This window comes from Nelumbo nucifera, chromosome 7 (genome assembly GCF_055504915.1).
Source record: "Nelumbo nucifera cultivar China Antique chromosome 7, China Antique-T2T, whole genome shotgun sequence".
Classification (NCBI taxonomy): Eukaryota; Viridiplantae; Streptophyta; class Magnoliopsida; order Proteales; family Nelumbonaceae; genus Nelumbo; species Nelumbo nucifera.
In genome coordinates this window covers 26,020,329-26,151,389 of record NC_142655.1, presented here as the reverse complement: position 1 = coordinate 26,151,389, position 131,061 = coordinate 26,020,329, and the positions used below count along the sequence as shown (strand labels likewise).

At 39.9% G+C, this 131,061-nt stretch overlaps 1 protein-coding gene and 2 pseudogenes across 9 annotated transcripts; all 3 read right to left on the bottom strand.

The window, feature by feature from the left end:
* Positions 1-21,804: 21,804 nt before the first annotated feature.
* Positions 21,805-97,884, bottom strand: PIPK10 (phosphatidylinositol phosphate kinase 10). 5 transcript variants are annotated; one of them, XM_088892462.1, is made up of 8 exons: positions 97,571-97,875; positions 81,384-81,551; positions 67,318-67,394; positions 36,504-36,614; positions 33,011-33,198; positions 31,690-31,781; positions 30,394-30,505; positions 21,805-22,326 (listed from the first exon to the last, which is right to left on the bottom strand). In XM_088892462.1, exons 2-8 carry the CDS (start codon positions 81,400-81,402, stop codon positions 22,008-22,010), a joined length of 918 nt encoding a protein of 305 aa, XP_088748588.1. In that variant the 5' UTR covers positions 81,403-81,551; positions 97,571-97,875; the 3' UTR covers positions 21,805-22,007. The 5 variants fall into 5 exon arrangements, with proteins under 5 accessions (XP_088748588.1, XP_088748585.1, XP_010251567.2 ...); XM_088892459.1 differs by lacking the exon at positions 97,571-97,875 and adding an exon at positions 97,393-97,564 and having other exon boundaries at positions 21,815-22,326; positions 67,318-67,483; XM_010253265.3 differs by lacking the exon at positions 97,571-97,875 and adding an exon at positions 96,843-97,307 and having other exon boundaries at positions 21,815-22,326; positions 67,318-67,483.
* On the bottom strand, positions 84,366-87,545 carry LOC148790310 (THO complex subunit 5B pseudogene; annotated as a pseudogene).
* Positions 97,885-115,321: 17,437 nt separating the features above from the next.
* LOC104593436 (F-box/kelch-repeat protein At3g61590 pseudogene) lies at positions 115,322-119,153 on the bottom strand (annotated as a pseudogene). Of its 4 annotated transcripts, XR_016078760.1 has the most exons (3): positions 118,595-119,100; positions 117,629-117,744; positions 115,322-117,300 (listed from the first exon to the last, which is right to left on the bottom strand). The product of XR_016078760.1 is annotated as an F-box/kelch-repeat protein At3g61590 pseudogene, transcript variant X2 (transcript). The 4 variants fall into 4 exon arrangements; XR_016078759.1 differs by lacking the exon at positions 117,629-117,744 and having other exon boundaries at positions 118,595-119,153; XR_016078761.1 differs by lacking the exon at positions 117,629-117,744 and having other exon boundaries at positions 115,322-117,380.
* Between the last annotated feature and the right edge of the window lie 11,908 nt (positions 119,154-131,061).

The window sequence follows — 131,061 nt, the reverse complement described above, 5'->3', positions numbered from 1 at the left end:
ATTTATGTATATATGTAAATATGTATGCAACATTTACATATATACACATATATATGTATAAATGTATATAATTGGGGCGGGCTCAGGCCAGGTTCGAGCTACCTAAGGGCTAGGCCTGATCCCGTCCCAAAAAATAAAAAAGCCCAACTTCTTGGGCCCAAGGACTAAAAATCCAAGCCCAACCTGTGTAAAATTCCGGGTTGGGCCGGTATGGGCTCGGACTGAAAATCCAAGCCCAACCTGTTGTTAGGGGTGTTTTTTATATTTTTATGGCATTGGGTTTTTTTTTTGTAAATTTATTCTTTCATGGGACTACTTTATAGACTATAATTATTAATATTTTTGTTAATACTAGTAATTAAGAACATGCATTGCACGTGAGAAATTTTTCTTCATATTAATTACTTGAATTTTAGGTATATCATAGTTAAGATAGAAATTGAAAATTAACAAAAGTAACAATATGATTAAAAATAAACTTAAATATTTATTATTCAATTATGACATCATGATTTTCCTTGAAGGGATTATAGTTGATAAGGGCAACTTTTGGGTCATATTATCAATAAAAATAATATTTTTAACATAATTTCTAGAACCCAAAGAAATACCTTGTCGTAGTCGATAGTTCCATCTAATAGATTTAGAAAACCCAATAAAAGAATAGAATTTTAAACTCTCAAAACAAGGATGACAATGATAATCTAATTTGAAAAACAAGGATGACCATGAAAATCTGATTTCAGGAGGCAACTTCTAGTTTCACAGATCAGCTCAAAATTTTCTTAATACCCAGGAACCACAACCCAAAGAATTACCTTGTTGTAGTCAACAGCTCCATCCAATAGATCAAGAAAACCCAGTCAAAGAATATATTTTTAAACTCTCAAAACAAGAATGACAATGATAATCCGATTTGAGAAACAATGTATATATACTTAAAGGGATGTGGGAGTCTCTGGCGTTTCTCTTGGTGTCAATTGTAGAGAAGACGGTATAGACAAGAACGAAGGTGCCAACTATCTCAACACCAAGGGCATCTTCGTTGGTGTAGCCGTGCTAAACAAAGTTAGCTTCACCGTTGAGTAGTTGGTATTGAGGCTTTTTTTTTTTCCAATTTTGGTGCTTAAAAACTTTAAACCAACTAAACTGTCGATTCTTGTACTTGGTATAGGGAGATTTGTTTGGTGGTCTAAAGGAGGAAGGAGATGAACAATGTTTCTACCATTTTTTATATTTTTTTAAAAGTTATCTTATTCTAGAAATTATGTTAAAAAAGATTATTTTTATTGATAACGAGACCCAAAAATTATCACTATCAGCAATAATCCCTTCTTTGAAAGGTTGGATCACTGACCCACTATATAGATAAGAAAATAGCTTTGCTTTTGGATTAGTTTTAAATTAAGGAAAATTATAGTCAGAACTGGCTATACATTTAAAATTAGGCTACAAGTTGGTCCATAAATCAACAAAACTTTGACAACCCGCTCTACATTTCAAATTATAAAAACCCTCGCCATGTCATCAGAGGCTTATGTGGCTATTGCCAACATGAGACTCTTAATCCAAGTTGGACATAACAAAAAGCTTATATTGAAATTCCACTTTAATGTTGGGTCATTGGAAAATAAAAATGGGTTTTTAGTTTCTCTCTCTCTCACACACAATCATCTTTATCTGTCCAACGACTGTGATATGAAAATAAATAAAAATGGTTTTTGGTTTTTGTATTTATGTTCTCTATATCATTTTCTCTCATTCTCTCTCTACCTATAATTCTCCCTCAATCTCTTTCATTCTCTTTCTCAGTCAATCTCTCATTCTCCTTCAACTCTCACTCCCTCTCACGTTTTTTTTTTTTACACACTTATATGGAATTAATCAGACCGCATAAAAGAACATGAAACCAACTTGGTATGGTTCAAAAATTATTACACCAATTTTTAATTCACAAGAAGCTCTTGGCTATGAAATTTACACCAACTGGAGAATGATAAAGATTAAGGGAGAAAGAGATATTGACTGAGAGCGAGAGTGAGGGAGAAGAATGAGAAAGATTGAGGGAGAACGAGAGAGAGAGAGAGATGATTGTGAGTTTTTATCAAATAGGCATAATGATTTTTGAACCATACCAATTGGTCTTATGTTCTTTTATATGACCTGATTAATACCATATAAAGTGTGTAAGAAAAATAAAAAAAGAATGAGAGGGAGCAGAAGAGAAAGAGAATGAGAGAGATTGATGGAGAACGATAGGTAGTGAGAGAGAATAAGAGAAATTGATAGAATCATAGAAAGAACATAAATACAGAAACCAAAAACCATTTTTATTTATTTTCAAATCACATAGTCATTGAGCAGAGAGAGACATATGTAAGAGAGAGAGAGGGAGGGAGGGAGGGAGGGAAGGAGCGTGAGAGTGTGGGAGAGACAGAGGGAGCTGGAGATCGAGAGATGACCGTGAGAGTGAGAAAAGGGAGGGAGATCGAGAGACAGAGGGAGTGGGAGAGAAACTGAAAACCTATTTTCGGTATAGGTTTTTTGCTGTGTCCAACATGGACTAAGAGTCCCATGTTGGCAACAACCAGATGACATGGCGGGGATTTTTATAATTTGAAATGTAGAGCCGGTTGTTAGAGTTTTGTTGGTTTCTGGACCAACCTGCAACCTAATTTTAAATGTACAACCAACTTTGACTATTTTATCCCTTTAAATTATATATTTCATTTACATTATATAAAATATTTTTTACTTACAACACTTGATTTTTATTTGTCTATGGTATCATTTGACTCAAACCACTAACCCACCATCTAAAAATAAAAATTATTTGATTTCCTAGTTAACATTAAATTTTGTATTACATTTCCATCAGTGAAAAAAAAACTATTTCTTATGTATAAAACTTATTTTTGTTCAATATAATAAATGCACAATATTAGAGATGTACCCAATATTATATATATATATATATATAACATTAGATATGTGCCCAAAATTTTCTCTATCTTTTTTTTTCTTTTTGTTATTCTTTGTATTTTCTATTATTAAAATTTTTATTATTTGACTATGACATCATTTCATTTCTAGGTAGATTTTGAATTTGGCATTCCATTTTCATCATTAATAAAAATGCTTCTTACATTTCATAGTTATATATTTTAATTTTTTATTATTTAATTATAATATTATTTATTAATCCATTTGACCCCAAATGGTCGAATTGCTTATCCAGCACCGGGAGGGAAGAAAATGGTTTTATTTTCAAATTACTTTTAAAAATATTTATTTTTATATTATTAAAATTAATATTGTGGATTTAATTATGTGGATTTTTACATTCCATTTCCATCATTAATAAAAGCATTTCTTGTTTATCATACTTATTATTGTTTAATATGTATGTTAAAAATGTTCCCATTTTTTTTAATTTCTATTTTTTCATATTATCTATTTTTAATTTTATTATTTAAACGTGGCAACACTGATTAACCCATTTGACCCAAAATGATTTAATTTCATACCACCACCTAGATGAAAATACTATTTTTTCTAGGTAGATTTTAAAAGTATAAGATTTTATGCTATTGGAATTATTTATTTATTAAGTATGGATTTAATTAATTGAACTTAATTAAGGATGAGAATAAACAAAAATGACTTAAATATATGATTCAATGAACATGAATGCAAGTTAATAGCTTAAATGTTAGATTTAACATTAAATTTTGTATTACATTTCCATCATTGATAAAATTATTTCTTTTGTATAAAAATTATTTTTGTTCAATATAATCAATCCACAATATCAGAGATGTACCCAATATTTTATTTTTTATAAATATATAACATTAGATACGTGCCCAAAATTTTCTCTATCTTTTTTTTTGTGATTCTTTGTATTTTCTATTATTAAAAATTTTATTATTTGACTATGACATCATTTTATTTCTAGTTTGATTTTGAATTTGGCATTCCATTTCCATCATTAATAAAAATACTTCTTACATTTCATGGTTATTTATTTTAATTTTTTATTATTTAATTATAACTTTATTTATTAATCCATTTGACTCAAAATGGTCTAATTGCTTACCCACCTCTAGGAGGGAAGAAAATGGTTTTGTTTTCAAATTACTTTTTAAAATATTAATTTTTATATTATTAAAATTAATATTATGGATTTAATTATGAGGATTTTTGCATTCCATTTCCATCATTAATAAAAATATTTGTTATTTATCATACTTATTATTGTTTAATATGTATGTTAAAAATGTTTCCAATCTTTTTAATTTTTATTTTTCATTTTATCTATTTTTAATTTTATTATATAATCGTGGCAACATGGATTGACCTGAAATAATTTAATTTCTTACCACCACCTAGATGAAAACACTATTTTTGCTAGGTAGATTTAAAGTATAAGCTTTTATGTTATTGGAATTGTTAATTTATTAAGTATGGATTTAATTAATTGAACTTAATGATGAGAAGAAACAAAAATGGCTTAAGTATATGATTCAATGAACGGGTGTAAATTTTGTCATTGGAAAATTACAGAAATATTCTTGAGGCCATTAATGCTTTTTAAAGTAGTATAGATATTAAGGTGATGTGGGTGCCACCACTAACCCATTCAATTTCCTCTATTACATTCTTCACTTCTCCTTCATTCCTCCCTTCTCTTCTTCTCTTGATTATACCATGATTACTTAGACTTTTCTGGCTATGGCTTCAAGGTCTAGGAAGCAGAAGAGTCTCTCATAATAGAGGAAATTACCAATGTACCCATTGAAATTTGTCTCTCCTAATAGACTTAAGAGGGATATTCAAAATCTTTAAAACAACGGGGTTTCTCTCAGGACAGGAAGGGTTACCTTGCAACCCCAACCAAGCTTTAGCAGCCATTTGTTTATACTCTGAATAATAGAAGAAGAAGGGGTTCCATTTCCCTCAAATCTCTAACTACATCTGTCCTTCCAAATGGTTCATAGAAGCAATGGGGGAAGAATTTTCACAAGGTAATGAGATTGTGAATCTTGTTTGCAAGATTCCACCATAACTTGATCCTATCCACAACATGTTGAGAATGAATTAGTGGAATATCAAACAAATTAAATGACTATAGTAGCACCAAACAAATTTTGTTAGCTAAAGTTCCACCAACAAACATATGATTAACATTTTCCTCACAAGGTTGGCCACAACAACAACACATGGATGCCAGATTAATCCCATGCTTCCTAACTAAAACGTCCAAAAGAATGGCACCATGAAATAGATTCCAAGCAAAAAAATGGAAATTTTTGTAGAGAAGCCTGTTTTCAAACCTATTCGTACCAATTCACATTAAAGTCATGAGCACTAATCACTTCCCACTGATGACATAGAGAAGTCTCTATTAGTAGAACCCATATTTCCTACTCACTTTTCCTACCCACTCTCTACCCGCCATGAATTATAGTTGTACATCTCTAAGTTCACGACAGGTAGAGAGTGGATAGGAAAAGTGAGTAGGAAATCCCATTTGCTATTAGTACTACATCTCCAAACAAGTCTATCATCATCATTATTAAGTGACAACTTTACACTAATAACTATATCCATGATATAATGCTTGATGGCTTCATTCCGATTAAAATTCTAACTAGGGTAAATCCGTCTCTGATTCGAATATGAAAAGCTTGCATCTAAATCCAATCAGATTTAAAGACCTTGGATTCAAATTCGAATCCTAAGGAACTCGGATTAGATTTAGGTTTAATCCCGACTCTGTTTTTAATTTTTTAAAATATAAAAAAATTAAAATTTTTATTTACTTTTCAATTTTTATATATAATAAATTAATATAAATATACATACTGAATTTATTATATATATATTCATATAATATAATATATAAAAATATTTTTTTTATAATTTTAATTATAACTATATAAAATTTATATATTAAAATCAATAAATATTATAATATAATCGAATTCAGATTATACTCAGGTCAAATAGAATAAGATCCGAATCTGATCTGATTACATAAATACATTATCTAAATCTAGAATAATAGGATTAGGCGTCAAATTTTCATGTATCATTGATAGGCGTAATCCAACTTAATTCATGGACAAAACTTGATTTCTCATTTCTTCAACTTCAAAAATTAACAGACCATAGTTCATCCAATTGTCATATCGGAATGAATTACCTCCCCTAATTATCCAAAGAGAATGATATAAAGCAACAAGCTTGAGCTCCATCATGACATTCCAATATTTTGAACATCACCTTGGCTTCTCAAGTAATGCACATGGAAACTGATGGTGCGCAATCCGGCCGGTCCTAGCTGTCAATGACCTTGCCTCTGAACGGAGCTACAGAGAACTTGAAATGGAGAAGAAGAGGAAGCTCCGGGGGGGAACCCGATGTGATTGCTCCAAAGCTCAAGTTAGAATTCTCTCAAAGGCAAGATAAAACCAAATGGCGCAAAGTTCACATACCTTGTTCTTAGGGGGTAGGGAGCCTTTTTATAACCACCTCGCGCACTCACTTCTAAGCTTCTGTCAGATCGGGTATGATTATTTCTGAGCTCCTGCCAGTTCGGATGTCATCCCCTCTGCTGGACAGAACCGCCACTGTTCTCTTTGTCGGAGTTGCCTCTGCGGCTGGCGATGACGGTGGCAGGTGGCTGTTAAAATGCGGCTGTCAAGCGTTAGATCCTAAGTCAGTCAGGTGCGCCGCCCTTGGATACTGACCTCCTCGGTGTCAGGTATGGTACGTTTGTTCAGTTCGGTATCCTGGAGGCGAAGTGCTGGAGTGGTGAGCGAGGTGAAGTCTTGAGTTCGGATAGGGGAGTGTCCCGAACTGCCATGGGGTGGGCCAGTTCGGGTTGTTGCCTTGTGTGAGGCTCGGGGCCTAAGGGAGAGTTCGGGCTCCTTGTAGGGAGTTCGGGCCCCTAGTAGGGAGTTCGGACTGCTGGTAGGGAGTTCGAATTGCTGGTCCCCCCCCTTTGGTGTTCGCGCTTTGGGCGCGCTGTTGTGCCGAGCTGTTGCCTTTGCCACGTGTTGAGTGATTACGAGGTCGGGCCAAATCTTCCTTCATCAATTGCCCCCCACTCCTCGTGTTCAAGGGACTTGCCTTGGCGCGAGGAGTTCGCGAGGTGGCAGGTGAATTTGTCTCGTACTTCGAACTGGTTTTGACTAATAGCGCGAGGTGTTTGTCCAGATTTTTTTGAGTTTCTTGAGTGCCAAAGAGACGGGAAACGCGCCAATCTGTCTAAAAATGCTGAAAGACGCGGCGCCGCGCGCTTATCTCATATTTCAAAAAGGTGCACCGTTGGGAGACGTGACAGTGGGTCTTTTCAAATTTGAAAAAACGCGCCGCTGCCGTTTTTAATACGAGGAGACGTGCGTTGGCTTTTTGTCAGTTTCAGAAAGACGTGCGCAAGCGTTCTGTCAGTTTCAAAAAGATGTGCGCCAATCACGTCTTGGTCTTAGTGGACGTGTGGTCAGCGCGACTATGGGCCGTCGGATTGGCTTTGATCTGAGCCGCTGATTCTCGGTTACTGTGGGTATAAATAGTGGGGGACCCCAGTCGTCTTGTCACTTCTGCGCTTTGCTTCTTGAGCTCGCGTCGAAGCTTTTAGTTTGCATTCAAGACTTTAGCTCGTGTTCAAGTTTCCGCAGTCCGTTCAAGCCTTTTTCCGGGTGAGTACTTTCCTGGAATCCATCTTCTCCTCCCGATGTCTAGCTCGGATAGCTCAAACAGTTCTTCAAGGGGGTCCAATGCAGGTTCTATGAACCGAGCTACATCCCCTGACGGTCCTAGCGAACCTGAGGTAGAACTTGAGGAAGAGTTCGAACCCGTAGGCCGAGTCGCCTCGGGCAGTTTGGCGTCCACCTCTCATCGAGGTTGGATGTTAGACAAGTTTGGGCCCTCGACCATGATGCTCGAGGGGCTTCAATCCCTTATTGCTCAGTTTAACCTGCCTGGGGAGTACGCCTACTTCATACCTTCGGGCAGTTTCCCTTGGGAGCACGGTCCTGATGAGATCGTGATATTTCGGGAGTAGCTCGCCGCGGGGTTGTGCCTGCCTTTCCACCCTCTCCTTGTCGAGGTCCTGAACCACTTTGGCGTTACTGTCGGCCAGCTTCACCCGAACTCCATTCGCAACTTGGTGGGGACAATCTCTCTATTTTGCAAACAGGGCTTTCCTTTAGACTTGGAGATCTTCTCTTCCATCTTAATGCTTAAAAAACAAGCGGGTTCCCTTCCTGGGCGTAGGCGGGCGTATTACCTGTCTACTCGCCCGGGTTTTAAGCTTTTGCATGAACTTCCCAACAAGGTCCCGACGTGGAAACGGGACTACTTCGGGGTGTGAAGTGTACTGGGGTGGCCGTTTCAAACCGGGTGGGGGATGGCCGCCCCTGACTCCAGTGTTACGCTTGATAAAGAGACGGTGAAGGGCCTCCGACAATGGGCGCGGCTTGGGCTAAAGTGCCATCAATATCTGACGGAGGCCAAGCTCATTGTGGCTGACCTGAGTTCGGGTAGGTTCCTTACTTAAGAGGTTTTTTGTTTTGCTCTGTTTCTTTTGTTTTTTCTGATGCCGAACTCTTTTTGCAGGTGTGATGGACACAGAAAAGACTCGTGGTGGGCACCTGTTTCAAGGCATGAAGAGGAGGAAGCAAGTCACCAAAGGAACTCGTGCCGAGTTGCATCGGGATGCGGAGCCCGAGGTACCAGACTACCCGTCAGAGGATCCACCCAATGAGCCCGAGATGGCTCCTCCAATGCAAGAAGCGGCAAGGGCCCCTTATGCTGAGACTACTTACACGGGGGCTCCCACTTATTATGGTGCTCCCGCTTATTCTGGGTCTGCTTATACGCGAGCTGGGCCCTCAAGCTCGGGGGCCCAAGGGGAATTCAGGAGTGTGTTGTCGCTGAACCATGCTCTTCAGAAGAATAGGGAGGCCATTTTCCCCGAGGAGGTCGCGGTGTGGACTGATCTCCCTTTGAACCAGGTGGCCTGTCGTGCTGTCACTCATGCCATGGTGGTAAGTCAGATTTTTTGTCGAGCTCTTTTGCTTTTATCCCTCTTGCTGTCGTTCTTTTGATCACTTGTTCTTTCCTTTTGGTAGGTGAACTCTTCCATCCATGCCTTGGCGGTCCAGGTGGAAAGGAGCTCAAGGCGGGTGCGAGCTGCTGAAGAGGCTCTCCGTGCTGCCGAGACGACTTCCCGAGCTGCTGAGGCAGCTGCTCGCGTCGCACAGATCAGGCAGGCGAGGTCTCAGAGAGATGCTGAGGCCATGGGAGTAGTGGTGGAGCACATGGCGGACCTGAGGCTAGATCTGCAGCATCAGGTTGAGTACCTTCAAGAGAACATTAGGGAGAGGACGCAGATCTTTTCTCAAGGCATCGAAGATGCCAAGAAGAAGGTCGTCGATGATTACATCGCCACGCCGCGCTTTGATGACCTGATGGTGGACTCGTACAAAAGGGGTTTTAAACTAAGCCGGTGGATGATCCGGAATACGTACCCCGAGCTCGATATTAGTGCCATATCCATTTCGCACATAAATCAGGAGATGGCCAATGCTGTTGATGGTGAGCCAGATTCCGAGGGCGAGGCAGGGCCTTTGGGTGTCGTTGAAGTGCCTTCCGATGATGAAGAAGTAGTTCCGGGCCTGTGAATTTTTTTTTTCGAAATGTACACTCCCTTATTTTGAAATGGAATGACTTTTCTTTTGGTTAAGTGTTGGTTGTTCTTTCTCCCGAACTGACCGTATTTGCCGGACTAACCATATGTCCGATCTGTTTCTTGCCTGGGTTGCTGTACTCGCACGACCTGCTTTGGTGTTAATACTTAGTCTCTAAGATGCCGACGCCCCTATTAGCTTGTTGTCTCCGCTTCGCCTTTGGCTGACACTTTTCTTTGCTTGCCTATGCCGAGGTTCCTTCGTTAGCTCGGCACCCTAGCCCTTAGGCTCTGGTAGCGATTTTGTCCACTTCGCTTGGTGGTTTATAGGTAGTATCGCCTTAAGTTGACGATGTTCCACGCTCGGGGTACTTGTTTACCCTCTAAGGTTTCGAGCTCGTATGCCCCCTGAGTGCTTTTTTTACTCTGTAGGGCCCTTCCCAATTTTGTCCAAGTTTGCCCACGCCGAGTTCGGGTACCATGATCTTACGGAGAACTAGGTCACCGACGTGGAAGCTCTGCTTCTTTACTCTGGCATTGTAGTACCGAGCTACTTTTTGCTGGTAGGCCGCTGTCCGGATGTGCGCGAGATCTCTTACCTCATCCAGTAGGTTGAGGTTGGTACGCAACTCGTCTCCATTTTTCTGATTGTCATATGCTTCTAGTCGCAGTGTAGGTATTTCGATTTTCACCGGGATTACCGCTTCGGTGCCGTAGGTGAGGTTAAAGGGGGTCTCTCCCGTGGCGGTTTTTTCCGTAGTTCGGTGAGCCCATAGAACACTTGGTAGCTCGTTCGCCCACAACCCTTTAGCTCGGTCTAGTCGTGCTTTCAGTCCGCGGAGGATGGCTCTGTTCATTACTTCTGTCTGACCGTTTGCCTGCGGGTGTGTGACCGATGTGAAGTTTTGACGAATTCCCATACCTTGGCACCATTCTTGGAACTTGATGTCATCGAACTGCTTGCCGTTGTTGGAGATCAGTACCCGAGGTAGCCCGAAGTGACATACTATGTTCCTCTAAAAGAAGTTCTGTATGTTTCGGGCTGTGACCGTTGCTAGAGGTTCAACTTCTATCCACTTTGTGAAGTAATCTACTGCCACCACTAGGAACTTTCTCCCACCTATTGCTGGTGGGAAAGGCCCCAAGATGTCGATGCCCCATTGCACAAAGGGCCATGGACTGGTGAGGCACTTGAGGTCGGTAGTAGGCTGATGGTGGATATTGGCATGCTTCTGACACTTGTCGCATTTTCTGATGAGCTCGACAGCCTCTGCCTTTATCGTTGGCCAATAGTATCCTTGTCGAAGTGCCTTTTAGGCGCGGGCTCTGCCCCCAGGTGTCCACCGTACAGACCTTCATGGGTGTCGCGTAGTACGAGCTTGGCTTCGGCAGGTCGCAAGCAGCGCAGGTAGGGGAGCGTGTAAGACCGTCGGTACAACTGTTCGTCTATTATGACGTATTTGGTTGCTTGGAGCTGCACCCTCTTGACTGCATTGCGGTCCGCGAGGAGGGTTCCATCTAGCAAGAAGCTCGCGAGTGGGTCGATCCAGCTCGGCTCTGCTTCAAGGACGGGAGCGATCTCCTCTGCCCCACTGAGAATTCTAGGCCGAGGTAAGTCTTTTATGTACACGGTTCTCATGGTGTTGTGACTCGTGCTGGCTAACTGGGATAGGGCGTCGACCTCAGTGTTCTCTGACCTCGGGATTTGCCTGATGAAGTGTGACTGGAAGTTGAGCAGAGCCTCATTTACTTTTGCCAAGTATGCGATTATAGTTAGCTCGCGTGCTTCGTATTCACCCGTAACCTGGTTGACTACGAGTTGGGAATCACTGTAGATAACTATGTGCTTTGCTCTTACCTTTTGCGCTAGGTTCCGCCCGGCTATCAGTGCCTCGTACTCCGCCCGGCTATCAGTGCATATTCTAATTTCGTGCCACTCGGGCCGCGTAGGACTATTCCAGCCCCGCTGCCCTGTTGGTTCGAGGAGCCATCTACGTGAAGGATCCATGGCTCCTCATCACAGTTCACGTTTAGCCTAACCAGGAGAGATGCCACACTGACTGCTACTTCACGGGGTTCAGACTCTATTGGCTTGGGAGCTCCGGGCTCACCTGAACTAGGGATCTTGGGCTCAACCGGCCCAGGGGCTTCGAGGCTAAACGTGCACTTGGCGATAAAATCTGCTAAGGCTTGGGCCTTAATAGCAGTTTGTGGCTTATACCGGAGGTCGTACTCGCTGAGCTCAATGGCCCACTTCGTTAGCCGACCGGAAACCTCGGGCTTGAGTAAGACTTGCCTCAAAGGTTTGTCGGTCAAGACCACGATAGTGTGAGCCTGGAAATATGGGCGGAGTCCAAGCTGCAATTACCAGTGCATACGCTAGCTTTTCTTTCTGCGGGTATCTCGCCTCTACTCCTTGCAGAATTTTACTAACACAATAGACGGGCCACTGGACCCGATCTACTTCTTTTATTAGTACCGAACTGACCACCTCGTCGCTTGCCGAGAGGTACAGTAGCGAGGTAACTCTTTAGCTCGTCGAACGCGAGCTGACAGTCTCGGGTTCATTCGAACCCTTTGCCTTTGATTGCCTTAAAGAAAGGCAGACAACGGTCTATCGATTTGGACATGAAACGACTCAGAGCGGCTATACGGCTGTTTAGCCTCTGAACTTCTTTTACTTTTTGGGGTGGTCTCATATCTAGGATGGCCTTTATCTTGTCCAGGTTAGCCTCAATACCGCGCCGGTTGACAATGTACCCTAGGAACTTGCTCGAGGTGACACCGAAGACACATTTGTTGGGGTTTAGTTTCATGCTAAATTGACACAGAATTTGGAAGACAGAATCTAAGTCTTGTATTAATTCCTGTGAGAACTGCGTGTTGACGACCATGTCGTCTACATAACATTCTATTTTCGTGCCAATTAAGGGCCGAAACAGCTTATTTACAAGTCTTTGGAAGGTCGCCCCAGCATTCTTCAGTCCGAAGGGCATGACCTTGTAGCAGTACAGGCCGAACTCGGTTATGAAGCTGGTTTTTTCCTCATCGGACTGGTTCATCTTGATTTGGTTGTAACCTGAGTAGGCGTCCAAGAAGCTTAGCAGCTCATGTCCCGAGGTCGCATCCACTAGGCGGTCAATTCTGGGGAGGAGGAAGCTATTTTTTGGGCAAGGTCGGTTCAGGTCGGTGTAGTCGATGCACATGCGCCACTTGCCGTTTGCTTTTTTCACCAGCACTGGGTTGGCTACCCAGCTCGGGTAATGAACTTCCTTTATGATGTTTGCTACGAGGAGCTTTTCGACCTTCTCATCGACTGCCCTCCAGCGCTCTGGGGCTAAGTTGTGTTTCTTCTATCTAATGGGTCTGACTACAGGGTCAGTGTTAAGTTTGTGAGTGATAAGGCCAAGGTCAATACCGGGCATATCGGCCGTGGACCATGCAAAAATATCTAAATTTTGAAGTAAGAAACTCACCAGTTCGGTTCGTAGAGGCTCCTTGACGGAAGCACCAATCTGTATTGTCCGAGCTGGATCTGTAGCTGAAGTCGGAATTGCAACTGTTTCCTCTATGGGCGAAGCTCGTTGCTCGCCCTACTCCGTAGGCCGCTCCAGCTCGAGGTCGTCGGCCGCCTTGGTTTTTCCCTTCAGGGCGACAACATAACACTTGCGGGACTCAAGCTAGTTGCCCCGCGCTACCCCCACACCGAAGTCTGTAGGGAACTTCATTGCCAAATAGTAGGTGGAGACCAATGCCTGCAGAATATACGTAATTGGCCACCCTATTATGGCATTGTACCGGGGGGGGGGGTCGCGACCACCAGGAAATCGTGGTTGAGTCTGACTGCACAAGGCCATGTGCCGACTTCCACAGGTACTGTTATCTTCCCGATGCGCCTGACTTCCTCTCCGCTGAAGCCCACTAGAGGAGTGCTTGCGGGCTTCGGCTCGCTTCTCTATAACTGTAGCTTGGCAAATGCCGATTTGAAGAGGATGTCCGCCGAACTACCCGAATCCACAAGTATGCGCCGGACTTCGAAGTCGCTGATCCTTAGTTTTATGACAAGCACGTCATCATGGGGGTAGTGGACACCTCGCGCATCGTCTTCCGTGAAGAAGATCGGTTCTTCTATCTTTGGCCTCTTTGGAGGGTTCTATTCTTCTCGGGCTGCCTCGCGAACTGACGTTCGGGTTGCTGCCGAAGTACACCCTGCTACCACCGATCCTCCCACTATCACATGGATGGTTCACCGTACTGGCTTCTCTTCCGGAGGCTGTCGTTGCAACGCTTCGGCTGGTCTACTGCTGAATTCGGGGGCATCCTTTCCGGGCTCCTCTTGCCGACTTGCCTTATTGTTACTATTATTATTATGCTGTACAAAATTTCTCAGTATCCACGATGGATGAGTCCCTCTATCTCGTCCCTGAGATTATTACACTGCTCGGTACTATGACCGTGATCTCTATGAAAACTACAGTACATATTTTTATTTCTCTCGTTTGGATTCCCCTTTAGGTGAGGTGGCCACTTTACGTATGGGGCATCTTTGATCGTTATCAAGATCTTGGTCTGCCTCGTGTTTAACGGTGTGTAATCCGTCCGAACTGCTAAGGGAGCTTGGGACGGCTGGTTTGGCTTCGGCTCTCGGGCCGGGTTTCTTCTGTCACCTTGGTTGGAGGGCTCACTTTCTCTTTTCCTTTTCTCGACCCCGCCTTCGGTCCTTTGGTTGATCTCTTCCTCTGTTCTCATGAACTTGTCCGCGAGCTTGAGGAATTCGGCCACAGTCGTGGGCTGGCTGGCTACCATGTGCCATTTGAACTCCCACCGAAGTCTGTAGGGAACTTCATTGCCAGATAGTAGGTGGAGACCAATGCCTGCAGAATATGCGTAATTGGCCACCCTATTATGGCATTGTACGGGGGGGGGGGGGGTCGCGACCACCAGGAAATCGTGGTTGAGTCTGACCGCACAAGGCCATGTGCCGACTTCCACAGGTACTGTTATCTTCCCGATGCGCCTGATTTCCTCTCCGCTGAAGCCCACCAGAGGAGTGCTTGCGGGCTTCAGCTCGCTTCTCTATAACTGTAGCTTGGCAAATGCCGATTTGAAGAGGATGTCTGCCGAACTACCCGAATCCACAAGTACGCGCCTGACTTCGAAGTCGCTGATCCTTAGTTTTATGACAAGCACGTCATCATGGGGGTAGTGGACACCTCGCGCATCGTCTTCCGTGAAGAAGATCGGTTCTTCTATCTTCGACCTCTTTGGAGGGTTCTGTTCTTCTCGGGCTGCCTCGCGAACTGATGTTCGGGCTGCTGCCGAAGTACACCCTGCTACCACCGATCCTCCCACTATCACATGGATGGTTCACCGTACTGGCTTCTCTTCCGGAGGCTGTCGTTGCAACGCTTCGGCTGGTCTACTGCTGAATTCGGGGGCATCCTTTCCGGGCTCCTCTTGCCAACTTGCCTTATTGTTACTATTATTATTATGCTGTACAAAATTTCTCAAGTATCCGCGATGGATGAGTCCCTCTATCTCGTCCCTGAGATTATTACACTGCTCGGTACTATGACCGTGATCTCTATGAAAACTACAATACATATTTTTATTTCTCTCGTTTGGATTCCCCTTTAGGTGAGGTGGCCACTTTACGTATGGGGCATCTTTGATCGTTATCAAGATCTTGGTCCGCCTCGTGTTTAACGGTGTGTAATCCGTCCGAACTGAGTCCAGCTTCTTATTGACCCGGGGGCTAGGTTCCTATACCAGGTGCGGGCCACCCCCCTGAAGGTGGTGGTGAAGGCCACGCACATGCATGATTCACTGGCCCTAGCAAGGTGCATTTGGGACTGGAAAGTATTGACGTGGTCGTTGGGGTCAAAGGACCCATCATACTTGTCCAAAGGTGGGAGCTTGAAGTCTCTGGGCATGGGGACTACCAGGAGTTCTGATGTGAGGGGGGAAGGAACTGAGAGAATTGGGGCAGCTTTTACCTCGTCCGAGCTCGTCTCTTCCTTACCTTTGAGCTCGGGAAGGACACGGGTGGCCGTTCGGCGACTTCGCCGGTGCCTTCGTTGTTGAGTGGGCCTGGTACTGGCGCTGCTGGTCTCAGTGTTGCTGAGCTCAATGGGCTCGGAATGTTGGTAGTCTGCTGCTAGGGTGCTGAATCAGTTCTCTGTGAGCGGGAACTCAGGCTTGGAGCGCCGAGGTGCTGACTTTGTGGGTGAGGTTCCCGACCCGCCTGCGAGCTGCGAGGCGGGGGTGGTTTTCCTTTCTCTTCGGCCTGGGGATGAGGCCTGGCTGTTAGAGGGGTTCTGGAGTTGGGAGGCTTCTCCTCGGTGAGGGCATCCACCTTGAGGGGAGGCCTTAACCGGCTTCGGAGCAGGGTGCCGAGGTGGAAGCAGTGAATGGTTCAGGGGTAGTTGGGGGAACTGCTGCTAATAGTGATGTTGAGAGAGGTGGTGTAGTACTTGGTGCTGCTGGAGTTGATGCTGCTGGAATTGTTGCATTTGGGCTTGCATTGCCCGCATGCATTGCATCAGGTCGTCAAACTGGTTCTGGCGTGTCGCTAGGGGACAGCAGTTGGTTCAGCAAAAGTTGTTTCGATAGGGAGTGGAAGAGGGACGTTCATGGCAGAAAGGTTTACGGGCGCCACTGTTTGTGGCGCATTCAAGCTGGGGATCCCATCCACCGGGAGGGGGATGGTGAACTGTCCAATGCACACCACGGGGACTTGGAGTTGTTCCCCGGTGGTGTTCGTCTCTGTGCCACGTCCGGCATTGCTGGAAGAAGCCATGAGTGTTAGGGTTTTTGGAAAAAGAAGAGGTTATGACAGTTTTAGAGGGAGGCTTTTAGAAGCTTTCGCACAGTCGACGCCAATTGATGGTGCACAATCCGGCCGGTCCTAGCTGTCAACGACCTTGCCTTTGAACGGAGCTACAGGGAACCTGAAATGGAGAAGATGAGGAAGCTCTGGGGGGGAACCCGGTGTGATTGCTCCGAAGCTCAAGTTAGAATTTTCTCAAAGGCAAGATAAAACCAGATGGCGCAAAGTTCACATACCTTGTTCTTAGGGGGTAGGGAGCCTTTTATAACCACCTCGCGCACTCACTTCTAAGCTTCTGTCAGATCGGGTATGATTATTTCTGAGCTCCTGCCAGTTTGGATGTCATCCCCTCTGCTGAACAGAACCGCCACTGTTCTTTTTTTCGGAGCTACCACTGCGGCTGTCAAGCGTCAGATCCTAAGTCAGTCAGGTGCGCCGCCCTTGGATACGAACCTCCTTGGTGTCAGGTATGGTACGTTTGTTCAGTTCAGTATCCTGGAGGCGAAGTGTTGGAGTGGTGAGCGATGTGAAGTCTTGAGTTCGGATAGGGGAGTGTCCCGAACTGCCATGGGGTGGGCCAGTTCGGGTTGTTGCCTTGTGTGAGGCTCGGGGCCTAAGGGCGAGTTCGGACTCCTTGTAGGGAGTTCGGACTGCTGGTAGGGAGTTCGAATTGCTGGTCCCCCCCTTTCGGTGTTCGCGCTTTGGGCGCGCTATTGTACCGAGCTGTTGCCTTTGCCACGTGTTGAGTGATTACGAGGTCGGGCCAAATCTTCCTTCATCAGAAACCATTGAAGACTGGCTTGTTGGTGTGTTAGTTGATTTGTTCCAGCATTGATGTCGAATCGAATTCCGCAACCAGTATTTGAAGAAAAGGGGGTCAAGGGAAGCTATTAATGATGCATGGCACCAAATACCAAAAAAAAGGGTAATGCACATAGAGTTGATTTGACATACTTTGTTTACACGGACTTAGTCCAACTACTTTTCCTTTGAAAGAGCTTGAACCAATATTTATGAATAAAAGCCCTAAAGATATTGACAAGAGATCTTACTCCAAGGTCGCCCTTTTGAATCGGTTTACATATTTTAGCCCATCCAATCTAGTTAGTTTTATTTTCAAAGGCAGAATCTCCCCACAAGAAGTTAGTAAATAATTGATGAATCCAATTTATTATTGCCTTAGGAGGAGAAGTAACACAAATAATGTGGATTAAAACATGTCTACCACCTGAACTTAGGAGTTTTGCCTTTCACCCCTCAATGTTCTGTTGAATTTTGGTTACAATAGGATCAAAATCTTGAATTCTCAATTTAGTTATGCCAATAGGAGCTCCCAAGTACATAAAAAGGAGAAATCTTTTGCATGAAACCAGTTACTTGTGGAATCAAATTAACTGTCATAAAGGGCATTTTAGAATGTACAATAAAACAAGACTTATCTCTATTTACCATTTAACCCAAAGCTTCCTCATACATTATTAGAAAAACCACAAAATTTTGGAAACCCCACTTCTCACCTCAAGGAAAAATAATAGTATCATATGCATATAGACTGTGAGTAACCTTCATACAACCTTTGGGAAGAGCAAAGTAATAGTATGGAACATATCCATTACTAAAAACTAGATATTGAGACCTCTATTGAGCATCTCCTTGGCAAGGATGAAAATGCTAGAAAAGAGAGGGTCACCTTGATGCAAATTCCTCCTAGAGTGAAAATAACCTACCGGAGAGCTAGAGGAATACTTCTCAAATAAGGACTATGGACTTAAGGAGTACCCAAAAGGAAAAGAATAGAGCTAGAGGAAATTGGTGGTGGTCCGACCCTCTAAGAGAATAGACTTGTAGTAATCTCCAACCCTAGTTCGTTAACCCAAACTGTGTTTTCTTTTGCATTATATTAGTAGCATGCCTTGGGTGGCCTTCTACCTTGACTTGCAATTGTCCCGTATTTTCAAGATTGGGACCCACTATTGAACATAATGGGGTCCATTCAGTAGTGGGATCCCAGTTCTTGGCCAATTGTTCAACACATTATCATGTGATCTTTAAACCTCATCTCATAATTATACTAGTCCAAATTGAGATTATCTTAGATTGGCCATCTATACAACATAAGCAATATTGTATTGAATTATAGTTAGATGGACAAGGCTCCCAACAAGTGGGCTATATAGAATATGATCTTTGAGGGGAGGTCCATCATCTTTAAAAGGCTTTAATTAGATTGAGCTCAAAGAGTGTATTAACTTGTTTGTTAGTAATCAAATTTGCTGACTTGATAAGATTCCGAATATATTTCTACTGGTTCACTATGTAATCACAAGGAAATGAATGTGACTCCAAACCAAGAAAGTAAGGGGCCCCAAGTGATCAAGCCTTTCATAACAGAAGATTTAGCCCTCTTTGCCATCAAATGTGCTAAGTAGTTCAAATTTCTGTTTAGATAGCAAAGATATAAGATCATAAAGTACGACTAAAGGAGAAAATACTATCCAACTCTAAACACTACCATGATATCTCCAATATATGTGATATTTTAGATTTCATTGGTAAACAATATGTTTAAGGATTAAAATTTAAGAATATTATTAAAAACATTTTAATATTTCATAAATCATCATAATTTTTTAAAAATATATTTTTTTCAAAAGAATCAATGGGGAATTGGTGATTAGATAATTGGTTTACTATTTTGATATGATATACTTATTCACTATAAATCAAAAGGAAAAGAAAAATTCATGTAACTACAAAAAAGTATTCTTAAAATGTTTTTTGAGCTCTAAATTTGCGGTTATACTTTTGATGATTCGTTGTAGGTTTATTAATTAATTCCATGTTTCTAGAAATATTTTCTAACTTTTTAGATTTTTCAAATACTTTAATAAAATTAGTGAAATATCTCCATCTCTACAAGGCAAAATGCCCATCAATATAAAGAACCATGGGCAAGACTAACCTTATGGAAAAATTCATACAACATATAGTTTAGTCTTTCAGCTATTGAATACCTTGCAAATTGTATCCAATAGTAAGAATATCATTCACATAAAATAAGAGGAAAATAGAGCCCAATTCACTAATATGGATAAATAGGGAATAATCATGGTAGCTTTGAACATAGCTAGCTACTTTCCAAAATGTTCAAGCTAAGCTCTTTAATTTGTTTCAATCCACACGATGATTTCAGCTTACAAACCATAAACGTGTTACTAAAATACCTTAGAGGGGTGTTATGTGCAGTCTCCTTCAAGGTTCAAAGTATCGATATATATTGCACCTTATTGCACAAAACATATCAACTTTAAGGGTCACGAGTACATTAAATACAAGGATTTATTACAATGGCCATATTCAAGGGTTAATACCTTTCCTAAAGATAAAGCAATTTCAATTCATGACTATCATTCCTTTGAATTTATGTGTGCCTATTGATACTTTGAACCATGCTCTTCTTCAAATGCCCATGTAAAACAGCATTTTTGGCATCCATCTATGATATAGTTTAACCTTCAATAAATGTAAGAGCAAGAAGAACTAGATTGATGCCATTTTAACAACTTAAATAAAGTTTTTTTTTTTATTTATAATTCGCACCATACTCTTGTTTATATTCTTGAGCTACTAAGCCAGCTTCATGTTATCTATTGAACCATTAGACTTAATTCTCGCAGAAAAAAATCAAATTGTGATAAATTATAAATACATTTGGAGGCCATGGCACTAGATCCTATGTTTCATTTTTATGTAATGCTTGAATTTCATTATCCATAGCTTATCTCTAACATAATGCACAATGAACTTGTTTGTAAGTAGTTGGAATATCAATTGCATCAATAGAAGAGAAAAGCAATCTATAGGTACATGAGGTGTAGAGTCAAGATTAGGACTATCCTCTACTAGTGTCAAGGGTGAGGGTTCAAATTGATCCTACATTCTCTAATACTTAAGCAATAGAGATTTTGATGAGGTTACAAAAGAGTATGCTACATCAAAGTTAGGTAGAACAAAAGTATGACTCTCAAAGGACTTTGATTCCAATAGACAACTAGTTTATTAGGAGCCGTTTCCATCATTAAAATGGATAGCATATATAACAAGAAATAAATCAAATAGGTTGGGGGGGAAGTTGGTCAATGGGATTTTGATTCCCATTGACAAAGAATTCCATGTTCTTTTTTTAGCTTTATGTGGAGACCAGGGAAAGTTTATTTTCTTGGGTATCACTTACCCAGAAAAGTGATACTCATCTCCTAGGTGGATAAATAACTTTCCCACATAGGGGGAAGTTGCCAACACTTGAATAAGACAAAAATGCCCCTTTTAATAATAGATTTATATGACTAAAATGGTCATTGCCTTATTTACCTAGGAAATAAAAGAATATGGGTAAATGCACTTACCTTGGGTAAGTGTTTCCAAGAAAAACTTACCTAGATAATTGCATTTACCTAGGTAAGTATTTACTGAAAAGAGAATGAGGCCATAATGTTTTACTTTAACGATGCAATTTGTACTCAAGTTTGATGATTAGAAAGAAAGTAAAGGGATAAACAAAATTCCAAATGTTTTTTAGAAATTCAAAATGCATTTCTTATAATGTCTTTCTTATAATAACTATACCCTGACTAGGGTATGTTTGGTACCAGTGCAGTTTTCTTAGGCAATAGAAACACCTTGAGAAATGATAAAGTACTCCAAGTTGTGTGTACTTTTTTTTAATATTATATGGTGTTAGCTAGTTGGTGCCATTAGGTGCTACATGGGCAAAACGGAGAAAATGTTTTCTCCAATACAAGAAGCTTCATTTTGACATTTTCTCAAGAAGCTACTTACACACAACCAAGGTGAAACTATTGATTGTAATGGTTGGAAAACTCTTGAAAAATACTAAACCAAATAGAGGATATGAGAAAATGTCTACATGGCACTAACTTGGAGGAAACACCTTGGAGAAATGACATTGATATCAAACACCATCTAGAATAGTTCCACAAAAACCCAATTTTTTTTTAGTAAGATGGTAAATATGAACCTAACAAAACTCTTTTTCTTCATTATATAAATATACGGTCCAACAAAGAAGATTAATGAAAAATTAAAACATGTATTCAGTTCTTACATTAAGACCAACTAGAGGAAAAAGATTTGGTCCCTTCTCTCTTGATTAATCTTTCTAATCTTCCAAGTTCCAACTTGATTTCTCCAAAAATCCTAACTAAACTTGCTTTAAAGTATGTTAGAAGTTAGAATATGGTTTACAATAAAGAGGGAGAAAAGAGAGAAACAAAGCTGGTTCTAAAGGGGTGTAATGATTTAGTTGTCCCCACCCCAAAGAGTCTATATATATTTCAATCTATCTATGTATTATATTGTTCTATAATTACAAATCAATCCCTAAATGGGAATAAAATAGAAAATACAATAGCTATAATTATTTATACAAATGATATAATACATCTTAGCGCCCACCATATATTATAGTGGGTCATCTCTTGTCTCTTTCGTTTGTACAGCTTGGAAGTCTGAATCATCTATTGGAAACACTTTACAGAGAAAATCCTGGAAACGTGTTGAGTAAACTCCAGGATTTACAGCTGAAATTGATCGTGAGTCGTACTGTATTGATTTATAAGCATGCTCAATACGCTTCAACACATTGTATCCCTGAAAAGTATTGATAATTCCAAAGTATAGAAAAACATTGTAACATTCCCTTGTGTTTACTTTTGGATGTGTCTCATTTCGTTGAAGCCGGACAGCACGGGCAGGCATTTCTACACCGAGGTTATTAGGTCTACAATAAAACATTTAAGTTAACTTGCATAACTATGAAAAAATGGACAGGATAATAGGTAAGGATTCTAAAAGAGATACATTTAAAAGGTTATAATTTGTAGTAAGAAACACCTAAGGACTTACGGTTTGACAAAAGATATGGTGCTTGAAATAATGCAATGGCTAAAAAGGATTTTTGTAGCCAAGGTTTATTTGAGTTCAGTTGAGTATATACACCATTATAGTTGTATACATAATAAATCTAATAAATTGTATTGAGCATTGATAAAATAGAATGCAAATATTATATGGTAATCTTTATTTATAACTATAGGAAATAAGATGCAATTTTATTCTATGCTACTTGCCTTTTCATTTATTTAATGCCCTTAAGTAATTGGGTGTTGTGCATTAATGTGGATGCAATTTTGCCAAGTTAGACTGAATTTGTATTTCATCAAAAGTAGCATTTTCTAATATATCTATATCTATATCTGTATCTATATCTATATCTATATTTATAGTATTATTAAAAGTGGAAATGAGGTCTAGAATTTGGACTTTTTCTTGACTAAGATACCCTTATTTTTTAATTTGGTTGCTCTTTATTGTGAAGGTAAAAATGTAATTTTTTTGGGTACTATTTTTAAGTTCATTCTATTCCTTCCCATTAAGTCCTATATTTATGGTATTAACTTCCATTTCCTTTCTAATTGTGGCGGCAAACAACCAAGAGGAAGAGAAAAAAAAACACAAAACTTTTCTTAAACCAATTGTAAATGAGTTTCTTTGAATTTTGATCTAGAAAACAACATGAAAAGAGGAAGAACACCTAATTGATTTGTCCTCAAGTCTAATACATGCACTTTGATACCAAATTTGCTTAGTAGAAAGTGAAGAAAAGAGGAGGTAAATAGAAGAGAGAAGAGAGGAAAGGAAAGGAAGAGGGAAAACACGATTGGGAATCAAAAAGTCCCTACTGGTGGTGCCAACAACCATGATGGCAATTAGAGGAAAGATATAGTATTTGACTAGTGACACTAAGAAACCAGACATTAAGGATGCTTCTCATGGTAAATGGGTCCAAGAAAATTACATTGTGATGACTTGGCCATGTAACCTCTCATTAATCGAAATTACCTTTAGCTAAAGATAACTAAGGAGATTTGGGATAATGCGAAAGAAATATACTCTTAACCTCTTGATGTTGCTAGAGCATATGAGTTAAGGAGTGAAGTAACTAATCTTAAGTAGGGCAAAAGTTTGTGTTGGTTTACTTTTCTACTATGAACTCTTTATGGCATGAGATTGACCACTTGGAGACAACTGAGTGAGAAAGTTAGAATGATGCAGCAACTTATAAAAAGTTGGTTGAGAAAAATAAAATTGTTCGAAAAACTATTTTCTGTACTAGAAGTGCCACAAGGGCATAAAAGTCTTTTTGCCTTATTCACTCTATATATATTAATAAAACATGGTACCACTAGAACTGATTTCACCTCTCAACCTTTTCTCTTCTCTTCTCCCTTCCCTCTCTCTCTCTCTCTCTCTCTCTCTCTCCTATTATTCTTCCATATTTCTACTATTTTTTTTGCTAATGTGATATTAAAGCGAAACTACTGGGCTTGAGAGTAGATCGAACAAATTTTTTCTCCTTCATCTTGTTATCTTCTCTAGACTAAGATCAAAAGGATAAACCTACGACTGATACACGTTTTTTGTTTTTTTTTTCTACCTTCTTTTGGGTCATATACAAGAAAAAACTATGAATTAAGACAATTGGATGCTATGAGAAAGTATTGTGATTTTCAAATCACTTTTTTTGTGGATCGTGTAACCCTTATACCAGAGAATGGAATTTCTGTAGGTCACAAATAACTTGTTTTGACCATTTTTTTTGTGGATCGTATAACCCTTATACCAGAGATTGAATTTCTATAGGTCACAAATAACTTGTTTTGACCATTTTTGGTGTGGCTTCACTATTTGTGGTCTGTCCTGGTGGTTGGTGTGATTAAATAATTTGGAAGTATGGTGGGTTGTAATTACTGAGTTTATTTTTCCCTTTAATGGACTAAATTACCTTGAATGATCTAGGGGAATTAAGCTCTACATTACTGTTAGGGGAAAATAGGGTATGTCAATGGTAAAGTGAAGGAATCAAAAGCTAGAAGTGCTAAACATGATAGGTGGGATCAAGAGAATAGTATGGGGGTGATGCCATGGCTTTTGGTTTCTTTGCTACCATAAGTGAGAAAGACATTTATGTGGGTTAAAACAACTTGTGAAATATGAGAACAAGCAAAATCTACCTATTCAGAGCAGAGGGACTATGCAAAGATATACCAATTGCAAGATAAATCATCTACTTGTAAGTAGGGAGAGAGGAGTCTCTCAATGTATTACTTAGATCTGACATCAATCTAGAAAGAGTTGGACCACTATCAAAGTGTGAATTGGAACTGTGATGAAGATGCAAAATTTTATAAGTCCCTTGTCTCCTAGTAGTGGGTATTTATTGTTCTCTTGGGATTGAATCCTTTATATAAGTCTATTAGAGTATAAATCTTGGGAAGTAAGGACTTACCTTCAATCTAGGAGGTCTATGCCTTAGTCCAATCTGAGGAGAATAAAAGAAGTGTGATGAATTGTTCAAAGGGGGAAACAATTACCCTGGTAGTCAAGGGAGGTACAGGTGGAAATGGAGGGGGTTCTTTTAAGAAGGGTGACTTCTAAAAGAGAGTGAATGACAAAGACAAACTTTGCTTTATGTGATCTCACAGAGTTCTTTACTTCATGTGGATCCCTAAACTAAAGCTCCTGTGTTAAGATACTTCAACAAAATGGTGTTTCTAAGAGGAAAAATCGTTATATTCTTGAGGTTGCTTGTGAATTATTATTACATATGCTTGTTCTGAAACATTTTTGGACGGATATTGTTATGTATGTTGCATATATTATCAATAGTATGCCATCTCGATTGCTAGAGTAAAAGGACCCACATCAACTTTTATTTCCCAAAGCCCCTTTGTTCTCTTTTCCAATGCATATCTTTGGACGTCGTTGTTTTGTCCATGACTTGTCTCCTACTCATGGTAAGTTTGACCCTTGTGCTAATCCCTTGTGTTTTTCTAGGTTACCCTTTGCCTCAAAAGGGGTACTGGTGCTATGATCCTGCTTCCCAAAAGTTTATGTCATCATGGATGTATCATTTTCTAAGAGTGAACCTTTTTTCCCTATTTATCCTTAATGGGAATGTAGGGTTGAGGAGAAACACACTTAGGTTTAACTACCCTCTCTTCCTGATCCTCCTCCATTCCATGTTTTTCTTCATCACCACAAGGGCCAGCAAAGTTCAAGAGCCATGGAACCTAAAACTATGTTGCCAACACCATCAGACTCTCTAAAGTTAAATCCTCCTCAGCTTGGTACACTTGTTCCTATTGATATGCCTCATCCTCTTGATATTGATCATTCTGCTATTGATGTTCTTGTTATTTCTATTGTCAAGAGAAAGAGTGTTAAATCTTATGCTGCTAATCGTTCTATATCTTACTTTGTGTATTATGATTATATTTACCTTTATATCGTGCTTATCTTTCCTCCATTGACAACATTTATGTTCCTAAGATCGTGGCTAAAGTTTTATTTATAACTTAATGGACATATGTAATGAAGGAAGAAATTAAAGGAAGAAATTAATGTCTTGCACAAGAATGACACTTGAAAATTAGTAGACCTTCTTGAAGGAAAATAATTAGTGGGATGTAAGTGGGTGTTCATAGTGAAACATAGGGTTGATGGTATGATAGAAAGGTAGAAAGTCGTACTTATGGCAAAAGGGTTTACACAAGTGTATGGAGTGAATTATGTAGAGACCTTTGCCCTAGTAGCCAAGATAAACTCTATCAGAATCTTTCTTTATTGGTTGCTAATCTTGATTAGGAACTTCACCAATTAGACATAAAAAATGCATTCTTGAATGGTGATTTAAAGGAGGTGTATATGATTTAGCCTTCGGGTTTTGTGCCAAAGGTAATGAGCAGAAGGTGTGCAAGTTAAAAAAATCATTATATGGGTTGAAGTAGTTACCTCGGGCCTGGATTTGTAAGTTTAACTTGGCTGTACAATAAAGGGTAAATTTCTTAAATTATTCTTATGGTTTAGCTAATTAACTAAGTATACCCTTACTATTTGAAAATTAACTAACACTAACCCTATTATTTCTGACAATTGACTAATAGTTGAGATGAGGTTTGGATTATGATGATGAGCTAGTCATGGTTTATTATATAAAGCAAATGTCCACTTAGGGTTGAGAGCTATACTAATGCGTATTGGGTTGGTTCAGTGGGTGATAGAAGATCCATTATTGGATAGTGTAAATCTGTTGGTGGTAATTTGGTGACTTGGAAAAATATAAAAGCAAGGGTTGGTGGCAAGAAGTAGTGCAAAAGTAGAATATCAAGTGATAGCATACACCATGTGTGAGTTTGGCTTCAACATTTGCTATGGGAACTTGGATATAATACATCCACTCCCATGAAATTATATTGTGATAATTAGGCAATTGTGCACAATGTCTTTGATCAAGTTTCCGCAAAAGAACTAGTTTTCCACAAAAGAACAAAACATATAGAAATCGTTTGTCATTTGTTTGGAAAAAATTGTTGGCTACAAGCTTTGTGTGGTCAGATGATCAATGGGTAGATTGGTTCACCAAGTGCTTGATAGGGTTGTAGGTGACTTTTAAGTTGGGGGAGTGTTAGGAAAGGTTGTATGAATAAGGGTAATTTGGTCTATTTACATTATTTTATGTTATTTATGATTTTACAAGTTTGTACAAATTTAAGTTACTAGGGGTGTTCATGGTTCAATTCGGTTTTAGGCTATTTGGCCAACCGAGCCAATTTGGTCGAGTTAGGGAATTGGTCACCTGAAACCAACCGACCAATGATGAAAATTAGCCAACTTAGGTTATATCAGTTTGGGTTGGTTGATTCAAAAAATTTAACTTTAAAAATTAAATTTAAATTTAAAGAATTGTAATGGTATTATTAAAAAGTAAATTAAAAAATACAATATAAAATATTTTAAACTAGGAAATATAAGAATATTTTCACTCTCCCATATTAAAAAAAATATAATTTGAAATATAAAATATTAATATGCACCTATGGCCGGGTCAATTCGGTTTTGATCAGTTGTATAAATGATCAAACCAAAACCGACCTGACCTCTCAGATTAGCATAAATAATAAACCAAAACCAACCTAATTCATGTACCACATACAAGCCAAACCTAATGCATGTACATAATAAGGACATTAATATTTTCTGAAACTTGGCCATGTAGAGAACCATTCCATGTTCTTGTGTGGAATAAATTACGACACCCCAACTGTCCCCCATTCAAAATTTCCAAAGCCCTCATTTCAGGTGTCGGTTCACCTTACACTCTGAAAAAATGACAAGACTTTTTGCCACAATGTTGGAGATTAGGTAAATTACTATTTTCATTTTGTAAAATAAGAAAATAGAGAACAAATTTAACAATATTAAAATTTTAGATATATTTCAAAACTTTGCGTATAAGGCCCAAAGAATTTTAATACCTAAAACATGAACCGAGTAACTTGACTTTCCAAAAGCATGAGCCAACTCGGGATTTGCTACCTACAAGTTGGTCCCACATACCTACTCATAGAGCACCACCACCGTGTATTGAGAACATCTCCCCGTGAATGACAGGGGAGATATTCCCAATGTAAAGCTGTAATGTCTCATGGGTGGAGATGCGGGAATAGCTCGTTGGTAGCAGATTCATGCCCCCATATTAATAGTAAAGCCTTATCCCAACTAAACGGGGTTGGCTATGCCAAATTCAGTTTTGTTATTCCACTCTTTGACGAGTCATGTCCACGGTTAAATTGTGAGTCCTTAAATTTGGGGTGCAAGTCTGGCGGGTTGGGCTAGGTTTATGGTCAATTCGAGCCCAGCACTAAAATTTGGATTTAAGACTTGAGGCCGAGGTTAGGCCTGATCTTCCCAACCCGACCCCAGCCTGTACTATAATTTGGTACATTCGGGTTGGGCCTGGTTCCAGATTGATATAGTTGGACTAGGCTTGGGATACCTAAGGGCTAGGCCCAGGTCCGGCCCAAAAAATAAAGAAAAAAACCAATTTCTTGGGCCTGAACCCAGCCCGAGGACCAAAAATCCAAGCTCATTCCATGCAAAATTTCAGCCTGGGCCTGCCCAAGTTGCACCCTTTGAGAAAGCGCTTATTTCAAATGGGGGAATTTAGGTATTTTGAAAATTATGTGGTGGGCCGAGACGGGCCAGAAGTGCAATAAACACTTGTAAAAAAGCCTTAAAAACAAGCCAAAAATTTTGCCTTTATAAGCACTTATTCGTCTTTTTATCCAAACGCACACATGTGCTTACTGGTGTAGTCCTGGCCTAAATTAAAAATAAGCACTCCCAAATGGGTAGTTTACTTTCTTTCATTTCATTTTCACCTACTTTGACCCCTCGCTCCCCCCACCCAATACACACGCACATTCATTTCCATACTATGACAATCAAATAACTATATAGAATATTGTAATTCTTTTTTGATATTCTAATAAGCCTCTATGTTTTATTGGGCTAACAAGGTTCAGTTTACATTATATGTTGGATTAGATAGTGAAGTAAAATGCCATTGCTACAGGTTAGTCCTGAGGTTAATACCTAAAATGCATAAATTCTTCAGAACTCTAACAATGACGATGCAGCTCAGGTGAAGATTTGTTCAACAGGAATAACAAAAAAACCTATAAATAATAACCGGTACAGTTTCAAGAAACCTAATATGTATAAGCAAAGTCCTCAGACAAGAAGCTTCTCCTTCAAACAATTTTTATTCAAAATAAAATATATGTTGAGTGGTGCCGGTAGCACTCTTTCTCTAAAATTATGTTGCTTCCTAATTCAGATTAGGAAGTTGGTGCATATCCTTTGATTACAATTCAAGTCTATTTTAGCTTCCTAATTCAAATAAAATAACCAGAAGAAAGGCTTTCAAGATGTGACATTCATGTTGGTTACATTCTTTTAGATAGACTGTTGTTTAGTTGCAGATAAAACCAAAATTGGTTTTTCAAAATGAAATAAAAAGAAAACCCAGTCTAGATGCCCCAAGACTTACCGTGTCGATGGTGGGTCCCAAACAAAATAGGTATCTGTAGTACGAGGCATTAACTAATTAGTGCTATAAAGCTCAGCACAGGTAGATGGATGCAAAAGCGGTCCATTCATAGGGTCTGTAGAGATAGCTGATAGGCTTTTAGTGTGTGTGGGGTTCCAACACCACATTTTATATTTGCTGTTTATCTTTTTTTTTTTTTTTAGTTAAAATAGTTGATCTGGTTGAGCCTTGTTTGTCTTCCTTTTATTTTTAAGTAAAGGTATTAAGGTAACTAGTCATTGTAATAGCTTACAATATAAATAAGACTTAGTGGGCGGCTAGAAACATAATTCAGCCGAACCCTTTCTTCTCTTCCCTCTTCTCTTCGTGACCCTTCTTTCTCTCTTCTTTTTTCTACTGAATTAAATCAGAAAACATCTATTTTCTGATTTAATCCTTTCAAGTAGGTCCAAATGATAGGTTTCAACACAGATTTCACTAGTTATAGCATAACATCCTAATTTCATTTGTGTACATTGTGTCCTTAGGCCTTTAAAGTGCTTTAGCAGTCGATGTTTTTGCTCATTTTGCTACAGAATTGGCCAAGAAAGATATCCAATTTCTATGCTCTTTGAAATATTGTGCCTTAACTATTGACCTACCAAGTTCTTGATACATCTGACTGATGTAAAACATCATTCCATGTGATGAATCTAAAATCCCCTTTTTTTTCTGGAGAAACAAAAAAGAAATGCAAAAAAATGAACCCATTCTGATATAGAAACCATCTAAAGTGAAGTTTATATTGATTAAATACTCTTGACTCTAATAGAGACACCATTGTACTCACAAGATTAAGAAAGCACCTCATACAAAAATACCCCTTTTTCGATGGAAAAACAAGAAATCTTGTACCTGTGAGTGTGAGGCTGTTGATAGTTGTTATCAGGAGTTGAGACTTGCTCCTCACATGTCCTTGAATATTCATTGAGTAATGAGTTCTTTTGGGTGGGACTTCCTTCTAAATCTACAGGAGATAGAAAATAAGAATAAAAATAGCAAGCAAAAATTTAACGCAAAGGTCCAATGCTATTATAGGTACAATGTAAAAGAGAAACGAATATAAATGATCCTGATAGGATCATGTAATATTTTCCTTCATGCATCTAAATATTCTATCCCTTTTTTTTGATGAATAACAATTCTATCCTAATTTTTATAAGAAATTAATATTTTTTATGTTAAGCTGAATATATTGAAGCAATATTAAAAGGTCATCTTTTTACAAAGGGTCCAGCCTGGGCATCCCAATCTGAGCATGTCCATAGGTTGAGCTTGGATTTTTCAGGCCTCAGACCTTGCCAGGTTGGGCTTGGGTTGAGAAATTATGTAGGGGGTGCAACTTGGGTGGGATAAGGTTGCAGTTTCGTCAAAATTTGAATGGGCCTGGCCAGAAAGCCCAAATCCAAAGCAGTGTAAAATGAATACTCGGGCAAACCTGACTTGCACCCCTAAACTTAGGTAGCCTATGGTCAGGCTGAGCCTGATTCAACCTGAGTGTGTCTCACCTTTTAAAACATGTAGGTACTATATGTAATGACATTGTTTATATTCACACTATATACTTGTATGCATACTATATAATTAATTCTCTGATAACTTATTCACGGCCCAAGCCCCAAGCCCAGTCCATGTGGGTAGCTAGGCCTTGGACTGGGAGTCTGACTCCTAGGATCTAATTTGGCCCTAACCCCAACGTGGTCCACCAAGTTGGATTCAAACTTAAGATGCTACCAAAAAATAGGAAAAATAGTTCTACAATCTTGTAGTGATTCCCAATCATCATTATCTAAGCCTTGTCCCATCTATAAAGGGGTTAGGTACACAAATGCTGTTTTGCCATTCAATTCCATTCAATGTCATATCCATCATTGTTAAATTATGGGCACTTAAAACATTTCTTATTGCTTCCACTTAAGTCCTTTTTGGGTTGCCCCTAGCTCTGCTAGCCCCTTCAGCTTGTAACATCACTTTTTCTAACAGGTGATGTATGGTCTTCTATGTCCATGACTAAACCATATTATAGTATAATTGCAAGATATGTTGAAACATTAGGTCTTTAATGGAGCATTGAAGTCATAAACATCTGTGAACATATTCACAAAGTCCTGCAGTGAATGGTGATCAATATTCTAGAGCATGACATATCACCTTGACATGGAGTTCCAACATGCAGTCCCAACAAGAAACTGTAACCCATGATGCCTGCTGCTTCCAGAAACTCACAATCATGTTTAATTTGCCTGGTAAAATCAAGAATAAACCAGTATCCCTTAGACAAAGAACATCTGCTTGTGGATGGGAGAATTGTAACAAACCATCCAAGGAGTTAATATTCAAGGTTGCAGGTTAATTAACTGGACCTTGGCCCTAAAACAGATAGAGAACCATCTCAAAGTTCATTACTCAAATTTACAACACTTCTTATAGAAATCAGACTTACCCCTTTATTTCAGTTTGGTATCATTGAACGGTTACTTGTTATCTATCCAAAAAGTTCAAGATTGTATGATTTGGACATGGATTTTGCTGATTTATAGAAATCAGACTAGTCTTTGAAGGGATTTTCTATATTAGGATTTATTTTGATAGGTCTTGGTCTAAGAAGTTTTCTTCTCAGATGATATGTAGAGTCAAATGTCTATTTGTAGAAAGTCCTTTAGAAGTTTTACTTAGTCTCAAAGTCTTACCATCTCTAGGAAGGAATTGCAGAGTGCATGAGTGTTTAGATTGGGGAAAAAAGTCTGCTGAAGTCCATAACAATGTTATATACATGATTTGGAAATTAAAAATATTGCTTTTTGGTTTCTTTTGTCCTTTGGCTGTAATGCCCAAAATAATTTTCTACTTTAGTGTGGCTCATTTGAGGGCCTTGTATTGAGTTTAGTGTGATTATACTTGACTAGAAAAAAAAAAAGATATAACTCATCTACTATCATTCTCTATTATATTCCTCTCTTAATCTTTATTTTCTCTTAGCCTATTACACATGAATGATTTGATCATCTTCAAACCTGCTCTATATCCTATGACATGTAGGATTGTGAGGAAGCACCACTCAACTGGTTCCATCTAGGAGATCTCTTTTGCCAAAATGTTACCCTCTCAGGTAATACAAACAAGGGGACCTCTGTAATATTTTTGTAACCATTTAGACAGTCATCCTGTTAGGATCCTTCTAACTTTTGTTTTCTAAGAAAATATCCTAGACGCAACCCAAATGCCTGGCACATGTTCAATGTGTATGACAAAGGGACAAAGTGCAGCTTGATCCACTTTTTACACTTAACTCTTCCTTAGAAGCTTAAAAAAAAAAATAATTCATCCTGTATTCAAAGAAACCAAAATATCCCAACAATAAAGATGAGCAAAAATTCTGAAAAACCACACACTCCCTTTCTCATCTTCTTTGTAATTTTCTTTTTCATGAATGAGTAACATGCTTAATGAAGCAAGTAATTTACATGCTTACGTTAAGACCTGGTGTCGAGTTGATGGATCAAGGTAGAAAACAAAATCAAGATCCTGATCCTTGAATGTGGTAGCCTCGTCAATCACCACTCTACTGCAGGATCGGCGTTGTGAGGAACCCTTCAAAGCGAAGCGCTTATGAATGCATAAATCTGAATGAAATATGTTCCTCATTACGGAAAAATATGCCTGCCCATGAGAAAAGGTTCAATCAATTTTCTAAAATGGGAGCCAAAAGATTATTGAACTAAAAGTTTGTAAGATGGTTTTGTAGATACCAATGGTCATCATGGTTCAAAACATCAATATGCTTGACACACAATTTGTGTATCGGGCATTTTCAAATGGACAAAGTACTTACACTAAGAATTAAGTTTTGAAAATTGGTTCAGGACATCCTTAGGAGGGGTATTAACCTTTAAAATAGGCCATGTATGCAAGCATTAAGTATTCAGTGTTCTGGGGGCTCCGTGATACGATATGGTGTATTGATACTTTGAACCTTGGGTATCATTGATCCATTTCTTGGATTTCTTTTCATTTCCCCTTGTTTCCTTACCATGATATTGATATTATTGAGCCAACCTCAGCTTATGTTGTGATATTTTCAGGCTGGGCATTTCATCCCAGCTTGACAATTAGGCTTCTGGACATGGGCCTTAGCTACGAAGTTATGTAAGTTAGGAGTCTCAAGCTAGCTTGGTCTCATTATCAATGTTTTAAAACACAGAAGCGTGTTTTGAGGCATTCTACCATCCCAAGGTGTGAGGTGTAAGCTTCCCGAAAATGGATTTGCTTTTTAATTAATATGGCCATTATCCAATGTTAGTTCAAGCTATTTGGGGCCTTGGGAAGGGTAGGCTGGATATGGTCCTAAGTTTTAACCAATGTTTTAAAACGCGTAGCCATGACACGAGGCATTCCACTACCTAGAGGCGTGAGGCATAGTTCAGAACGTAAGAGGCGTAAGCCTCCCGAACACAAGGAGGCTTAAGAGGAGGGAGGGGGATGAGGAAGAAAAATCTCTTTTTTCTTTATTTTTAATAAAAATCTTTTATATTAAGAAAAATGAAGATGCATAGCACTAGTTGAAGGAGGAGGGGGGGGGGTCTTGGGGCTGCATTGAAAAGGGGGGCTGGGGGGCCCCCGGCCCACTTTCTTTCCCCTTATCTTCCCTTTCCTTTTCTTTTCTTTATTCTTCTCTTTCTTTTTCTTCCCCTTCCCCTTCTTTTCCTTTCCTTTCCTTTTTTCTCTTTTCTTCTTTCTTTTTTCTTCTTTTTTTGTCTTTTTACATGAGGTGTGCATGAGGCACATGGGGTGTATGCCTCATGAAAAAAGTATATGAGGCGTATGCCTCAGAGGTGTCAGTGCCCTTGGCACACGCCTCATGGCATTTTAGGGGCACCTTGCCTAGAAGCGTGCCTCCAGGCATACACCTCCCACGCCTTTTGAACATTGGTTTTAACCTTTGGCATTGTTTTGCACAAAGTGGTTGTTCATAGGCTTAACCCACGTTCTCATGCTTGCTGACCCAAGCTTTTACCATTAGACTAAGTAACATTCATTTTTAATTAATAAAGAATTAAAAATAAGATAATATAAATAAAAATATACTAAAAATAGAAATTAGAAAATTTCATATTTTCTACTAATAATAATAATAATAATAATAATAATAATAATAAGTATCATCACATTAAGTATCATCATCTATAGTTATATAAGTATCATCAGCCATAAATATATCATTTGCAAAGTTGCAAATCAACATTTCAGAGTAAACAATTCACATAAATTGCACAGCATTAATGTAAACAAATGTTTCATATCATATTCAAAAGAATGTAATACATTAAAAGAAATCAAAGCTATGATGCCCCCACTTCCACTTGTAGCATTCTTTTTTAAACTACAATAAACAAATTCGGAGGGTTTTCACCCTTTATATTATGTTAATATATAATGGGGAGCATGATATAATGTTACTTCCACCTTTATTTATAACATTCTTATTATAAAAACCTAGCTTAAAAGGTACAAGCATATCAAACATATGCTATACCTACACTCTGCACCTCTAGGCATTTGTTTAGTGCCCTTATAGAATTTCCCTTTTATTAGAAGTGGTATTTGCCTATCACAACCTCAACCAGCCAACTTGGTGTAAAGCTATGATGGTATGATTTTTCACTTGCAAACAATAAGATGTAGCATAGCTTTGGGGATGATCAAAGCTCTTACATATAATGGAAAAAAGAGAGAATGAAACATACAAAGAATGATAGCTAGTTAAAGGAGTCATGCCCTTATTCAGAATCAAGTAATGGAATTGCACCAAAGTAAATACTAGGCCTTCAATGGAGTAACAACAAAAATCTTGGGCCTGAATATAGGGGCTACACTTGCCTATGAAAATCAATGCAAATCTTTGATTAAACTAACACTACAAGTAGTTGGACCCAATAAAAGAGAAGAAAAATAAACAGACAAGATGGTGTTTGTTCAAGAGAAAATACAGTAAGAGAGAGAGAATCAGAGCGAGAGGAAGAAGAAAGATGGGAGAAAGAGGGAGAAGGAGAAGAATCCAATCATATCTCTCCAGCCCCTTGATTACTTTTATTAAAAGCTGAAAACTAATAAAATTTAAATTACATAGATGCCCCCAATGGGGCAGCTAAACACAAACAAAAAGAGTAAAAGATGGCCTAATACCTAAAGGCCCATTATAAGAAAAGACAGTTAAAGACTAAACAATAGAAAGAGGCAAGTTAAGGCCCATTCAGCCCAATCTTTCTACAAAATGTGTGTGTGTGTTAAAATAAGTATTCATGAATCCCACTCCAAATGTTTGAACTTTTTCAAATTTGGCAATTTAACGTGTGTGTGTGAACAATATAAAATAAGTATTCATTAAATACCGAAAATAAAATAAGTATTCATGAAGCCACTACAAATCATTAAACTTTTTCAAAATTTGCAATTTAATGTTTCCATTTTGGCTCCTGCTCTCACTCTAGCTCCATGATTTGGTTGCTAAGGCCTGGGCTGTGGGAAGCATCCAAGAGGTGGCAGTGGCACACCAGTTAAAGGATTTATTGGTGATTTGTGAAGGCATGTCATGATCTAGGGTAGTAGGGTGGTATCAAATATTGTATCTAAAGACTGCAATGGTGAGGAATATCTTGGTGCAAGTAATGAAGCCATAAAAGAGTAAGGAGAAGGCCAAAGAAGAAATAGGCTTAAGTAATAAGAAACAATCTAAGAATTTACAATTTTATAAAAGACACGCTTCTTGATAGTGTGCAATGGCAAGCCAAGATTCATGTAGCCTATCCCACATAGTTGGAGGTAAGGCTCTGTTAAGTTGAGAGGTTGGTAGGTAGAACAATTACTGAATTGTTTGTACTCGTGGAAAGCTGTCATAGAGTAAAATCTCATTAAGAGGGTATGCTGCCTCAGTTGTTCATTTTCTATGCATTTAGAAGTTCTTCTACCTTAATACCTCCATCTGGTCTCACAACATGAAGCCCATAAATCTTGTTCAACAATGTTTTCCCATATCTCTGTACATGGTGAAAGTAAGTTGGAAGCATTTCCAGAAGTACCTGTGGAAAAGGAAATTAAAATAAGCACTTAAGACCCACAAAGAATTTGCTAACAAAAACACAATTGTGAAGGAAGTATGAGTAAGGATTGCCTGTTAAGCCATTTTATGAAAGGACTTAAAAGGAAATATTTACAAAAAGAAATAATGCTTGTAGTATTCATCTTTGGACTTCACTAAAACCTTAATCCCAAATATTTTGTACCTATGATTTCTGATTGCCTAGAGAATCTCGATTACATATATTTAGGAGATTTTTAGTTATCTTTCTCTATTTTTTAGATTTTGAGTGGCATTGTATATAGGTCTGTATCAAAGCATGGGAAATGTCAGCCGCTTTTTGTTCTGGTTAGTTCTTCAGTTTCCAGATGTTTATATATTTCTGTTCTCTACTTGGGAAATATCAAGAGGGACTGAAGCCTGATCACCTCCTCTCTTCTTCCCCTGTCTTTCCTTCTCTTTGTTAGTCATCTGATGAAGTGATGAACTGTCCATGGAACCAAGAGGGAGAATTCGATTCAGATCATGAGACACACTAGTGCTGGTTGATTCAGTTTTTCTGGTGAGAATTATGATATCCTGTGAGTGCAAATTCTATCTTGGAATAGGGTTTCTGATTCCTCTTCTGATTGTGCGGTTGTCTGAGATTGAGTACCAAACTCAAAACACTACTGATAACTTGATGTTGAAAGGAATGAGTGAAAATGGACTCCAAGTCTGCTGTTGTGATGTCACCAGAATTTTTGCTTATCCAAATGACCTTCATTAAGTTAAAAGTAATTAGGAAGTGGCAAAATCAGCTGTTGCATTTTTTACTGCCAAAGGAAAATTGAAGTACTTGACTGACCAATAGCTAGAATTTGGTACTTCTACGTATTTCGATTAGGTACGGGAAGATACCCTAATTATGACTTGGCTATGGAACTCAATTACATCAAAATTCAATAGTAATCAATCTTCTTAGACACTTCTAGATGGATAAGGGAGCAAGCAAAGATGTACTTGGAGAGTAACAATAGTACATGGATTTGTCAGCTATCTCAATCTTTCTTTCTCTATGATCATCATCATCTAAGCCTTGTCCCATCTATATGGAGTCAGCTACATGAATCCTGTTTCACCATTCCATTCTGTTCAGTGCCATATCCTTTCATTTCATTGTTAACTTATAAGCCTTTAAATCATTTCTTATTACTTCCGCCCAAGTCCTTTTTGGTCTGCCCCTAGCTCTTCTAGTCCCTTCAACTTGTAATAGATTACTTTTTTCTAACAGGTGCTGTAGATGGTCTTCTATGCACATGACCAAACCATCTCAATCTACTTCTCTCATTTTATCACCTATTGGAACTACTAGGTTCCTGCATATGACTTCATTTCTAATCCTGTCCTTCTGATAGAGCACAAGGACAAGCCACAACCCAGGAGGAATTTTCAGCTCAGGCCCATGCACTCGCTATGACTTCAGGGGTAGCTTGACAAGGCAGAAGCCCAGATCTGCCCATTAGATACATATATTATAGACAACCACATCACCAAATTTACTATACTTATGCAAGAGGTGCATGTAATGCATGAATATGAGAATATAACCAACACTCTGCTCCATACAACATAGTTGGCCTTACAAGTTGCACCTATTTTATATAGGAAGGTAAAACACTTGAAAACTATTTTTTTGAGATGATGGGGCTATGCAAAGAACTTAATATTTACCAGCCTATTACCTCTAACATTACTATGAAACAACAACTAAAGGAATGGTTTTTTTTTTTTTTATGTTGTAATTTATTTTCCAGGAATAGACTAAAGTTGAGCCAGTTAAAAAACAAATTCTCGGTGGTCCAGAGTTGTCTTACATAGAGGAATTTTTCTCTTAAACTTTTGAGGATGAGACCATCAGAGCCACATGCTACTTGTATGCATGGCCATTTTGGCTAAGTAGTTTACTAGAGTGATGAACTCCGCCAGTGTAAACTTGTCTTACACTGCTGGTCTCAAGCCTAGATAAAGGAGGGTTGTTTTAGGTTGACAAACAGCATTAAAATTTGGCCAAACTCGTATGGTCACGGATCATGAATTGTCTTTTTGTGCTCATGCTAGGTCATTCCCTGGAAGTGACACACTACCACTAAACATCAAGGTTCAAAATATCGATACAGGCCGATACGCCGGTAGAGTGTACCGGCCTGTATCGGTAATATTTTTTGTGTTTTTTTTTCCGAAACTGGTTCAGATGGGCCGGTTTAAGGCTGGTCTACCCTCTGAACCACTTGCCAACCCGAAACACCCCCTGTAGGGTCAGGAAGGATCCAATACGATACATATCGACCGATAGGTAACGAAATTTTGATCCTTGCTAAACAAAATGGAATGGAAAAACAGGATTTTTGTAGCCGACCCATATAGTTATTAGTGGTCATTGCAGTACTGAAATAATAGGAAGTTGTAATCATGATAGAACCATGAATAATAAGTTTTTCACTATGTCCTTGAGGGCCATATGTATTGCAGGGATATTTATGGGATCCATATATGCTCCATTGTAGATGTGGCAGACATATGGTTGAGTTATGTAGAATGTTCACTACAAAAGCCATTGCTTATGCTCATCAGGCATCTCTCTATGAAGACATAAGCATCTACTTCTATCCAATCTAACATTGCTATTGTGATTCTTATTAAGGAGTTTGGGTTAGCTTGCTTGCTTAATAAGGCATTGTCTAAAACAATATCCACATGCCTAGTTTAGTAAGTTTAGTGAAGTAGTGATTGATTTTGGCCTAAAATTATGTTAACCTGATTACTCTATTTTTTGCCTGACTTCCAAGATTTGACACATTGTTTTGGTGGTTTATGTTGACAATATTGTGATTATAGGTAGTGATGATTGAAGATGTTTCTATATCAACGTTTTCATGCTAAAGATCTGGGAAAACTATGGTTTTTCCTACATATTAAAGTGACATGTTGACTAATATGGGAAAACTATGCCGAGTTCATCCACAGATAATGTTGACTAATCTGTGGCTGCATTGAGTTCACAAGCCACCCAATCACTGTGTAGTTTTCTTGCACCCATCTCTCATAAGATGGATCATCCTCTGGAGGAGCTTTCTTGCTCCCAGAAATAAAACCCCATTTTCCTTTGCTACAAATATGGATTTTCACTGATTGTGACCAAGCCAAGTAGTTGGTCCCATCAAGCTTAACTGTAGTTACAGCCAGCATAGAATCAGTTGGGGTTCCCAAAATCTGTCCATATTCAGCAGCATTCTTGTTTTCAAGGCTTGAGAAATCCATCATGTAAAGGCTCCAATTAGGATTTTCAATAGGTTTCCCAAGGTACCGGGGTCTTGATGAGTTTAGTTTGGGCTGAATAGGCAACAACAACTAGCTCACAGAATCAGTTCAATCTTGATAACTGTGACAGTCCAGTTCGGTGGTAGTTCTTTCTTTACTGTTTCAGCCTTCAAAGGACACCCAGCAAACCTCCAATCACAAGGTATTTCAGGTTCCCAACAGTCGTTGTCCCAAAGAGAAGAAAAAAGGGGCCACAGTCCTTAAGAGACCTTTTGTCGAACACTCAGTGTGCAGTACTTAACAGCCTACTGTTAACTAGACGAAACCACTTCAAAGTGTTCAGTATAGGTCCAAGAAGAGGCTGAGATGAAGATGAGACTAGTACCACTTAGTTTTAGATCAGTTTCAGCAGCTTGGCAGTCCAATAATCAGCCGAATAGCACTTCCAAAACAACCCAGAAATTTCTGAGTAGAATCAGTCCAGCAATAGTGGGCCGAATGGAGGTGGGCTGTAAATGCTTTAACAGTCCTCCCAAACAACAAAAAATAACCCAGCAAAGGACTGAGAAAAGACTTACAGTAAGAGAGTCTCTGGTTTGAACTATAAACCAGGCCGAACACTTGTTCTCTTAGCTTCGAAATTCTTTTTCTCTGATTTCAAATCAGGCCAAACAACTTGCTCTCTGATTCTTCCTGGTCACCAAACCCTTCTCCAAGTGTATAGAAACTTGGGCACCCTCCAATGACCTCCAAGAACCAGGCGGATGACTGTAAACTTTCAACCCTAGAACCTCCTCATGTAGTTGGCTGAACTAGAACCACATGAGGGACACGCCAAGCAATGGCCTGCTCTGATACCAAGTTGAAAAACAGCCCACTTGATGTATGGAACTGTTTGAGATTAGATGCAAACCAGAAAAACAAACAAGAAAGGAAGAGAATAGAGAGCTGGCGGCAATGAGTGTTAGAGTGTAAGAGGTTCGAACATAACCCCTCTCTAACACTCTAAACATCTTATTAATAAGTTAATCTTTGACAAATTACAGAGAGGCCCTTGAGTGGGCAGGAAAATACAAAAACAGAACAATACAGAGTATGGGCCCAGAATAAGGCCCACAACAAAGAGAAACATAACATAACATGAAATGACAGTCTATGGGCCATTCGGCCCATCTTCTCTACAATTCTCTAAGACAAAAAATAAGCCTTTCATAGAGGAAATACATACTTGATTTGATTGAGACGAGGATGTTAGAATTTAAACATACACATACACACACACACACATTCTTGTCAGTGTGGTCATCCAGTTCATGGATTATCCCAGTGTCCTAACTTGGATGTTGTTTTCAGGATACTATGACATTTGAAAGTTTCTCTAGGTCTTGGACTAATTTATTTATTTTTCACAGTAAAAGAAAAAATTTATTAAAAAATAAGAGAAAACAGAAGAGATTACAATCTCATGGGGTGTCAAGCTAACACCCAAAAACAAGAACAAACTCAAAAAAAGAACTCATCAACAATACAATTTTGCAATTCAAGCACTTCCCAAATACTTTCTCCCAAAATCAACTCTATTAACTTGTGCAAAATCTGGAAGGATCAGCACCCAATCAACAACTGCTTTGCCAATGACCACTAGGGGTGTCAATGGACCGGTTTTGGATTGGACCCCGTCCAAACCAAAATCAATTTGGACAGATTGGAAGGACCAACAAGACATATTGAATTGGACTAACCAGACTTAATGGTCCTAGGTATTTATTGGATTGGATTGGAACTGGTCCATCCGTAATGAATTTATATTGGATTGGGTTGGATTGAGCCAATATCTGGTCCATTGATAGAAGATAAGAATATAGGTGTCAACTACCAGGTTTGGATTATAATTAATCTAAATTAAAACAAATTTGAACACACTGGACGGTCCAGACATTGAGTTGGACCAGTTCAGAATGGTCCACAATATTCACTGGATTGGATTGGACCTGGTCCATTTGTAATTGACTCACATTGGACTGGACCGAATTGAACCAAATCCAGTCCAATTGACACCCCTAATGACCACCACCAGCTTCTCAATTCTCCAACATTTATTCTCAAAAAACCTTATGTTTCTTTCTTACTACCTCTGAACTCTGGTCACAATGAGAAGATTCCTGCACGAGAACTTGGCAAAAAAACTCACTTAAACAGTGAAGAATAAAATTTCCAAATGAAACCAGCAATCTTGCAAGAGTAGAATAAGTGGTAGACTGTAGCTAGCCATACCAAAACCCCTTTCAAGTTGTAAAGAGACTGGGCCAAATGGGTCCTAGTATCTTCTCTTGTAATATTTTTTCTATTTTCCTGTTAGCTAATGGGCCTGTTATTTCTTTTTGTTTGATCTCTTTATGTTACTGCCTAGCTGGCCGCCCACTTAAGGGCATACTTGTAATTATTTTAACATTAATTTTTAGTAAAAAGGATTAAAGAAGAAAGGGAAGGTTTTATTCGAACCTTTCTTCTTCCTCCTCTTTTCTCCATCTTCTTCTCTTGTACTGCTGCTCTTACTTTTCTTCCTCCTTTTTCTCTCTAACTTTTCAAGTTTACACCTATTTTTGAGGACTGGTTTACATCTCAAGTGAATACTATCCAGTGCAGTAAGCCAAGCAAAAACTTCCACCCTTGGTGGAACAGGATTACCCCAAACACCTCCAGCTTGATTTGCATCCAGGTGATTTCAGATTGAATCTAAGTAAATAGATTTTACAGAACTTCCTTTTTTGTGTTCTTTCCACCAAATCTCATCTCTTAGTGACCTTGAAATCTTTGACAATTCAAGCTTGTCCAACAACGAAATACACTCTACTAGCTCTTTATCAAGGAGCAGCCTTCTAATCTAAACTTAGGACACCAAACAAACTGCTTACCTCTCAATTCATAGCATTGGCTAATCCTAACTTCATGATCAACCAATCTATAAAGTCTTGGGCGCATGTCACATAACTTTCCAACTCCACACCACACATCCTCCCAATATTTTATTCTAGCACCACCCCCCACTACAAACTTGGTCAAGTTCTTGAAATCTTGATTAAACGACATAATCCCTTTCCAAACGCTCACCCCATATGAAGTAGATACCTCCCTCAATTGCCACCCGAATCTCACCACTCCATACTTCCCCACCATCACTATCCTCCAAAGTGACTCCTTCCCTCTCAATCCCAAACCTCCACAACCATTTTCCAAGCAATGCCTTATTGAAAAGTTTGATCCTCCTAATCCCTAACCCCCTCCCTCCTTCAGCCTACAAACTTTATCTCAACTAAATGGAACTTATTGCTACCCCCAAACCTTCCCAATAGAAACTCTCTTTGAATCTTCTCCACCCTCTTGGCTACTTCAGTTGGGACCCTTAGGCCCTATTTGATAGCTCTTAATGCTTAACACTGAAGAAATACTGTGGCATTTAAGAGGTATTAAGAGCATTCAGTTCCATTTTTCTTTTAGTCTTAATTTAGCATTTAATGTGTATTGTAACAATGATTTGATATTTTCGTTTCCAAAAGATACCCTCAAGCAGTTTCTCCACCTTTTATGTATGATATAACAAGACCCCCCCCTTTCAACTAGTGTTATGCATCTTTATTCTTCTTAATATAAAAGATTTTTATCAAAAATAAAGAAAAAATGAGATCCCCCCTTCCTCTTCATGCTCCTCCTAATCCTCCTCCTCTTAAGGAGGCTACGCCTCCTTGTGTTCGGGAGGCTTACGCCTCTTGCATTCTGAACTAGGCCTCACACCTCTAGGTAGTGGAACACCTCGCGTCACGCCTCCACGTTTTAAAACATTTATCATTTGTCTATCCAAGTTTATAAATGGATATTGGGCAGGTTCACCTTTGGAATAGGTTCATGACCAGTCACTGTACACTTCTTGGAAGAAACCTTATTTTTGTGGAAGAGTAAAAAGTAGTGTTGAAGCCAGGTTGAGTGTTGAGTCAAATCAAATGTGAATTGATGTGGTTGAAGCATTTAGTTTAGGAGATAAGATTTCCAGTGTCTCCACTGATGCATCTTTGTTATGATAACCAAGCAGCCATACATATAGCATCTAATCCAATGTTTCATCAAAGGCTGAAATACATTGAGGTGGATAGTCACTTTGTTTGTTAGAAAGTTCAAAGTTGTTATGTGGATACTCCCTATGTCAAGTCAAAGGATCAACTTGCTTACCTATTTATCAAAGTGTGAGCAGGCGAAGGATGGATTTCATTATTACCAGGCTAGGGTGTTAAGAGTATAGGGTGGCTGGTCCATTGTTCATTTTTCTATTTTCTTGTTTAGTTCATAATTAAATAGTGGTGTTTGTGTTATCTAGTTTATAACTTAAGTGAGGTAACTTTATCAGTCTACTTTTATTACTTAAAAGGAGTCAACATTGTATTTTTCATTAGCCTTTTGAACTTGCATATATAAAGACCTTTTTTTTTGGAAAAAGTATTAAGATTGTATTAGTCAAAAGAATCCATGTACAATAATCGCACATTCATTTATCAAAAAAAAAAATGGATTGCACATTGTGGATTTGCTAAAAAATTTTTGTAAGTGATTTGTACATTGTTTACAAAAAAAGAATACCAGAATAAAAAAAAAAAGAGCTGTATGATCTTCCTTTGACTGACTTATGCCTGGCCACCGAAGACAAACATCCCTATATCCTTCTTCACAATCATGACCTCTTCCAAAGCCTTGTTTTCGAAGATGTGAGTGTTTTGCTTCCTCCAAATGGCTCACATAACAGCAGCAGGAAGCATCTTCCACAATAGCTTCACCCCTGCTCAGACCCCCAATCTACCTGTTAAATTATAGTGTTGGTCATTAGGGTCTGCTTGGTCATTGTTTCTTTCTCTTTGTTTTCTATTTGTTATTCCTTCATTCTATTAAGTCAGGGGCAGTAATGTAATTTCAGACTAATTATAATAAAAAGTGTGTTGGGCGGCAGTTGGAGATTCTTTGAACTCTTTTGCTTTTAGCCCTTCTTCTTCAACTTCTTCTCATCTTCTTCTTTCCTTCATCTAATCTAAGTGTGACCGAATAGTTTTGGGATTCATCCCATTTATTTAATCAGTATTTCAGGCCAGATAACATGGTATCAGAGACAGGTTGATCAACCTTGACTGGTAAGGACGCCCTAGCAAGGATCGACTTCAGTTTTCTCTCACCATACACTGAAGGAAGGAAAAGCGACCAAAAAAGGACTGATCGCCCACTAGGGAAGGAGGCTTACATGGCTCAAGTTGAAGTTTTTGTTGAGGTTTCAGTAGGTTACTAGTTTCCCTCTAATTGGTGATTCAAAGGGGGACTGATGGTGAACAGTACAGGTTAGTGGTTTTTTCTTTGATGTTTCCACTTTCTATTGAATGGTAAGTAGAAATAGTGTAGTAGTATGAAGTTTCTCATCTCCAATTCATGTGGTTGGGATTGGCTAGCTGTTAGAAGGTATTTTTTGTGTTTTTCATAGAATACAGCTTTCCTGTTAGTGCCCTTGGACTAGTACAGAATCTGTTTTTGTGGTTTTTTGCCTTGAAGTGAATTGGTCTTATTTTTTACTGCTTAAGTTCTACATCAGCACTGTTGTTGTGATTATGAAAGCCTCTAGTAGTGAAACTAAGTCTAGTCTAGTTTGGTGATACAGCCAAATTAAATGCCTGTTCAAATGACTTTGATAAAGCTCAATGGTACAAACTATGTACCTTGGGCAAAATAAGTTGAGATAAATCTAACTGCTAGGGGTAAATTAAAATGTATTAAGAAGAATAAACCAGATTTAGGAGTTACTGGGTATAATGACTAGGTACACGAAAATGCACCTATTATGATATGTCTCTAGAATAGTATGGAGTCAGTTGTCAATCTAGGGTTTGTCGAGGAAGAAGAAGAGAGTCTCATGAATGGGAGGTGTGTGTTCCTGTACACACCCACAAACATGATATTTATATTATGAGGGAAAAATACAAGAATGCCCTTACTTGGGCGCCCAGCGCCCAAATACAAAAGGATAAGAAAAAACCAAAAAAACCCTACCTAAGCATTCTCAACACTCCTCAAGTTGACATATATGTCAATCATGCCCAGCTTGTCTAGGTTCTTAACAAACTTTGGATGGTAAATACCTTTAGCGAGACAATCAACAATTTGGTATTCCAACCTTACAAAGGATAGGCAAATATCTCCACTAGCTATCCTCTCTCTAATAGTGTTTGTCCACTTCAATATGTTTTGTATGGCCACGCCGAATATGATTCTGAGCAATGTTTATGGCTGCATGATTGTCACAACAAAGTCTCATTAGAGTATTTGCTTGGATACCCATCTTAGTCAACAAAGTCTTCAACCAAAGTAATCCAAACACTCCAGGAGCCATTGTCCTATATTCTGTCTTAGCACTAGAATGGGCAACAACTAATTGTTTCTTGCTTATCCATGAAACTACATTACCTCCAACTAAGGCACAGTAACTAGATGTAGATCTATCATCAATAAACCCTGCTTGGTTTGCATCTATGTAAGCCTTAACCTTTAGATGTCCATGATTGGAGTACAGCATCCCTTTACTAGGGCACCCCTTTAGATAGGCCAGAATTCTGTAACTACTTGCATGTGAGATGTTTTGGGCTCATGCATATATTGGCTAACCACTCCAACTGCATAAGATATATCTAGTCTAGTCAAACAAAGATATAGAAGATGACTTACCAATCTTTAATAAACCCCTCTATCTAGAAGAACTTCTTCAGTAACACTCAACTTGTGTTTAGGGTCAATCGGAGTTTCTACAATCTTGCATCCAAATTTCCCAAGTTCATAGAGCAAGTCAAGAACATACTTTTTTTGAAAGATCACCGATATCCTTGAACTTAAATTCAAAAGCAAGGAATGATTTTGACTAAGAGATTCTTGTGATGTCATCACTAGTCACAACAATGTCAACATATACTGTCAACATTGTTACCCTACCATCAATTTACCTTATGAACAAGGTGTGATTTGTCTAAGATTGAGAGAATCCAATCATTAAAACATCATTTCTAAATCTATCAAACTAGGCTCTAGGGGACTGCTTGGGCCCATACAAAGACTTCTTCGAATGGCAAACTTTCCCTTTACCGATAGGAAATCTTACTCTAGTAGGTAAGTCCATATAAACTTTTTCCTGTAAATCCCCATTGATGAAGACATTTTTTACATCCATTTGATATAAAGACCAAAAGTAGTGGACAGCAAGAGGCATGATCGCATGAATAGAGTTCGTTTGAGCAACTAGAGCAAAGGTTTCCAAATAATCAATGTTATAGGTCTGAGTGTATTCTTTGGCCACAAGTTGAGCCTCATACCTCTCAATAAAACCATATAGCTTGTGTTTAATAGTGTACACCCGCTTATACCTAACAAGGATCTTACCCTTGGGACAAGAAACAATCTCCCACATTTGGTCTTTTATTAGGGCCTTCATCTCTTGGTTCATAGTTTCCTTCCAGTGAGGAGATTGCATTGCCTCTACGACACTGCGAGGGATGGAAACAGAAGAAATGATAGAAATATAGGCATAATAGGAGGGTAAGAGAGCATCGTTAGAAACATAGTTAGTAATGAGATACTTGGTGCATGTCCTCTTTCCCTTTCGAATAGCAATAAGGAGATCAATGTTAGAATCAATAGTAGAAGTAATAGGGGGCTCAAGGTTACTTGAGTTCAAGAGATTAGATTGTGATGAGCATTCAACTTTAGGAGCCACCCTAAAGAGAAGGAATACCATCGTTATAAGGATGAGAGGAAGGAGGTATAGAGACAGGAATAGGAAGGCAAAAGAGAGTTTGATCTTCACTAGCATTCTCCCCCTAAAGAGAAGGATGGGATGACTAAAAAGAGGACTACAAAAAGGTAAAATCCTTAGAAACATCTCTTTCTAGAATAAGGATCAAAACATCTATAGCCTTTTTGGACAAGAAAGTAATGAAGGAATATACATTTGATTGACTTAGGGTCAAATTGATGCCTGGAAGGATTCCTATCATGGACAAAAAAACACATCCAAGAACCTTGACGGGTAAATTAAAGATGGGTTCATCAGGGAGGTGAAGCTGATGAGGAGACTAAAGCTTAAGGGCCCTTAATGGAAGCCGGTTAATGAGATTCACAGCCATCTCGATAGCATCTCCCCAAAAACATGTGGGAACATGAGTCTGGAAAAATAACTCTTTAGCAACTTCAACCATATGTCTATTCTTCCTCTCAACAACTCCATTCTATTATGAAGTATGATTGCATGATCTTTGGTGAATAACTCCCTGATCTTTAAGAACCCGTGCAAATGATTATCAAAGTACTCCTTGGCATTGTCAAATCTTATTATCTTAACTCTTTTCTCAAATTGTATCTCCACCATATTCATGAAATTTTAAACAATCATAGAAACTTCATCCCGACTTTTCATTAAGTAGAGCCATATATACGGAGTGTAGTCATCAATGAAGATAATGGAGTATTTATACCCACCCATGCAAGGAATAACATATGGGCATCAAACATCAATATGTACCAAATGGAAGGCAACACTACTATTACTCACATAATATGTGGTTCTACATTGTTGGATAGATGACAAACTTCACATTGAAGATTCAAATTTGACACTGAGCTAAACAAATTAGCAAACAAAAGCTTCAAAAAATTAAAAGACATATGACAAAGACGACAATGCCATAATTGCAAAAGACTCAATTTCTCTTGGAACAAAACTCAATCTAGCTTGACAATCCATGTTCTAAAGTTTCGTAGAAAAGATAGACTCATCGATTTCATGCCTACTTCCAATCATCTTCCCCATGCTCAGGTTCAGAAAAACAGAATGGGTAGGAAAAAAGGTCATAGTCTCATAAAGCATTCATGGGATTTTGTAAAAGAACTAAGAGATAACAAGTTTTATGCAACTAAGGTACATGAAGAACAAATCCAAAGGAAAGATTGTGGGTATGTTTGACTTCACCTTAACCCAAGATAGGAGTCTAGATCCGCCAACAATAATAATTTTTCCCTTCCAAAGGGTTAACTTATATGAAGTAAAATATGAAGGCATACCAATCATATGAGCACTAACCCCAAAGTCTAGAATCCATGGGCTAGAAAATGTGGAACAAGCAAGTGCAGTTCCTATCTTAGCAAATGGACTAGATGGATTACTAGAACCAGGCAAGGAGGATGCCCCACTCCTTTCCAAGTGTAATAGGAGACTCCAGAGTTTACCCATTACATCAAAGGATTCATGGGAGGAGGCATGGACACTAGAAGACTAGACATCATTACCAACTGTAGCCAAGTGAGAATGGCCCTTTTTCCCAGTTTTTAATTTTTCTAGTTTCAAATGAGGATTGAGTTTTCAACATCTTTCCTTAGTATGTCTTTGCTTCTTGCAATATAACAAATGACATCCTCAACCTTCTCAATAACTAGGTTTTAGTAGTGCGCGATTTGGGTTTGGATGACATAAAGGCAAAGTGATCAAAGGGGGCTAGTCAAGAATAGAGATTGTAGGTCCCCAAAAAGTTGTGATGAAGGTAGGGCCCACCTAAAACCAGATAAGGAGAAGGGACTTTGCGTGTCCTCTCTAGTGGTTGGGGGGATGGGGGGAGAGTTAGTAAAATACATGTGGGTGATGGCGAGAAGGGGTTGGATTTTGTTAGGGGAGAGGAAGAGTCTTTAGTTTGGAAAAAGGAAACAAAGTCTTGAGCTACGGAGTTAGTTTTAAATTCGAGCAGGGCCCATTCACAAAGCCCAAGTGTTACTTAGAAGGAACCATAGTCATTTGGGTTGCTCGAGGGTGAATAAAAGGATCATTCATCTATAAGCATGCAGAAGTGAAAATCTATAGATCCTTGAGGAGTTCTCTTTTGGGAAAGGAGAAAAGGGAGAAGGAAGAAGAACGGAAATGGGTGGCTTTCAGGTACGATAAAAGCGAGAAGGTGAAGGGTTCTAAGAAGTTTAAAGTGAAGAGTGTTGAACGTCATGAAGACCGGAGTGATATCTTTGTCGATTGTGCACCGGTTGATGTTGTGGTTGATTTCTGGAGCGGAGAATCAGGAGGTGGTTGATGCTGTAATGGCTCTGATTGATTTCTCTCTTGTTTAGGTAGCAAATGGCGTTCTGGGGAAGAAGACGAAAGAAGCTAGGGTAGGGGCAGATGATGTTGAAACTGAACAGATTGTAGGCAATAACGAAGGTGAGTTTGAATACAATGAAGGGGTTGGCTGTGTTTCTTCCTAGGTGGAGTGCTTTTTTGTAAATAACAATACTTTTAAGGAAGTGGTGGTAGGAAAGTTAGGCCTAGATTTAGGAAGGAGGGCAGATGAGGTGGATACAGATACTTCATTTAAAGTGGCTCCCAAGAAATCTCGTGGAGCTAGGAATATGCACATCATTCACATAATCAAGGTATTTTCTCAACTAAAACTTGGTTTGGTTGGGGAAGGAACTACTAAAAATTACAAAAACCATTTTAAATCAATCTTTAGAAGGCCTATGTCGAGCAGATTACAGATTGAGGGTTTGGAGTGGCCAAGACTACCGGAAGAGTCAAGGGTGTGGTTAGAGAGAAGCTTTGAATTGGAAGAAATAAGGGTAGCCATATTTTCAATGAATAGATCTAAAGCACCTAGTCTTGACGGTTTTACGGTGGCTTTCTATCAAGATTGCTAGGAGATTCTGAAGGATGACATCCAAAAAGTGTTTTCTGAATTCTTTGAAAGGGGGGTGATTAATCTAGGCCTCAATTCCACATTCTTGGTTTTGATCCCCAAAAAGGGAGATGCCTGTCACCCCAAAGAGTTCAAACCCATTAGCTTGGTACACAGCCTTTATAAAATCATCACTAAGGTGCTTTCTTGGAGGATTAGAGAAGTCCCACCCTTAATAATTTCCCCAAATCAGGGTGCCTTTGTGAAGAGTAGACAAATTGTGGATCAAATCCTGATTGCAAACGAAAGTGTGGAAGACTTCAAAAGAAGTGGGAAGAAGGGGTTAGTGTGCAAATTGGTTCTTGAAAAGGCATATGATATGTTGGATTGGTCACTTCTACTGGAAGTCTTAGAGCCTTTTGAATTTGGGCAGAAATGGTGCAAGTGGGTGAAAGGATGTATTGGGACTTGCCACTATTCCATCTTAGTGAATAGGAGGGTGGTAGATCATTTCCAAGCTACCAGGGGTATTAGGCAAGGAGACCCCCTTTCTCCTTTCCTGTTTACTCTAATTGCTGAAGTCCTAGGAAAACTCATTGAGAGAGCAGACTCTAGAAATTTGGTGAAAAGTTGGAGGGTAGGAAGGAATAAGGTCCCAGTAGCACATTTACAGTTTGTTGATGACGCAACTCTTTTTTGTGGTGGGGAGGAGGTGAGTTGGGTGAGTAACCTAAAACAAGTGATCAATGTTTTTGAAAACGTGACTAATCTTAAAGTTTTGGACAAGAGTTGTGTGATTGGCATTAATTTGAGAGAAAGTGAGGTGGAGGATAGGGCCCGCACTTTGGGATGTGAGATCGCACAATGGTCGTTGATCTATTCGGGGCTGCCACTAGGGCATAACCCAAGTAAAAAGAGTTTCTGGAACCCGGTGATTGAGAGATTTACTAAGAGGTTAGCATCTTGGAAGAAAAATTACCTATCCATGGGAGGCAGAATAACTCTGATCAAATCTATATTGGAAAATCTGCCAGTGTACTTTTTGTCGGTGCTTAAAATGCCTGGAGGAATTTGTGGGATTTTGGAGAAATTAATGAGAAACTTCTTATGGAAACCAGGAGAGGAGAAAAAAGATCATAGGGTCAGGTGGGATATAGTTACCAAAACCAAAAATGATGGTGGGCTTTCTTTAGGTAATTTGCAGAAAAAAAAAATGAAGCTCTGTTGAGGAAATGGCTTTAGAGATTGACTTTAGAAAGGGATATATTATGGGCTCAAGAGGTCTTAAGTATTCATGGGCAAGCGGTGGATGACTGGGACTCTGGAGCTTCAGTTAGGGCTACGAGAACTTCTCCTTGGAAATCAATCCATGCCATCCTTCCTTTTTTCCTTCCTCTAATCAGGTATGATATGTGCTCTGGTAATCTTGTGAAATTTTAGGATCATGTTTGGGTGGGAGACATTTCGCTAAAGGAGCTCTTCCCGTCCTTGTATTCCCTATCACGTTTTAAAAATGAGCCAATCTCCACTTTCTTGACCTCTTCTAGTTCAACCATTGATTGGAATTTGGGTTTTAGAAGGGCCCTTAGAAACTCGGAATTGAACCTCATTGCTGACCTGCTAAAAATCCTTGAGGGGGTGACTATTGATCCACTCAGGAGGGATAGTAGGATATGGACTCCTTCTCCTTCGGGTGTCTTCTCATGTTCATCATTCTTCAAAGTATTGGCTCATTCCCCACCTGTCTTTGGAATCCCTTTTCCAGTTCTGAAAGTCTGGGGTAAACCAATTCCTCCCAGAGTTAGTGCATTTTATTGGGAAGATTTCCTTGAAAAATGTAACACTTGTGACTTACTTCAAAGAAATAGATCTAATTGGTGTTTATCCCCACACTGGTGCATTCTTTGTAAGAAGAATGGTGAGAATTGTTATCACTAAATGGTTTCTTGTCCATTTGTTTCAGAAATCTGGTGTTGGTTTTTCTACCTTTTTGAATGCAAGTGGACCACTCCCTCAAATGTACAAAGCCTATTCCATTCTACTACTGTTAGGGGGCTGAAGAAGAGAGGGAAAATTCTATGGAGATGTGTAAGAGCAGCTGTATGTTGGACAGTTTGGGAGGAAAGGAACCAATGGACCTTTCATGGGAAAGAAAGAAATAAAGGTGTAATGAGGAAGTGGAAAGAAGTGGCTTGGTCAGTTCCAAGGAAGAATGTAACTCACCCAGTTTGGTCCCCAGCAGCTTCAGGGTTCACTAAATTAAACTTTGACGGAAGCAGCGAAGGAAATCTAGATCTGTCGGGTATAGGGAGAGCTTTCAGGGATGATGAAGGTCGAATTATCGCCTTGTATTCGGGTCCTATTGGCTGGGGGGGCTCTCTTATAGCTGAAATATTGGCTGTTATGGAAGGGTTAAAAAGAGCTCAAGAATTAAATATCAGAAACCTGATAGTGGAAGGTGATTCTAATTTGACTATCAACTGGTTAATGAAAGATGATTCTAGTTTATGGAAGTTTCTGAATAAAAAGAAGAAAATTAGATATCTCATACAAATATGGAAGTCAAATTTCAGTGGACTAAGAGGTGTGCCAATTCCTTGGCAGATTCATTGGCTAAACAAAGGGTGGGAAGAGATAATTTGTTCTGAGCAACATTGTAATCTGAAATGTTCTCTTGGGAGGGTTAAGAGTTTTTACCCCTCCCTTTGTATTTTTCTATATTAATATTGATGGAAAGTAGAAGATTGACTCTCTGATTGATTCTCCATAATTTTAGGTCCATCAGTTTAGGAAACATACATAAGTTAGTTTCTTAGAATCATGGGATATTAATTGGAGAATCCCACTGATATAGAAATTAGTTTTCTAGGAAAAGTTAGTTTTCTATTTTATCGCCCTGTAAGTTAGCTCTGTAATTCTATATAAAGTTGTGTATATGCTCCTTACAAGACAATACAATCAATTCATTTTTTCTCTCAATTTCTCTCATGGTATCAGAGCTGGTCACGACCTAATCTACACATAGTATCTCTTCGGTCATCTCTGCTGCTGCTGGTTCAAGAACACTCTAACAGTATTTGGGAGGTTCTTGAGTGTCCTTGATTCTTCTTCGAGATCCACTACAGATCTGAACTCTACATTTTTTTTTCTTTTGGACTGTTGTGCCATCGGATTCATCCTTTTTCTTGGATCTCTTTGTAGAGACATTGGATCAGTCTGAAATCTTAGATCTGGTGTTGCCTAGAGCAGATTTACTGAATCCCTTTGGTTTGGTTTGGATCAGTTTTGATTTTGAGAGGTTTTGATCCACTCTTCAGTTTGGCGGAGCATTACAGTTACCTTTTTTTGGACATTGGCTGAAAGATTCTTTAGGCCTTCATCGCCAACCCTTACTAAATTTGTCAGACCTTCATTGTATGTTTTTCTCTCTTTCTTGAAGCCCGCCCAATAAGGAGGGGGCTTCTGGGATCGTTGGAGAAACCTAATGGTGCAGGCTCTCTTGCAATCTCAGGTAAGTTTTCTATTTCTCACGGACTAAATGTCTCAGATGAACCTATTAGGGATTTATGGGTTATTCACTCAGGAGCCACAGATCACATGACTCACTCCTCACTACATTTTAGCACTTATACCCCCTGCCCAAGCAATCGAAAAATAGCCATTGCAGATGGCTCCCTTACTACCGTAGCTGGCCTTGGGGATATCCATCACTTACACTAAAAAATGTCCTTCATGTTCCCAAATTGTCCACTAACCTGGTATCCATCCAAAAACTCACCCATGACATGAACTGTAATGTGCTTTTCTATCCTTCTTACTGTATATTTCAGGACTAGGATTCAGGGAAGAGGATTGGACTTGCTAAGGAGAAGAATGGACTCTACTATCTTGAAGAATCATGCAAATCAAATATTGTCCAGGATAAGTTATCTCTGTCATTCCTTTCATCATCCAACAAAGACACCATTTGGCTTCATCACTTTAGACTAAGACATCCATCTTTTGGAATTCTGAAAACTATGCTTCCCTCCTTGTTTAAAGGATTGAGTGTTGAATATTTTCATTGTGATGTGTGTGAATTTGCAAAACACAAGCGTGTGCCCTTTCCAATCAGTAACAAGAGAAGTTCAGTCCCATTCTTTTTGATCCATAGTGATATATGGGGACCCTCCACAGTTCCAAATGTGTCTGGCTCACGATGGTTCGTCTCCTTTATTGATGATTGCACTAGGGTCTCTTGGATCTTTCTTCTTAAATCTAAATCAGATGTAAGTAGTGTACTCCCAAATTTCCATAACATGATTCAAAATCAGTTTGGGGTCAGAATCAAAAGATTTAGATCGGATAATGCACGGGATTATTTCAACCAAACTTTATCCCCATATTTTCAAAAAGAAGGGATTATCCATGAATCCTCCTGCATTAATACTCCACAACATAACGGAGTAGCAGAAAGGAAGAATGGTCATCTACTAGCTACAACCCGAGCCTTACTTTTCCACCAGCATGTTCCAAAAACCTATTGGGGGGAAGTTGTGCTTACAGCCGCATACATTATAAATCGATTACCTTCGAGGGTGTTGGGATTTAAAACACCAATGAAAACACTTTCTCAATTTTATCCCGATCTATATACAACAAATAATCTCACCCCAAGAATCTTTGGATGCACTGCTTTTGTCCATGTCCATAGCCATAATAGAGGGAAGTTAGATCCAAGAATCGTCAAGTGTATTTTTGTGGGTTATTTATCCACCCAAAAGGGTTATAAGAGTTACCACCCACCTACCAAAATATTCTTTGTCTCTATTGATGTCACTTTTGAAGAAAAAACACCATATTTCACTCAACCTTATCTTCAGGGGGAGTCCATGTCATTCATTGAAGATAAGGATAGAGATTTGTTCCCGCTTGGTCTACCTACAGTTTCTCAACACCCAAACTCAGCATCTATACCAGTTCAATCCATTCATACCAGACCCATGACAGAGAATGATGAACTTTGTGACTCTATGAGATTGCAAGTATATTCAAGAAGAAGAGACCAGGATCCTAATCTTGTGCAGGTTCAAGATTCAACTCCTAATCCTGAGAATGAGGTAAATACAGTTCCAGAAATTTCTTCTGAATTAGCATTTGACCAAGATCTTCCTATTGCCCTTAGGAAAGGCACAAGAGAATGCACTAAACATCCCTTATATCCCTTAGCAAATTTTGTGTCCTTTAAAAAATTCTCACCATCACATAGGAATTTCCTAGTTAGTCTAAACACCATTCATATTCCTAATACTTTATCTGAGGCATTATCTGATGAGAAATGAAAAGATGCTATGAGAGAAGAGATGTGGGCTCTAGATAAGAATCAAACATGGGAAATTGTTGACCTACCACCAGGAAAGAAAACCGTGGGCTGCAAGTGGGTTTTCATAGTAAAGTACAAGTCAGATGGCTCTCTAGAAAGATATAAGGCAAGACTCGTGGCAAAGGGATATACACAAACCTATGGTGTTGACTATCAAGAGACATTCGCTCCAGTGGCTAAGATGAATACGGTAAGAATTTTGTTGTCACTAGCAGCTAACTTCGACTGGTACTTGGAGCAATTTGATGTAAAGAATGCTTTTCTTCATGGTAATTTAGAGGAGGAGATATACATGGATATTCCTCCGGGCTTCAAAGGAAATCTAAAAGGAAATAAAGTTTGCAAGTTAAAGAAAGCACTATATGGTCTCAAGCAATCACCTAGGGCGTGGTTTGGAAGATTTACTAAAGTTATGCTTTCCATCGGATACAAACAAAGTCAGGGAGATCATACACTCTTTATAAAGCATTCGGATGCAAGGGAGTCACGGTTCTTCTGGTATATGTCGATGACATAATTGTGATAGGAAATGATGAAAAGGAGAAGGAAGCCTTGAAAAGATGCCTAGTCAGAGAATTCGAAATAAAAGAACTTGGGAGATTGAAGTATTTTCTAGGGATTGAAGTAGCTCATTCCAAAGAAGGCATATTTATCTCTCAACAGAAATATGTAATAGATCTTTTAAGAGAGACAGGAAAATTAGCATGCAAACCATCCTCCACACCGATTAAGCCAAATCACAAATTGGGAGAAGCAAATGAAGATCCAACCGTGAATAGGGAAATGTACCAAAGATTAGTAGGAAAACTTATATATCTTGCCCACACAAGGCCAAACATAGCATATGTCGTGAGGTTCACCTACACGCGGTCTATAGGATACCACATTATCTAAAGGCTAATCCTGGCAAAGGAATCTTGTTTAAAAGAAATACTAGATTAGCCCTAGAGGCATACACCGATGCAGATTATGTAGTCTCTCCCGTGGATAGGCGGTCCACTACAGGTTATTGTACGTTCCTTGGAGGAAATCTTGTGACATGGAGGAGTAAGAAGCAGAATGTGGTAGCTAGATCAAGTGCAGAGGTAGAATTCAGGGCAATGGCTCAGGGAGTATGTGAATTACTATGGCTCACGATAATTTTTGAAGACCTAAAGATCAAATGGGAAGGTCCAATGAGATTATTCTGCGACAACAAGTCAGCTATTAACATTGCTCACAATCCCGTCCAACATGACAGGACAAAGCACATTGAGATAGATAGGCATTTCATAAAGGAAAAGATGGATAGCGGATTAATTTGCACTCCATACATCTCAACAAATGGTCAACTGGCAGATGTGCTGACAAAAGGGCTTTGTAGTGTGGCATTCCAAGGACTTATCTCCAAGCTGGGAATGAAAGATGCATATTCACCAACTTGAGGGGGAGTGTTGGAAAGTAGAAGATTGACTCTCTCATTGATTCTCCATAATTTTAGGTCCATCAATTTAGGAAACATACATAAGTTAGTTTCCTAGAGTCATGGGATATTAATTGGAGAATCCCACTGATATAGAAATTAGTTTTCTAGGAAAAATTAGTGTCTTATTTTATCGCCCTGTAAGTTAGCTCTGTAATTCTATATAAAGCTGTGTATATGCTCCTTCCAAGACAATACAATCAATTCATTTTTTCTCTCAAATTCTCTCAAATATCTCTTAATAAAAGTATTTGTTATTTATAAAAAAAAATTACAAAAAGGTTTATAAAAAAGAAGGGGGAAATCTTGTCACTTGGAGAAGTAAGAAACAGTCAATAATGGAAAAGTCAAGTATAGAAATTGAGTATAAAGCATTCTAAGGGTGTTATTAAATTGTTGTTGTTAAAAGATCTCTTACTAAGTAGGGTATGTGGAAGTTAGATGCTATGTCATTATACTATGATAACAAGGTTGCTATCAGTATTGCTCATAACCCAATTCTCCATGAGCGGACCACGCACATTGAAATTGACAAGCATTTAGTAGAAATCTGCTGAAAATAAAAATTGTAGTAGCAAGAAGAGAAGAACATTTTGTAAGAGAAGAGAATAAGAAGTCAATTAGTTCTGACCACCCTCTTCCATTAGTATTTATACTTTAAATAAAAAAGTGTGTACAAACTAATAAAAACATAGAAAACATTATTCTAACAACTCCAAACTAATATTCTGTGGTCCCCACTTACTAACTAAACAAATAATAAATAAAAACAAGCAAGAAAACCGTAAAATACTCAACAGTTGGGAACACAATTGGTAAATTTAAAAGATTTGATTTCAGAAATTGTTTATGGGATCAATTACAATTTCCTAGAATTCGAGTTCAGAAGTAAAATGCGACAAAAATTCCTCCTCTTCTTGATCTATTTTATACCGGAGAAAAGTTTATCGTGGTGGCAGGAAGAGATCTGTGTATCAACAGAGTGGAGGCTTCAAGGAGGGTGGGAGATGAGGAGAGTAGTAGAAGTGGGAGGGTAGGAGGGAAAAGAAAAGTTGGAATTGGAGGAGGGATGAAGGGAAGAGAAGATAAACAGTCAAAGAATTTAGGGGAGTGTAGGGAGGAAGAAGAAGATGATGAAAGGCCAGGCCGAAGACAAAAGAAGGATAAAAGTGTCATTTTAGAAAGATATGCCCATTTATTGAATAAGGGCAAAATGGGAAAAGAGTGTGGGAGATTAAGTGATCAAAGTAAAGGGAGAGGGAAAAAAAAGTCTAAGTCTCAAAAATGAGAAAGTTGAGGGTGCTGAATAAACTTCAAGAACAAAGGAAGCATAGAGACCGATGAACTGGAGATTGGTTTGGGTTATACACCAATTTGGAAAAAGGAGTTCGACAGATGGTTTTGTGTGCTGTACAACCAGGTATGTGTACAGTGATGAGAAAGGAAAAGAGATAAGCAGAAGAGAAGGGTCAAGAGGAAAAGCAGCTGGCCTGCGGAAGAAGGTAAAGGCAAACAAACAAGAAGCGTCAGCTGAGAAGTGCAAGAAAAGAGTAGTGAAGGAAGAGGAGAGGAAGCAAGGCCAATCGATTATGCATCGACTGTCTCTTTAGTTACAGATGGGGTGAAGTGAACTCCTTGTGGTGGTGCACCGAGGCAACGACACCCAAGTAATCCAAATTTGTCTCGATTTTTCTGGGGAGGGAAGTTTTGAGGATGCCGTAAGGAGGTAAAAGCTAGCAAAGAGTATTGTCGGGCAAAGTGACTCCCTATGGTGGTACACCAAGGCAACAACACCTAGGTAGGCCAAACCTGTCTCAGTTTTGTTGAGGATGGAAGTTTTGAAGAGTTTCTAGGGAAGGGACAGGAGGTGTATGTCAGAAGATTGTGGAGGGGGGATAAAAGGGGACTGATGAGGTGAGGAAGATTGGCGAGGGAGGAAAGGAGACAACAGGGTATTGTGGTTGAGAAGGGGAAGGTTTTCGGAACCATTGAGGAAGAGTTAGGAGATCTGGAAGAAAGGAGAATACTGGGGCAAGGGAGACTGGTAGGGAACAGGTCTATCAGAGAAAAAAAATATAGAACAAGGGCTTTAGAAGATAAGGAAGAGGGGGAAGCAGGAGAGGAACAAGAGGAGGTACGGATTGAATATACTCACCAGGTTAGCGAGAAGGCTGATTTTGAGAAATTAATTGATACGGAGGTGAGGATAAGCAAAATTCTGGGTTTGTGCATTTTAGAGGGAGAAGAGTTTGCAAGGAGAGCTTTCAGAGAAGTCGAAGATGAGGGCAATAAGGGAGAGGAGAGGAAAGAGTGAGAATGTTTATAGGAGATAAGCACTGAAGAAAAAAAAAAAGAAAAAAAAACGATAAGAGAGAGGAATAGAAAATCAAAAATGAGAATTTGTTCATGGAATGTAAGGGGGTTGAGAGATCCAAAACAAAGAGAGGTTGTCAAGAACTTCGTAAGGAATTTCAGAGTCGATATGTTGATGCTTCAAGAATCAAAGTTTGAAGAGGTGGATTGGGGAATTAGTAATGATTTATGGGGCTCTGGGGACAGGGACTGGGTTATAAAGGGTTCAGAAGATCTGTCAGGAGGTCTGATTTCAATATGGGATGCAGGTTTGCTGAGAAAGGTGCGACTTCTGCTGGGAGCTTCTCTATTTCAGTAGTTCTGGAGCATGAGTCGTCAGGAATAAAATTTCTGATTTCGAATGTGTATGGGCCAAATCTGGATAGGGAAAGGGGTAAGTTGTGGGAGGAGCCAAAGCCTATCAAATTTGAAAGTATGTGGATAGGACATCCAAATTTTCTAGAGTATGTTGAACAGAAATGAAATTCTTATCAAGTTCAGTGGTCAGTTGGGCATATATTGATGAAGAAACTGAAAATTTTGGAGGATTTAAAAAGATGGAGCAGGCAACTGTTTGAGGATGTAGAGTTGAGAAAATAGGAGGTTTGGGAGAGAATGGCCAGGCTGGACAGGTTGGAGGACAATCTTCCTCAAGGGGGGAGGTTGGAAAGAGAGAGACTGAGAGAAGATTTGAAAAAAATAATTCATTTTGAGGAGGTTTCATGGAGCCAAGAAGATAGGATGTTGTGGCTCAAAGAGGACACTGCATTTTTTCAAGCCATGGTGAGGGGAAGGAGAAGAAGGAACACAATTATGACGTTGGAGGGAGAAAGAGTTATTGATGACCAGCAAGTGATTGCTGAGGAGATCTGCAATTTTCATATAAATTTATAAAAAGTAATGCCTAATAGGAAATACCATTTGGGGGAGCTGGAATTTGCTCAGGTGGAAGGAGGGATGGAGTGTCTGGATAGAGAATTTGAGGAGGAAGAAGTATGGAATATTGTCAAAAAGATGAAGCGGATAAGGCCCCAGGGCCTGATGGTTCTAACATTGGTTCTACAAAATTTGTTGGAACATTATCAAGAAAGATTTGTCAGATATGTAGAAGGAATTATGAGAGGAGAAAAAACTGGAAAAAGTTGCCAATGCACCTTCATTTCTCTCATCCCAAAAGTGGATGGAGATGTTAGGGTTAGGGACTTCAGGCCGATTAGCCTAGTCTCTAGCCCTTACAAAATCATTGATAAGGTGCTGTCTAGGAGGCTGAAGATGGTGTTGCATTTGGTGGTGCCGTGGTGGGTTCGACTCAAATGGCTTTGGTCCAAGGGAGGCAAAATCTTGATGGGGTTTTGATTGCAAGTAAATGCGTGGATACAAGAATTAGAAGTGGGGAAGCAGGGGTGATCTGAAAATTTGGCTTAGAGAAGAAAGAAGATTTTGGCTGACTTTTGGCAGTTTGAGGGATTAAGAATTTTGGCTTGGTTCTTGTTCTCTGTACTGTCTTTCTATTATATGAGACATATTTTCAGCTTGTAGGTATTTCGTTGGGGTCACTCCTTGTCACCTGTCTTAGTTGTATCTTTTTATTAACAGTAATAAAATTTCTTCTTTATTTATCTTCAAAAAAAATAAACAAAAAATGTAGTATTAATAGTTATCAGATAAAAACAGTCAAACTTGTAGAAATTTTTTTTATCAACAAAATTGGTATAAAATTGTTTTGGAATGGTAGAATACTGATATGTTTCATTCTATTGCCAATTGGCATATTTATACAGTAAGCTGCTGCAATAAATAGAAAGAAAGAAAAATAAAAAGAAAAGAAAATAGAAAGAAAAGAAAATAGAAAGAAGAGAAAATAGAAAGTACAAAAATAGAAAGAAAGAAATAGAAAGAAAAACTTTCTAAATCAATCCTTCCACAATCCTAGGAATATATACAATTCTATTTTCAGATCTGAACCAGTAACCCCACGTTTTCCAACACTCCCCCCTCAAGCTGGTGAATAGAGATCCTCCATTCCCAGCTTGGCTATAATTCTCCGAAAGTCTGTACTATTGAGCCCTTTAGTAAGTACATCGGCCAGTTGTCCTTTTGTAGACACATAGGGAGTGCAAATCAACTTGTTGTCCAGTTTCTCTTTTATAAAGTGTCGGTCAATTTCGATGTGCTTCGTCCTGTCATGTTGAACAAGATTGTGAGCAATATTGATGGCTGACTTGTCACAATATAGTTTCATAGGCTCTTCTCGTGGAATCTTCAGGTCTTCTAAAATTATCTTCAACCAGAGTAATTCACACACTCCTTGTGCCATAGCCCTGAATTCTGCCTCTGCACTTGACCGAGCCACTACGTTTTGCTTCTTACTCCTCCATGTGACTAAGTTTCCTCCTAAGAAGGTACAGTAACCAGAAGTGGACCGTCTATCTACTGGAGATCCTGCATAATCAGCATTTGTATATGCTTCAAGAGCCAGTCCTCCATTTCTTCTAAATAAAATTCCTTTTCCTGGATTGGCTTTCAAATAGTGCAGAATTCGATGAGCAGCCTGCAGATGAACTTCTTTAGGATTATGCATAAACTGACTTATTACACTTGCAACATATGCAATATCCAGTCGTGTATGTGCAAGATAAATGAGTTTTCCAACTAGTCTTTGGAACATCTCCTTGTCTACACTTGCATTCTCGTTGGCTTCTCCAAGTTTATGATTGGGATCTATAGGCATGGAAGCTGGTTTACATGCCATATTTCCTGTTTCTCTCAAAAGATCAACAACATACTTTTGTTGAGAGATAAAGATGCCTTGTTTAAAATGTGCAACTTCAATTCCGAGAAAATACTTTAGTCTCCCCAAGCCTTTTATCTCAAATTCTCTAGCAAGGCAGTTTTTCAATGCTTCCTTCTCCTTTTTATCATTCCCAGTAACGATTATATCATCCACATAGACTAATAGTGCAGTAACTCCCCCTGAGGCTGTGTGTTTGATAAATAATGTGTGGTCACCTTGACTTTGCTTGTAACCTGTACTCAGCATTACCTTCGTAAACCTTCAAAACCATGCTCTCGGAGATTGTTTGAGACCGTATAGTGCTTTCTTCAACCAACAAACTTTGTTCCCTTTAATGCCTTCTCCAAAACCCGGTGGAATGTCCATGTATATCTCCTCTTCTAGATCACCATGGAGAAACGCATTTTTTACATCAAACTGTTGCAAATCCCAATTATAGTTAGCAGCCAATGACAGTAACACCCTTATTGTATTCATTTTAGCTACTGGGGCAAAAGTCTCCTGATAATCTACCCCATAAGTCTGTGTATATCCCTTGGCTACCAGGTATGCTTTGTACCTTTCTAATGACCCATCAGATTTGTACTTAATTGTGAACACCCATTTACAACCTACCGTCTTCTTGTTTCTTGGTAGATCCACAACTTCCCATGTGTTGTTTTTTTCTAATGCTTCCATTTCCACACTCATGGCTTTTCTCCACTCCTTATTAGAAAAGTGCCTCGGCTAGAGTATTAGGAATTGGAATGGTGTTAAGGCTGGCTAGAAAACTTTTATGGGATTTAGAGAATCTTTGGAATGATACATATTTGGCTAAAGAGTACAATGGGCGTTTGGTACATTCTCTGGTTCCTTTTCTCAGTGCAATAGGTAGGTCATACTCATACTCAGACTGTGAAGGTGGTTCAGGTTCTGAGCATCCCTCAGTTCTAGGATTAGGAGTTGAATCTTGGACTTGCACAGGTTAAGGATCTGGATTTTTCCTCCTAAAGTAAACCTGCATATATCTCACATTATCATGCACATCATTCGTGGGGTTAACAGTGTCCGAATTCGGTTCAATGGTCCGGTTGTTTGACTCTTGTTGAGACTCGGGAATGTGGGGCTCAGAGGAATGTGACTCAGAGGGATGTGATTCTTGACGATTGAATGTCTGTGAGAAGGGTAATACATCTAGGGAGAGTAGATCCAAGGCCTTATCTTCCATTAATGAGGGCTCCCCCTGAAGATAAGGTTGAGTGAAAAAAGATTTTCCTTCCTCAAATGTGACATCGATGGAGGTGTAGAATTTTCTAGTAGCTGGATGATAACATTTATAACCTTTCTAAGTTGGGGAATATCCCAAGAAGACACACCTGATTGCTCGTGGGTCTAATTTTCCCTTATTATGGACATGAACAAAGGCAGTGCAGCCAAAAATTCTTGGTGTGAGATTATTTGAGGCTCGAATATCAGGGTAAAATTGAGAAAGGACTTGTATTGGGCTTCGGTTGTCAAGAACTTTAGATGGTAGTCTATTTATGGTGTAGGCAGCAGTAAGGACAGCTTCCCCCCAATATTGTTTTGGCACCTGATTTTGAAAGAGAAAGGCTCGGGTGGTTTGCAAAAGATGGCCATTTTTTCTCTCAGCTACCCCATTCTGTTGGGGAGTGTTAACACAGGAGGATTCATGCACAACGCCTTCTTTCTGAAAAAATGGGGACAAATTCTGATTAAAATAACCTGTAGCATTATCAGATCGAAACCTTTTAATTCTCACACCAAACTGAGTTTGGACCATGTTATGAAAGTTGGGAAGAATCGTACCCATATCAGATTTAGACTTAAGAAGAAAAATCCATGTGACCCTAGTGCAATCATCAATAAAGGTGACGAACCATCTGGAACCAGTAATGTTGGGAATTTGAGAAGGGCCCCATATATCCGAATGAATCAAATAAAAAGGAGTTGAAGATCTTTTATTGCTGATTGGGAAAAAAACCCTTTTGTGCTTAGCAAGTTCACAAACATCACAATGAAAGGTTTCAACATCAATTCCTTTAAACAAGGAAGGAAGCATTGTTTTTAAAATAGGAAATGAATGATGACGCCAAATTAAATCTTTATTGGAGGTAGATAAGAATGACTCGTGTGTGATATGCATAACAATGTGAGATGATTTGCTGGTTGCTTCAAGGTAGTAGAGTCCATCTCTTTCCTTAGCAAGTCCAATCTTCTTCCCCGAAACCTGGTCCTGAAATACATAGTAAGAAGGGAAGAACACAACATTGCAGTTCACATCCTGGGTGAGTTTATGTATAGAGATAAGGCTAGTGGATAACTTAGGAACATGAAGCACATTTTTAAGTAATAGGGATGGTGTAATTTGAATATTCCCAATCCCTGCCACTGTGGTGAAAGAACCACTAGCAACAGAAATTTTTCTATTACTAGGACAGGGTGTATAGGTGAGAAAATGTAGTGAAGAGGGTGTCATGTGGTCAGTAGCTCCAGAATCAAGAATCCATGGAAAAACACTAGCCGAGGCATGTAATCCTAGAGATAAAGACTCACCTGAGAGAGCAAGAGAGGTAGAACCACTTCCTGGTTTCAAGGATTTCAAGAAGCACCTTAGCCTTTCAATTTCTTCATCATTAAATGGTCCCTGACTTGAGTGTTCTTGCTGCGGGGTTGTGGAGACATTATGGGCCTGTTGAACTCCTTTTGAAACTCCTCGATTTCCCCATTCCTTGCTGGATGTGGGAGGTTTCCCATGAAGTTTCCAGCACCGATCTTTCGTGTGCCTGGGCTTCTTGCAATAGGTGCACCAGAGGTTATCGTTAGAGTCACGGGTGGTTGTGTCACGAGCCAAGTTGTGATTGTTCTCACCCTTTGAACCACTGTAACTTCCTCCCCTTGCTACTATGGCTGAGCCTTCGGGATCTTTAGGCTCAAGCATGATTTCACGGCGGCTTTCCTCAGCTCTGACAAGGGCTATGACTTCATTCAATGGAGGCACTTCTTTGCCAAGAAATTGTATTCGGACCTGATCAAATTCAGCATTCAGTCCGACCAAAAAATCATACACCCTATCTCTTTCAATAAAATTCTTCAAGATCACAGCATCATCTGCGCACTTTGTCTCAAGAACCCGATAATGATCAAGCTCAAGCCATAAATTTTGCAGCAGATTTGCATACTCTGTAACACTCCTGCTCCCTTGTTTGGCCACCACAGTCTTCACTTTGACCTCGTAGACACGAGCAGCGTCATGGGCTTTGGAATAGGTTTGTCAGACAACATCCCAAATAGCCTTTGCAGAGGGAAGAAACATACAAGTATCACTGATCTCGGGTGTCATTGAACTCCACAACCATGACATAATCATGGAGTCCTCTTCGTCCCAAGCATCAAAATTTGGCTCGCCCAACCTTGGTCCTGTTCCAAGGAGGTGACTAATTTTTCCTTTTCCCTTCAAATAGGTACGCACTAGTTGTGACCACTTCAAGTAATTCTGGCCATTCAGTCTATATGTTGCCTGAATATTCTGCAAATCACTAGTGTGAGGATGAGAATTTGTTGCTCCTTCATCGGTTTGGACGGGAGCACTTGTTGCAGTCATGTCGGACATTGTTAATGGAGGAAAAATAAGGCCAGCAGGAAAGGAGAATAAAGGAACACTTCTGGTTACAGATCAACACTGAAGGCCAGAAGAGAAAAAACACAAAAAACTGGCAATGAAGGCCGAAAAAAAATCTCAAGGTTGACAAACCTAGAGCTTTGATACCATGTTTTGGAATGGTAGAATACCGATATGTTTCATTCTATTGCCAATTGGCATATTTATACAGTAAGCTGCTGCAATAAATAGAAACAAAGAAAAATAGAAAGAAAGAAAAATAGAAAGAAAAGAAAATAGAAAGAAAGAAAAAATAGAAAGAAGAGAAAATAGAAAGTACAAAAATAGAAAGAAAGAAATAGAAAGAAAAACTTTCTAAATCAATCCTTCCACAATCCTAGGAATATATACAATTCTATTTTCAGATCTGAACCAATAACCCCACGTTTTCCAACAAAAATATTATACAAATGCTTCCATTTTACCTTCTCAAGAGTAGTAATTTCTTGCTATTTTCCTCAAATATGAATGAATCTGTACTTCCAAGTTTCGAATTATCTGTTTCTTTCAGATTTTCAATTTAAACTTTAAATATGTTTTCATTTCCATAATTATTTAATTTCAAGTTGATCTTTGTGTTATGGCCCAAATGAATACTTTTAAGACTTATAATAAGATTTTTATATAGTATTATGCGTCTTAACTTGAAACCGGTGCTTTTACAATGGACATAGCACTGAATCCAATATAATTGGAACAAGGCTTAGATAATGATGATGATGATGATGATGATGATGATGAACTTGAAACCAGCACTGGCCCCTCCTCCTCTTGATCGCTAATTTAGCAATTTTGTATTTATTAAAAACAATAAACATTAGAAAGTGATCCCAGAATAAAGTGAGTGAAAATAATTTCCCTTGAACACATGAACAAAGAATGCAGTATCAATAACCTATTAGCTAAAAACATTTTCTAAATAGTATAAACTATTATACAAACTCTTGTTTGACTTTATTAAGTGGAAAGAAAAAGTTTGAGAGTTGATGAATGGGGGAGTAAAACTCTCCCATTTACACAAGGTAATAGATATAAATATAAAAAAAGAGACTCACCTTCATCTCAGACTTGCGTAAAGGCTTTATCACAAACCGACCATCATGAGGTAAATAAAGCAGCTTGTTGTTCTTTCCTGATGAACAGATACTCTTTAGAGTCTCATAGCCACATATTGAAAGCATGTACTCATCATAGTCAATATTGTCAAGCTCTTGAAGATGCCTAGGACAGTTCAATAGTGGAAAATAAGGTTATTAAAAAAAAATTGGAACCATTGTACAGGTAAATAACTGCTACTCTTCGAACATGAAAGATAATTAAGACAAAAATCATAGTAAATGAAATGGTATATTTAACTGACAAAAGATGGATAACCAAGAACACAAATTTCTTTTAGAGGGATATTCAACAGAAGACTTTGCTTTAAATAAAAATAAAAATAATTTTCCATAAGAAGCTTTTTTTAATAATAAAAATAATTTTTCATTAAAAAGAAAAAAGAGATATTACAATAGAAAGGTGATAAGAAATCACCTGACAGAAGAACCATACTCCCCCCCCCCAACATACAACTCAGCCTTACAACAAAATACCAAGACCAAAAACATAGAACAGAATTAACACCTCTTTCCAGAAATCAAACATAAGCAATAACAAAAAGACAAATGCCAAACCAACCTCAATAAGCTCTATTGACAATACATCCAACCTCCTTAGAGAAAAAAAAAAAAAGAACCCCCCCAACCTCCTCCCAACACTCAATATTAATCCTCCAAGTCCAGGACCTCTACCTGCCCCTCTCCGTCACCCACACCTCTCCCCCTTCCCTTGGAAAGGAACTGTTACAACTGTCCTTATTTTTCTCAAACTCCTCAAAAGCCTGTCTAGCAAAAGCCTCAGCGCCCAAAAAAAAGACCTAGAGCATTTCCAACTTCCATGCCCCTCTCCACAAATTTCCACCAATCCTTCATTACTCCTTTCCTCAATTCCTCTGTTCAACTCTCCATCATTCCCCAATGCTTTGCAGTTACCTTCCTTCTCTTTCACCTCTATGACTTCATTCCTCTTCAACTTCCCATTGCCGAAACTTCAATCCCCGCTATTTTGGCCACCAAAGTTAACCTCATCCGGAACCTTATGGTTCATGTATCTGGAATTAGCCTTTCTTCTAATGAAAACTCTCTTGTATTTATTACTGGGACCGGTCCCAACAAGTCCTTTTAGTCTTGAGGATACCTTGGTGACATGATGGGATTTACCCGATCCTCTAGGTTTCTTTGCAACCACCGAACCTTCACCAGAATCCGCATAGTTAGACACTAACCTTTTCCTCCCCAAATCGACTCCAATCCTTCCAACTATCACTTCTACTAGCCACTCCTTGTTGCTCTTTTGAAAAATAGTATTTCCTCCACCTCGCAACAGTCAATCCTTATACTGCACTCGAACCTCACCTACTCCAACGATGCATCTGAGGAAGGCGAGCAATAATCAAGACATAGAAGCCTTGGTTCCAAAGTTGGAGCCACCTACAAACCGGAGCAAAATCTGAAGTTGAACTTGAAATCAATCAATTATCTTCTAACACCTGCCACTCAGAACCACCGCACAGACCGCTCTCTTCCTTCTTCCTAGCAGAATCTTCCGAAACACTACTCACCAATAGAGATTTAGAGCAACCATCTTCCACAAGCTTAGGACTGTTCGATACCAACACTTCTTTCTCCCCAAACTTATACACCTACAAACCGGAGCAAAATCTGAAGTTGAACTTGAAATCAATCAATTATCTTCTAACACCTGCCACTCAGAACCACCGCACAGACCGCTCTCTTCCTTCTTCTTAGCAGAATCTTCCGAAACACTACTCACCAATAGAGATTTAGAGCAACCATCTTCCACAAGCTTAGGACTGTTCTATACCAACACTTCTTTCTCCCCAAACTTATACCTCGTTATAACCCAAATCCATTCCTCACAAGCTTCCCCTTCCTTACTACCACCCCTGTTCCATCTAAGCAAACTGTTGTAAGGCTTACTTAATTATTACTTTATAGCTGCTGTTAGTAGGCTGTTTGACAGTTACAGTTACTTGTTTCTTTTTTCTTCTTTCTTTTTTCTTATTATTCTGTTTCTAGGATATGCTGCCAGGGGCATACTTGTAATTTCTGATTCTTTTATGAAGTTAATATAAATAGAAAATTGGCGGCATCCAGTAGAGACTTTTTCCTCTCAACCGTACCTCTCTCTCTCTCCCAATCCCCACGAATCACCACATGGTATCAGAGCAGGTTTTCTGGGTTGAAAAAGACCTACGATCCCTCCTGCCCTATTCTTAAAAAGTGTTTGGACATGGCTGTTTCTGCAGAAACCCTAGCAGTTTCTGGCAACAGTTTTTTTTGGAAACCCTAGCAGTTTCTGGCGGCAGCTTTTGTGATTTCTTTTTCTTGGCCGTAATAGCAAGAAAACCCTAGTCGGAGAAGGGTGATGCTGGTGCAGACTCCTCTGTTCGATGCTGTGAAGTCAAGTTCAGATTAGCACCTTCATACAAGTGCTGAACAGGTGTGTTTTTTTGTTTTAGTTTGTCTCAGCCTTCTTTGGCCGATGGTGCGTAGGGCTCATGCCTTGATTATATAGTTATTTGTTTGGACGTTGGATGGTTAGAGTGTGTGAACTACAGTCAGACTGATTGTAATGTCTGTATTGGTGGTGCTGAACCGATTACCGGACTGGTTTATTGTTCTGTTTGGACGTTGTGTTGACTGAACCCCTTGTTCTCAGCAGTATTCCCTTTGTTCTCAGCAGTATTTAATGTTCTTTTGCTCACATTCTAGGAGTAAACGCTGAGTTGCTCACATTCTGATTGTGGCGGCTGTGTTGTTGGGTGGTATTTGGACTGGTTTTCGGTAGTATTCGATGGCAAGTCATGAATTAACTTCATCGGGGGCTACACCAACCCGCAGCACAACGGGTATGGGAGGTGAAAACATGGTTTTTCCCATGCCAATTACCCCTTTAAACGGTCTGAACTACCTGGAGTGGGCTAAGAGTGTAAAACTCTATGTAACGGCAAGGGGTAAAGCTGGTTACATCAATGGAAAAAGAATTTTATGTGGGCAGACACCGCCAGTGAGATCTGGGAACAGGCCAGAACTACCTATTCTGAGCAAAGGCATTACGCCAAGGTTTACCAGTTGCAAGCTAAATCCTCAACATGTAAATAGGGAAACCGTAGCTTGTCTTCATACTATTCAGCCCTTACCTCCATATGGAAGGAATTGGACCATTATCAGGCCATAGAGTGGAAGCACGATGATGATGCTAAGGCCTACAGGAAGTTGGTCTCTCAGCAACGGGTGTTTGCTTTCTTGTTGGGACTGAACCCTGCATATGAACCGTTGAGGGTGCAGGTCCTAGGAAGCAAAGAGTTGCCTACGGTTCATGAGGTATACTCCCTTGTCCAATCTGAAGAAAGCAGGCGGAATGTGATGGTTACAGCTGAGGGGGAGCAACAAGTTGCCTTGGCTGCAATGAATAATAGCTCCACGGGAGAGAAAAGTGACCCTAAGAAGGCGGATGATAAAGATAAGTTGTTATGTACCCACTGTAGGCGTTCACGACATACACGTGACACTTGTTGGAACATCCACGGGAAACCCAAGTGGACAACAAAGAATCAAGAACAGGGTAAAGGTCATTTGAAGAAAATGAGCACAGCACATGTGGCAACCCAAGATACTCAAGTTGTCGATAGTACCCGGGACCACCCTAATAAGTCTGACCCCAAGGAGGATTTAATGAATTCCTTCATAGAACCTGGAATCTTATGGTAGGGCCTTGCGGCAAATGGATAGCTCAGTCACTGGTACTCCCTCTACTTCATTTGCATCTACTTCAGGTAATATGGCTTCTGCATTCCATGTCACTGCCACAGATTCCCCTTGGATCATTGACTCAGGGGCCTCCAACCACATGACCGGTAAGACTAACTTCTTCCAGTCTTATGGCCTTTTGTCAGGAAGGGATAGAGTGAGACTTGCAGATGGCTCTTTTTCTTCCATTGCAGGCCAAGGATCAATATCCCTTCCCCATGGCCTTAACCTGAATTGTGTATTGCATGTCCCTCAGCTTCCCATAAACTTGCTTTCAATTAGTAGCATTACAAGCTCCTTGAATTGTAGTGTGACATTTTTTGCTGACTTGTGTATTTTTTAGGATCTAACTTCTGGGAGGACGATTGGTAGAGGAAGCCTAGTGGATGGTTTCTACATTCTCAACAACAAAGTTGGTCTCTCGGTGTCATCCTCAGAGTCGCATAGTCAGTCAAATAAGAGTCAAATTTTCTTGTGGCATAGTCGTTTAGGTCATGTTTCTTTCGAAATAATAAAATCTTTGTTTCCAGTTTTATTTAAGTCATGTTCAGTGTCAGAGTTCATGTGTCAAACGTGTCAGTTGAGCAAACAATGTAGAACAACTTTTCACTCAAGTAATAAAAGATCAAATGTTCCTTTTCATGTTGTGTATTCTGATGTATGGGGGCCTACCAATGTAATCTCTGAGGGCGGATATAAATACTTTATTACATTGATCGATGATTACTCTCGCTATACATGGGTAATTCCTATGTGTAGCAGAGACGAAATTCCAAAGATAGTGAAAGACTTCCAGAGGATGGTGTTTACAAAGTTCCATGTTGAAATACAGATCTTCCAATCTGATAATGTGAAGGAATACTTCCATGGGGAGCTCAATGAGTTCTTCATAGGAGCTCATGCGCCAGAACACCACAACAAAATGGTGTTGCAGAAAGGAAAAACAGACACCTTCTTGAGGTAGCCCACGGGATGATGTTACACATGAATGTCCCAAAAAGGTTTTGGGTGGATGCTATACTTGCAGCTATGTATGTCATCAACCGCATGCCCTCCAGAGTACTGAACTACATGGCCCCTCATCAGTTATTGTACCCTCAGTCTCCTTTATTTTCCATCCCCATGAGAGTCTTTGGTTGTCGGGCCTTTGTCCATGATTTGTCTCCATCCCGAGGTAAGTTAGACCCTCGGTCCATTCCTTGTGTCTTTTTGGGGTACCCCCCCTCTCAAAAAGGGTATCGGTGCTTTTGACCCAGTTAGTCGTAAATTTTTTGTGTCTATGGATGTGTCCTTCTTTGAACCCGAGCCATTCTTCCCTCCTTCTCCTCAGGGGGAGAGTCGTAGTGTGGAAGAGGAGAAGCAGGTTCAGGTATCTCTTCCTTCTATTCCGGGCCTTACTCCCTTCCGTGTCTTCCAACGTACACGTCGAAGAGATCAGCAGTGTGATAGAGATGTGGAGCAGCCAAAGACTGAGCAACTGACATCATAGACTCCCAAGAGGTAAGTCCACCCCCTAACCCTACTCCTACTGTGGATGACCTTGACATTCCTATTGCCCAACGAAAGGGAGTCAGGTCCTGCACTACCAAACACCCCATTACCCACTTTGTCTTCTATGATCACATTTCCCCCTCGTACCGAGCCTTCCTATCGGCAGTTGATTGCATCCCTGTTTCCAAAAATGTTGCAGAAGCCTTAAAATGCCTTGAATGAGTAGATGCCATGAAAGAGGAGATTAATGCCCTCCACAAAAATCAAACTTGGGAATTGGTGGATCCTCCAAAGGGGAAAGACCCCGTGGGGTGCAAATGGGTGTTCACAGTTGAGCACAAGGCAGATGGAACAGTTGAAAGGTACAAAGCAAGACTAGTGGCCAAAGGGTACACACAAGTATATGGGGTTGACTATAATGAGACTTTTGCCCCGGTGGCTAAGATGAACTCAATTAGGGTTCTCTTGTCCTTAGCTGCTAATCTTGACTAGGAATTGCATCAACTGAACATAAAGAATGCTTTCTTGAATGGTGACTTAGAAGAAGAGGTATACATGGTTCAACCTCCTGGATTCTGTGCCAAGGGGAGTGAAAATAAGGTGTGCAAGCTACGAAAGTCTCTCTATGGCTTAAAACAGTCTCCTAGAGCCTGGTCCAATAAGTTTCACATGGCAGTTCAAGAGATGGGATTCAAACAATGTCAGTCTGATCATACACTCTTTGTGAAGAGATGTCAAGAACAGGTTGTTGTATTGATAGTGTATGTAGACGATATCATCATTACATGAAGTTGGAGCTTAGAGATACAGAACTTGAAACAATTCCTTGCATCTAAATTTGAAGTGAAAGATCTAGGACTCCTAAAGTATTTCCTTGGGATTAAAGTTGCCCGCTCAGAAAAGGGTATCTTTGTCTCTCAAAGGAAATACAGCCTTGATCTATTACGGGATATAGGTAAATTAGGTGCAAGGCCGGCAGATATTCCTATGGATGTGGACCACAAGCTAGGTGACTGTGTTGGTGAACCTCTGAAAGATGTGAAGCAATTCCAAAAGTTAGTGGGAAAGCTGATTTATCTGTCCATGACCCGTCCAGACATTGCCTATTCCATTGGGGTCCTGAGCCAGTTTATGCACTTTCCTACGAAGCCACACATGGAGGCAGCAGAGAGAGTCTTTAGATTCTTGAAGAAATATCCAGGAACAGGCCTACTATTCAGTAAACACAATCACCTAAAGGTGGAAGTCTTTACAGATGCTGATTGGGCAGGAGTTGTGGATGATAGAAAGTCCACTAGTGGGTATTGCACATTTGTGGGAGGAAATCTAATGACCTGGAAGAGCAAGAAGCAAAGTGTGGTAGCAAGGTCAAGTGCTAAAGCTGAATATAGAGCTATGGCACATGGGGTGGCTGAAGTCCTTTGGCTAAAGAACCTTCTAGGGGAGCTTGGAGTTGTTGTTCATAGTCCTATGTCCCTTTACTGTAACAACAAGGCTGCAATAAACATCGCCAGCAACCCAGTCCTACATGAGAGGACCAAGCATATTGAGGTGGATAAACACTTCATAAGGGAGAAACTAGAAAAAAGGGAAATTTGCATCCCTTATGTCAACTCCAAGGAACAACTTGCTGATGTCCTTACAAAGGGGCTTCCGTGCTCACGGCACAATGAGTTATGTGACAAGCTGGACATGATAGACATCTTCAGCCCAACTTGAGGGGGAGTGTTGTAAGGCTTACTTAATTATTACTTTATAGCTGCTGTTAGTAGGCTGTTGGACAGTTACAGTTACTTGTTTCTTTCTTCTTCTTTCTTTTTTCTTATTATTTTGTTTCTAGGATATGCCGCCAGGGGCATACTTGTAATTTCTGATTCTTTTATGAAGTTAATATAAATAGAAAACTGGCAACAGCCAGTAGAGACTTTTTCCTCTCAACCGTACCTCTCTCTCTCTCTCTCTCTCCCCCAATCCCCACGAATCACCACACAAACCATGCAAACTTTTTAAAAGAACCTTACACCTTCCCATTTACCCCTTACTTTTTACCACCAGCCTCTTCTTTTTAAAACCACTGATTCTTTCTTTTAAAGTTGACTCCACTCAAGCCCCTATCAAGCCCCAAACTCACAAGTGTCAATTCCCTTTCTTTTATCAAGACCAACCCAGTCAACCCCTGTATCTCTTTAATCTTTTCACCACTACCCTCTTTCTGACCCTCAAATTAAGCTGCCCTTGATCTTCCCCTCTCACCTTCTTTAATACCCTTCATCCTTTCCTTCAATGGGTCTCTCAACTCTCTCCCACCCAACCCTTCAACTTTCTTGTTTTTGGCACTACTATTTGGCACACAACCTTCAAAATTAATCATCTCCATAATTCCAATGTTCAAAATTATCGTTCTACCCTTTGCTCCTGACATCTCATCATCTTCAACCATAGTTGTCAAGGCAACACCTAGGCGGGCGCCTAGGCGACTAGGCGGTTTTTCATGGTCGCCTCACCCAAATGCCCCAGGTTTTGCATACTAGGTGCCCACCCAGAGACTTAAACGGGAGCCTACATACATATATAAAACTTTTTTTTAATTTATTGTTTTGATATTTTATTGGTTGTTGTATTCTTTTAAAATAAATCTGCTACATGGTATCATTTTAATATTAAGACAAGTATACAACTAATCTAATCTCCATTTCTTCATTCGATTGGAGAGGGAGGAGAACCGAACACTTCAAGCTCAAGCCCCAGCCCAACTCCATCGCACCTCAGCTCCGGCATTCTTCTTCTTCTTTTCCAGATTTCAGACATTTTTTTTCAAAAAAAACAGTCCGCAAGTCCTCCCTTTCTGTAGTCTGCACTCTTCTTTCTCTTTTCCAAATTTCAGTCAAAAAAACAGGGGCTCCGCCAGTCCTCCCTTTCTTTTTTTTTTCTTAAAAAACAGGGGCTCCGCCCCTATACTCTTCAGTCCTCCCTTTTCCAAGACGCCTAGGCGCCTGGATGCCCCATGGTCACCTAGCCTCGCCTAGTCGCCTTGACAACTATGTCTTCAACCTCCAACCAACTCTTCAACTCCCTTAACACCTCTACTTGCCATTTCGAGTTTTCTTAACATAAACTTCCCCCATCTTCTTAAATCCAATTTAATCAAAAGAAAACTCCTCCGTACTCAAGAAAGTTACATCCTCACCTTCTATCCAAATTCTTAACTTGTAAAATGTCTCCAGCAAAATGCAACTCCAACTAATTCAAGATAACAGAAAGCATAATCTAAGAGCATATAGTGAAGCCTTTAATGGTTACGTTATTGTTATATACAGTGTTTGTTCTGGATTATTTTAGTCTTTTCCCCCTTCTTTTTGTTCTGCTTTTGTCTCTATTCTTAAGTCTCATAATCAGGGGTAATATTGTAATTCCTCCTTCCATTATGATTTAAACATATTGGGGCAGCAGCTCTCTGTTTCAATTGACGCTAAATAGCCCTATTCTGTTCGTTGCAGGTGTTTTCTCTTTATTTATTTGATTAACACACATCTGATAACATGGTATCCAACTCGCCTGCACCAGTGAAGGACGCCCAGGACTGCATCAGTGAAGGGCCAACCCGTTTATCCTTTCCCTCCCCTGTTCCTGCACCAGATTCCTTCATACCATCTTTATTTAACAATGGTTCCGCCTCCCTTGTATCATCAACTTCACTACAACCAGCTAAACTAGTCAAGCTTACCTCTTTCATATACCTTGTAGTTACCCATTCCCAGATATCATTTTTTACTTTCCCAGGTCTGATTCTTCTCCTTATGACATGCTTCTTCATTCACATCTCTGGTCTTCCATTTGAACTTCTCATCAAAGCCTCACTGATATCTGACAAATTACCTAAGTTTTTCTACTTTTCTGGCATACCAGATTCCTTTAAACTTCTTGATGAACATCCATGAATCCTGCAATTGACCAACCTCCTTTCCACCTCTCGCATCGACCGCAAGGTCGGCACAGAAATGGAATTGTCCAGCGGTTAAACCTCCCTCTCCATCTCAACTATTTTCAAGGGCCTCGAATGGGAAAGAAGAAGTATTCTCCCTAAAAGCTCTCAACTAAGTCATGCGACTCCCTAAAGCCTCACATGCTTTAAGGGCCAGTTCAGTTAAACCGTTTCGCCAAACCCTACACACTACGTACTAATTCCAGCTGAAATGTAACTTGAGTCAACATCAAAACCAACCTTATCCCCAACCAAACTCTAACCTCCTTCTGAAGTTTGTCGGTCCATTTCCCAAAACTTGCCTTGCACGAAAACAATTTCCTGTGTGTGTGTGTCGTTTCATTACTCCCAATAGCTAATGCCTGTACAAAGGTCTTACTTCCAGACTGTGCTCCAAATTTCGAGGTATCACCATTACTAGCAAAACGGCACATAACAACCTGACTATTCAAATTCTCCACACCCATTTCCGAACAAGGATCCAAGAAAGAAGATTTCTCCAATCTCTTCTTGCCATGTAGCTCATATTCTTTGAACTGTTCATGTTCCAACCTGCGTCCTTCGCTCCAAAGAGAAGCTTCAACAGAGGTTGCAAGCCATATGCTTTGGAGCATACCATCTGATAGCACATCCATCTTCCTTGGAATAGCTTCAGGCTCCACTCCCACCAATCTCACTGCTGATGAATGAAGATCTTTAACAAATACGCCTGAAAGACAGCCTCCACAAGCTTTAGCTATTGCCTTAAAAGCTGAATGCAGCCACAGGTGAAAGGGCAACCCCAAAATCCTTATTGTGATGTCATCATTGAGAAGTAAATCCTTTGAGTTAGAACCTGGAGTCCAATGTGAGATTAAAATCTAGTCAAACTTAGTTTGGAGAGAAACAGATGTCATTTCTACCTCATCTTCCAAAATGTGAAGGAGTGATTTTCTCTCACTGAAAGGAGTTAACATTAACAAACCTTTCAACTTCAAGAAACTGCTAACTGCCTCTCCGATTGCATACCAGTCTTCAATTCTTTCTTTTGCTGTAACCACTAAGTGATTCTCCCACCGATCTTTTCCTTCACTAATCACCAATTTGATCTCCCCCACATTACTCTAAAATGCAAACTTTCCATCATGCTTCTCACCATCTTTTAAACCAGACTCACCAGAAATTCCTTCCAAACTTTAGAATCCGAGAGATTTTTCTCCATGTTTGAAACGAACTCCTGTAAAAGTATGACAGTCCTCTTCCGATCTATATGCCTATTACCTTCTCCCTTCAGGGAATTCCCACAGTGCTATTAACCTACCATTCAAGTTACTTTTTTCTGCAACATATCTTCTTTCAGAAAATTCTTTCACTGATTTCCACTCTCCTCCCTCTCTGGGATTGATTGAATCCTCTACAAATCCTTTGAACCACCAGATAGCTTCCCCCACCAAAAACACCTCAGATGTCTTGTTCTCCCTGATATTCAACGCAAACTTTTCTTTGAAACTGAGCTCCTCAAAGAAGAATCTTCTAGCTTTGATTCCCCGAAACCTCTTCCAGCCCATCTCTTTGATTAGAAAGAGTTGATTTGGAGAAATAAAGTTTTCTTTAGTGACTTGGTCATTGCCAGCACCAACTCTGGAAAAATGAGAACCCAGTCCATCACTACGATGATAGACTATCTTATTACCACTTCCACAATTGCCTTCAATTAATTGCCCCGAGGTTTGCTTTCCACAAAATTTTAATGCCGCTTACAGTTTGGTTTGTTTAGTTAACTAAACCAGCCCAAAAAATTGGTGTGGCTTAAACCCACCTGGCTCGCCACAAGTCCCCACTAGAACTTCCTTAAGAGTTACTCCATCTCCCCCAACTCTAGTTTCCTTACACTGCAAGCTCTTCGATTTTTGAGCCACCACCTCAAAAAAGTATTAAAAACAACCTTTGAATCCTTATTGATAGTCTCCACAGCCTCATTAATTTTTGTCTTCTGTAAAGAGTCTTTCCCGTTCATGACTCTTTCAGTATCCTCTTTCGCAAGAACAGTCAATGCCCCCTCTGTCCTCCCTAGTTTCACGCCACATGTCCTCAAATTTTCCAGGTCATCGCCATCATCTTCCTCTCAATCCCACCATAGCTGAAGCTCAATGGACAACAAGATCCATACTTGGACAAAAATACCGTCATGCACGATCTCCATTGCCCTAGAGACATGGTTGGCTCTATTGCCTACAATTTTTATCTAATCTACTCTCAAGTTTCTGTACTCCAAAGAGTTAAGACTTGCTTCAAGAAAATCTCCACAGAGGTCCCCCACCAATTTCAAAACTTCCTCCATCTACATGTTTAATGGTAAACCAACTTCCCCTACTTCCAACGATTGGGTACCTGAGGTCTGGGTAGCATTTGATAATATGGATGCCACTTGTAAATTGCAAGGGAGTTGGGGACCCCAATCTGACTGAATTGTCATAATCCTTTCTTCTAATGGACAAGATAAAACACAACAACCTTTGTGTTTGCAAAGGTCTTTAGAATTAGATTACATTTGAAGGACTATGTGATGTAGGATCAGCTCAGTTCTAGTCCTTAGAGAATGTTGAATGGTCTTCTTGATCAGAGTTTTATGGCTGTCGATGGCTGTAATGGCTTCTTTAAGGAATAAGAGAGAAAATAGGGAGAGAAAGAAGAGAGAAAATACCTAGAATCACTCACAGGGTGCCTAGAATCACTCTAGGGCATGAGAATCACTCACCATAGTTAGCATAAGCTGAAGAAACTCAATATAATTCATTACCTTTGTGTAAAACGCCCATACATATTTATACTCTAAATTCATAATAATCCTAGGAGTCAAACTGTTAGATTCATAATAGTTAGACCTGTTCATGGGCTGGGCTGGGCTTTGCCTCTTTATAAACAGAAAAATACTAGGCCCGACCCCGAGCCCGACCCTATATAAAGCCCAAAGCCCGACTTTGATAGGTATTTTACAACATATTAATTATATATTATATATTATATAGTATTTTATACATTTAATATGTATAATACTTTTTTCTATTAATTTTATCATTATATAATATATATTATGTATTATTAACATATATATTATATATTTGTTATATATTTAATATTATCGGGCCGGGCTTATTTGGGAATGCCCGAGCCTGGCCCTAAAAATAGTCAGACCCGGTTTTTAGAGCCCAAGCCTGCAGGCTTAAAATTTTGTCCAAGCCCGATTTAGGACGGACCGGGCCGGGCCAGCCCGTCAAGCTACCCAGCCCATGAACAGATCTAATAATAGTCTTAGGAGTCAAACTGCTAAACTCAATAATCCTAGTAGGACTCAAACTAAGTTGTCATATCCTATTTCAATTCAAAGAAGACTCAATAACCTAATCCTACTTATGCAATGACTCTGAAATTTTAAACATAAACAAACTATAACTAGACAATCAAACCCTATTACTGGACCCTACAAAAAATTATAAAATGGCAAAAATACCCTTGGTGTTCAACTCAGTCCAAATCCCAAGTACCATCACTATGCCATATCAGGACCTGTTCTAAGGCCTTCTTCTTTCTACAATAAGTCTTCAAGGGTGCTGATTGATTCCTATCACTATGATAGAAAATTCCTGATGTCCATCCAACCCTCTGGTTTTCTTTGAACCATGACGACCAACACCAATTCCCAAATATGTTATTCGAAGTCTATAAAGTGCCTTTGATGGTTGCAAAGCTACCTTCACCGCTTCCACAACATTTTGTTTTTCTTATTTCTTTATTACCATCCCATTGATCTTATTTTCTCAACTACCTTTGGTAACCAAGAAAAATCTGTAAGACTCCTACAAACCCAAACCACCCTAAATTCCTTCCATCTTCTGGTATACATATATTATGTGTTTTGTTTGCATCAAAGATTTCAAAGATGAGCAAGAACCTTATAATTTTGTTCTACTTTCTCTCAGCCCCATGCTTCCTAATACTCTTATTGATTTCATTCTTCCATTCCCTTCTCTGGTTGAGATGTATAGATCCCTCAATGAAGTTTTTTAGCTAGGCAACAGTCACCATTCAAGAGGATAAAAACTTTTTCTCTTACCTTCTGAGTTTCTATGCTATTGTCCTTATCTCCTCCAATGAAAAGGTTTTTGCTTCAATCCCCAAATATTGCCTCCAATCTCTTGCTTAACGAAATCCTCGATCCATTTCCAGAAAAACTCGAGCTTCACAATATCCTCCAACAAAATGACTGTCTACCTAAGATGCAGTAAATTCTAGGCGAAAGCTCTTTTCTTCTAAAAAAGACTCTAGAAGAAAACCCTTGGAATGAGAATCTAGGGAGAAATCTGAAAACACAAGGCTTAAAATTGTACAAACCTAGTTGTTTGTATAAATTCCAATGCTAGTTGTTTTTATAAACCTAACCTGATATCTGCTTATACAAAGAAGCTTAGATAGTCATCTGCACCTTGGATCTATATTCGTCTAGAGATCCCTGGATTTTGCTTATGATCTTAAATGTTTCTTATTGATTCTATATATGCATTAATGTTTCTAATTAGTGATGAGTTCCACTATCATACCGAAAAGGCATGATACCTAATAAATTGATGACCAATCAACCAGTATCATAGAAAAGTGGTAATCAATTAACTGGTATTCATCAAAATTCACCCAGGGGTTCTGATTAGTCAAAGTTCTTGTATCATACCATTCCAGCATCACAGAAATTTCTATTAGTGATAACCAAATAACAAAGTTGAAAAAAGAAGTATTAAAGAACCTGAACACTGCTGGACCATAATCTTTCCATTCAAAGTCTGTAACTGTGCCTGCAGAAAGACACCTTAGACCAGTCCTAGGAAACCGTACCCAGGTACTATAAGTAGATCTGAAGTCAATAGGTGAAAAATCCATTTTTGGTACTGTCATATATTTCCTCAGGAAATGCCTACATGAAATTCCATAGATACATGTTAAAAGATGTTACCCAACAAAAATATCATATGCCATGGATATCATGGTTCCCAACACCAGAATCTCTAACAAGCAAAATACATCCCATTGCTTGTGTCAACTGTCAACAGCTCATACCATAAGAAACCCAGTGAAAAGTTGCAAGTTATTTGACAAACTCTTCTACAAATATTATGCCACATGGTTTGGAAAGGAACTGGAACCAAATTATAAATCATTGCAAATAACAATATAAACATAGATCCTTAAGAACACCAATCCCAAAATGCAAATAACAATAATATCCATAAAAAGATGCAGAAAACAATATTTAAAATCAGGAAACTTCATTTTGCATTGAACAAAAAGGTAGATAGCTTTTTCTTAGTATAAAACCATGCTGCAAGCTAATAGAGTCAACAAATCAAGATTGACTTGGTATGCTTTCATCTTGGATGGCCATTACAGCAATGGATGACCCTAAACCTCTTTCCATGCTTCAGACAGTCCATAAGCCACAGGAAGAGTCTACAATCAAGTATCAACAACCCTACCAACAAGGAGTTAAATTTTTCCAAAGGTGTTTATCACTTTATCTCTGGATAAGGAACAAATCAAGGTGGATCCATCAAATAACATAAAGTCTCTTCTGCATCAGAACCAGGATTTCTTTTTTTTTTCTTTTAACTTTTCTATATAAAGCAAAAAAAGGCAATAACTTGGCACTGGTTTAAAGACTTTACTCCATAAAATTAACAATACTCAATTTTCACATAATAAAGAATAACTACGTAAATAATTCTCAATAAACAACAAAACAAGGTCTGCTTTCCTTCACCCTAGATAATCAATTCTGGAGCTTCCAATTATATGATTGGGACTCCAGGTTTGTTTTCCTTCCTTTCTCCATCCTCTACATCACAAACAATTACTCTAGCTAATGGTTCTACCTCTCCTATTTGTGGTGTTGGTATTGTTGATATTGCATCATTGTCTTTATCTTCAGTTCTATATGTGCCCAAATTTCCTTTTAATCTTATGCCTTTTAGCAAATTAACCAAATCTCTCAATTGTTCTATATCCTTTTTCCCTATCTCTTGTGTTTTTCAGGATCTCAAGATGGAGATGAAAATTGGCAGAGGGCATGAAGCTAGTGGATTCTATTATCTTGATAGTGATAGATTGACAGTAGCTCTCCAATCTTCTCTCATACCTCTCCAGTGGCATTGCAAGCTTGGTCATCCATCTCTCAAGACACTTCAGTTACTTGTTCCGTCATTGTGTTGTCTTCCTTCATTGGAATGTGAGTCATGCCAGTATGGGAAACACCATCAGGTTTCTTTTAGTCCTAAAGTTGATAGTCGCAATCTAAGTCCTTTTGCTTTAGTCCAATCTGATATTTAAGGTCCAAACAAAGTTGTGTCATACAATAGTGATTTCATTCAAGAGAGAAGAAGAGAAGAGAAGAGAAGAGAAGAGAAGAAAAAGAGAAGATGGAGATCGAAGGTTGTATTCTAGCGGCGCCAGACTTTGCATTCCAATATTAGGGCAACAACATAAGCAATAAAACAATAAATGGAAAAGACATAAGTGCCCTTGTGGCACATAACTAAGATTACATCACTCCCCCTCAAGTTGGGGCGTAGATATCAATCATCCCCAACTTGTCACAAAGATTATAGTGTCGCATGGAGTTTAATACTTTGGTAAGGATGTTTGCAAGTTGTTCCTCAGAGCTGATGTAGTGAGTGCAAACTTCTCTTTTTTCCAACTTTTCCCTAGTGAAGTATTTGTCTACCTCTATATGTTTAGTTCTATCATGGAGAACAGGATTGGCTGCAGTGTTGATGGCTGCCTTATTGTCACAGTAGAGTGGCATAGGGTCACTAAAAGGAAAGCCCAATTCACCCAAGAGGTTATTTATCCATAGAAGTTTTTCCACACCATGAGACATGGCCCTGTATTCAGCTTTTGTACTCAATTTGGCCACCACACTTTGTTTTTTACTCCTCTAAGTAACAAGATTTCCCCAAACAAAGGCACAATAGCCAATAATGGATTTTCTGTCATCCACAGAACCAGCCCAATCTGCTACAGTGTAAACCTCAACTTTCATATGTCCATGTTTTTCAAATAAGAGTCCAGTCTCAGGGAATTTTTTTAAATATCTAAGAACTTTGTATGCTGCCTCCAAGTGTGTGGTCCTGAGAACATGCATAAACTGACTAAGGACTCCCACTGCATACGCAATGTCAGGTCTTGTCATAGATAGGTAGAGAAGTCGGCCCACCAATCTTTGATACTGCTTCATATCTGCTATGGGCTCATCACAGAAATCCCCAAGTCTGTGGTTTACATCTATAGGAGTGTCAGCAGGTTTTGCTCCAAGCTTCCCCGTATCTTTCAAGAGATCTAAAATAAATTTCCTCTGGGAGATGAAGATACCCTTATTTGAGTAGGCAACTTCAATTCCAAGGAAATAACATAAGGGTCCCAAATCCTTCACTTCAAATTGAGTAGCCAAGAATCTCTTCAATCTTTTTATCTCTTAGTCCCAGTCACCGGTGATAATAATGTCATCGACATACACAATTGAAGTTGTCATTCTTCCTTGTTCTCTCTTCACAAAGAGCGTGTGATCAGATTGGCACTACTTAAAGCCCATCTGTTGAACTACCTTGTGGAACCTGTTGAGCAAGAGCAAGAGAAGAGAAGAGAAGAGAAGAGAGGAGAGAAGAGAGGGAGAGAGGAGAGTCGAGTCGAGAGGACTGAAAACCCCTACAGAACACTGTAGGCGAGTGCATAAGTTATTATTTATACTAGTCTAGTCGTACAACATAAAGAAGGAGAAAATTACAACAGTACCCGAGGAATGCGTCCATAACATTACTCCCCTCCTGGACTACGAGCTTGTCCTCAAGCTCGAACTCTGGATATGTGGCGTGGAACTCTGCCAATGGGAGCCATGTGGCTTCGGCCGATGGTAAATTACACCATTCTACCAAGACTTCAACAGCAGCACCAACAACGAGCTTAGCTGACTGATGGGGAAGCTCAATACCAGTATCATCAGGAAACAAGTTGCATAAGATGTTGTTCTGAGGTCCTTCTTGAGAGCCATCAATCCCAACACATACAACATTCAACTCCAATAAGTATTCAAACCTCAGAGTAACCAGTTTTGCAGGCTTGGGATTTGAAACCTCATCATCATGTAAATGAAGGATGATTTTAAGAGGATGAGATCGATAGATTCCTGATTGGTCAAGGTTCTCTTTTCCAGTAACCTTCTTTGGCCGCTTTCTCCTTCTTTGGCCCTCCTCTTCCTCATCAGGCGCATCATCCTCCAACTTACTCATTTTTGTATTTGTAGAAACACCATTGTCCTTAATTGCTTGCTGGTGAGCAAAGGCTTGAGCATCCTTCATGCTTCCTATAATTTCCAATTCAATACTCTCCCCAAATGCCTCCTTCTGAGCCAGCAATTGTGAGTAAATCACATAGAGTGGAGGTGGTAGTAATTCTGCTAAATTATGCTGCTTTAATTTCTTTGTATGCAGAACCCCTAGATGGTGTTGGACAGGCAAGGATGCTTTCTTCAGAGATTTCGGGAGACTTGAAAGGAACTTCTTTCGGTGTGCAATGGTCTCCATAAGACTTTTCTTGTGTTGCTCCAGTTTCTCATGAAGTTTGCAGAGTTCTTTTCGCCGGAAAAGCTCAAAATTAAGCCACTTTAGCATCAGGTCATGTGCACTGTCTTTTGATAGTACAGATCCTTTAATATCTTGAGGGGCTGAACTGAAAAACTCTTCCTCAGGCACAAGTTCAATATCCGGATACTTTGACTTGAAATCTTTGCACACCTTTATGGCTTTCACAAAATGAATTTTCTCATACATCAAATTGTGGAGCTGCAATGTAGTGAAATCTACTGGTGCCTTAGCACGTTCTGTTTCTGCTTTAACACGATTCTCTTCTAGCAATATAGAACGATTTACCTTATCCCGGTCATCTGTCCGTTGATTCCGAAAAAACTGCTCGCAGCGATACAACCAGCCTAAGGGGTCTCCGTTGCCGTTGTACGACGGGAATTCCAGCCTGCTGTACTTGGGGATGACTACAGCTACCAGGGCGACGACCTGCTGTTCGCCGAACGACTCCGTCAAGTCTGGTCGGCGGTTGTTTGTGGTTACAGCCCCTTCTGGATTCCTCTCCTTGTTAGAGAAATACGATTCCAGCAAGCGTCGCAGCTCTCGGACATCGTCTTTGACCTCACGAACCTCCACGCTGGTTTCCACGAGCCTATGCTCCAGTTTGTGGACCCTGAATGATAGCTGCTCCAGATCTCGCATGACGGTTGGCTCTGTACCAAGTTGTTATGGGCCCGGGCGTAGGATCTCGTCACAGGTCGGTCCACGGGGAAAAGCTCCTGTTTTCCCTTGTTCCTCCCCTTCCTAGCTGAACCTATCTTGGCATCCTAGAGGGCGATTTGTCCAAGAGATCACTGAACTCTCCTTTTACTCTCTTTCTTGACTGGAAATTTGATATCCTCATTCAATAATGGAGTCTCCTTAAATAGGAGATTACAAGAGTCCTAATCAAAGGGAGTCTCCTTGCTGAATAGGGAGACTTCCAGTTCTATCTTGCTAAGGATAAGATAAGCTAATCCTAATCTGATAAGCTACTAACAAGATAAGATAAGAGCAATAGAATAAGATAAGAACAATAAGATAAGAACAAGCAAGATGATCTAATCTAATCTAGATAAGGCTGCTGTTGCCGAACTGGGTAGGATGAGAATCATTGAATCACTGCTGCTGCTGGTGGTGGGTCAGGTGCCTGTTGCTGTCGGTGGCGACGGTACGTCTTCCCGAGGAATGCGTCCTTAACACTCTTCGTGTGCTTCTTCTCTTTTCTCCCTCTCTTCTTCTCTTCTGAAATTTCCTCTTTCTTTTCTTTTAATTCAAGACTGATTGTAGTCTCGATCGACTACTAAAAGCAAAAACCATCAGAAGAAAGGCCTGCTTGAATCTTTCTTTTGCTATCCCCTTCACTTCCAAAACCTTTCCACCTCCACATTCCACCCTACCCTCAAACTGTATTCAACAATTAAACTCAGTGACGAACCAGCAAGTAGTGGCGAGAAAAACACTCCAACCCCGGAAGGCAACATCTGTGCCTTATTCTCGGGTCCAGCTGGGCATAGTGACGTGGCATCTACAGAATTATTAGCTGCTGTATTTGGGCTTGAGAAAGCTAAGGAATTGGGCCTGGAAAGGCTAATTATTGAAGGTGATTCCATAACAGTTGTGGACTGGTCAAGGAAAGGGGAAGGGAGTCTCTTGGCACCTAAGGAATGGCCTTGGGAGATTCAAAAGGCTCTCCAGGGATATGCTGATTCAAATTAAATGGGTTAGAAGATAGCCAACACTTTGGCTAAACAAGGGGTACAAAGACAGTCTATGTATTGGGCCTATATGTAATATTTGGGGGTTTGGACATCTGGTATCCTCTTTGTTTCCTTCACAACTTCTGGTTGTACTGCTTTTTTTAATTCTAATGACATCGATTTTCTGAGTTATTGATAAAAAAAAAAAAACCCTCTAACCCCTGCTAAAAAGCTGCTCTGCTTTTTGTTAAAGTATTGGTAATGGTGGATGGTGATAGCTGATAGTTATCAAACAGTGAACAATGGGAGACCGTCATTAGAGGCCAGTGTTCAAATGTCAAGGGGCAAACAGCAAGAAAGCAAAAAAGCCTCCAATCCCTTGGCAAACAACTATATACTCTCCATCCTAGCCTTCAAATAACTGTGAATTCATCTGTAGCTGATTTAATCTCAGCAGTTGATAACCTTGTGCATATTTTCTTCAATTGAATTCTGCACATTTTACAAGTTTTGCTTCTTCTACCATTCCCCTTCTTCAATAAATACAAAATTATTCTACTAATAATCACTCCCATGTTAAAGATAGATCTAGCTGCCCCACCTATACCAAGAACATCTTTCTGGATATCAATGGACCCATTATCTAAATCTGAATGATCAGTGGAGCTAAATGTGAAGCAAGTGATGTCTTTTAATCAGGTGAAGCACCACCTGCCATCCAAAGCAGAGATGTCACTCAGGTGGTGAGAAGTAGATTGGGAAGCTAACCCTCCAATACACAAAATTTTAAAAACTGAATTAGAAAAATGAAAACCGAAACCGAATTTCAAATATATATACTATATTATATATTATATTATATTATATTATATATATATATATCATAACATATAATATATAAATATATTATAATATATATTATGATATCAAATTTTATTATATTATATATTAATATATATAAATATATCATATATTAAATATAATGTGTTATATATTATATATTACATGCTATATAGCAAAGTTCAGTTAATTCAGTTTTTTTGGTTAACCAAATTTCTAATTCTAAAAACCAAAACCAAAACCGAAATATTTAAAAACTGAAAAACCAAACCGAATTAACCAAAAACCAAAATAACCAAACCAAAAAAACGAAACCGAAATTTTCAGTTCGGTTTTTCAGTTTTAGCCAAATAATGCTCACCCCTAGGAACTATTTATGCAGTAGGGCTGGAACAAACTAACACAAGACAGAAAGAGAGAGGAGAAAGGGTAGAGAAAGAGAAAAGAGAGAGAAATCCCAAGGAATCACTCTGAGGGGTCCTAGAATCACTCTAGGGTTTGTAGGAATCACTCCATACAGCAAGAGAGCTCTTAAGAAATCTCCATTCATTCATTACCCTCAAAAGGAAGAGAATACATCTATTTATAGAGTGACTTGCCCGGAACACTGTTCACCATAATTACGAAAAGTGCCACTCTTTGTCTTGTGCATCAAGAAACACAATAACTTTCTATCTACTAATGCAAATAAACTGAAAATTGAAAGACAAGCACTACTAAGCTATAGGAACAAGATGCTATAGCCCAAGTCCTCCAAATGACGAAAATACCCATGACTAGATCAGTCCAAGTCTCAAGAGTCTTCTCCATGCCAAATCAGAACCTGTTTGTTGGCCTTCTTACGAGAATAGGTCTTATAATGCATGGACCGATCCCCATCAACTATGGTCTACATTTGAGGCATGGTGTTCATTCCCTTCTTATGCTCTGCAAATGGGGTTCACCACCAAACCCCATGAAGATGACTTCTACAATAAAGAGCCTTAGCCAAGCGGTGTAGATCTCTTTGATCAAATATGGTCCTGAACTGTTAAAAACTTGTAAATGTAACTAAGGCAGAAGTGGCTGCTGGTGTTACCAATTCTATGAACTTCAGTGAACTTTTGGGAGGACGCCAACGAGGACAGAGCACTGGTGATGGAGGTATCAGAGTTTACACGCTTTATTTGATGTTGTTTTCAGGAAAAATATAAAAAAAAAAAAAAGATGGTGTAAGTAAGGACTGACTGGTTAAAGGTTTTGATGACATGAGCTAAGCTTGAAGTGTCATTAAATAGGTGAACTCGAACGAAAATTGCACCCAAACACACTGGATCCAGAGTGGAAGACATACCTGGGTTGTTATTCCTTGGAGTAGTGGATTTCTTGACAAAAAGAGCATGTGATGACAGGTGACAGGTCCAATTTGGTCTACCTCAGAATATAAGAACTTCCCATGTGCCCTGAAGATGCTTAGGGTCTACCAATTACTTTTATTTTCAAAGATGAAAGGACCATTACTTGGTATAATGGTAAAATCCCGGGCTGTCAAGTGTAAGAACATGGGTTCAAGTATCACAGTGGCCACTTTGTGACAAAAATGCCAAAGGTTAGGACCATATCCAGTCTACCCCTCCGAAGACACCAGATAGTTGGGACCAACATTGGGCAGGGCAATGGCTTTTTTATCTTGTAGTGGCATGATGTATCCTTAGGGGTCAGGTCTAAGATATCCACAGGTCAGGTTTGGCATGGATTTGATTCAACCCAAACCCAAACCAGAAATGGGACTACCAAACCCAACCCTTTCAACAAATAGTGCAACTATTCTTAGATAAGGTATATTTAGTTATTTACAAGTCTTTGATGTCATTTTGTCAATGGGATGGGTTTGATAGTGAGCCACAGTCAACTTGAACCAACCTGAAACTCAATTAAGGCTTACCTAAACCTGATCTGATGGGATCAGACCAACACAGATTTATCACTTAACCCAACCCACTGACATCCCTATTCAGGTCCATGCTCTCCACTTCACCTGTATTGACAGTTTATAGGAATAAAATTTGGGTTGGTAGTGATGGGTGTGTTGTAGGAGAGTCTGCCCAATGAGTAAGGCCCTGTAAAGCCCATCTTTATCATTTCCTGGTTTTGGGAGTAGAGTGGGTAATAGAGGTTTTCTTTTCTGATATGAAGCTCCTTTGTCCCTAGGATTTTGTTTTTCTGATAGGGTCTGCATCTAGCTTCTCCAGTCACAATTGGCAGCCTTGGCTTCCACATTCTCAAAGAACTGTAAAGCTGAATTCTGATAGGTGCTCAATCGGTCATCCAAGGCCATAAGCGTAAATGGGACATTCAGAGGTCACATGATGGGATCATCATTCTTTTTGACTGAGGACCTATTGGGGAGGGGAGGAATCCTCTAACTCATATACATTCCTTTCTATTGCATACCATATATATCTTCATGCCTGCACTAATTCTGCTTTTCCAAAATCGTTCTTATCTGTTCCTCCAGAAACCATGCTTCTTGTTCACCAACTTCTGTGCTTCAAAATTGTTCATTAGACATTGTATGATAAGCATAGCATGATGACGCAGCGTGGAAGCAATGGAAACCGGAGCTGGCTATGCAAGCACCGGGCGATCGCTAGCTTCTAGCGAAGAACACCGAATTCTCTAGGAGAGAGAAAAGGTGGCGAAAACTCAAAGAAGAGAACTTGAAGAAATTCTAAAAATCTGAAGTATGAATTGATGAATAATTCTGGGAAATAGTAGTATTTATAATACATTTAGAAATTGTAAAAGAACTAGGAAAGAACATGAATCTTGATCTTGATCTCGATCTCTTGGGCTGTATTGATAAGGTCCAACCCTCTTGGAATTCTTGGGCTTGATCTTCCACCATCCGATCTCCTTGGCTCTCCTTATGCATGAATCTGGGAGTCTTGGATTTCTTGATGCTTCTTGGAGTCTTTGTTGGATCTTGATTGGAGTCTTGAATTCTTGCTAATCTTGAAAGAGTCTTGATAATCTTGGATTTTTGATAAGTCTTGCAATCTTGGATTAAGTCTTAAATTATCCTTTCTTGACTTATCTTGGACTCTTGTCCTTATCCTAGGAGCTACCGCCCCTAGGGGTGAGATGGGCCTTGGGATGGGCCTCCATCATTCTCCCCCACTTGGAGAGAACTCGACCCTGAGTCGTGACTAGGATAGGCAAGTGTTATCTTTGGCAGGTACCGGTGAAGGTCAGCAACGTTGAAGGTCTTGGATATACCCATATGATCTGGTAGGTCCACTATATAGGCATTATCATTAATCTTCTTCACGATCTTGTATGGACCATACTTCCGAGGCTTCCACTTGTTGTAGGTACCTACGGGAATCATTTCCTTCCTTAAGAAGACCATAACCTCATCACCTACATCAAACACTTGAGGTCGGCGGTGTTTGTCTGCGGCCATCTTGTACTTGGCGTTGGATTGCTCTAGCTTTTGCTTCACGGCCTCTTGGACGGACTGGATTTGTTCTGCTGAGATACTGGCGTTGGGTACTCTGGGTAGCTTCACTAAATCCAGTGCATGGTTAGGGACCTTCATGTACACGATGGAGAATGGGGATCTGCCTGTAGAACTGTGCACTGCATTGTTGTAGGCAAACTCAGCCTGGGCTATGGCGAAGTCCCATTGTTTTGGCCTCTCCCGGCATATGCTGCGAATTAGATTCCCTAAGGTCCGGTTTACCACTTCTGTCTGTCCATCTGTCTGCGGATGGGCTGTACTGCTGAAATTAAGTGATGAATCAAACAACCTCCACAGGGTCATCCAAAAGTGACTGAGGAACCGTGTGTCACGGTCTGATGTGATGGTCTTGGGTACCCCATGTAAGCGGACAATCTCCCTGAAAAATAATTTGGCTGTTGCGGATGCATCTGTTGTTTTCTTGCATGGGAGGAACTGAGCCATTTTTGAGAATCTATCAACCACCACGAAGACGGAGTCCATGTTCCTCTAGGTCTTTGGCAAGCCTAGCACAAAATCCATGGACAAGTCTTCCCATATAGCAGTAGGAACGGGTAGGGGCATGTAGAGACCTGTGTTATGGGTTTGTCCCTTAGCTGTCTGACAAACATAGCACCTGCTTACAATGGTAGACACATCCCTTCCTAATTTCGGCCAGTAATATCGCCCCCTTACTGCTTCTACTATTTTATTCCTTCCCAAGTGTCCTGCTAATCCACCCCCATGCAAATCCCTGATGATCTTTTCGCGGAGGGAGGTGCAAGGGATACACAGTTGTTCTCCTTTCATAAGGAACCCATCATAAATAAAGAAGTCTTCTGCTGGCTGCTTATTCACGCATTTCTCCCATACCTGTTGGAAGTCTTCATCCTGGGCATATAAGTCTTTCAGGCAGTCAAAACCCACAATCTCAACACTGAGGGTCTTGATGAGAGCTACACGCCTGCTAAGTGCATCAGCCACTTTATTTTGTTGTCCTGCCTTGTACACAATTTTATATGGGAACTTGTCTAGGAAGGCAGACCATCTAGCATGCAAATCACTTCTTAATTGCTTTTGCCCACTAAGATATTTTAGGGCCTGGTGGTCAGTGTAGAGAACAAATTCTTTTGCAATTAAATAGTGTTCCCAAGTCTTCAGGGCTCTAATCACAGCATAAAATTCTTTGTCATAGGTGGACTACTTTCTTCTGGCTTCACATAATTTTTCACTGAAGAAAGCAATGGGCCTCTTTTCTTGGGACAATACAGCCCCTATGCCAACTCCACTGGCATCACATTCAACTTCAAATAATTTATTAAAATCTGGCAAGGCAAGAACAGGAGCAGAACATAATTTTTCTTTTATGAGAGCAAAACTTTGCTCTTGTTCTTCTCCCCATTGAAATTTACGCTTTTTCAAACATTCAGTAATGGGAGCCATGATACTACTAAAATTCTTAATAAAGCGCCTATAGAAGGTTGCCAACCCATGAAATCGCCTGACATCTGTGACAGTGGACAGGGGGCACTCCCTAATGGCTTTCACTTTTTCTTCATCTACTTTCACACCATCCTTGCTAATGATAAATCCCAGGAATAATAAATTATCATTCATGAAGATGCATTTCTTCAAATTAGCATATAATTTATTTTCCCTCAATGTCTTCAGGACCTCCCTAATATGTCCCACATGCTCAGTGATAGATTTGTTGTATATCAAAATATCATCAAAATAGACTACCACAAATTTACCAATGAAGGGACGCAATACTTGGTTCATCAGCCTCATGAAAGTGCTAGGTGTGTTGGTTAGTCCAAAGGGCATAACTAACCACTCGAACAAGTCATCTCTAGTCTTGAAGGCTGTCTTCCATTCATCTCCGAGACGGATCATGATCTGATGATAACCACTCCTGAGATCAATCTTTGAGAAAACTACAACTCCATTAAGCTGGTCCAGCATGTCGTCCAGCATAGGAATAGGAAATTTGTACCCAATGGTGATCTTGTTAATGGCTCTGTTGTCGACACACATTCTCCAATTGCCATCCTTTTTAGGTGTTAATAAGGCAGGTACTGCGCAAGGACTCATGCTGATTTGAATGTGTCCCTTTTTTAATAATTCTTTTACCTTTTCCCGTAAGATTTCATTCTCCTTAGGACTCATCCTGTAATGTGGGAGGTTAGGTAAACTGGCACCTGGAACAAAATCAATATGGTGTTGTATGTCTCTCATGGGAGGGAGTTCATTTGGTAACTCCTCTGGAACTACATCATTGAATTCATCCAGTAGTCCCTGTACTTATGCTGGGATTTTACTTTCATCATTAACATCTCATTTTACTACTAGCAAATGTATTTCATGAGTATCCTTACATTCTTTAACAAATTCAGCATGATGATGGGTGATGGTAAGAAAATTCTTCTCATGTGTTTTTGGAACATTTGTAATATTTTTTTCTGCTATGGGTAACAAAGTATAACGTGTACCATCTTTTTCAAGTTGGTAGGTATTCTTCCTACCCATGTGCCTTGCATCTGTATCAAACTGCCAAGGCCTCAAAATATGGCAAGCATCCATATCTACAATATCACAATATGCTTCATCATGGTACTTACCAATTGAAAAAGGTACTTTGCAGCGTTCTTCCACTCATACGCCGCCTCCTTCCTTGATCCACCCAATTGTGTATGGGTTGGGGTGTTTTTCAGGAATCAGCTGTAATTGTTGGATGACATCCCTACAAATAATATTTTCCTGACTGCCACTGTCAATAATTAAATTAAATAATTTTCCCTTGGCAGTAGTACATCTGGTACGAAATAATCTATGCCTTTGAGAAGTATCCTTATTTTTCTAGGACAACATTAATTTTCTTACCACACAAATATACTCCTCATGTTCATATGGACCCTCTTCATCCTCCCTATCAGGTCCACAATATACTTCCTCCTCAATATCTTCTTCCTCCTCCCTTTCTACCATATTAACTGCCTTCCTCCTGGGACAGTCACTGGATCTATGTCCAACCTCATTACATTTAAAACATTTAATAGGAGCAGGCTTTGCATAAGGGTTACTGGGTTTAGGAGGGTTGGAAGGATTACCTCGAGTATGTCCTCCTGTAGTAGCCTTACCGGCGTTACTTGTGCTTGCCGGGTGAGAGGGTTGCACTATCGGTACTGATTTGTTCTTGTCGACAGTTGTCGGTCTGTTGTCGCTCTCGCTGTACCGGCGGTAATTATCACTACGTTCCTTGTCTTGGAACATTAATTCTGCTTTCAAGGTTAGGTTCCTTGCTTCCTGCATACTGAGAACCATCTGTACACCAATTTTGTCCCTGATGGATGGTCTCAACCCGCTCAGATAACGGGCTACCTACTGGTTATCACTTTCAGACAACTGGTTTCTTTCTGCTAATCTTAAAAATTCTAATGTGTATTCATTAACACTACGTGAACCCCTGTGCACATCTCTGATAAGATTCAAACATATATTGTTCATAGTCAGAAGGTAAAAATCTACCTCTGATTAATTGTTTCATGCACCTCCAGGTTCGAACAGGACCCCTTCCTTCTCTCATCCGGGTCTCTCTCATCCGTTCCCACCAAACAGATGCGCCTCCCTTTAATCGGAAAGCTACCAGTTTTACCCTTCGTTCCTCTGGTATCTCCATGTAATCAAAGAACCTATCGACTTCTGTGATCCAATCCAGAAGTCCCTCTATGCCAAGATCTCCACTAAAAATAGGAATATCTACTTTAAGTTTGAATTCATCATTATTCCTACGGGGATTGAAATTACCTTGATTGTGCCAATTTCTGTCGTTTCTGTCATTGCCGGGAAGAACTGGAGCACCACCAAATTCGAAATCATCATCACTATCGTCGTCAAGAACTGGACGTCGGGACGCAGTAGCGACGGGTGGTCGGTCGTGGTTGTCTCCTTCGATTTGCTGTGATTTTCCCGGTTCCGTGGGACAACCTCTCGTAACAAGGTTTGTAGTTGCTCAGTCACCTCTGCCAACTATCGTTCGATGTTACGTGTGGCCGTGCGCTGTTCTTCAATCGCTTTCCAAACAGTTGGGAACCCCTGATCTCCGTCACGGGGTGGGTTGCGACTGCTACCGTCTTGGTTGGCCATCTGACTGGGCGAACTCCCTGCTCTGATACCACCTGACACAGCGTGGAAGCAATGGAAACCGGAGCTGGCTATGCAAGCACCGGGCAATCGCTAGCTTCTAGCGAAGAACACCGAATTCTCTAGGAGAGAGAAAAGGTGGCGAAAACTCAAAGAAGAGAACTTGAAGAAATTCTAAAAATCTGAAGTATGAATTGATGAATAATTCTGGGAAATAGCAGTATTTATAATACATTTAGAAATTGTAAAAGAACTAGGAAAGAACATGAATCTTGATCTTGATCTCGATCTCTTGGGTTGTATTGATAAGGTCGAACCCTCTTGGAATTCTTGGGCTTGACCTTCCACCGTCCGATCTCCTTGGCTCTCCTTATGCATGAATCTGGGAGTCTTGGATTTCTTGATGCTTCTTGGAGTCTTTGTTGGATCTTGATTGAAGTCTTGAATTCTTGCTAATCTTGGAAGAGTCTTGATAATCTTGGATTCTTGATAAGTCTTGGAGTCTTGGATTAAGTCTTGAATTATCCTTTCTTGACTTATCTTGGACTCTTGTCCTTATCCTAGGAGCTGCCGCCCCTAGGGGTGAGATGGGCCTTGGGATGGGCCTCCATCACATGAACAACTTTCTCAAGGAAATCAGCCAGATATGTAACACCAGAGTCAATGTGGTCTCACGCTTTACTAATCATTAATCTTGAAGGCACAGGCCATATAGGCAAACCTATTGAATCAAGCATACTATCCCAACTTGTTATCAATTAAATACTTCACCCATCCATCTACAGGAAATTAACCACTTCTCAGGGAAAGCAGCCAGATATGCAGCACCAGAAGTCAATAGGGTCTCTCATGTTTTACTAATCATTTATCTTTAAGGAAGGAGCGTGGTGGGCAAACCTATTGAACCAAACATACTACACCAACTTCTTGTCACCAATTAACCACTTCGTGCCTCCATCTATAATGGTAAAAGTAATAAAATACTAGCATCTGAAATAAAAAAGATTTCAAAGTAACAAAGCAGTAGAGGTCACATTGTTCATGAAATTCTGTATATAATGCCTGCTGATTCATGAAGTAAGATTATGGTTATAATCTAAGATTATGTTTACCATCTTCATATTGTGATGACTCTTCATATGATAGCCAACTACCATAGAGTTTTGTATTAACCTAGCGTTCCCCCTTATCATGGAAAATCAAGAACTGGAAAACATGGCTTATAGGTTTCATGTCTCCATAACTATTCTTCATTAGATAAAAAGGAAGAAAAGGCATTACATTACTATCTTATTCAGAAAACAAAGGTAAAGATCTATCTCACAGGCATATTATCAAATAGCCTAAGTTCAAGTAAAGAGATTTTTTTTCACAATCACTTTAACTCATACAAATCATTGATGGTAAGATGTTATCTAATATGTTATTTGTACCTTATTCCTTCATCGTTTATGTCTATTTGCAGGAGTCTCATCGAAAAATCACATGTCTTTTTCTTTGCCGGTTAAAATGTCGGATTCTTAATCTACAGTTCTACACTGATAGGCACCAAGAATAACAACAATAATAATATATAGTAGTAGTTGTTGAGAATGAAACTGCCTGAGGCAAAACAAAAATAAGATGGCAATGGTTTGAACGTCAATACTGAAAGAAAAAAAAAAAAAAAAGTTTCTGAGTTCCTTTTGCTGTACTTTTCTAGAATTTAAAGAGACGCCCATCAGAAGTTTTGCTTTGTTTTGTTGGGGGCGGGCCGGCGGGGGCAGATGAAAATTTCTATTTATTTGAACACATATTTCCTAACTATGAAAAACACATTGTGTCTTTCGCTTTATCCACGTCATAAAAAAAACAAGGGGTATTTATTTTTCAATCAAACAGGACATTTCTGACAATAGTATTACCACACGAATTGATTCAACCAAAATATAATTTCCAGAATGAGAAAGCTGCAAATTCCTGCAATTCTGAACAAAATCCTACTTGGGTATCGATCTGAAGATTCCCGACATCAAGGGAAAAACAAAATAGAGCAACTTTGCATCTCCATAAAAATGAGCAATGAAGGACTTCAACTTTAAATCAAATGTCAGACCGTAAATGTAGATAGAGAAGAAAAGCAGAACCCATTAAAGATCATAAATTTGTCAGGACTAGCTACCTGTAATCGGCCTTGAAATTGCGAAAATGTTAGACTGTTGAAAGAGAACCAAAATGGTTTTTTCCTGGGTTTTCTTTCCGTGTTTCTAGGTTGAGGATCAATAAAAGCTTAAAGCTCGCAAGGGTGAAGGGATCATTGTAACCGCTGTACAAATGCTTTTCGCGCCAAATATAATTCATAGTTGGTGTATTTTGGCCTTTTGGGTCTTCGAACAAACTCCTCCTCAGCTTTTTTAGAGAGAGAGAGAGAGAGGGAGTAAAGATATCAACGAGGCAACGAACGCGGAATTCTTGAAAAACGACTGGAATCAGGACATCCTTGTTCAGTTATTCTATTCTTTTATAATTTGACCATTTTACCCTTTTTGTTCCTCTCTCGTCGCATCCTTACTCGAATTCACATCTCCACACAGAACGCGCCCTAAAAACGCCCCACATGCACATCTCAGCGTGCATTCAGAACATCTAACGCGAGAAGAAACCAATAATCCAATAATTGTGTTGCGATAATTGGTCATCTCTAATAGATAGATTAGAAACAGAAATAAAGTTACAGGGCCCATATGCCTAGTGACCACGGTGTAAATGCATCCAATTCGAGTCGAATCAAACAATATCTAAATTTGGATCCGATTAGAAAATCTAATATCTAAATTTGGATCCGATTAGAAAATCTAATATCTGAATTTGATTTGATATTCAGCGGATATTGAAAATTAATATTTGAATTTAATTAAATATTTAAATATTCAAATTAAATTTGATGAATTAATTATTTTAGATAATAAATAAATATTTATTTAATAAAGTATATAAATATATAAATTATTTATATAATTTAATTATTATATATTTTATATAAAATATAAAATATTTTATATATTATATATAAGAACTAAGTAATTAGTCAAATTCAAATATTTATCGAATCGGATCAGGTCATATCCGAATTCGAATCTAATTAACTATTCAATATAAATAGGATATCCAAATTCAACTGATTAAATATTCAAATTATCTGAATTTGATTCAATTATGTCGATTCTCAAATTCGAAATCAGATTTATCGACATGCTACATAGGATTGCAATCGAATCGAACTCTAGTCTAATAGTTTGTGCTCAAATTCGATTAGGCTCAATTCGAGTTCGATTCTAACTAAGCTCGAGTCGAATTTGAACCTTGGGGTGAGCTCGATTAGTTATTTGAGATCAAGCTTGACCAATAAAAAGTTTGGTTTGAAAAGTTTGCCAGCTTAGCTTGATTAACACATACATACATAAAAGTATACAAAAAAGTACGGATTTGCCCAATGCAGATTCCCGACTTACACTGCAAGGCTATAAACATTCAAATGGACCGATACCCACACTTTATGCACCCATGCCCGCCCGTGAATTGGCATCAATTTCGAGCTAGCACCTACCCCGACCGTACATTGAACCTACAAATTCTGACACTGGGGGTATCGGTCATTCTCCCAAAAATATAAACTATATGTTATAAAAAATATCATATATTATATTATAAAGAATATTATAAAATTTATTTTATATTTTATACATAGAAATATATTTTTATGTTCTATTGATATAAGAATATACTATATATTATAAAAAATAATATATATATATATGATGAGGGGTAATTTGGCACGACCTAGTAAGCAAAGGTCACGTGGACGTGATTTGCTAGTAGGATAACAACTCGTCAAGAGGAGCCTAGTTAGTAGATTTCAGAGCTCGGGTGTTCGGTCACCTCGGTACAAAGCCATCTCGGCATAAAGTCACCTCGGTATAGAGGCACCTCGGCACCAAAGCCAGTTCAGATCCCAAGAACCGAAGTGACAAGTAATCGACTCCAAAAGCTTCTCGGCGGATTCTGAACCTCCCGAAATCACACTGCGTAATGGCAAGCCTTATACTCTACCCGCCCGGATCGAGCGGTAATGATAGACTTAATTGACTGATACGTTACTCCCCATCTAAAGCGGAAACAGATCTCATCTACCCAAGCTGAAGATCCTGGAATCGTTTCGTTAGATCCACGGCAACTCAACTATATAAGGGCATTAACCCCTTCAGGGCCCAAGTACGCGCGATTATTTACATACAAGCTCTCTAGCATTCAAATTTTTGGCTTGTAACCACAGCAAGAATACTAACTTAAGCATCGGAGCGACCTCACTGGGCCACCCGCCCCAGTTTCTCTGATCTCTGTTTTGCAATTTGACCCAGCTCGCCATGCGAGCAACGTCTAGGCAACCTTCCAGCTAGGAGCTTCTAGATCGCACATCATCAATTAGTGTCGTTTGTGGGAACGATTGAAAGGTCCTCCCAATCCTAGTCACAATCTCAATCCCAATCTCAACCTCAATGGCATATTCCAGCCACAACGGAAAAAGTGACATGAACATCACTAGGGGGCAAGAGCAACAAGCAGTCACTCCCCAGGGTTCCTCAGTGACCATCGGCCAGTTCACCATCCCCTAACTGTCTCCGGGGTTCCATCACTATCCGTGCCACACACTACCCAACATGTGAGTGTCTCGCTCCCCCAAGTGAACACCACATTCTCAGAGCCTTCTGTGATTCTCACTGGGGTCGAGCACTCCCAGTTTAACAACCTCGTCTAGAGCGTCCAGATGATGCATATTCAAATGCATCAGATCCACCAATTCCAAAAGTTTCAGCAGTACTATTTCTACCAACAGTACCAGCAATAGTTCCCACTGCTACAATCGAACTAGCCGACAAATCAACATCAAGGGTAGGCTTAGAACCAAAATCAGCATTGGGTTCATTGGAACGTCCGCCAGTCTCCACTCCACAGTGAGAGAACTTCGCAAGTACCGGTCCCTCCCTCGGGACGGACCCCACCATGGGGTATAGCAGGTGATCAGCGTACTCCTCCGACCTCTAGAAGAGAGAACTCGAAGGATAGGCCCGAACTTAGCTAGCCTGAGAGGCACTATCGGCAATTTCCACACCAAGATGATGTAGATCGTCAGCTTGGGGCCCGAAGCGCAAGCTCAAGAAGAGACCCCTTGGTTCCCTGCGACAGCCATTACCGGACTTGCAGCGAAGAAGAAGCGGCGAGAAGAACCCCTGAACCACCTCGCCCCACCATTCGAAGCAAGATCAAGATACCCGACAACACTAAGGCTGGCAATACAAACACCGCACCACCAAAGAAGCAGCAGCGGTGACATTGCAAGACTCGCCATTCCTCAACAAAGAATAGCCCGCCAGTGAAGCCCAGCCATCCAGTATCAAGGTCGAGAAAGAGAGGAGGTAAGCTTGGTGGCCACGAGAACGGCGCCTGCTCTGTTGAGCCGGCCATCCCCCTTGTCATCCGAGCTCCTAGCGGCTCCAATGCTGAAAGATTTCAAGGTACCATCACTAGACAAGTATGATGGGTCTTTTGACCACAACGATCATGTAGGCGCATTGCAGCCTCAGATGCATCTCACTGGGGCCGATGAGGCTTGCATGTGCGTGGCTTTCTCCACCACATTCAAAGGAGTAGTTTGGACCTAGCATAGAAACCTCACGTCGGGTTCCACCAGAAGTTGGGCGTAGTTTTGCGGATATGTTTACAACCCATTTCATCACCAATAAAAAGTGGCTGAATTTGTAGGAGAGCCTTCTGAACATGGTGCAAAGGGAAGGAGAATCAATTCGAAGCTATATCAAGCGCTTTAACGAAACGTGCCTGCAAATACTAGGCCTTGATCCGGCGATACGCCTCACCACAACACATAAAGGGATTACTCATAAGGAGTTCAAGTGGCATGTCGTGGCAAACAAGCCGAAGAACATCACTGACTTCCTCAGGCTGGCCGATCAGTTCACTAGTAAAGAAGAGGAAATAAACCAAAAGATCGACAACCAACAAGGTGAAAGAGAAAGAGAGAGGGAGAGGGAACGAGCAACATGTAGAAAACAAAAAAGAGCAACTCCCTGAGGCGAATAAGCAAGTCCCCAAGCTCGAGGAGTAAGTCCCCCTCACGAAGTTACAGGTTGGGTTGGTGTTTCAGGACCCTGCTAAAGGAGAGAACCAACTATACTCCCCTTAACCCGAAACGAGGAGAGATCTTGATGGCCATTAAAGACTCCTCCATTGTCAAATGGCCACCTAGGCTACGAGGAGACCCAATGACCAGAAACCCAAATGTTTATTATCACTTTCATCAGGACCATGGTCACAACATGGAGAATTACATAAACCTCTGTGACGAGATCGAGGAACTCATCTACCGTGGGTACTTGAAGAAATACATTTTGCACGAGGAGAAAGGACAAGGGGATCGACAGGGAGATCAAAAAAAAAGATGCCCCAGAAAGCAGCAGGTAGAACGAGCAGCCACCTCGCCTGCTACCAAAAAAAGGACTGATTTGTAGGGTGATCAACATGATCATTGGAGGATCCATTGTAACAGGGTGCACACCAGCAACAGGAAAGACTTCATTCTGAGAACTAGAACACAAGGCAGAGAACCCATCCAAGCGACCTCGAATCGAAGAACCCATTTATTTTACTGAAGATGATGCTAGTGGGATTCAATATCCTCATGACGATGCCCTAGTCATAAAGTTGATCATCAATGACTTCGAGGTGAAGCGGATCTTGGTAGACTCAGGTAGTTCGGCCAATATGCTATTCAAAGGAACCTTTGATAAGTTACAGCTACAGCATAGCGACCTGAAACCAGCGGATACCCCACTAGTAGGGCTGAGCGGAGAAGAAGTTAAGCATATATGTCGAGTCACAGTACTAGTGCAGACGGGCACGTGGCCGAATGTTGTATAATTCGAGCACACCTTCTTGGTGGTTGCGACTTCATCCCCCTACAACGCAATTATAGGTCAACCTATTACACATGCTTTACGTGCAATAGTATCGACTTACTATCTCGCGGTGAAGTTTCCGATAGATTACGGAGTAAGGGTCATACGAGGCGATCAACTCGAATCCCGTAAGTGCTACATAGTTTGGGAAGGCAAAACTGACAGAAGACGTCAAACTGGAGCAACCAGCAGACTACACCGAGGAGCGAATTGCCCCGATGGAAGAGACAGTCCATGTACCAATTTCAGAGGTCGAGCTGACCAAGACTCTCCAGATCGGTGTACTAATAAGAGAACCGCTCCGAACACAACTAGTAAGTTTCTTACTTAATAATTTAGATGTTTTCGCTTGGTCCGAGGCAGAAATGCCCGAAATTGACCCTGGTGTGATAACTCATAAACTTAATGTGGACCCTTTAGTCAAGTCAGTTAGACAAAGAAAACGCAACCTCGCCTTGGAGTGGTGGAGCGTTGTCGATGAGGAGGTCGGGAAGCTCCTCGCCGCAGAATTCGTCAAGGAGGTTCGTTACCCGAGTTGGGTCGCCAACCCCATGCTTGTGAAGAAAGCCAATGGCAAGTAGTGCATGTGCGTTGACTACACCGACCTGAACAGAGCTTGCCCAAAGGATTGCTTCCCCCTGCCTAGAATTGACCACCTGGTAGACGCGACCTTAGGGCATGAGTTGTTGAGTTTGATGGACGCTTACTCCGGTTACAACCAAATTATGATGAACACAACCGACCAAGATAAAACTGCTTTAATAACCGAACTTGGGTTGTACTGTTATAAAGTTATGCCCTTTGGTTTGAAAAACGTTGGAGCAACTTTCCAGCGGATTGTAAACAAAATTTTTGAACCGTTGATTGGTAATAAAGTGGAATGCTATGTTGATGACATAGTCGTGAAGACCCAATTTTCTAGATCTTTAATCGATGATTTAGATGTTGTTTTTCAAATTCTAAGGATATATAATATGAAGTTAAACCCAAACATGTGTGTCTTCGGGGTCATGTCGGGCAAATTCCTCGATTACATAGTGAACCAATGTGGCATCGAAGCCAACCCGGATAAAATCAAGGCTATCTTAGAAATGCGACCACCCCAAAAAATCAAGGAGGTACAACGATTGACTGGCTGGGTAGCTGCCTTAAACCGATTTATGTCTAAATTGGCAGGTTGGTGCCTCCCCTTTTTTAAGGCAATTAAGAAGATTGAAACTTTCAAATGGACCGAAGAGTGCCATCTCACGTTTGATGAGCTGAAAAGATACCTAAGTACCGCCCCAGTTTTAACTCGACCTAAGGAAGGAGATGAGTTGAAGTTGTACCTCTCCGCAAGTGACGAGGTAGTCAACTTGATACTAATTAGAGAAGTAGACCGGGTCCAACAACCCGTCTACTATGTAAGTAAAGTGTTGTAGGACGCGAAAACTAGATATCTCAACATCGAGAAGCTGGCGTATGCGCTAGTAGTAGTAGCTCGGAAACTATGTCCATACTTCCAAGCTCATACCATCATCGTCCTTACTAATAGACATCTAAGGCACATCCTACTTAAGCCTAAGGTGTCAGGGAGATTGGCGAAGTGGTCCATCGAGCTTAGCGAGTATGACATTCGGTTCGAGCCACGACCTGCAATCAAAGTCCAAGTCTTGGTGGACTTCGTAGCAGAATGTAGATTCATTACACCGTCCCTTGAACCGACTAAGCCCACTAACGTGTTAAAGGCGTCAACCAACGCGGCACTGGTCCCGGTTAGAGCAGTACCGACCTGGGACGAGGAGGCCTAGATCCTCCACGTAGACGGCTCATCCAACCAGTGAGGAAATGGTGCTAGACTGATACTGTACGGCCCAAGCGAGGTGAAGCTGGAGTACACTCTTCGGTTCGGATTCAAGGCATCGAACAATGAGGCAGAGCATGAAGTGCTAATTATCGGGCTAAACTTAGCGAAGAAAATGGGTACAAAACACCTTATCGTGTGTAGTGACTCACAGTTGGTAGTTAACCAAGTCAATGGTGACTACGAAGAATGCGACTCGATTATGGAGGCCTACTTAACCAAAGTAAGGGAAATCCTACCAGGCTTCAACTCTTATTTCATTAGGCAAATTTTGAAGTCCGAGAACATTGAGGCTGATGCCTTATCATGACTAGCAAGTACCAATGACAACACCATGCGAATTGTGTACATAGAAGACCTGCCTTGGCCCAGCATTCTCAGGGGGGCAGAAGAGGTCGCTCCCGTGTTGCAAGCGGAACTGAGCTGGATTGACCCGCTCGTTGATTATCTGCTCCACGTGACCCTACCTACAGAATGCAATGCAGCTCAAAGGGTAGAGCATTAATCAGCCTGGTACGTTCTTATAGATGGACAGTTGTACAAAAGATCCTTTTCGCTCCCCTACCTAAGTTGCCTGCGATCCTCAGAAGCTGAGTTTGTACTTCACAGTATCCATGAATGATTATGCGGAGGACACTTGGGGGGCAGAGCCCTCGCCCAAAAAGCATTAAGGCAGAGGTACTATTGGCCCACAATGAAGGTAGACACACTTGAGCTTGTTAAGAAATGCGACAGATGTCAGAGGCATGCCAACATCCTCCGTCAACCTGCTGCCGATTGAAGTATCTTACTACCCCGTGGTCCTTCACACAGTGGGGAGTCGACATCCTCCTTCCTTTTCCACTGGTAACCAGGCAAAGGAAGTTCTTGGTCATGGCAGTGGACTACTTCACAAAGTGGGTGGAAGCTGAACCGTTGGTAAGTATTACAGCTCGGAATGTGCAAAATTTCTTCTAGAGAAGCATCGTGTGCCATTTTGGACTACCCAAAGTCTTGATTTTGGATAACGGGAAGCAATTCGAGGACATCAAATTCCAGAACTGGTGCACCAAGATGGGGATTCAGCAAGACTTCACTTCGGTAGTGCATCCACAAGCAAACGAACAAGCCGGAGTGACAAACGGGGCTATCCTTCGCAGACTGAAAGCTCGCATCGCGCGAGCTAAAGGGTTATGGGTGCATGAGCTACCCAGTGTCCTTTAGGCCTACCGGACTACCATCAAGACCGCGACCGGCGAGACACCCTTCAACCTCACATACGGGATGGAAGCCATTATCCATGCAGAGATTGAAGTACCGACGTTGCGGCTCGAAGCTTACAATGAAGAGACAAACGACGACGAGCTACCTCGTTAAGTAGGTACGTAATCTGAACCACATTCGAACTTCAGCTTACTAGCAGCGAGTAGTTTGATATTATAACGCCTGGGTCAGGAAGCGGCTATTTCGAGTCAGCAACTTGGTCCTCCATAAGGTGATGGCACCTGAGCCCAGCGGGGATAAGCTCGGTCCGAATTGGGAAGGACCTTACCGGGTGAGACGGGTGTTCGGAGAGGGAACCTATGAGCTCGAGACCATGGAAGGAAAATAGGTACCTCAAGCTTGGAACGCTGACAACCTAAGGAGATACTATTTGGAAACCTCAACACAAATAAAAATGACTAAGTCCCTAGGATCACCGAGTTGATCCTATGGACGGCGAACTGGAGAGAGGACCTTAAGTCAGTCCCAAAAGCCTAAGGGCTATGATGCCGAGCTGACAAGAGACCTCGGCATGATATAAGACCCAATCGCCTCTTCGGCATGGGGAGAGAAGTCCTAGTCACCTCTTCGGCATAGGCAGCTTAAGACTTGGTCGCCTCATTAGCACAGGCTTGTTAAAACCCAGTCGCTTTGGCATAGGCAAGGCGAAGTAGCCCGGGCACAGACAGGTCAGGCTTGTACCCTACATTGTCTGTTTACCCTAGCGTACAATAACGATTAGATTATTCCTATTCGAGTCGAGCTTGCCAGGCCGAGAGTAATCAACACATAGAAAAATTTCGCTCCTATTTGTTTTAGCTTGCCATCTTGAAAGTAATCTATACTCGGAAAAAATTTTTGCACACAAAGAGTTTTGCAAAATACTTGTATTCCATTGATAAAGTACTTCGAGTACATAGTAAAAAAAACAACAAATAGATTACAACTATTTAGCCGAGCTCGGAGGCTCGAGATATCAAATATTTACAAAGGGGGTCCAAGAAAAGAGGCATCAGTCGATTTGGGGCTCCTCATCCCCAGTAGAGGCATCAGTGGACAGATCAGTCTCCATGTGGTCCTCAATGGCATCGGCTCCCTATCCCTCTCTCATTGTCTCATTGTCGAGAAGGTCGTCATCGCTCTCCTCCTCGAAGTCCGAATCCTTAGCGGCTTCAACGGTCATCTCCTTGGTGATCTTGAATGTTGTGATGGCACTGAGGTCGAGGTGGGGAATTCACGCCGGGTCAACCATCTGCTGAGCTTAAACCCCTTGTGCTAGCCCGTGTCCTGATCTTGACCAACTTCTCGCGATACTCCGTCGAAGGCTTGTATTCCTCGACCACCTTGATCTTGGCAACCTCCATCATCTGGAGTAGAATTTCAGGCTGCTCCTTCACCAGCACCTTGAGGTTCTCATTCTCTCTCTTCAGAGTCACCTCGCGCTCCACTAGCTTCTTCTTCTCCGCTTCCAGCTCCTTCTTGTCTCGCGCATCGTTCTTCAACTGGTTGATCTCGTTACAAGCTAAGTTGAGCTTGGAGTGGGCACTTCGGGAGGACTCCTCAGCTTCGAGAGCTCGCTTTAAGTTCACCTTGGACTGGTAGGATAGGGCATGGATCGAGGAGTTCACCTGACAAAAGAAGAAAACAAGTATAAGTATGAAGAAAATCTAAGTATAAAGAAGCCTGAAGGTTAAGTACGTACCACCATGCAAGCGTTGCTACTTTGGCCCCGAGCTAAGCGATCGGTAAGTTAACCCAACAAGCGGCCTCCTCGGCGAATACCGCATCCTTGCTTTTGAGGAGGCCGAACTTCGGAGTCAAAATGCTCAAAGCATAAGTATTGCTACTCGACGGAGTGGTGGTTGCTTGTACGTGCTGGGGCTCGGAAGATGTGGTCTCCTCGGGCACGCGAGGCGTAGTAGCCTTACCTTGGTCCTCCTCAACCAAGTCAATCACAGGAGGTTGTTCGGCAATTGGTTGGTGCTTGGGGACGGAGGCGCCGACATTGGAGGTGGTGGTCTCGGTGTGGAGGCGAGCCTTCTTAGAGGCCCTCTTCTTCTTCTTTCCCTTTTGCATACTCCCAAAGAGCTCATCGGCGAGGATGTCATCCATGGCAGTTGCAAAAAGATGACTAATCGAGTTAGATGCAACATCAAAGTAAAACAAAACAAAGAAAACAAGTATAACAGTTGGCGACCTACCAGGAGGACTTAGACCAGCTTGTACGAGCTTCTCCTCGGTCACAAAGTTTCGAACTTCAGGCCGAGCTTCGGCCAAGATTGGACCTCCTCTCGTGTATTTGAGTCCAATCTGACATCGGGGTCTCGGATGACTGCCCTCTAGTGAGTCGGGAACGGCCACCCCTCAGTGCTGCAGCTTGTACCTGGGGTCGAGGAGACATGTAATAACTCCGTCTGTGCTCAGGTAGAATACAAGCTGAGTTCTTCTTGATGGAGAGGATCAAAGAGAAGATGTCGAGGTCTAGAGGTCAGTTATAATCGTGGAAAAGGGAAATGGTACCTACGATGTTGCGGATAGAGTTTGGATGTAGCTGGTCTATGGCGATATCAGAAAACTTAACGAGTTTGACTATGAAAGGGTGGAGTGGAAGACACATCTCGGCTACAAGCTGCTCCTCGAAGACCACGATCTCGTCATGACCGTGATCCCAAGGAAAGTTGCTTAAGGGAATACTGTATACAAAGTTATTAGGGAGTCTATATCGAGCTACTAAAGAGAGGAGCCTATCCGTTGTCATTGTAGGTGGACCAAAGCTGTCCAGCAGGCGACCTCGGTGTGAGGTGGAGGCCGATTTGCCAGAGGCTTCTCGCTCTAGCCGAGGTGAGTCTGCCTTGGACGGGTTGGAGTCCACATCCTGTGCTGAAGTGCCCACCTCGGTAGGACGAGGCTTCGTGGTCTGTGCTGAGGTACCCACCTCGGCCCCAACGGATTCACATCTCCCGTCTAAAAGGCTATCTAAGCTAAGACTAGACATGCTGATGGAAAGGACAGTGGAATCAAAAGCAAAGGAAGACAAACTCACCAGAGAAGACCGAAGAAATAAAGACAACTTCGGACTCGGGAATAGCTGACGTTGAGCTGGGATACTTGAACGTGACTTCAAGGACTTTAGATTTGCGGTTTGTGGTGAAGAAAATGGGCCCTTCGGCCCCTATTTATAGCCATTATATCCAGGGATCAACGGCCAAGATCCGTGCGATCCAATGGTTCCTAGGAAAACCAGCTACGCGCTACCCGAGGTTGAAATTAGTTGAGCGTGCGTTTTGACGTCCATGGAGTTTATAATCGGCTTGACGTCCGTGCATACCTGATACGCAATCTGGGTCATTTCCTGGTCGAGCCAAACGGTCAAACAGGTCTAGCTGAAGGTCCGCCCTTCGTACCACCTAGACATCGTGCCAAATCCACTTGGGCTCATCATGAACTCCCTACGCTGGGTCATGACCCTTGGCACGAGGAGTGGGGGGCAATTGATGAGGGGTAATTTGGCACGACCTAGTAAGCAATGGTCACGTGGACGCGATTTGCCAGTAGGATAACAACTCAGCAAGAGGAGCTTAGTTAGTAGATTTCAGAGCTCGAGTGTTTGGTCACCTCGATACAAAGCCCCCTCGGCATAGAGTTCCCTCGGTATAGAGGCACCTCAACACCAAAGCCAATTCGGGGCCTACGAACCAAAGTGACACGTAATCGACTCCAGAAGCTTCTCAGCAGACTCTGAACCTCCCGGGATCTCATCGCGTAACGACAGGCCTTATCCTCTACCTGTTCGGATCGAGCGGTAATGATAGACTTCATTGACTGGTACATTACTCACCGTCTAAAGCGAAAAGTGGATCTCATCTACCCAGGCCGAAGATCCCAGAATCGTTTCGTTAGATCCACGGTAACTCAACTATAGAAGGGCATTAACCTCTTCAGGGCCCAGGTACGCACGATTATTTACATACAAGCTCTCTACCATTCAAGCTTTTAGCTCGCAACCATAGCAAGAATACTAACTTAAGCATCGGAGCGACCTCACCGGGTCACCCACCCTGGTCTCTCTGATCTCTACTTTTTAGCTTGACCCAGCTCGCCATGCGAGCAACATCCAGGCAACCTTCCAGTTAGGAGCTTCTAGGTCGTGCATCATCAATATATATATAAACAAATATATTTGTTTTCGAGCTTTCGAGCCGAACTTGAGCTCATTAAATATTTAATTGAATTGAGTTCAAGTCAAAAAATATAGTTCAAGTTAAACTCAAGCTCGAACTCGAACTCGAACCTAATAGCATTTTAGTCAAGTTGAGCCAAGACATGCCAAAATTTGGCTCGGCACAGCTCAATTACACCCCTAATGATGCAAATTAGAGACAACTTCAGTTTATCCATATGAGGAGCACGAATCTCCTAAAAAACAAAATATTTGCTCACATATCATCCAGCCGCATATTAGGAATATCTCCCATAATATGCGACGAAATTTCTCTACTTTAACAAATTGTGCAAAGTTTCGGTTTACATATCCCTTGTAGAGCGTTCCTACACCAACCTCACGATACATTCAGCTCTGCATTGGAAGTACCTATGTACATGTATTTTGTCATTCATGGGGAGATATTTTCAATACACAACTGCAATATGCTATGAGGGAGTCTCCCAATTTTCTCCTCACACTGATCTCTCATGTTCCAGCTGCAGATCAGAAATATCTACTATACATATATGTTATTATTTATGGGAAATGTTGATTTGGCTGTAAGGTCGGTATGAGAAACATATCTAATCTCGCTGTGATGATGGTGTGAAAAGCATCGTGTGAAAGAATAAATCCAAATTACTGAAAAACTCTGCTCATATAACATCTAGCTGCACATTGGAAATATCTTTATTACATGTATATTAAATTGATTGGAGATATTCCCTATGTACAACTAAATTCCCATACTTTCATCTTATGTGGAGAGTTTTTACTTATTAGGAATCCCTAGCAGCTGAAACTTGAAATCAGGAAGAGAGAACAAAATGAGATTGGTTTTGCGGGGTGTTATGCAGCCATGGGAACCTCTGATCTTGACTCTTCCCCTCCCCTACCCCCTCTCTCTCTCTTTCAGTTACAGGGTTACAGCTCTCGATCACTTCCCTCCTATAACTTTTTTGCTTTTAGATTTTGATTAAGATCAGATATCAAAACTATGATCAATTAGATGGTTATGGCCTAGAGAGGACACCCTCTGTCTCTGTCTCTGCCATGAACCCGAGGCTGAGGAAGTGAAGAGGATACCACCAAAACCCCATCTCGTTGGAAATAGTTGAGTCCATCTCAGCAACACTTTTCAGTGTACTGGGTTATGTTTGTTGTTTGTTTGAGGTAGCGTTTGGACTGTAATGCTTGGAATTTCCGCAACTTTTGAAAAGATCATGTTAAGCATAATTGTGAAAGACGTCTGCACTCTGCAATCTCTTGGAAGTTGAAACATAGAAGTTTGCAAGGCAATGGTGGCCTCAGATTTCGAGGTTTGGTGAACTTTTGTAATCCTAAAACAAAAATTGATTTCTGTGATTATAAAATAACGGCAAATTTATTAAAGTATTCGTATGGTTTAGAAAATTGATTAATTCTTCTGTTACATTATGGTTTTTGAATCGCCGTTGATTTAGATGGTCGGACCGTTTGGTCTGAGAATTATTTAAACAATCAGTTCTGTTAATTATTTAAGCAAAAAAATCGTTGAATCAATCAACGATCCATCAACCTAAGTGATCAAACCGTTAAATCGTTAATCTATTCAACAGTTTTTTACCATTTTTTATTTTTAATTATTTTTATTTTTTAATTTTTTATTAGAACAGACTATCAACTATCCGTTTCAACTGAATAATGAACCGTTGATCCAGAAAAATGGCCAAAACGGTTCCATTTCCGAGTCATTATTGTCTTAAATAATTCTCCCTTATTGTTAACTTTCTATCACACTCCTCCTCCGTGACCGCTGAACCAGAAGTGACCTGAAACAGCTTGGGACCCAATCTGCCACTTTCATCTCCAAGTTTAGAACCACCGGATTCATGTATTCCTAAAATCATAATAAAATAAAAGGAGAAGCAAAGAAAATAATGGCAACTTTTGAAAACATCATGTTGTAAAGGGAGGGCGGTGTGTTAGATCATGTTGGAATTAACGTGAGAATCCGAGAGGCTTCTCCATCTCTGTTTACAATCGAACCACCTCCAAATTCGACAAGACACTGGAGCGAGCTAATCAAGAAGGCAACCTCCGACTTACCGATAGCGAGCTAACCCTCTCTGAATTCATGGAGGCCGCTGACTGCATCATTAACACAGAGCGTCGAATGCGTGAAGAGGCAGATCGTGGTATTCTATTGAGCGTTTCAGGTGGAGGAGAGGGTGCCCGTCATAGACCTTCACTCATGCCCAAGGGGCGTTTCAGATCTGTTGCTAGTAGGGTTTCTTACAAGGCAAAAATGGCATTTCAGATCTATCCTTTTTTTTTTTGATAACGTACAAAGCATACAACCAACGAATGTAGATTTTGTACCGAACCAGACAGCTTCCCACCGGGTCAGATTTTTTCCTTTCCTTTGTTGATTGGATATCAGTCATCGGAAAACAAAACAGAGAGGGCCTGATCTGGGGTGTTACCACGGTTGGTCCTTTCGAACTAAATGCCGCTACTACTGGCGATGGCGTAACATTCAGTACTTTCCCACTAAAACTCAGCACTGCCATCGTTTTCGGATCTGATCTTGCATACTCCCTAAGCCCCTAATCATATTCCCTACCTTCCTCCCCACTTCAACCGTTGGAAGTAAATGGCTTTCCACCACCAGCTCTTCGCCGCTGGCCACCGTGTTCGCCAGTATCATGCCCAATTCACCTGCATCACGAACTACCGCACCTTTCTCTACTCGCGCACAAATACCCCAGTCACAGAGTACCACCTTCCCGCAAACCCGTTCCGGTTCAAGCGAACCAGGCAAGCACAAGTTGCTCATCCTGTTCCTCTTGCCGGTTTCCTTCCCATACCCTTTCCGTTGTAGAGTGACACGTCAAAGGTGAAGGGTGGCTTGCGACCGCATCTTCCATGTCTCTTCTCCGGCCGCAAACAGATGTGATACCGAACTTAGGATCTTGGTCCAAGAACACCGGCTGGATCAGAACAGGATCCATTGGCTCACTTGGCCCTGAGATTGAACTGCGCTTGAACCAACCCTATCCAATATGTTATTAGGTAGGGCCTGGTTTCAAATTCTTGTAACCCACGCAGCCTGGTTGGTTCTAAGATTTGGAGTTTTTCTCCTACCCAAACGAACCCAGAAAACCAACCTTGACTGGCCTGGGTGGAACTGGCCTTAGAACCTAATTTGTCTTAAAATAGATGCCAAAATACTTTTAGTGATGTGAATGTTTGAACCTAACTATTCATTGTTACAAAGACTAGGGTCTCACTTAACAATTAAGCCACTTAAGTAAATTAATAATTTTCATCAATTTAATATTTGAATATGTATAATATATAAAAGGTAATATTTACAAAATTTAAATTATAATAATAAGTTTTAAAAGGTAATATATCTTGATAAAATACAGATTAAATTATTCAATTTAATCAATAAAAGTAATATAAATTTTCAACTATATATTATCATTATTGAAAATCAAGTTTAAACATTTTACGAATGTGATATTATTATTATTATTATTATTATTATTATTATTATTATTATTTTTGGTTCCATGGATAGACCCTGTAAAAGACCTTAGAATCACCAAGGCAGAATTGACTTTGAAACCAATCTTGACAAGGTAAGTTTCAGTTCCAAAAACCTATAATTGACCCCTATAGGGTAGGTTCTAAATTTTGCCTTGAAACCGAACCAAACCAACCCACACTCAACCTTAGTATGAGCAACTTCATACAAAGAAACCAAACAATAGACAAATGAAAATCAGAGAAATTTCTTTTCTCAACTTCAATTATGCATCTTGTAAATAGAACTTCTTCACTTCTATGAATTTTCCATTTAAATTTCCTTTAACACTTTCTTTCCATGCTAGAATTCCTTGTCAAGTTCCAAAATATTGATAGTACAATACAAAAAATTGAAAATAACGCACATCAATTGCTTGGGTACTATCTTTTTCAATATATTATTTGTACATAATTTTATTAGGATGGAGCTATTAATATCCCATAACTCTCCATATTTTGCATTTCAATGCCTTTCATGGGAATTATTTTTTGAATTTTGAGAGGGGGGAAATTGGTCAATGGGATTGTGAATCCTATTGACTAAGAAACCCATATTCTTTTTTCAGATTTATGTGAAAACATGGAAAAGTTTATTTTCCTGGGTATCACTCCTAGGCAGATAAATAACTTTTCCACTTTAAGAAAAGTTGCCAGCACTAGGACGGAATAAAAATGTCCCTTTTAATAATGAATTTTTATAGTTAAATTAGTTATTATCTTATTTACCTAAGAAATAAAAGAATATGGGTAAATGCATTTACATGGGTAAATATTTATTGGGAATAAAGTTATTTACTTGCGTAAAAGAGGAAAGGGCCTCAAAACTAACAAGATATGCCCCATATCAAACCTATCATGTCGATACTTTAATTGAATCATTTCAAGATATTAAAAAAAAGATGATATTTGTTATTTAGTCCAAGTATGACATATGCACGCCACAACCCACGTGGCAATGGGATACTTGGATCCGAACGAATTTCGGCCAAATCCGAATCCAATTCGATTAATGGAAAGGGAAATCCGCATCCAATCCAAAATCTGATTGGATTTGAAGATCCTACATCATATTTAAATTCTATCCAATCCAATTAGGTTAACAGATCATCTGATCCGAGATCAAATGTTAATCAGTTTTTGGACTTTTGGAGTCTTTTGACACCCCTAGTTCGATCTGCTCTCGTAGTTGGAATCAAGTTTCAGTGTGCAACTCTGTTTCATAGCGAAATCAAAAGAAACTTGTTTATGCTTAATTTGAAAAGAGTATAAATACAAATATGTACAGTACAATTAGGTACAAAACAATACAAAATATAAGGTTTTGCACTCTACCATATTTGTATTTATACTCCTTCCAAACTGAGCCATATAGGCTCAATTTGAAAAGAGTGCAAATACAAATACACATGTACATATTCATACATATACAGTATGCACGGTATATTTGTATTTGTGTTTTATATATACCATGCAAATACATATAAAACGATAAAAACAATACCAAGGTTTTACACTCTAAATGCTACTAAGCCTTGTGGTCCCCCCATGCCATAGAACCACTGCAATTGTGATAGATTCGTCCACTTGTCACAGTTGTCAAATGTGCGAACTCATAAAACTTTATGAAGTGGAGGAATCAATAAAAATTCCAAAAAATAAATAATTGAATGTGTCCTCTTTGTTGGAAGCGATTCTCGGTGCAATAGCTCTGCCTCGTGGCAAAACCAGAAAAGACATTTGTTTAAGCAAAGGAGGAAAAGAAGAATTACCTCGCCATCATGAATTCATGATTTGAGATGGTGATTACAATGGCCGCCGCTCAATGCCTTCCATATTACGATTTATAATTAAATGAGTAGAGGTGACTGGTTTGGCTGTACCACTGCACAATCATTCCGTATGAAGTATGAACAACTCAAACCAACCATGATTAGTGTCACATTATTCAAAAGCTTCTTTATTGCATGACAAGCGTGAAGGAGTAATGCCAATTCACAGGCTGGAATGGATTTCAATTTTAAAAGGTACTCAAACGTCTTGCAAAAAACAGCTTATGATTTTCACTCTGCAATCACCCCAAAAAATGCTTTATGAATACTGACAAGGAAGTATTCACTCATCCCAAGCTTATAATCCTTTATAATATGAACTACGAAGCAGTTCTATACAAATGCAAACAAAAACAAAAAACTGAAACTCCTGTGCATACAGACACCAGAAAGTACTCACCCATCCAAACTCCAAAGCTTATACTCAACATGCAAACACAGCAAACACAGACCACAAAGTGAATAGCAGTGCAAGCCCATACACAGAATGAATCACAACGGCAAGCCCATTCCCACAAATTTGCCTTGGAGTTGCATGAAACTTTCATCTAGTGAAAGACTGGATATTGGAAATGCCTCTCTTACTGTTATCTCGAAAGGGACCATATCACCAATGATTGTACAAATTGTGAACTCCAGATTTGATCAGGGTGAAATAAGAAAATTACCAGATTCAAAAGATCTAAAAGAGGGCAAGAAGGAATAGCAGTTATAGTAGATGCTCTCATTTTGAAACATAAATTGATAAGATCCAGCAAAAAAGAATACCAGTGTTTAGGGAAAGAAACAGTAGGAAATTTGGAAAACAAGAATTAAGGAATTGAAAACGGTATTGGGTTTTCTTGATAGGGAAAAGACAGATTAAGTAGAACTTTTCCCATAAGCTTTTCTGATCATATCAAATTGTTAAGACCATCCAAATCAGATCAGAAGAGAATACCAAACCCAAATCAAGGTGCAGTTTCAAGCCTGGGTTCAAAGCAAAAACCAGAGAAGAGCTGAAGTGGGAATCGCTTTGTTACAGGGCATTTCTGTGACCACTTCCATTGCTTCAGGTTCATGTCAAACACAAGGAGAGCTGGAGCTCCATAACTCTGGATGTAGATGAGATCATCAGTGCCACTGCTTGCAAAGACTTCATCAAACTCTCCAAATCCTTGAAAGAATTTGTGGGGCATCCGAGCTACCTCTCGCCATTCTTTCCTATCAAGAACCCAAATGCCAATACCCTTAATTATGTCAGGTCGGTCTTGTTTCCCAATCCCACCTACCATTACCAGCTTATCCTTCAGGTTCATAAGGCGACCACAGGTAAGAGAGCAAGGTACAGGGATAAAAGTCCTTATCAGCATACCGTGGGAAGATCGACTAGAGAGATCATACATTACCAAGCCATGGCGGTCAGGCCAACGCATGCCGCCTCCTGTTGAGTAAATCAAGAAGTATAGAATCCCATCACAGATCACACTCTCATCACCACCTCTCCACCCTGTAAACATCTCTGTAGCAGAAGTCACCCATGTCATTGTTTCTGAATCATAAACATGGATAGAGAGATCCCATTGGAAAAAGTTGCCAGGGACTTGCTTAGATTTTGCAATTGTAATGGTATAATTGTGTGATACCCTGTCTACTGAGATTGCAAGGGCACTGTAGTCAGAATACCTCAGACCAGGAGGTTCCTCAAGCTTTTTATAGGCTTTGGTGATTGGATTACAGACAAATAGCTGGCTTCTGCTATCATTGTCCATGAAGCAAACCAACCCACATGATGAGGCAATAAACCAATTAGATGTCTCTATACAGGGAAGATCAACACCATACCATTTCCGAAGAATAGGATCATAGGCATACCCAATGGGATCATCAGAGCTGGTAAACATGTAGTACCAGGGTTTCTGTGACAAGACATTTAACTTTTTGGAATTTACAATTTCCCTCCATCTTTTACACACACAACCTGCTCTGAAGATGCTTGCAACAGGGAGATAAGCTAGGATTCGTTCCAATAGTTCATCAGGGAGAATGGCATCCAATGAAACCAGTGAATTTTCTTTGCTGCCTTCATCACACATCTCCGAGAATGGTTCAAACTCTGAAATCTCCGGGATTTCTCTTCCAATGTCATCAAAGTGATCAGTGAACCACGAGGTTTCCCCTTCCATGATCTAGAAATATAAAAATGCCCTGAAGAAAACAAACCGAAGGAAGAAATAAAACCCAAGTTTCTTGTAATTGCAGCATATCCACATTAAAAGCGCAAGCACCTATAAGAATCCTAAGTTAATTGGAAATCCGAAAAAATCAAGGTCATTTCATATTACCATAAAATCAGGAGTGGGAAAAGATCAATGCAAAGAACTTACCACCAATCAAGTAGGGAAAACAATCACCCTACCTCAATATGGAATCATCTGATTAAAAGAGATATGCAAAGAAATAATGGGACTGAAATCCATGGTATCTAAGCAAAAAAATAGTATGAGAATTCAGATTAAGTAAAACAGTACACAACCTCAGTGCTCGGTAGGTAAAGAAAGAACTAATTGCATGGTCTTATATAGAAACGCCACTCAACCTTAAACAATCTTCAGTAATATGCCCAAGTCCACCGTTTTTCAGTGCTCAGTCCTAAGTTTATAAGACCATAAATTAGATGGCTCCTCCTCCAAATAAATAGTAATATCAGACTTGAATGCAAAGGAGCATATTTAAAGGACTTATATGTTATAACTGAAGCCGACCAATGAACCAAATTTAAATATCTACAACTGAAGGTGACCAGAGAGAGAGAGAATCTTCTCAATGAATTTATGACTCAACTGGTACAATCTTCAAATGTTAAAGTTTGCAAAAGAAAATGGAGATCCAACCAGACCTTAGAACATACAAAATATATCATTAAACTTCTGAGAAGAAATAACGACAAACAAGGTAAAAAGCAGAATACCAACGTCACAGTTTCTAGATTCAGATATACTATTATATTAAACTCCTATTCGAAGAGGCAATAGTTTAGATAAAGAAAATTGACTGTCAAAGAAGCAAGGTCTAACAAAAAGGGATTAGAACTACATGTATCAAATCTAAATTACATTGAAGGACCTCAAATTGAACATAGGAAAGAAGCAAGAAAATCTAATAACAGACCCCGTATCACCAGTAATATAACAAAACGAAGATGATAAATGTATTCAATAAATAAACGAATGCAAAAAGGCTTCACAAATAAACACAATCGTTGCTAGACAATCTAAACACGAAACCCTAAAATCGATTGCCCATGAAACGCAGAAAATGAAAAGAAAGAAACAATGCTGTAAGAGATTAGTGCATGTAAACCCATCAAAGAGACATTCCACCTCCTAGAAAGAAAGAATGAACACAAACGACAATACAAATTAAAACAAACACAGATTAAAACACACACAAAAAAAGTGATCAACGAAAACAATAAAACGATCGACAAATATCAACATACCTTCCCCAGAACAGAGTTCTATTTTTACTTTTCCACAACCTCCTTTGCCCTTAGTAATCAAATGGTGTCTTCCTATTCCATTCCATAATCTCTAGATTTAGAAAGGGGAAAGGCAAGAAGGGATCGTACAATGAATCCAATGGCTCATCTTTGAAAATATGTAAAAGCATATGGATATAGAGAGAAAGAGAAAACGAGAGAGAGCGAAAATGGGTGGCTCAGTTTTCTCTTAGAACTACAGATTTAGCAGAGAAGAAGCCTGCAGCGTCCCATCATCCATGTAGACTTTCCTATGGAGAGAGAGATGGGAAACACGGCTTTTATTTCGATACAACAAAACGACAGGCAGAAACGGAAGGCGGTTTTCTATAGGGTTGTATCGAGAACGAGAGTGAGAATCAGAATGTGTGTGAGAGAGAGAGAGGGAGTGAAGAGGGAAGGGAGTGGGTGAGAACTGAGAAGGGGCTTGTTTGGGGTCCGCTTTTGCTTTTCTATAGTCAAATGGCTGTATGTGTTTAAGCTTTGTGGCTTTTCATGAGAGACCATCAGGTTTTTGGCCTCACTGAAAAGCAAAATAAATAAATAAATAATGCTTTCTTGCTCATCAGTCCTCAACCCCATTTCTCATCTTTCGTTTTTTTTTTTGCATTACCAAAAAAACTTTTGCTTTTCTCTTTTTATTTATTTTTAATTTTCCTCTAAATCTCCAACACAACTCTGGACAACAAAGTTTGGCTGTTTGAAATAAAACAGGTTGGGCTGTTTTTGAGCCTCCTGCATATGACACGTTAGCATGGAATATGAACTTAGCGTAAAAGAATAATTAAAGCAGCGCAGGCTGTTTTTTTTACCAAACAGCCAAACTATTCTCACCTTGGTGGTTCAGGGCTTTTCCCCATCCAGCTTTCTCCCTTTTGGGGTTACGTCCAAAATCCAACCTATGTAGTAAGTTTTCTCTATACTTGCTTCAAGTAGTGAAGACCTTGTTGTTTTCAACTTTTCATGTCTGTACTAGGGCCATTATAGGCCTCCTTTACGGCCTTACCTAACACGAGTCTCATGACTCATACTAGCCAGAGGTAAAAATAACACGAGTCTCGCTTTCAAAGAGAAATTTGTACGATAAATGATTTGGATTTTACAAGGAAAATGATAGGAGAAGAGAAAAAAAACTTGAAATAATAAAAATGATGGGAAAAAAATAAAAATAATGGGTATAAAAACTCATTTCAGGATTTTCTACTTTTTTTTAACAAAAGCAAAGTACATTTGAATTAGGAATGTTTGGTATCTGTTGTCGTTTTTTCAAACAAAAGTAATGCTTTAGATTTGTTAAAATGATTTGGGTATTTGCATATTTTATATTGTTATATGGTGATAGAGAGCACACATAAGCAAAAAGTTGGGTGATGTTTGGCATCGATGATAATTTCTTGAAAATCACTGTCATGTTCGAGCCATGTCAGTGGTAGAGGAGTTGGTGTTGAAATTTTTGTTTGGTTGGCCGACTTTGATGATTTTCTGGAAATCGACCAAAAATTGATCTTGAAATCATCCCTCTTTAGGGATCACATTTTTTGATGATTTCCTGATTTTTAGCTGATTTCAATGTTTGATGACGATATGGCACTGAATAATAACTCTAATACAAAAATAATTGACCCTTGAAAATCAATACCAAATATATTTAGCCAGTTTCTCAAAAATTGACTTACATGGCAGAAATGATAACAAATAACAAAATTTACTGATATTTGAAAAAAAAAACAGTGATATAAAAAATCGCCTATTTTTGAAAAATCAACAAGAATCAGCATTGATGCCAAAATCACCTTGAAAATATGCTTCCATTGCAAAATAACGTCAAGATGATATTTTCTTCAAAAATTACTCTCACACATAATACAAAGCATTCAATATTGTTTGAAACAACTTGAAAAATGTTAAACAAGTAAAAGTGTGGGAGAGAGCAAAGTGCCTCTACTTAATACTAGGGGTGTCAATTGGACTGGATTTGGTCCAATCCGGTCCAGTCCAAACTATGTCCAATCCAATCCAATGAATATTTTGGACTATTTTAGATTAGCCTATTTCAATATTTGGACTGTCCAATCTGTTTTAATTTAGATTGGTTCTAACCTAAACCTGGTCCATTGACACCTATATTCTTATCTTCTATCAATAGACCAGATATTGGTTCAATTCAACCCAATCCAATATAAATTTATGATAAATGGGCCAAGCCCAATCTAATTCAATAAACACTTTGGACCATTAAGTCTGGACTGGTCTAATTCAATCCATCCAACCCTTACTTAACACTAATATATATGGTGAAAACCGAAAAAGCCTTAGTGAGAAGACTCTATCAAACACCATCTTTATATGTATCTTGCTGTGATCAGCACTTTTAACTAGGTTGATTAAAATAAGAAAAAATGGTAAAGATTAGTGAAGCAAGTGGACATTGTTGTGTGAGATTTGCCCCGTAAAAAGAAACATTTTTGGTTTTTGGATTTTGGAGTCTGTAATCCACTGTATACCAGCATGTTTAAGAATGTGCATGAAAACTTACCACGAATACCCAAAAACAAATAGAAGGAAAAAAAAAAGAAAAGAAAACGAATATGGGATTAAATTAACGATTTAAATTAATACTATTAAGCAGAAGTTTGCCAAGTTTAGATAAGTTGGTTAATAATAAGTAATAAAATATTTTGTTGGTCTCACATGCAATTTTGAACAAAGAGATGTTTTTCCCAATCTCACACGTTATCAAGGTGGGGGGAAAGCCTCCGTGAGATAAAACAAAGGGAGTATAACATATCCTTATTGTAAATCCGTCGCGACTCTCATGGAATATAGCCTAGATATATATAATATAGACAATTGAAAAAAATAATAATATATTATATCTATTTATTATTGCTTCTCCACTAGGATAGAATATGTGGAGTTTCAATTTGTGCCACAGATTTATAGAAAGAGTAAGGAGTTATTTGATAACAACTGAAGTGCTGAACTGAAAATTTTATTGTTTTGTTATAATTTCTTAGTGGATAAAATGATTAGATAAATAAAATATTAAAAAGTATAGTAGTATATTACTTTGGCTTCAGTTATTAAGGTGGTGTTTGGTTTCATTGTCATTTTAGTTATGGAATATTGTAACAGTTTGCGCAATGCAAAAAAAAAAAAAAGTTTAAATTATGCTTTCTGAAGTGGCACCAATTTCTAAGAATCAATGAAACATATTTTTTGCTGTTATTCTAAAAAATGGCTAACCAAATAGCAGATATGGTAGTTGAAGTTGAATTGTTGATGTGGCTCTAATATGACACCGTTTTTTCCTCCTAACGAATCTACTAACCACCTTGAAAATTTACCCACTAAAAGACAAAACAATAAGCTTTTTAGTTCATCCACTATAAGCTGTTATCAAACAGCCCCTTATTTGACCCTCCCATGAAACCATTTGATATATGTATCTTTGGTACTGTACAATGGAATAAAAGGTGGTGGTTACTTCTTTAGTAATAAGGGACAGTGATAATTCCACCATGGTGTCTCTCCTTTTATTTATTTTATTTTTTGTAAAGAGAGATAAATATAATTATGATTTAAAAGATAATTCCACCATGGTGTCTCTCTTTTATTTCTTTTTCTTTTTGTAGAGAGAGATAAATATAATTATGATTTAAAAGATATAAAGAAGAAAATACAAATTCCCTAGGCGGCCTAAGTTAATTAGCTTACCAGTTTCCTGATTGTAGAGGGTATGTAGCAGTGTGACTTATTGTTCGTGATTTCCATTTCTATCGATTTGGATGAGTTAAAGATAATCAGTGACCATTCCCTTTGCTTCTCCATGGTGGGTCTATCTTTCTTTCCAAGTTATCAGTAATAAATTTTCAATATCCCTCAATACAAGTTATCAGTAATAATTTTCCAATGGCTAAAAACCCAACTTAGAATGGTGGGTCTATCTATCTTCCTTTCATTTTTATTTATACACGTGTGATAGCACATGCCGTTACATTAGTGGGTTTAAAACTCTAAATTAGGGTCATGCTGTTTATTTTTTGGGAAGTTATTTATTAAGAAATACATATCCGAGTAAATGCATTTACTTATATTCTTTTATGTCCTAAGTAAATAAGATAATGACCATTTTATTTATAAAAATTCATTATTAAACATGGCAATTTTGTCCCATATAAATATTGTCAATTTTCCCCTAAGTAGGAAAGTTATTTATTAGGAATAGGAAAAATAAAATTTCCATGAACCCCACATAAATCTGAAACAAGAACATGAATTAAAAACTTATATATCATTGACCAACTTTTCCCTTCTCAAAATCCTAAAAACAATCAGACTACAATTCCTACACTACACTAGCCTAGTCCAGCCAATTTAACCCCACTCAACACCTTTACATATTTTGAGAGGTCTGTTAAAGAGAGAGAGAGAGAGAGAGAAGTGAAAAGAGAGAGGAGAACAGACACAAGAAAAGCAATTCTAAGATGAGAAGTGGGTTAACCACAGTAGAAAGATAAATGCAAAAGACCTAAGATTAGGTAGTGGAATCAGTGATGATGGAAAAAAAACAGACAGATGAAGGGTGAAGTAACTAAACAGAATCACACTGTAGATTAGTGGCGATGCAATTGGAAGAGGAGAGAGGCAGAGATCTGGGAAAGAAAAAGCGAAATGTGTGTAAATGTGAAAGAATGCCAAACCAAAAGTAAAACATATAAAGTCCCACGGCAGTGTTACGTGGGTGGGGAATTCAGAATTGGAAAGGGAGGGGAGTAGTGAATCGTGCAATCGTTGAAAAAGTGGTTTGCAAATTGGGGGCCTCACCTCACTCACGCCCAGGTAGGGATCTGCTACCAACAAAGCTACCAATGGGAATATTTCCTGGTCAGTCATGGGGAGATATTCCCAATGGGTGGCTGCAGTGGCTGGTTGGAATATGTTGGCAGCGTCTAGTTGGTAGCAGATCTGAGTCATCTGACCAGTCACAGACTCACAGCTCACACCCATTTGTTATTTTATTCTTGTACATATTTCAACCTGAATAGCTTCATTACTTGTTTGTTAAGATTACAATCTTAGCAACAAAGATTGCTCCAAGAGTCGTATTTGCATAAACTCAGCTGTTTACTCCAACGATGACAGTTCTTTTAATTTTTCTTTTTTTGGTTGGGTTTTTTACATGGAGAGGGAAAGAGAAAGAGAAGGTTTGCTGTTTGGTTCAGATGTTTGTCCTTTGCAATGTGTTTAATAGATAGCTTGTTCTAGTTTTAATGGAGCAATGAAAGTTGGAGGCTGGTCATTTATCCCCACCCAACTGCAGAGCTATTCACCTTCAAATGAGCAAGCTATTTTGACCGATTCAGATGCAGCTGCCGCCCCCCTAACTACAGAGCTGCCCTACCTGATAGAGCTCCAACAGCTGCAGGAATAAGAACAACAGCTGCAAGACCAGAGCTACCGTGAACTACCTCATAAGCTATTGGGAACTATCGCCTTAACTCACACCTTTTCACTCAATCAAGCCGCCATTATGAGCCTTAATTGTAATTGCTTGCTTTAGCAACTCGAGCTAGGAAGACAAGGCACTACTCCTTACTGACCTTACTAACAGAAAGGTTTTTGGCAACGACGCTACGACTCTTGCCTTAGAGCAGTTGACGTGACGGACGAATGCCCGGTACCTTCTCAAACTCCCTTTCGTGCACCAGAAAGTGGCATGTGTCTAACAGATGAAAGCCGGGAAGAGCTGCCCTAACTTCTACAGCAACAGAAGCTACAGAGGGAGATTTAGACAACCAACGACGCTACGAGTTCGCACCCCAACCTTAACCTGTCCATAATGCACTAACCGAAGCAGGATTCCATGTTGTTGTCACTATCTCTTATTGGCAAAGAGTTGTCCAATATGCCATTGCTAGATATAGAAGAATCTTCAATAATATTAGAAAAGAAAATCATTCGCATCTTTTATGTTATCTCTAGAGAAGAAGGCATTTTTATTGCCATTGTCGGAGAAGAAAAACCTATACACATGTAACAATTACTGAAAATCATTATTTTCAGGAATTGTTGGGTTATCAAAGTGTAAGTAAAAGGGAAAAATTGTCCGAATAAATAATAAAAGGGCACTTTTGAGATTTAAAATGCTTTAAACATCTAAATGTGAGGGGGTCTTTCTAGAAACGTAAAAGTTCAGGGGTCTTTGTCGCAAATAAAAATATAGAGGGTATTTGTCATTGATTCCATAATACAGCGAGTCTTTATAGTTTATCCTAAATAAAGTTCAGTATTTGTGTAGTTACATACGTTGTTTGGGTATATTTCTATGTAGTTAGCCCCTCATGAGTATTTTTGGGTTATGGCATTGCATTAAAGGCTATCATAATCAATAAGCTAATCTAAACCGACAAACTTTGTATAGCCTCAGTATAAGGGATGATTGTTCTCTCGCATCAAGGTAAGACCCCAGGTATAGATGTGGGTGTTATGGAAAGTCTAAATCGGACTTTTTCTTGATCACTCCTAGACTTTGGAGATTGGTGGAGTGACTACATTGTTGCATGTCATTCTTTGACTCGGTAATGACACTTATTTAAGTTTTAGATTTTTTGCTTTTGATGTATCAACTAATGGGATCCTTATTAAGTAAAATATTTGGACACGTTGAAGTAGACAATCCAGAGATGTTAGAGAGTGATCATTTTGTTAGACTTGGTCATTGAATCCATATTGGTTGAGCCATTGGTAAAAAAAAAAAAAAAACATCCAATTTGGTTATTCAGACTTGGTCATTGTTATTGACTTGGTAAAAAATTATTTAATTTGGGCAGTTAAATCATTGATCTATTCAACTTGGTCACTGGGTCACAGGTTGCACATTCAATGCATGTGCAAATTTTCACGTCATTATTTTTAGAGATCTATGCATCCTAAGGGACGAAGGAACTTTGCTTCATTATTTTCACAATAAAAAAAAAACCCTTTTTCACCTTAAATTACAATTTTTGACATTTTTTACAAATAAAAATTAAAAGTTGAACTAAAAAAATGTGAATTAAATATAATAATGCATATATTACATATAGAATATAATATATATATATATATATATATATATACCTCTCTCTCTCTCTACACTGAGCCTTCCATTTTTGCCACAAAATATGCAACACTGAACCATCCATAGAGACCTTTTGAAACATCCATAGTACCCACCAAACGCCCCATCCAATCATGCAACGAGCGAAGAGGGTAGATATCCATGGGGACCCAGGGGAGGCATCCCCCGTTCCAAAAATCTCCCACTAGTAATACAATTTTTCATGTATATCCCCCTTCCCAACTCACCAACCCATTGGTTGGTCCCCTTATGAGCCTATTTACATCTACTTTAGGTTTTGGTTCCCCTCAAGAAAATTTCGTGGCTCCGCCAATATGGACAGTCTACATCCAAACCATACCACTAAAAGAGCAAATGTTCTTATAGGTAGGGTCAACCCGTGCACCATGAGAACAAAAGACAAGAGAGTTGAAGAAGAAGCAAATCCGCCACTAAAAGTAAATAGGATCAGGAATTATTTTGTAGTGTTGTGGACCACAAAGTAACGCTTTTTTCAGGCAAAGACCTTTTTTGGGAGCTCGTATAAGATTTTGTAGCCCGGATGTGGTGACAGGTAGTAAGCTCGCCTGCGTTCGGGCATAACACATGACGAGTTCTTTTTAATAGAAATGATGGAGGAGAAGATGTCGAGGTCGAGAGGAAGGTTGTAGTCGTGGAAAATGGAGATTGTTTCTACTACATTACGGATGGAGTTTGGGTGCAACTAGTCTATGGTAATGTTAAAAAGCCTTATGACTTCAACTATCAAGGGGTGAAGTGGAAGACGAAGACCAGCCACGAGCTGTTCCTCGAAGATCATGATCTCGTCATGACCGTGCTCCCAAGGGAAGTTGCCTAGGGGGATATTGTAGAGTAAGTTGTTTGGAAGCTTATACCAGGCTACTAGGGACAGGAGCCTGTTCATCGTCATTGTTGACGAGCCAAAGTTATCTATCACCCGACCTTGATGCGAGGTGGAAGCCAGGTCACCAGAGGCCTCTTGCTCCTCCCGGGGTGAGTCCATATCAGGAGGACCGTGGATCACATCCTGACCCGAAGTAACCTCCTCGGTAGGACCAAGACCTACGGCTTGAGCCAAGGTACCCACCTTGGATCTAGTGGATTCACCGCTCCCATCTAAAAGGTTATCGAAACTAAAATTAGACATAGAAAGACATGGAATAGAAAAGGAGAGCTAGGGAAGACTTAGCAAAGAGAAACCGAACTGAAGAAAGGAAGACGATCTTGGGAAGACACCGAACTGAAGGGCTCGAGCACAACCTCAAAATGCGAATTATCAGACTTGTGGTGAAGAAAATGAGTCCCTTGCCCCCTATTTATAGCCACTGTATCCGGGAATCAACGGTCGAGATCGTCACGATCCATCGGCTCCTAGGAAAACCAATTGCACGACCCCCGAGGTTGAAATCGGTTTAGCACGCGTTTTGACGTCTGCGGAGTTTATATAAAACGGCTTGACGTCCGCGCGTACACCTGACGCGACCTAGGTTGTTTCTGGTTGAGCCAAGCGGCAGAGCTGGTCCGACTAATGATTCGCTTGTCGGACTACCTAGATCTCGTGCCAAATCCACCTGTACTCGTCATGAACTCCCTGCACCGGGTTGAGACCCCTGGCTCGGGGAGTGGGGGGGTAATTGATGAAGGGAGATTTGGCCCCGACCTAGCGAAGAGGGGACACGTGGACACATCCTGACAAAGAGGAGACAACTCAGCTTGGTAAGTTTAGTTCGTAACAATTGAACTCGGTGCAAGGCCACCTCGGCATAAGGCTCACCTCGGTGCAAGGCCACCTCAGCACAAGGCTCACATCGGTATAAAGTTCACCTCGGCATCGAGGCACCTCAGTATTCAATCCAGTTCGGAACTAAAAGCCAAAGTACCAGCTCGGGACCAACAACTCGAATCGCCACGTAACTAATTCCCGCGTACCCAACTCCAGAGGTCTCTCCAACAAATCTCGAATCTCTTGAGATCACGATGAGCTAACAGATCCCAACATTTCCGAGATCACGATGAGGACTCATCTCGACTCCACCGGAGTCGGAAGTGGAACGGTAAGCCTTACCTGTATATTGCTCATTTGGAAGCGGAACGAACTCTATCTCCACACCCCGGATATCCCCGAGCTCTTTCGTGAGCTCCACGACTACGCCAGTATAGAAAGGCACCAACCCCAATGGTGTAAGGTATGCGTGATTTTCTACTCTCTAACTCTCTAAGCTCTGTAAGCTCTCCAAACTTTTCAGCTCGCATCAAATTATTAACTTAAACATCGGAGTGACCTCGCCGGACTAGCCACCCCGGGTTCTCTGATCCTTTCTTGCAGATTCACTTAACTCGTCATGCAACTGAAAGCCAGATGATCCTCCAACAGGGAGTAATCAGATCGCACATCAATGATAAATTGAGAACAATTCTCTTGAAGGAAGAGGAACAATTGTCGAGAACAGATTTTTTGAGTTTAATTAATGAATTCGTTTGGTACACAAAAAAGAAAAAAAAAAAAAGAATTTGGAATCTCGTGTAAAAGAATTTCGAATCTCTTGCAAGATTGTTTATTTATTTAATCATATATGCCAATCAATTTTGTTTTAAAGAACAAAAAATTAATAAAATCTAGTCAGAATTATAAAAAAAAAAGAATCAAAATTTTTAAATTTTAATGGACCGGAAGTCTTGAATGGTTATCGAGGAGCCAATGAAAACGTGATGCCGGTCGGAATTTTCATCTTCTCCAACCAAGTCTTCGAATCTAAATAAAGCTTCGAGATCTTATCGGCCACTATATTCATGTCGGGTTGCTTATCGGGTTCCACCTATACGCAGTCTACGGCGATGCGTGTTATCTTCTCCGCCACGTCCACTGGGAATGAATCCCTAAGTCTTTTATCTATCCATCTCCATATTCTTCCCTCCCCGTCGGTGCCGGACTCCACCGCCACCGCTTCCGTTGCCGTCTCGATCACGAAGATTCTCTTGTAATCACCCCTCTCCCTATCCACCATGTACTTGAGAGGCTCCGGTCCTGATAGAAGCTCCAACAACACCACTCCGAATGCGAACACGTCGGATTTCTACGTTGGGATCCCGGTCGTTTGGAATTCCGACGCCATGTACCCTCTCGTCCCTTTGATTTTCATCACTCGGCTGTTTGATCTTCTGTATTTTGACGATGGTTTCTCCACCGTAATCTCCCCGCTCTGTTCTTCTTTTTGCTCGTCTTCGGGGATTTCTCCGCACAGTTCAGCGGTACCGAAGTGGCAGATTCTGGCGTTGAGTGAAGCTCCGTGATGATTACATTACTACTCTTGATGTGGTTGTGGACGAAACGCACATTTAAGCCAGTTCTGCTGTGAATGTACTTGAGACCGTCGGCGAGATCCGTTGCGATCTGCTATGAATGTACTTGCAGGTTGCATCTCCAGGTGGCGTTGGAGAGGCGCTTGGCAAAATTGTTGGTGGTAGAGCGGATTTCTGACAAGTCGTAGAACTAAGGTTTCTCGTAAGGTATGTCGGAGGCCGAGAGGGAAGGTCTACTGGAAATCAAAGTTGCCGATGAAGCTTTGTAGCTGGAACCGATCGTATAATTGCCGCTAGTGTTATAGCTGCTTGAAGGGTTCGTGAATGTGGATCTCACAGTTCTAGGGTTGTCGAAAGGTTGCTGAGGGGTTCTGGGCGTTCAAGGGGTCCGGGAGGTTCGCGAGCTTCTGGCCGGTTTTGCTGCACCGATGTCTGTTTTTGATTTGCACATGCGGATGACCAGACTGCCAGAGGAGAGAGAGAGAGATTTGTAGATTGAGAAGGGGTTCAAAGAATTCGTCAATGGTTAGAGAGATTGGGTTTTCCTCTCTCCAGTCAGGGTCAGAGCAGAGAAGGAGCGGGAAGATGACGGAAAAGAAGTATGACTCATCTTTTGCTAAAATGCGCACGTGGAGCGGTGTATCATAGAGAATTTGGATTGGAGTCAAAGATCTGGAGGCAGTCTCTATCTTCTTGTTCCTTTTGCTGCTAAGAAAAACTACTCCTACAAAATATAGGGATTGACAGTTCGGGCGAACGACGTACGCAGGTCAGTCAGACCTATTTTTGAAAAGCCTGAATACGAAATCCGGTCCGTTCAACCAAATCCGTACATCATACGCGTCTAAGTCGTGTATTACACGGTTTGATTAAAAGGGGAGAATGGGGTATTTGGAAGAAACTGTTACATCAATCTAACGTTTTCCGTATAGAAAGGTGACGGAAAGGAGGTTTTTGTCGAATTTCTCAAAATTTAAGGGGAGGTATTTATTAAAATGAAACTAGAGAGAAAATTTTTATGATTGCTAGAAACTTCAAGGGAAGTTTTTGTATTTTACCCTTAATATAAAATAATTATCTGGTAGGTATCTATAGATTTTCTCAAAAAGAAAATTGAGAAATCAATATTGCAAAAGTAATTATTTTTTACTTATATTATCCATGACTTTCATGGTGAGAAATAACCATATGATGGATTAGTGTGGATTATCAACAATTTCTATAAAAATTTCATTTTTCTTAATTCCTTTCATGATTTGCAAAATTTACAACAATAATAAACCTAGTAATTTGACAAAGTTATATTACCATTAGGTATCTTGTACATATTCATGTATAATTATTTTATGATCCTATGTGTTTCGAGTGTTTATTTTTATTTTTTATAATTTATAATCATGATAATTAGGGTGTCTTATTGAAATTTTTACTAAATTGAGAGCTGAGAAATTGATCAATGCATCTTTGGTGAATTAATTATATAGCATCTATGTGTTCTGCATGGAAGAATGAACTATGCAATGGGGGCATTCTTTTTCAAGCCCCAAAAGTATGTTTTTCCCATATATTAATCCATATACAAACTGTTAAAGCATGTATTTCTTATTTGTAGATACTCCATACAAATTTAGTGTTATTGATATTGTGAGATTTATTTAAGTTTGCCTAACATATCTTAATAACATCATGATACATATTCATGCTTTTCCTAAGTATACACGCCGATATATCTCTAAAATGGGTTCAACTATGATGCAGGAAAAATTTGTAACCAATCAACCGGTATCATAAAAGTGATGACCAATTAAGTGATATTTAGGGGGTTTGATTGGTCAAAATACTTCCGGTATCATGTCTTTTCAGCTGCATAGTTTTTTCCCTCTTAAAATTGTATTTTCAGTAGTCTTGACGATACCAATACTTAGATGTTTGATTATAGCAACCCAGATCTCCTGCCCACAAGAATCTTATATATCCATATGACACTATAACTGTACATTGGGAC

Bases quoted from the DNA above. Each gene is read 5' to 3' on its own strand.
- PIPK10 (XM_010253265.3), bottom strand. From the start codon at position 96,883: ATGAGACTCCTGCAAATAGACATAAACGATGAAGGAATAAG. The intron at 36,615-67,317 runs GTGAGTCTCTTT...CCTTTTCCACAG, and splicing joins TACGCAAGTCTGAGATGAAG to GTACTTCTGGAAATGCTTCC. The intron at 22,327-30,393 runs GTACAAGATTTC...GTTTTATTGTAG, and splicing joins CAACAGCCTCACACTCACAG to ACCTAATAACCTCGGTGTAG.